The sequence below is a fragment of the Ruditapes philippinarum genome, unplaced genomic scaffold (assembly GCF_026571515.1).
Source record: "Ruditapes philippinarum isolate M1 unplaced genomic scaffold, ASM2657151v2 ctg5035_1_1_1_1, whole genome shotgun sequence".
NCBI lineage: Eukaryota > Metazoa > Mollusca > Bivalvia > Venerida > Veneridae > Ruditapes > Ruditapes philippinarum.
The window spans coordinates 23,131-161,425 of NW_026864468.1; the positions used below are offsets into that span (position 1 = coordinate 23,131).

Consider the following 138,295-nt stretch of genomic DNA (forward strand, 5'->3'; position numbering starts at 1 on the left):
TTTATACAATATAGTTGGCAAGGGAATAAAGTATTATAATAAAATGATTGTGATTATGAAAATGATTATAAGCATTATGATGATGATGCTGATTGTGATGTTGAATATAATACTTCAGATTGTCCCCTTAAACAAGCATCGAGCTTAACATGATCAGTCACATGTTTACATAAATATGTTAGATTTAAAATCATTTATATGAAACGTTAACTAAACAAATGTTTTGAATCAATGTGATAAAAGTTTGTTAAGCTATGTTTCATAATATACAAGTACAAATAAAACATTGGAATAAATACCATGAAGTTCTTTTATTATGTTTTGATATCATAATGACTTTTCTACAATAAAGAATAATTATCACACAATTGTATGTACTCTCCCGTTTTCAAATGAATAAAGTGATCATTGTGTGCCAAAAACTTTCAACTGGTTTCCATAGCAACCAACATAAACCTCATCATAGCGTGAACTGTAGCATATTGATTTCAGACTGGTTTTATCTTTATAAATTATCTTCCCTTGATTCAAGTGTCCGTTGACTTTATGAATTGTTCCAGTACCAGAACAGCACACAAGTAATGCCCCGTCACCTAACATCAACATTCCATTTGGTCCTCTAAGATCTGTATGTCTATATGTAGCCATAAGTTCACCTTGTAAATTAAATGATACACTCGTTATACTGTTGTTACCAAAGTCACTGATATACAGAAGTTTGGAATCCTTTCTCACAGCAATATACGGGGCATAGTAAGGTGAAAGAAATTTCAGAGAGATGTTATTCCGGATATCACCATGTGTATTCAGTACAGTCACACTAGGAGGAGACAAACAAGCAACATAAAGACGATCCTGATTAAAGTCTATACCATAGCACTTCCTATCCACTTTAATACTGCGGACACATGATAGCTTGTCGTCTGTTGTCATGACCAATATTTCATTGATTTTCGGCATTGTTACAGCGAACTGATCCTGAGACATTACAGCAATATCAAATGGGCCTGAGTCTAGAGCTTTCTCTTCTTGTACACATTTGTTCTCTATAGATATCAATTTTACCTTATTGTTCTTGCGATCAGCTACAACTAGTTTATTTGTGTTAAGAACTGCACATCCATTAATATCACATTCCCACTTATCTGATGAAGTTTTAACATTGATAACTCCTTTCCCAATCAGACAAACAACAGTATTTGTCACTTTTGTAGATTCATGACGAGAATGATCGACAATCTCACCGAAGACCATTTTCTTACAGAACAATGTTTCGAGTTCAGCATTTCGTTGAAATGAATAGTGCATTTTGGTATGCAATAATGTTTGTTCTGTGTCATTTAATTCATCTGATTTTAGCGTACATTCTGCCCGCTTCATGTCAATGTAGAGTTGACCGTCTTGATGATTTGATTTGCTTGCATGTAGATTTGAAAGCAAGCCTTTTATACCGGAAATCGTATTTTCACATTTATCAAAGACATGCTGAATAATTTTGTTGTCGTTGGACTTTATTTCCTCAGCATTATTTAAGGCATCTTTTTGCATCAGATCTAGGCGGTCGTTTATTTCTTTTCGGAATTCAGTGATCGCCTTAATGATTTCTTTATTGTAATCATTTATGTTGCCTCTACTGCCTTTAGCCTTCTTCGATATATCTTCTGCTTCTTTTAATTTTTCGCCGAGTTTCTGCATGACGTCATCGAATTCTTTCCCATCTGCGATACTTTCGCATTTTTTAGGTATGTAATCAACTTTGCATGTTCTGTGTCCTAAAGTTATACAGTCATTACATCCGAGTGCACGGTGTGAGGGACAATAAAATTTGATTATTTCTTTTTTGTGAACTTGACACATTTCAGTGCATTCATTATTTGATTTTCTTGTAGTTTGAATCTTATCAAAATCATTACGCTGCAAAATTCTATGATTGCGTATGACTTTCGTTTTTGTGTGGACATCGTGGCAAGTTTTACAAAGGTATTCTTGACATGTGACACAAAACCCGTGAGCTTCTATATGTTGACCTGTGGTAAGGCATGGCTCACAGCAGTGATCGAAATCTTCTGCTGATCCTGCTGCTACTGATCCTAGCAGGTTTACTTGTTTACGTCCTGATACAGCCATTCCTGGAATACAGACTATAGAATTTTTTATCATTACCTTCCTTTCTACTAAAAAGGATATATTATTTAATTTTGCGTTTAACAAAATTTTTAATTACATCTTTATTAACCACAAATGAAAAACAATTTATGTGTATTGCGTAATCGATGGCTGTGTAGCATTTTAATTTTCCAATGAAAAAGAAATATCTCATCTGACTAATGATCTTATTTGATAATAAACGAAAAACATTATCTGCTTTACGCTGCAAACAAACTATTCTATTTCGCATGTTTTAATAAGGGTAACCAATCGATAAAAAATGATTGGACAAAATTTGTTGTGTTAACCGATATTAATCGTATTCATTAAAGTATCAACAATAAATTAACCAAATAAACTCTTGAATGAAAATCGATCATAATTCAGTAATAAACGAACACAATCAAAAAATAAGTCAACAACAGTGATAAACAAAATTAAAGGGGAGATTTTGAAACCGACCCCTCATTCAAGAACATTTATACAACATAGATTACGTTTTTTAAGTAAAGTAGACTCCCTTTATCAAGAAAATAACTACGTCAAAAAGTAAATTATTATTTCTACATTTTTTTTGCATAGTAACATAACAAACATTCTGTATTTTAAAACGATGGGTCAGACATGCTTTACTTGAGTCATTTTCAATTCAGTTTGTACAATGCGTCTCACAAATATAAAATAATTATCTACGATATATTTCCTCATTTTTTCACCGATAGTTTATGTAAAAACGCCGCGAAGAAACAAATGTAAAGAAAAAGAAATACTTTTTCTTACCTTTTGCAGTTATTTATTGTATCTATATTATTATTCTACTTTTACACGATTAAAATTAATGAATTGCATGTTCTTTTGGAAACTGACCTACAAGTTTTCGGCACTTCCTTTCTTCGAAAACGTTTATAAATAGCATGCTCTAGTTTTTGCGCAAGGGAAATTGATACATTTTATAATGCCGCTTATTATATTTAAAAATAAACTCCCTTTATTTATGATGATAATAGTGTTAAGAAATTATGCAAACTGTATTTCATTTGGATGTTACGCGAATTCTCAACTGGAAGTATGTTCAAGTGTAAGTAATTATGTTCTCTAATGATGTGAATAACAATTTATTTATATTATGACTATTTCTGACGAAATTATAACACTGCAAATACTTATAGGAAACATGCCAAATAATGTTTTGCTATGTCATATTGTATTTAATGACCTTAAACAAACACTTTGAGTGTCAAGAAATCAGTATGGCTAACAAAGATATATTGACATTAGCATCGAAGCCACATATTGCCTAATCATTAAAATTCTGAGTAAAGTCATAGATCATGACTGTATGATTTCCTGCAACGCCACTGTCTGACCTCTTGTAAGTTTAATGAATAAAAGTGTGGCTTCTTGTTAGTTTTTTCTAGAACTCTTACAATATATAGACTATATTGAGTACAGCATGAATTTGATATGGAAAATTTGATTTTGAAATATGAAAGAATATGCTCAACAGATATTACTAAATCCAATAAAATATTGGACAATTACATGGGGTAATCACATGGGGCAATTAAATACGATGTATTTCATCTTGCAAGCTTCTTCCGTAATTTCAACGCAATTCTTTAGAATCTCAATTGTTATATGTTCAATTAAATCTAATTTCTTAAAAAAAATTATATGATGATTTATCTATACGATATCGTTTTTCAATAATCACATTTGAAATTATCAAACCCTGAGTGGCAACAAATGATATCGCTTCGTTTTGTCGAAAGATTTCATATAATTTGATTTATGTAAAAAGTAAGATTCAGGGACATTAGCTTATGAGTTTGCAAGGAAACATACAATCTTAGACTAAAGTAGTGAAGGACATGTTGAGCATATCTAAACGAATGTCGTGAATTTGTTTCAATTCAGAAAGTATAATTAACTTAAATGGAATAATGATAAAAATGAATTGCGTACGTTTACCCTGCTTTCCATGAATAGAATCAAATTTGAAACCAGTCCGATATACATTTCGTGTTATTTGCCGATGATGAAACTTTATTTTAAGAAACCTGCGCTGGTTGGGCTCGGAAACATGCATAGACAACAAGGAAAATTCCATTAAGAAAAAGAACATACATCAACCACGAAACATTGTCATTTTTAACGTTCAGCTTGCAATGTCCAAATGAGATACAAAACATGTATAAATCTGTTAACCTCTGTGTATCTTGAACATTTGTTCACATGTTGTATAAAGAATAGTGAAAACAAAGATTTAGCAAATTATTATATTGGTGTAGCTAGTAATAGATAAAGGTCAGTTAAACAGCCAATCATCATAGTTACGCTCTCAAGATTATGTGGAATATTTTAATGGTATATTGCAGGATATAAATGCTTCAAAAATCAAACTGTTGTTTTTGACAGTCCAAGATATATACAGTTACATCCCCTACCGTTATGTTACGTGATTAATAAAATTTTCAACTACTAAATTAACTAAACTGCTTATCGATTGAGCATGTTTCAACACCTTTATAATACATTAGAATGTAAAATTAAGTGTATGTTAAAAATATTGATACCTTACCTGTCTAACTATACAGCAATCCACATTATAAAAGTTTTCAAGATTTAAACTTAAGCAAAGCAATTATAAAAAATACCTTAAAAGTTTCTAAAATTTTATGAAATGAAGTGATCTTCAAGCTGAATGCCGTAGATTATCTTTCTTTCGTTGAATACGTCTATAAATATCATTACCTATACATTTAAAAATTCTCCCAATAATTTGAAACTTTAGACAGTTATGTATTGTTTGATTTTATAGATAATGTCTAACGGTCAATGCACACAATATATTTATCTTCGATAGATTTTCGAAATGATTTGTGTCTACTGAGCGTTAAGCGAATAGGCTAAACTTCGGGTTTATAATTCCTAAATGTCCTACGTATTGCAAAATTGTAAGATCGAGACCACGTATGTCCATGTGTTTTGTTGTTTGTTTTTTTTTTCTTAAGAAAACTGCGCTGGTTGGGCTCGGAAACATGCATAGACAACAAGGAAAATTCCATTAAGAAAAAGAATATACATCAACCACGAAACATTGTCATTTTTTAACGTTCAGCTTGCAACATCCAAATGAGATACAAAACATGTATAAATCTGTTAACCTCTGTGCATCTTGTACATTTGTTCATATGTTGTATTAAGAATAGTGAAAACAAAGATTTAGCAAATTATTATATTGGTGTAGCTAGTGATAGATAAAGGTCAGTTTAACAGCCAATCATCATAGTTACGCTCTCAAGATTATGTGAAATAGTTTAATGGTATATTGCAGGATATAAATGCTTCAATAATCAAACTGTTGTTTTTGACAATCCTAAGACATGAACAGTTACATCCCCTACCGTTACGCTACGTGATTAATTAAATTTTTAACTACTAAACTAACTCAACTGCTTATCGATTTAGCATGTTTCAACATTTTATTAATAGATTTGTATTTAGAATTAAGTGTATGTAAAAAGTATTGATATCTTACCTGTTTTCACGTCTGACTATACAGCAATCAACATTAACAAAGTTTTCAAGATTTAAACTTAAGAAAAACAATTATAAAATCGACCTTTCTTAAATTTTATGAAATGAAGTGACCTGCAAGCTGAATGCTGTAGATTATCTTTCTTTCGTTGAAAACGTCTATAAATATCATTACCTATACATTTAAAAAATTCTCCCATTAATTTGAAATTTTAGACAGTTATATATTGTTTGATTTTATAGATACTGTCATACGGTCAATGTACACAATATATTAATCTTCGAAATGATTTGTGTCTACTGAGTTAAGCGAATAGGGTAAACTTCGGGTTTATAATTCCTAAATGTCCTACGTAATGCAAAATTGTTAAATTGAAACCACGTATGTCCATGTTTTGTTGTTGTTTTTTTCTTACTCATATTTTCAACATTTTTAAAATATTATTTTTATTGTTGTTGTTGCTCGTTTTGTTTTAATATGTTCTCAAATATTTTAGGAAAATTTCCACTCTTTTTAAATAAGAATTAATATCTAAAAATGCTGGAATTGAAATAAATAACTTGTGTATTTTTATACCATTCTATCTAAGGCTAATTTATACATTTCATAAGCTGTATGATAATAATTTTAATTAACCAAGGGGTTTTATACCTCAATGAAACAAATATCCAATACTTCATACATGTTCATTTCATTTTTACTTTTTTCATGTGTTATTGTGTTTCTTCTTTTCTACTGTTGTTTTTGCACAATCTTTTAATTAAAGACTTAAAATTTACTGTTTTTGAAGGGTTGTTTTTGTATGGCTGATATAATGTTTTACATTTTTACATTGAAAAGAATAGATACTATTGTTATAAAGAGATTTGCTATACAGAGAATCATTATGAAATATTAAGATAAAAATGTAATATGATGCCATTCGGAACGGAATATCCCTCTCGATAAAACCTATAAATTTGGAGATAATGATGCCCATGAAAGGTATCCAAGGGTTGGGTTTTGTTTTATCGAATCTGCAGACATTTCAAGTATAATTTCATGAATATTCTATCAAATGATATTATAATAAAAGTATAAACTGAGCTAGAAGTTAATAATATTTATGTTAGGGGCTATTTTTAACTAATAACGTTTTAGGACTCTACACAATTATTTTCGATTGTGATTTTTGCGTAACGTTATTTCTAATATCATGATGCTTGTCTAAATTGTATTTGAAAGACAGGCTTTACAAGAAAATTAAATTTGGCATTTAAGAAAAGAAACTAAAAAAGACATTCAATATTCAAATTCAATGCGATTTGTGACTGATTATGCAGTATTTATTGTCCTATTTCTTGTAGGTAAGGGTTGCGATCTGCTACTTAAATCTTTGTTTACTTTACAATATTGAACTTGTAAAATAATTTTTAAAATTTCCATGAAAATAAGCATGTTCGGCCATGCTGTTTTAACATATTTTCTGTGGATAACACAAACTAATGTTTGCGCGTCTTTCTTTATAAACAAAATATTTCAATAATTAAAAATAAAGTGTTTTAGCTCAGTAAATCTGATTCCTATGGAGTGTTTTTAAAAACATATTACACATATAATGACAATGATTTAGGTATTATCCGAAAAGGCAGGTAAACAGAAACGGAAACAAGATATATTATCATGGACACATATCTAGATATTTTGAGGGAAATAAAAGGATTCAGTAAACTAAAAATACATATTTAGATTAATCACAGTATCAGATACATTATGGAATATGACCGTAGAGATAATAAGCACACAATGTCAATTTGAAAGTATTCATTTTTCAAGGTTGTTTTTTTTTTTGAAATTGTAAATGTTAAAAAGTTTAGTCTGTTTATAAACAAAAGGATCTACCTTGTCATTTATGGTTTTAAGAGAAAATATCAGACTATAGTTAAAGAAACTAGTCAGTAATATCAAACATATCAGAGACTCATATTGTCATATATAAATGTTGAATAATGTTTAAATGCACGTTGTGCCTCTTCAACCATATATTTAATACTTACAAATGTAAAGCATGTGTTTAATAATGTTTGAATAATAGATTTAGAGCATATGTTATGAAGTTCTTATTTTCTACAATTCTTGCAATATATTTATCATTTGAAACCTATCTCAATTACTTTTGTCACTTATGTGATATGAATCTGCGGTATAGTTCAACTTTAAACTTAACAACGCAAACATAAAAGAAAATTGTAAAGATAATTGAAACTCTATAAAATAAAGCATATTGTCATGAACACATGTACGTATGTAGGATAGTAAGACAATTGGTACTGTGTTTCTAATTGTTTGCTTCATACAAATGCGTTTTAAGCTTTTATAAAAAGATATGTCAAATCAATTAAACATGAAAGATGAACAGTTGAAAAGATATTTGGTTTAAATATATCTATTTAAGTTCATGCAACATATATAAAGCATTTTCTCATGCAACCTTATTAATCACTTTCGAGTCCACTTCCTGGAACATTTAGTCCTGGTGTCATATGAAGAAACATGGTCGTGACCCGATTCGGACTCGAATCCACGATCCCTTGGATGAGGGTCAGATAACACAAGGCCATCGCTTGAAATAGTTGTTAAAATTATATGAGACAAATAATCAAATATTGTAGTAAAACGAACAATGATCAGAACTTATATTGACCAGCTTGCCGAGTCGGTAGAGTAACATTGAGATAATGGTCATATTCATAAAAAAGGAAAACATCTAAAATCGTTGTCGCATCTCATAACTTATTCCACTTAACTTACATTTGCGTAAAAATTAAAAATAAAATGAAGTTCAATGTTCGTTTTATTTTAAAATGTTACGAAAGTATAAAAAGGGAATTCTATAACTCATCGAGTTTCATACAGTGTGTAATTACTTTCTTAAATATGAGGCACCTAATATACCGGTATTGTATAAGGAATGAATGCTTAACAGTCGTTCAGGATGGTAACGATGATTTAAATGATAATGATGATGACATTAATTTCGTTACATTGTAGTCAGACATCGATAGAGGAAGCTCTACGGAGAGCTTTATTTCTTGAAAGCCAATATGTGTATGAGGGGTACCAGAGCATGTTACAATCAAAACAAAACAAATAAGACACCTATCGCATTTTTATACTTTCATTTAAAATAATTTAACTGTCTACGTCTATTTATATATACAAAAAGTTTTTTTTTGTGATGGATTACAATGTTACAATCAAAACAAAATAAGACAACTATCGCATTTTTATACTTTCATTTAAAATAATTTAACTGTCGACGGCTATTTATATATACAAAAAGTTTTGTTTTTTTATGGATTTTGTCTTTCACTCTTATAAGAAAGTTATCACAAGTAATTGTATTAGTGTTTTACTTTATTTTCTGTTGTTTTTTTATTCGTACGTATCAATATATTCATTTTTACTATCATTTATACAAAAATATTTATGTTATAAAGATAAATAAATATCTGAAACAACTTCAGCAATTGCTATATAGCATGGACTTGATGTATTTTCTAGGTCAGATTAAGCTTCAGCAAAAAGCTGCTTAATTAAAAAAATGTTTAGTTTTTTCTGGTTAACTGTCTTTCGTTTCTTATGTACACTTCTTGATGCCGAAGATGTCAAATGTTTGTAAAAGAAACATACCTTTAATTAAAACATCAAGACTTTGAATTGTTTCTATAGTCTTAGCCCAAATCTAAACAATATGTCTGTTTCCAATGTCTTAAGAACAACAATAACTTACAGGAAACCTTTGAGATATCTGAATATTTAATAGCGGTATTTAATATATTTTGACAATTGCGATAATGCCATGGTAAGGTCAAGTTTTTAAATTGCATTAAAAATATCTTTATATCAATTATAACTTGTGTTTCTTGCTGAAATTTACCAATGGAATTTTAAACAATAATATGAAATGGATGAAAAAGAAACCATTGGTAAAACTCATTTAATTTGTCCATAATGGAAGGTCTGTAATATCATAAATAATTATGTTGATAGTATTATCATACATGCTACCAAACCATTAAATGATATTATAATGATATTGTTGGTAACTATGTGTGTGAGATACATTATCCGATTTAACATTTCTATATAAAGCATTAAAGAAATTGTTCTGGAACAGAATATTATAACTATTCATATAATTGTGGTGTAATCAATTACTGAATAACTCACTATTGCACATTTTTCCTTCAAGAAATATCCAAATGACATAATTCTTCTATTTCTATATAAATATGAAATTCTTGTAAACAATCCACTTTATAACGCCACACCTGCTTAACGAAAAACGCGGGTCAATTTATCTTGCAAACAATTTTCTACCAATAGAGCGGATTTCAACAAAATATAATACTCGATGACTTACAGTTTAAAACTGTTATTGGGGTATTATCTTATTACGCATAAAATAAAGCCCTGTTTTTTTAAAGAAAAAATTAAAACTTGAGACTCGATGAATAAAATCGTTAAGCTTTTGCGATCGATATTTTATGTTAGTAATCAAATAACTGATAAACCACTATGTATTAAATCAAAATGAATTAATGTACATGTATAATGGAAACTTGAAAGAACGCCGAACAACACCGATGAAGACTCTGTTCAACTGTGTCCATTCAAGAACAGAAGTCGAAAGTGCAAGCTACCGCCCACCGTCCCTAGCACCGGGCACCGTTTGGTGCAGAATTTTACACTTAAAATGAAAATGAAAAAAAAAAATTGAATAAAGAAACATCCGCTTATGTGTTGAAAGGCAGTTATCATGAATCCGTCAGTCGTTAACACATGAACATTAATAAATAAGATTACAAAGCGGAATAAAAGTTTTTCTATTTTGTATGGTCATAATGTAATTAATTACGCACAAAATTATACCGCAATTCATCAAGTCAATCAAAATTTAAAGTTAATGAATAAGATGTGAAGGCTTGAATAATAGTCGATGTATTCTGTAATTATTTTGTACTCTTCAAACTGAGTGCAGTAAATCTATTAAAAGCGCTGCTCTTGAAATAGGACTTTCAAGGTAATGATAATTAATTTTTTCACAAATAGAAATCTGTTTCCGCATTTATTATTGAAAGAAGCGTTTTGAAAATGTCACGTGACGTTTTATCTTCAGACAGAAGTAAAATAATATGATCTAATTAAGATAAGATTCATGGTTACTTAACATCATAATTATATCCCATTATATTTATGTCATATTTAAATTTATATGCTTAACCACATTGTCAAGTAATTGTCGACAAACATTAATGAATCTATGGGTTTTATGTTTACTTTAGTATGTATCTTAGTTCACATTGTATTATAATGTTTTGAAATATAATAAATTATTATAATAATAATAAGAATAATGTTATCAAAAAATAACGTGTCACCTTTTCATAAATGAAATAATGTTATCAATGTGTGTACTGTCACCAAACAAGTTATATAAATATGGTAAGCAACAACTTATTGTGATTTTTTTTTAACATTAAATTTTTTCAGACCGCTGAGTTTTTGAGGAAAAATACACGTTTAATTATACAAGCAATGTCCCTAAAATTGAATATGAAAATTTGAATAAAACTTAAATATTGCTAACTTAAATAAACTCTGGTTCAGTATATTGACTAAATTATAGATCATCGACGGATATATATTGCTTATGTAAATTGTATTAAGAACTTTATTAGAATCAGTTGCAATTTCAGCAGATGATAACACATGTAGGGTAAGTGCACATATTTTATTTCATATTAGCATAAAAGTCAAGATAAAACCAAGAGATAAATATGCTTTATATGTACACAGAAACATTAACATAACTTTAACTTATTTTCAAAATGGTGATAATTATTTTTCATGTTCTTTGCTATCAACATTTTTAATTTATTACATCATTATTGTAAACATTTGTTGATATAATATATCATAGAACGTTTCAATGCGTTAGTAATGTTTTAAAAGAACTATTTGCTCAAACAAAATAGTATGTGAAAAAAACTGTTAAGTAGATACAGATATGTATTACAAAGACATATTCCTAATAAGTCAATCATGTTTTTATGTATAAAAGAACACATTAAACGAACAAAATCACCATGGAAACCCAATGTTCTGATGACGAATACAACAAAAGTGTGATATTGGTTATATCATCTCTATCAACCGGAAGTTTAATGTACTTAGCAACCATTTTATTTTGGATGTCAAGAATTTGTAAATATAAAATGCCTCGTTTGAGAGGTATGTACTTTTTAGATTTCGCTAAAAATTTTAGTAATATTTCTAATTATTTAATCATTTATTTTATGATTTAATCTGTAATAATCGTTTGTTTAAATGACAAGATAGCAATGTTTTGAAAACTCCGCAGGGTACCACAAAATTTATATCGGTACATGTATATCCGGATATCGTAATATCCAAGAGTTCCAGAACTTTTATATTCTTTCTAAAGCTTGTAAATGTTCGTGTGAAAAAAAAACCTTTTATCAGTCAGAAAGATTTTTTTCTGGCTGTAATTTACACATGATACGTCGGCTATTCTGTATTCCGTCATTTCCACTACAGTTATTAGCTTGGAATAGAATAAGGAAAGAATATACATAAATTTAAACCATGAAACGTTTTTTGTTCCTTTTTTTTTCTTTCAATAGTATAACTGATTTTTGAGATTTCATAAAAAGTGATTGCGCCAATAAGTATCATAAGTTAATGATATGTTTCGAAAATCCGTTAAAGTTGTGCTCCCTCGGAAGCAATAAGAACAAGAATATCATATGAAAATTGAGTTTATTCCATGATTCTTATATCAATTTCAATTACTAAACATTTTTATATATATAATAATTAACAGCAAAGCCAAAAACAAGTTTTAACAAGTTTATTTATCTTTTCCCAAAAAGTCATAGACCCATGTGGTACAATATGCAAAACATATAATTTGGCAAACTTGCAAATTTGACATGATTTCTTACATGCATTATGCACATTTTACATTACTATTAAATGATGTACATGCTTATAGCATTTTCGTCATGTGTCAAAAGTTATGCAACATAAGTTTTACGTGTGACAAAATTCAAATTGTACTGACTTTACATACGTATATGATTGGATCTATCACTAGTGAAGAAGATAATTTGACAGATTAAAACCTTTCTCAATTGAATATTGAATTAAATCATGTTGATAACGAAATTGTGAATTTTGCATACATTTTACATACTGCATACACCATTGTTGTCATTAATAATGTGTAAAGCATTTATTTAACAAATTTGATAGTGCACGGGAGATAATTGCTATGGTCTTATTGCTCGACCTATCGAGTTATGTAACATCCACCGCACTATAGCTTTAACAATATATTGATAAAACCATATAATTTCTTAGCATAATTAACTGCAGTTATCTAATAAATCCAAACAAACAAACAAATCTTATAAAATGAAACTTTGTATATAAATGTGTATTGTCCAGACAATTTTTTTCTAATAAACTACTTTGTATGAAGAATAGATTGAAAAACTTAAGGGGAATAATCTTGTCAAAAAGCAAATACAAGATTAGCCACCCGGTAAGTTGCTCTATAGTCTTAAGATGAATGTTTACTTATGTATTTCCTCATTCCCTGATCTTGTCATCAATGACAAGATATGAGGAGGAACAATTAGATAACAGCAGTTTCGCTTGTAAAAATATACATATATTTGAGCTATGAAAACTTTATTATATAGGATGAATCACACATTTATATGACTGACATAGAAGAAATATCACATATTCATATGACTATCATATTTTGACCAACATGTCAATTGGGACAATGATACAATAAGAGAAACATACAATGTAGTACTATTAGTCTAGCTTTAACACAAGTATAGACATAGATGAAGATATGAAAATCAATAACAAGTGCCATATCTGTCAACAATCCGTGGTGTTTACAGGTTACCAGAAACAAAAGCCAAAGTCCTAGTATCCAGCAAAGGATTTGGAGAAAGCAATCATTTTAAATGAAACCTCCCAAGTCCAGCCTGTTCGTTTACCAAGACCTGTTGTTATAGGAAAAGACTGGAATAATCGTCACGGAAACACGTCACGTGACCATGAAAACTATGGTTTTGATTTTTCCTGTTACTAATTACGATGACAAAGAAAGAACCGAAAAAATGAAAGAATTTGATTCATGAAACAACAAAAAGGGTGTTTCAACAGAGTTGGCTAGAAAACAGATGTGTTGATATATTGACTAACTGGAAACGGGGGATTTAATATATCAAATTATAAAAAAAAAAAAAAAATTATAATTAAACCCTATAGGAAATATTCGTATTTATTAATCCGATATCTATTGTGTCGTTTTTATATTTTGATGCTTTGTTTGGTGCACTTATCTCTTTTATCATGAATTGGAATTGTTCGTATTTGTTCGTTTTTCCGCTAAAGTGGGCGTGACGTTAATTGTAAAATTACGACGTCACGTCCGTTGATATTATTATTATTTATTTACCTTGAAAAAGGCATACATTTGCCGAAACGTTGGAAAAATAAAAAATGATATTATACGTGTTATTGCTGTGACTTTATTATTTAATATATCAAATTGAAATACCGGACAACATATTAATCTTTGAAATTTCAATCTCAAGAGCAAACTTGATGACGCGTTAATTTGCCGTTAAATGACGGTAGCACATCGTGACATATTTCAAGCATGCAACTATTCAAAATGATCATAAAACTCTTTTTTCATATTATTTGGAACAAAACTTTCTTATTTTGAACAAAACTTATACTGAAACAATTAACCAACAAATAATAATTTTTAAAATCAATTAGATCTACAAATCATAATCAGAAAATTACCTATTAATTACAATATATTATTGATGACATGATAATAAAAATTGTGTGTAAATAAATCTGATTAAAATATCATGTATATGTCTATTTATCTGAATATCAATCAAACAATCAATCAATCAATCAATCAATCATTCATTCAATCAAATCAAATCAATGATACACTCATTCAAATAATGAACCAATCGACTAATCAATAAAATTACTTTTGAAAAGTACGTTATGTTATGACAAAAATACTAAATTTAATCTTAAACCTGCTGAGTGTCTTAATTGGATATTTTTTATCTTCCTCTTTTCTATCTGTCAATTACCAATAAACTTTGAGAAATCAAAATGAAAATATAAATTTAGTTAACAAACACTATAAAATCTGGTCGGACTGCAAGAATGTACAGGCTGGCCTGACATTATACTTGCGGAAAGGTGATTATTTTAGGTTTTATCAGGGTAACGGTAAAATCGTGACTCACGTTTTGTAAGAGCACTAATAAAACAACCAGCTTCATCATAATGTTTGATAGCATTTCATAATAAAAACAATTTTAGATCTTGAAATATATTTAGCTATAAGTTGTGGAATTATACAAAATTCCGTTTCAAAAATTGTCAAAATTTCAATATTTTGGTTCAATTCACACGTATATTAAGAAACAGCTAACCAAGTGTGCATGTAATTAAAATTATTTTGTTTAGAATCATTCAATCAATAATATACCGATTACAAACATAAATACATGTATACATAGCGTGCGTATAAACATAAACATGTGCAATACATCAAATTGAGTTTCGGTACATATATAGATTTGAATATATATCTTGACATGTATCTCATTACATAAATAATTCGTTAAATTCACTCGTCATAAGTTCAGCACATAGACTGCACCAACTGATCAAAACTACCAAAAGAGTGTTTGAATTGAACGAATAATTTCTAGCAACATTCAATCAATTATATACCGATTACACACATAAATACATGTATACATAGCTTACATATAAACAAAGGCAATACACTAAATCACTATCGGTGCTTATTTAATTTTGAATATATATCTTGACATGTATCTCACTATACAAATATCTCATTAACTTCACTTCTTATAAGTTCAACGTATAGACTGCTTTACTAAACAACTTTTATTTTATACGTTTAAAAGATATCTCTTTTACGAAATATTTGTAATTAAAAGCTAATATGTGATACTTGCCGAGAGGAAAATATTATGAGATTTGTTTAAATTTATGTAACACCACATACACACATCTATATACATGTTGCTGTCAATATATAGTGCAATGTTTTCCGAAAAATGAAATGAGTTCTGCTGTAACATTTATACGTTATAGATACTTTTGTAACGTAATAATGGTCATCTTTAAGTTATTTTAAAATATAACTACATTTGCATAGCAGTCTTGGTTATATACGATTACGTTCTTTATAACAGGGTAATACAATTGGTGAGAAAATTAACGTTTTCTAAAATTAAAAATTACCATTCAGTAGAGCTTTTATATGTATCATCATTTGCATTGTAAATAGATATTTCGAAAACATATGAGTTTGAATAATAATAATAATAATAATAATAATAATAATAATAATAATAATAATAATAATAATAATAATAATAAAGATAATCTAAGTTAACATAATTTACAATTTAATGACAAGTGACAGTGAGTGCCTTTAAGTAAAAACTCCCTATTTCTGAACTTTTCAATGCATACTATACATTCAAGTAACAATAACAAAGAGGAAACAAATAGTATGTATGTCTGTAATCTAATGCTTGTTTATCATAACAAAATACAAAAGAAAAAACGTTCCCAAAAATATATACTTCGCTGTTTTTAGTTGTAGTCTCAGCGCAATTTTTTTGTCTTATCTACCTCTTTATCGGTAATATACAAATGTCATATGACGGTGTTATTTCTCAAGATTTATTAAAAATGATACTGTTTACAAAATGTATATATACGACCCAGCATGCTTACAGATTAATGCAATACATCAAATAAGTCCATTAGTTCAGAGAATAAATTCTAATTATACAATCACACTATTGTCAGAGTTTTCTCAATAGGCTCATCATTCGCAGAACACACAAATAAAATATTTATCTTTTGATGAAGCGTAAACTAAGATAACAATTATAACAAAAAACACGATGGTAAGTATAGAAATAATTATATGCAGACATAAACGTTGAAGAAAAAAAAGTTACGATTTACGTTAAACTATCACTTTCGTTATGAAAGTACCATATAAAGAACAACTTATCAGTTTGAATAAATAATAGTCGATAACAAAATCGAAATATAAAAAAGCATTCTTCTATATACAAGAATTTTGTTTGATTTTGAATATTTTTACATCTAATGTCAAAATTTCGTAAATTTGATAGGCGTGATCATGAAAAAGCTTCAAAATATATGTAGTGCACATAAACATAGTACAATAAAGTATTCAGTATTTAAAGTTGTTTTTATATGTGATATATTTAACTTAACGATTGTACAAACTAGGAAGTAAGACAGAGTTACATTTTTTTTATTACGCGAATGTTACAGGCAGTAGAATGCCGTCCTTTGTCCGCCACCACATATGTAAAACGAAATATAAATGATGAATGTTTTGCCGATCATGTGTAAGAGTTTTGTAAAATAAACATAAGAGCACAGTTTATTTTCACTGACCCGTTTGTATAATATGGCACGTGTGGCACATCAAAGCTGAAAAACATGAATGATATATTCACGATCACTGATGTACGTTATTCCCTATTACACTGGTGATGGTTCAGAACTGTTCACTATATAGGGGAATAGATATGTAAGCGGTCGGATAGCTCAGCCGGTAGAGCCGCGGTACGGTATACCCTATACCGATGGTCCCGGGTTTGAGTTTTGGTCAGGCTGCAAATTTTTCCCCTGTGACATTTTGCGTCAGACGGGGGACCGTGACTGGATATAGTTCAGAGTTAAATTTACATTGCTCTGTAACTCTGTGAAATTCGTGGATGAATTTCAGTATAGCAGGGGAGTATGTCATGGTTCAGAACTGTTCACTTATTAGGGGAGAAGATGTGTAAGCGACCTGATAGCTCAGTCGGTAGTGTCACAAAATGGCATTCTGAGAGTCTCGTGTTTGAATCCTAGACAAGCTGCTCATTTTTCTCAGCCTGTGACACACTTCAACATTTCATTTGATAACATGACGCACGTTCCTTATAAATATTTCAATTAATAAAGTGTAAAAGTTTTATATAACTTCACATTTTAACGTTATTTTTCTTTGAAAATTCGTGACCTTTGTATGTCAAATCTACATACACGGCAGCTGTCAATGTTTTGAAGAAATTCTATTTTTCAATTTGTTGTCCATGTATTGTATATTAGAAATAGAGATTCTTGCATTAACAGCTGTTTCCAATATAATTAGCTCGGGTAATTAATATAACCAATAGAAAGGCGTAAGTCCCAAATACCCTTGTTAAAAAATCTTTGTATCTAAAAGGATATCTCATTAAATAGCAAGCCAATTCCTAATATAAAACATAATCATTCAGTGGAGCTTTCATTTGTTTCATTTGTAATAAGGATGATCATTTCGCATTTTAAAAAGTTTGATATTAAAACAAAATTATGGGCGATAATTTGTATAGTTGCAAATCAATTAAAAGGATTTTTTTGATACAAAGAGATATTTTCAAAACACATAAGCTGCTGAAAATAATAATAATAATGATGATAATAATAATAATAATAATACAAAATATACTTTTATCATTCTCTATAAATAAGAACAATTAATGCAATGCAATTTTCAATTTGGTTATCAAATGAAAATTTCATCAATTGATCATTGTGTGTCAAAAACTTTCAACTTGTTATCCTCATAGCAACCAACATAAACCTCATTATAGCGTGAACTGTAGCATATTGATTGCAGATTGGTTTTATCTTTTTCTTTATACATTAGCTTCCCTTGCTTCAAGTCTCCGTTGACTTTATAAATTGTCCCATTATCAGAACAGCAGACAAGTAATGACCCGTCATCTAACAACAACATTCCACGTGGGCTACAAAGATCTTTATGTTTATGTTTATATGTAGCTGTAACTTTCCCTTGTAATGATACACTCGTTATACTGTTCTTACGATAGTCACTGATATACAGAAGTTTGGAATCTTTACTCACAGCAATATACGGGATAAAGTTAGGTGAAAGGAATTTCAGAGGGATTTTATTGAGGATGTCACCTTGTGTATTCAGTACAATCACACTAGAAGGCCACAAACAAGCAACATACAGACAATCCTCATTATAGTCTATACCATAGCATGACCAATCCACTTTTATACTGCGGACACATGATAGTTTATCGTCTGTTTTCATGACCACTATTTCTTTGATATCCGGCATTGTTACAGCGAACTGATCCTGAGACATTACAGCAATATCATATGGCAATGAGTTTAGAGAGAAAAATTTCTCTTCCTGTACAACTATGTTCTCTTTAGATATCAATTTTACCTTTTCGTTGTTACGATCAGCTACAACTAGTTTATTTGTGTTAAGAACTGCACATCCTGCAATATCACAATCTCTATAATCTGATGAAGTTTTAACATAGATATCCTCTTTCCCAATCAGACGATCAAAAGTTTTTATCACTTTTGTAGATTCATGACGAGAATGATCGACAATCTCACCTAAGACCATTTTCTTACAGAAAAATGTTTCGAGTTCAGAATTTCGTTGAAATGAGTAGTGCATATTGGTATGCCTTAACGTTTGTTCTGCGTCAATTAATTCATCTGATTTCAGCGTAGATTCTGCCCGTTTCATGTCAATGTAGAGTTGACCGTCTTGATAAGTTGATTTGCTTGCATGCAGACTTGATTGCAAGCATTTTATACCGGAAATCGTATTTTCACATGTATCAAAGACATGCTGAATAATTTTGTTGTTGTTGGACTTTATTTCCTCGGCATTATTTAAAGCATCTTTTTGCATCAGATCCAGGCGGTCGTTTATTTCTTTTCGGAATTCAGTGATGGCCTTGATGGCTTCTTTATTGTAATCATTTATGTTGCTTCTACTGCTTTTAGCCTTCTTTGAAATTTCTGATGCTTCTTTTAATTTTTCGTCGAGCTTCTTCATGACGTCATCGAATTCCTTCCCATCTGCGACACCTACGCATTTTTCAGGTATGTAATCAACTTTACATGTTCTATGTCCTAAAGTTATGCAATCATTGCATCCGAGTGTATGGTGTGATGGACAATAAAATTTGATTATTTCTTTTTTATGAACTTGACACATTTCAGTGCATTCATTGTTTGATTTTCTTTTGGTTTTAATTTTATCAAAATCATTACGCTGCAAAATTTGATGATTTCGTGAGACTTTTGATTTTCTGTGGACATCGTGGCAAGTTTTACAAAGGTATTCTTGACAAGTGACACAAAACCCGTGGGCTTCTATACGTTGACCTGTGGTAAGGCATGGCTCACAGCAGTGATCAAAGTCTTCTTCTGATCCTGCTGCTACTGATCCTAGCAAGTCTACTTGTTTACGTCCTGATACCGCCATTTCTGGAATACAAAATACAAAATTTTTATCGAAAGCTTCCTGATTACTAAAAATGATATATTATTCAATTTGGCACATAACGAAATTTTACTTAAAACTTAATTAACCAAAAATGAAAAACGATTAATGTGTATTGCTTAATCTATCGCTTTGTAGCATTGAAAAAAAAATCTCAACTGACTTATGACCTTGATATTAAAAGTTTAACTTCTTTGACAAACATGCCCAATTTATAAAGTAATATAGGAGAAAAACTATTAAGTGGTTTTATTTATATAAAACATGCATTCAGGAAATGATAAATACAGTACATTGTCGGTTTTACCTTTCAAACGAAAATATGCTATTTAACATGTATTAAAATCGGTGTTCAATCCTGGAATACAGGATATAGAATTTTTTTTATCACTATTTTCCTTTTTACTAAAAAGGATATGTTATTTAAATTTGTTCATAGCGAAATTTTACTATCATCTTAATTAACCAAAATGATCAACGATTAATGTGTATTGCTTAATCTATCGCTTTGTAGCATTGAAAAAAAATCTCAACTGACTTATGACCTTGATATTAAAAGTTTTTACTTCTTTGACAAACATGCCCAATTTATAAAGTAATATCAGAGAAAATTATTAAGTGGTGTTCAACCATAAAACGTTTTTTTTTTATCTATATATACATGTATATAGGAAATGATAAATACAGTACATTGTCGGTTTACCCTTCAAACAAAAATATGCTAATTAACATGTATTAAAATCGGTGATCAATCGATAAAGTTTGATTTGACATAGTTGTGTTAATTGATAATAATCGTATTGATTAAGGGATCAGTTTTCACAATGCGTCTCACAAATGTAGGCTAATAATTAGTCCAACTAAATGTACTGCGCGACGAGATATTGTGCTACATTGTATTTTTGTCTGGGTAATATCTCGCCTCCACTAAGCAGAACGAAAATATCTCAGAATCTTACGGTGGCATAGAGGTGACATTTGCTGTTTTACTTTATCTCGTAGCCACGACTTATTATCTTGAGGCCCCAATATAATATCTCGTGGCCACGACTTATTATCTTGTTGTCTCAAGATATTATCTCGTGGGCACGAGTTATTACCTTGTGGCCACGACTTATTATCTCGTGACCACGACTTATTATCTCGTGGTCACGACTTATTATCTTGTTGTCTCAAGATATTATCTCGTGGGCACGACTTATTATCTCGTGACCACGACTTATTATCTCGTGGCCTCGACTTAACATCGTGTGGTCTCAAGATATTATCTCGTGGGCAAGGGAATTACCTTTTTGCCACGACTTATTATTTCGTCTTTTTGCCACGACTTATTTCAGCCAATGAAAATAGTCGTTTGATCTTATAGTCTTAAAAAATAATTATACTGAGCGTTTTTAAAAGCGAAATATGGTAGACTTCGGGTTTAAATTGATAAGATTGAGACAAAATAAGATAGAGACCACGTATGTCCAATTTTGTTGTTGTTGTTGTTGTTAGTTGTATGTTTGTTTGTTTGTTTAATTGTTTGTTTGTTTGTTTATTTTTTTATTTATTATTATTTTTCATATTTTCAACATTATTGAAGTACGTGTTCGTTTTGTTTAAATTTTGTTTAAATATGTTTTGGTAAAGTCTATACTAGAATTAATAGAGTCTACTAGTATATAAAAAATTAAAAATTAACATTTAAAAATGCTCGGATTAAAGATAGTAAATTTTATTTCAATGCCGTACAACACAATACAAATCGACATAATTATCAGTGCAGACAATTTTCAAGCACTAGGCCATTTCCATTAAAATACACTACAAAAATAAAGAAAGAGTTAACGTTAGTCTAAAACAATGGCACAGTGGGGATTAAACCACAGTCCTCTCATATATTAAGCAATCACTTAACTGACTATGCCTTGCCGATGTGACGACGACCTGGTCTGACTTCTTAAAACCCCATATTAATTCTCGTCAATTATACGGACAAAACCGAAGTGCAATCGGATATTTAAAGGAGTGCTTTAATGTTTTCATAATTGACAGGCCACTTGATCATTAGTGAACATTAACAAAATCAATTAGGTCAAGAGCAGCGCAGCTCTTCAAAGTACTATATACTTTAATGTGTATTTTTATCTAAAGGCTAATTTGTACATTTCACAAGTAGTATAAAAACTGATATAAAAAAATGAACATTATATCTTAGAAACAAATGAGCCGCGTCACGACAAAACCAACATAATGGGTTTGCGACCAACATGGATCTAGACCAGCCTGCGCATCTGCGCAGTCTGATCAGGATCCATGCTGTTCGCTTACAAACCCTATATCAAGTAGAGAAACTGATAGCGAACAGCATGGATGCGCAGGCTGGTCTGGATCCATGCTGGTCGCAAACACATTATGTTTGTTTTGTCGTGACGCGGCTAAAATATCCTTTTCTTCGCATGTAGAAAGGGCAAACATGAATGATAATTCAAAAAATGGCCAAGAGCATGTTAGAAGCTTATTATCAGCAGAGAGTAACTCCGCTGAATGTAAAATTATTTGCCATAAAGTAGCAAACTTTAAACAAAGTGGTGTGTGATTTTGTGATGTTCAATCGACACGGAAGTAGAATATTTCTTTTGAGGACAGTTTTTTATGAAAAAGTTTACTTAAATATTTCACTGCATAGCAATCTATAAGAAATACTTGTGTCTGTGAGTGAAAATCTATCAAATTCACTTGTGGAATTTTACAGTATTTCATCTATATGAATTTAAGTAAGTTACGGTAAAAATATATGATATGCTACGATATAGCTTTACAAGATTTGGCCAATTTCATTTGTCAGTTGTTTCATATATTACAGCTAGTTTGGCTTGTCCAAGTTACGTTTCCTAAGAGGGACATTCTTTATCATACGAGTAGTATTCGGTCTCAGTCTGTGTCAAAATTTTTATATACATGTACGTAGTTTCGTAGATGGTTTTCTATATCGCATATGGATCTCTTAAGCACATTTGAAGCTCGACTGGAGGTTTGACAGGAATTCCTTTATTTTCGGCCAATTCTCAAGTAATGTTTAGCATCGTTCGGCCGTAAGACCGTGTTTTGGACACACAAGAACACATGACGAAACATATCTCGGCAAATACTTTTAAAAAATCCGGTACAAAATGGATAAATATACAGATAAGTCAAAAGGGTAGAATCACATTTCGATTTTCTTTCCAAAAAAAATGCTTTGAAATTTATATAAATGTTTAAGAAATTAAAAACTTACCCTGTGATTGACCTGTTTCCTCCTCCACATATATTTGTTGTAATATCTGGATCTGCGGAAATTCACATATATTTTATCAAGTTTATTAAAAGGTTAACACATTCCCTGAGAAGTTAAGTATAAAGTCATGACAGTCCAACTGTTGAGACATTGTGCTTATTTGTGTAAGGAAAATATCTCCACTCTACTAGAAGCGAGATTCTGACCCAAAGCAGGACGAGATTTCAACAACTTCAAGTGTCTGACGCACACATCCACTACTCTTAACAATTGTCTTTCAATTTTATACTCTTGTTTGGAGTGTCCTTAATATGAAACAATGATATTCATATGATATGATCTTCCTTGTTCTATTTACATTAAAGTGTTTTTTCCGATTTACATACATATCAGCCATGTCTTATTGCAATAAAGAGAAATACTTAGTACTTCTAGGTATTTAATATATGATTCATCAAGTGTTTTGTCAAAGTGTTCAAGGTTACCAGAACAAATTTATCAGCGCAGTTTCAACTTAGCCGGAGTCATTTCTAACTATGAAAATTGTCATCATCGTGGTAAACAGTTTTATTAATTTATTGCAGGATTAACCAATTGTGTGTTGTTGTTTTGTTTTTTGGGGTTTTTTTTTTGTTGCTTACATACAACTTATGAGCACACTGTTTAAAAACTGCACAGTCCTAAAAGAAGAAGCGTGCGTAGCATAATAAAAGAATTCCCCGCATACCACTTTGACAGAAACAACAGTGGCAATTAAGAGCTCAAGGACAACCTCCCTGCCAAATCTGAGGTTACTAAGCCAGTACATGTATTCTACATACTTCAAATGTGAAAATCTCTAAATCAAGACACTGCGGACAGGCATTATTAAGCTTTTGAGCAGACAAGCTTAAAATAGCAAAAATCCCTATGACCTTGACCTTTGACACAGTCACCTAAAAATCAAAAGGGATCATCTACTAGTCATAAACAACCTCAATACCAAATATGAAGACTGTTGACAAAAGCATTCTGAAGCAATTGAGAGGACAAGCTTTTTAAGTCAAAGCCCCTGTGACCTTGACCTTGGACCCAGTGACTTCAAAATCAATAGGGGTCACATAATGGTCATGATCAACCTCCATGCCAAATATGAAGACTGTGAGTCAAAGGTTTCTTAAGTTATTAAGCGGACAAACTTTTTGAGTCAAAGTCACTGTGACCTTGACCTTTCACCCAGTGACCCCAGAATCAATATGATTCATCTACTAATCATGATTAACCTCTATGCCACATATGAAGATTGTGGGCAAAGGAATCTTAAGTTAATGGGCGGACAAGCTTTTTTGAGTTAAGGCCCCTGTGACCTTGACCTTCAACCCAGCGACCTAAAAATCGAAAGGGGTCATATATTAATCATGACTAACCTCAATGCCAAATATGAAGACTGTGGGTCAAATGAATCTTAAGTTATTGGGCGGACAAGCTTTTTTAAGTCAAGGCCCCTGTGACCTTGACCTTTGAACTGGTGTACTCAAAATCAACAGAGATCATCTATTAATCATGACCAATCTAAATACCAAATATGAAGACTGTGGGTCAAAGGAATCTTAAGTTATTGGGCAGACAAGGAAAAACTGACGGACAGGCGGCTGGACGGGCCGTGACGGCAGGACGGAAAAGCTTATTCCAGTATACCCCCTCACAACCTCGTTCGGGGTATAACAAGAGCCGGTTGAACCAGGTAATGCTCCCAGAATAGGTTTTGGACACAGAAAAAATATACCTTTCTAGGTTTGAGTTATGTTCCAAACAAAGTTGAAAGCGCAATAATTCCAAACTTAGGCAAGGCAGAGTTTCTGATTTTTGCACTGCACTTTTACTCAATGAGCTCTATCCACCAACCAAGTTCATTGTTCATACTTCTTGTAGCTTCACAATTATATCCCAGACAAAGTTCAAAGTGTACAAATGAACAAGAGGGCCATGATGGCCTTATATTCGCTCACCTGTATATAGGCCCCCCGGAGCGGGCCAGTTTAAACCCCAGGGCTTTTATTTGAACAAACTTTGTAGACACCCATTATAATATTTTAAAAGAAGATTTTTTAAGTTTTTTCTTTACACATAGAGTTAAAAACAATGACACCCCTGGGGTAGGGCCAGTTTTGACCCCAGGGCTTTTATTTGAACAATCTTTGTAGACACTTACTAGAAGATGTTTCATGCTTAATATCTAAACTCTAGCTATTCGGGTTTTTTCGAAGAAGATTTTTAAGTTTTTGCTATACACATATAAGGAAAATCAATGTCCCCCGGGGCGGGGCCAATTTTGACCCCAGGGCTCTTATTTGAACAAACTTGGTAGACATCCATTAGAACATGTTTCATGCTAAATATCTTAGCTCTAGCTCTTTGGGTTCTTTAAAAGAAGATTTTTAAGTTTTTACTATATTCATATAGGGAAAATCAATGACCCCCTGGGGCGGGGCCAATTTTGACCCCAGGGCTCTTATTTGAACAAACTTGGTAGACATCCATTAGAACATGTTTCATGCTAAATATCTTAGCTCTAGCTCTTTGGGTTCTTTAAAAGAAGATTTTTAAGTTTTTACTATATGCATATAGGGAAAATCAATGACCCCCTGGGGCGGGGCCAATTTTGACCCCAGGGCTTTTATTTGAACAAACTTGGTAGACACCCATTAGAAGATGTTTCATGCTAAATATCTTAGCTCTAGCTCTTTGGGTTCTTTAAAAGAAGATTTTTTAAGTTTTTACTATATGCATATAGGGAAAATCAATGACCCCCTGGGACAGGGCCAATTTTGACCCCAGGGCTTTTATTTGAACAAACTTGGTAGACACTTACTAGAACATGTTTCATGCCAAATATCTAAGCTCTAGCTCTTTGGGTTTTTTAGAAGAAGATATTTAAAAAAAAATCTTTTGGTTGCCATGGCAACCAGAGTTCTGCATGGAATTAAATTCTTTGAACAATTTTCAAAGGTGACCACCAAAGGAACATTTCTGTGAAGTTTGGATGAAATTGGCTTAGTGGTTTATGAGGAGATGTCATTTAAAGTAAAAGTTTACGGACGACGGACGGACGACGGACGGACGAAAAGCGGTCACAAAAGTTCACACTGTCACACAGTGACAGGTGAGCTAAAAAGGGCAATAAGTCCAAAAGTTGAAAAATTTGGGCAGAGTTATGGTTCTTTTGCACTGCACTTTTACACAATGAGATTTATCTACCTACAAAGTTTCATGTTGATATCTCTTATAGTTTAAAATTTATGTTTCTGACAAAGTTTAAAAGTGTAAAAATAAACAAAGGAAAATAACTCAAAAATAAGGCAATGCAGAGTGACGGTTCTTGTGCACTGCACTTTAACCCAATGAGATCTATCTACCTACAAAGTTTCATGTTGATATCTCCTATTGTTTTAGAGTCATGCGCCAAGTGTAAAAATGAACAAAAGGCAATAACTCCAAAATTTGACAAGGCAAAGTAACCTTTCTTGTGCATTGCACTTCTACCCAAAGAGATCTATCTACCTACAAAGTTTCATCTTGAAACCTCTTGTTGTTTCAGAGTTATGTCCTGGACGAGAAAAAGCGGACGGACAGACAAAGCGGCGACTATATATATGCTCACCCTTACGGGAACATTAAAATTGACCTCAATTTTGACGTAACGTTTCTATGATTACGTCATATGACCACTATGTAGGAAATGTCATGACACGGCTTAATTCTGGCATAGCTTTACACTGATATGGTGTTTTATTTACAAAATGAGTGATAATCAGTCAATTATCCTAGTTAAAAAAGAAAGGCACCGCATAAACCGTTAATTTAAGTGGAAACTGATGGTCAATGTGGATTTTTTTTAGGTTTATGTGGGAATTGCCACATCATGATAAAACTAGTATATTGTTTATGGCGACAGATGCTTTCCTAACCTGAACATTTGTCAATTCATACTTAATACGCATACAAGACAATAAAGGCTGTAAGAGTAAAAGTGTAAAAATCTAGTTCTAACAGCAGTGACCTAGACCCCAGTAATCCCTAACTCAATCCAAAGTTACTTGGCATTCAGCAATATTTTACTGACATGAGTCATTTAATAAAGGATGTATGATGAGGTTTGTTGCAAGTCCTTGATTTTATAAAAGTTACTGCAATTCTGCGGTCAACTGTGAATTATTGAACAAACTTGCGAAAATCGTTTTTTTTTTTATTGGTCTGGTTACCTTGACATTGACCTCGGTGACAATTTATCTTCCAACCAAAGTTAAAGAACCAAATCGAATAATTAAGTACTGAACAAGCAAATTCATTGAATTTATATCCCCCGCCGAGTACTGGTTATTATTAACACAACAACTGAAGACATAAGGCTTTATTCATATATTAGTCATGGCATAAACAGTAATATTCTTTGAACTTGATAAATATTCAGGGCAATAACAGAGCCATAACTTTGTGTTAAATAGTAAAATCTGGAAATGCCAATGAGATGTATGCATACTACATAACTAATCAAGGGCCATAAATCTGAGTTATAAGTATCTGACTGGAACAAGGCGACTATATGCACATCTCCTCTTAGTATCCTATAAAGTTTCATTGAATTCCAGCCAGTAGTAGCAGAGAAGTAGCGAGGAAACAAATAATTTTCTATATGGATACTGCATAACTAATCAAGGGCCATAACTCTGAGTTAAAGTGTCTGACCCGAACAAGCCGACGATATGCGCATCTCCTCTTGGTATTAAAGGTTCCCATAAAGCTTCGTTGAATTCAAGCCAGTAGTTGCAGAGAAGTAGTGCGGAAACGATTTTTACTCTATATGCATACTACATAACTAATCAAGGGCCATAACTCTGAGTAAAAGGGTCTGACCAGAACAAGCCGACAATATGCACATCTCCTCTTAATATTGATGATTCCCATAAAGTTTCGTTGAATTCCAGCCAGTTGTTGCAGAGAACTACTCCGGAAACAATTTTTACTCCATATGCATATTGCATAACTAATCAAGGGCCATAACTCTGAGTTAAAGTGTCTGACCCAAACAAGCCGACGATATGCGCATCTCCTCTTGGTATTGAAGGTTTCAATAAAGTTTCGTTGAATTCCAGCCAGTAGTTGCAGAGAACTACTCTGGAAACGATTTTACTCCATATGCATACTGCATAACTAATCAAGGGCCATAACTCTAGAGTTAAAGTGTCTGACCGGAACAAGCCGACGATATGCGCATCTCCTCTTGATATTGATGATTCCCATAAAGTTTCGTTGAATTCCAGCCAGTAGTTGCAGAGAACTACTCCGGAAACGAAATTCGGACGGACGGATGGACGGACGGACAACGCCAAAACTATATCCCCCTCCCGATTCCATCGGCGAGGGATAATAAGAAAGGCACAAGTTGTAAATAAAGGCAATATAAGCAAATGTCAAGTTGTGCCGACATTAAATATTATGTCTCCATTCATTTGAGTAAATAATAATTTAAGATGTACACATACTTTTTATGTTCACCCTGAAATACAGTATCAAATACATGTATACTGAACTTTATCCAATAGGTATACATTGATGATAATAAGCAATATTTACGAAAAATAAATGTTTAACTTAATTACATGCATTTGTTCAAAGTCTGATTCATAGATGAAGTCATTTCTTTGGCGAATACATTTTACAATTTTAACTTCATAATTTAACTTGTCAAGTTGGTAATGCAACTAACTCTTAAATTACTTTATTTCCTAAATAGCTGGATCTTTGTTATAATCATAATGAGAAATAACTCAATTAAAAATGTGGTAAATTTTATTAACTGGAGGAAAAATACACATCTAAAACATTTGAGCCGCGTCACGACAAAACCAATATAATGGGTTTGCGACCAGCATGGATCAAGACCAGCCTGTGCATCCGCGCAGTCTGATCAGGATCCATGCTGTTCGCTTACCAACCCTATTACAAATAGAGAAACTGATAGCGAACAGCATGAATCCTGATCAGACTGTGCGGATGCGCAGGCTGGTCTGGATCCATGCTGGTCGCAAACGCACTATGTTGGTTTTGTCGTGATACGGATCATATAAAAGTTGAACTGGTAGGGTTATATTTACTTCACGAATTTATCAAACTTCAAGAATACACATTTTCAACTTCATTAATTTGCTTATTTAACCTATAGAATTCATGATCTTACGATTTCCACTTAATTTCTTCATTTCATCTTCACAAAAAAAATTCATGGGATTTACTTTCATAAGTTCAGGTTCACAAATTCATGCTTTGGGATTCACAATGTCAACTCCCAAGAATTTTTAATTTCAACTGAAACAAGAACCGGTTAAACAGGGTGATGCAACCTGAATAGGTTTTGGAGACAGGAAAGTATAGCTCTTGTAGTGTCAGAGTTATGTCACAGACAAAGTTCAAAGTGTAAAAATGAACAAAGGGCAATAACTCCAAAATTAGGCAAGGCAGAGTTAAGGTTCTTTTGCACTACACTTCTATTTAATGAGATCAATCTTTCTACAAAGTTTCATGTTGATATGTCTTATAGTTTCAGATTTATATAAGGTTTCAGACTATATGCTCACCCTTCGGGTAGCATTAAAATTCAGCTTTATGAATTCCCAATTCCAACTATAGGAATTCAACTGAAGAATTCATGATTTCAACTAAAAGAATTCTTGGTTATGAATTCATAAAATTAAATCATGAACACATGAAGTTGAGCTTAATGAAGTTAAAATCATGAAAACATGAATTTGTGAAGTTGAAATCCTGAAAAACTGAAGTTGAAAATGTAAATTTAAGAAGCGGACATTGTGAAAACAGTAATGCATTAAGTAGAAACCATTAGCTGAAATCGGCACTTTTGTAGCTGCATCAGTGAATTCATGAAGATAAAATGCCACTACAAGTCCTTAGTATGAGGAAGCTTATATACATATAATTGCAATATATAAAATAACTCGTTATGCTTAACATAGTGCTTAACATGGTCACAAGGAAATTTTAATAATTAAGGACAATAAATATAATGTAATAAATATCTTGTAAAGGTATCGAACTATAAAAACAGTTTTATATACAGTTCACTAATATAAAGTTTAAAAACATGTTGATATCACATTGTATTATAAAATTGAGCCGCACCATGGCAAAACCAACATAGTGCGTTTGCGACCAGCATGGATAGAGACCAGCCTGCGCATCTGCGCAGTCTGATCAGGATCCATGCTGGTCGCTTTCAAACTCTATTACAAGTAGAGAAACTGATAGTGAACAGCATGGATCCTGATAAGACTGCACAGATGCGCAGGCTGGTCTGGATCCATGCCGGTCATAAGGGCACTATGTTGGTTTTGTCATGGTGCGGCTCGAATATCATATTCAAGTTTGAGCAAACAACCAGTAAAACATATTCAAATATGTCCCATTACTATCAGCTGAACACATTGTTTACATTGTTAATGATTTCTTTTGCAAAGATATGTTAAAAGCCTTGATAATGTAAAAAACAAGACTGGATCGCTCACCTAATTAACAATGCTAGAAAAGACATAACACCAAAGACACGTATGCTCGCAAAATTGCACATTTGTCAAATCAAGGCTATTTAAGCATTCATCTTTTTCTAGCACCATTACCCAAGGCAATGATCAAAGAGACCAACAGCTCTGAACGATACTAGCTCTATCATAATACAAGAGGGTCATGATGACCCTGCATTGCCCGTCCAAGAAACATTGCTAGAAAAGGACACAATTCTTCAATGCATCAAGAAACTAGGTCAAGCTGGGTGCATCACCCCAGCTGAATAATTTATGAAATATTAATAGAAGTCTAAGTCTATATAAACTAAGTGACCTCCAGGGAGGGAAACGATTAATAGACCTATGTTAAATACAACAAGTTGATGCTATGAGCCAAATATGTTTGCACCAGGCATTTTAGTTACCATGTTGAAGATTAGTCAGACATGTTTACTTATACTATATCTCTATATTATCGAGGTGACCTCCATATCTGGGCCATTTTTGACTAAAGAAAATGATTAACGAGCCACATCATGACAAAACCAACATAATGGGTTTGTGACCAGCATGGATCCTGAGCAACCTGTGCATCTGCGCAGACTGATCAGGATCCATGCTGTTCTCTTACAAACCCTTAACAAGTAGAGAAACTGATAGCCAATAGCATGGATCCTGATCAGACTGCGCAGGCTGGTCTGGATCCATGCTGGTCGCAAACCCATTATGTTGTTTTGTGGTGACGCGGCTCATTTATGTAAATCTCAAGAGGTTCACAAAGCAATACTTATTGTAACATACCAAATATTTATGCCTTGAGTATAATAGTTTATCACAAATGCACTTAATTTTTTTAAAATGTGTCCTCTATATAAGTCTATACAAATTAAGAAACCCCTAAGTGTTTTAAGATATAACATACATATAAGACTGAATATTTCATACGACTTGAGAAAGGGCTACCATGTGAAGTTTGGTCAAAATCTACCTTGTGATTTTGTATTGATAGAAATTATAGAATGTAATGAATGACCAACATATAAGCATCACAAAAGCACATCTATGATCAGCTTGAGCTAAGAAGACTTTATTAAAGCCAACGCCTAGAGATTCGTGTTAATTTTCATGATAATTCTGAAACGTATTATTTAAATGTAAAATATTGTGAAGCAGACAAAGAAAATAATATTCACATTGCAAACGGCACTTGACAACCAATGTAAATTACCAAACAGGAGGGCTTTGATGGCCCTGAAATCACTCACCTGAATATAGGCCCCCAGGGCATTGCAAATTTGAACAAACTTAGTAGACACCCGTTAGAAGATGTTTTGTGCTAAATATCTAAGCTTTAGCTCTTTGGGTTTTTTAAAAGAAGATTTTTTCAGTTTTTACTATATACATGTATCAGGTACGTATATTATATACATACCTGCATGTATGTATTAAGAAAATCAATGACCCCCTGAGGCAGGGCCAATTTTGACCCCAGGACTTTTATTTGATCGAACTTGTTTGACACTCACTAGAAGATGTTTCATGCTTGCCTTAATATCTAACTAACAGCTATTTGGGTTTTTTGAAAGAAAATTTATAAATTTTTACTATATACATATAAGGAAAATCAATAACCCCCGGGCGGAGCCAATTTTGACCCAAAGGCTTAGATTTGTTCAAACTTGGTAGACACTCACTGGACTCACTAGAAAATGTCTAAGGTCTAGCTCTTTGGGTTTTTTTAAAGAAGATATTTTAAAATAATTAGTTTCAGGAGATGTTGTTTAAAGTAAGTTTACAGACAGATGGCAGCCGATGCCGGACAAAAAGTGATCACAAAAGCTCACCATGTCACTTTATGACAGGTGAGCTAATAAAAACAAATAAAATTTGTCAACATAAGCTAACCCGTAAACCTAAAATGTATAATGTTATATAAAGACTACATGTTTCAGTGAAGTACCAAGAATTAGAATATTAATCTCTACAAAATTTACACTGACCGAGTATCACAAGTGATGAGTTATAGGTTGCATACAATAGATAATATCTAATAACATAGGCTGTGACTAAAAAAAGGATTGGAGCACCACACTAAATACCGTATTCCGGTATATACCGGACAAGGCGCTTGAATGATAAAATGCTAAAATCTTGTCTTTTTACCCAACGGAATGAACTTTAACAGGTCTAAATCATCTTTTCACACCGAATCAAGTACTATAATCAAGGAAAAATGTAAAAATCGGCGAAAAAAACGATATTTGTCTATTTTGGGATCATGATTTCTGCAAGCGTCTAGAGGTACTGCTCCAATCCTGTATTGAGCTAAATTCAATAACATATCAGTTTGAATGCAAGTTGATACATATCAATAAGTACCACAAAAAAAAATTAAAGGGTCTCCACAAAGATTTTTTTGGACAAGACCAAACTGGGAGAATTTTTTTGAGATGTTTGTTATTTGCTGTAGGTCTACACCAATAACTTGTATGCAAATTTTCAAATCATTCCTTATCTCAGTTTTCTCCAGAATTGTGCAAAATGACTTAAAATTGCTTTATTTTTAGTAGGGCTGAGTATTGAACAAAAGATTTATTTCATCTCATTTGGAGCATGTTATTACCTTTTTTGATAGTTTTTTTTTTCCATTTAAGTTGTGCCACCTGATTTTTGTGAAAACTTCAAATTCTAAATTTTATATTTTTAGGCTTTTGGAGCTCAGTAAAGTTCCTTTAATGAATCATACCTATCCAACAATTCCAAACTATATTTCACTTTTCCAACAAACTGACAATTCGTTTCTTTGGTGATTGTGGGTCAAAGACCTTCAGCTTGTTACCATAGAATCCCACATAGACCTCATCATAGCATGGGCTGTAACATATTGACTTCGCATTCACTTCATCTTCAAGCAAGACCTTTCCTTGCATCAGGCCTTTTTTCACATGATGAATTGCTCCATTGTAAGAGCAGACAAACACCGACCCGTCATCTAACACCGTCATTCCATTCGGACTTTCAAAATCATCGTGTTTATATGCAGCTGTAACTTCCCCTTCCAGCGATACACACAGTAGACTGTTGTTTTTATAGTCACTGTAAAACAGGCGTTTGGAATCTATTCTGACAGCAATATGCGGAACAATGTCAGCAGAAAGACAGTCTGAAGTAATGTTATTCAGGATATCACCTTGTGTATTCAGTACAAGCACACTAGAAGGTTCTAAGCAAGCAACATAAAGGCGATCTTGGTTGAAGCCTATACCGTAGCACTTCCCATCCACTTTTATACTGCGCACACATGATAGCTTGTCTTCTGCGCTCATTACAGTTATTTTATTGTGCCAAGGCAACGTTACAGCAAATTGACTCTCCGAGATTACAGCAATACCCCATGGTGAGAAGTCTACACTTATCTCTTCTTCTACCAGTCTGTCTTCTAATGATACCAATTTTACCTTGTCGTTGTTGTTATCAACCAGAACTAGTTTATTTGTGTTAAGAATGGCACATCCTGTAATGATACATTCTTTACGATCTGATTCAGTTATAACTTTGATATTCTCTTTTGCAACCAGACGATCAAAAGATTTTGTCTCATCAGATTCATCTCTAGAAGGATTTATTATATCACCAAAGACCATTTTCTTAGACAATAAGGCTTCGAGGTCAGCGTTTCGTTGAAATGAATAGCACACATTGGTGTTCATTAATGTTTCTTTTGCATCATTTAAAGCATCTGATTTCAGGGCAGATTCGGCACGCTTCATATCGATGTAGAGTTGTCCATTCCGGTGAACTGATTTGCTTGCATGTAGACTTGCTTGCAAGTTTACAACATTGGAAAACGTATTTTCACATTTATCAAGCACATTCTGAACGATTCTTTTGTTACTGGACTTGATTTCCTCAGTATCATTTAGAATGTCCTGTTGCATCTGAATCATGTGGTCATTGACTTCCTTTTGGAATTTTGTGATTTCCTTTACGATTTCTTCATTGTAATCATTCATAACCTTATCAATACCTTTAGCCTTCTTAGAAATTTCCTGTACCTCTTTCAGCTTTTCACTAAGCCTCTGCATGACATCATCCAATTCTTTGCCATCTGCAATATCTACACATTGTTCAGGTATGTAATCAATGTTGCAGTTACCATGGCTATTTGACATGCAATCTTTGCATCCCAGGGCATGGTGTGATGGACAATAAAATTCAATTATTTCATTTTGATGAGCTGGACATTTTTCAGTGCATTCATTGTATGCCTTTCGCATTGTTTCGAGCTTATCAAATTCATCTTGTTTTAGAATTTGGTGACTCCGGGAAATTTTGGCCTTTTTGTGACATTCAAGGCAGTTACTACAAAGGTATTCCTGACAAAAGACACAATATCCGTGGGCTTCTACACAGTGACTTGTGGTAAGACATGGCTCACAGCAGTGATCATAGTCGTCTGCTGATCCTACCAGACTTCTGTTTTCATTTTCTGATTCAGCCATTTCTGAAACAATAAAACGCTACATCAACAACATTATTCAATTATCATTATTATTTTTTTTAACTTTAAAATTAACACTGCTACAAAATTCATTATCCAAATAAATAGAGAAATAAAAAAAGTTTTTGCTGTAAAGTGTAAATAAGAAGAAAAAAATAAGCGATATATACTAAATAGTTTTACTTTTAAAAAATCAAATTGATGTATTGTTTAACCTTGCAATCAAAGTATTTAATGTTACATATATTGCAATTCCAGTGAATTTGATAGCTATTTCAGTTTTACTTATTTACAATTTTTTCTATAGAATTATTTTGGTTGGCAGTATAACCAGGAGAGAATACCTAATGAATAAAACATTACCCATAATTGTATGATGATGAATGAATATAACAAAATATGAATTCATGTGTGTGTGTGTGTGTGTGTGTGTGTGTGCGAACGTGCGTGTGTGTGTGCATGAGTGAGTGGATGGCTGGGTTTATGAGTATGTGTACAATGATCATTCATTTATAGTATACACAGTGATAACGTATAATAAAGTATTATGTACAACATGTATTGAATTCTTCTTTGAATTTATTAAGATTAACATTATATATTGTGTTACATAGTTACATTTTTTCTCTTTCTTACATCTTTTTTATTCACATAATATCGTTTTCTTATTTACTGATATTTTTGTTACCAAATTTAACGTTAACGTTTGGCGCGGCTTAAGACGCCGCGTTACGTCATATTTTATCTGGGCGGAAATGCAATGATCATAACAAATTTAAACACGTTCATACAGTTTATAAGCATCACGACGATACATTTAAAACGCCGCAATAGTTGGTATGTTTATTTATTTGTTTAAAAATGATAATTTATATTAGGATTTTATTGAATGTATCTTAAATAAGATTATTTAAGTGTACTGGTTGGGGACCACCAAAACCGGACAACCACCAAACCCGGACGGCCCCGAAAATGCTAAATTTAGTATTTTCTTTGTTCAGTGGTTGTCAGTCACTTTTTTATAGGCAATAAGTGCATGTTTCTTTCAAAATTAAGTAAATGAATTTATTTCAATCTCCGTAAATGGTAATATTTTAATGTCTATTTCAAGAATGTTAACGTTGAAATTCGGGGGTCAAGAAAGCAATGTCTGACCTCATATACCAGATATAATCATTTACAAAGTGAATAATAGAATATCCAAAACTTCAGCATTTATTGCTGACATATTGTATATCATGTTACAAATCAAAAATCAAAACACCCAGGCTTTTATCTGAATTACATCACATCATGTACATATCTGTCCGGACACATGGTACTGTAGTGTAGACAATTTAGGTAATTTTGATACCCTCCTTGTTGAGCCTCAGATATAATTGTCAATAAAATCAGAAATAAACAAACTAGTTTATTAGTTAGGAGAAGAACCTAGCTGAACTGTGTCAAATTTTTTGGTCTCTATGTTAAAAATTATGAAATCTGTACGGAAAAATGTTCCAAAAGTGTCCGGTTGATGGTCTCCGACCAGTACTGTAATTAAATCTCTATTTAAGTAAAATATGTTTAGTTTATTTGAGAGGTAAATACAAATGTTTTGATTGATGATCGTACGTTTATTTTTATGTTTTGATATACATGTAATTATCTTTGTATTTTATGTAATGATTTATTTTTATTCTCTTTTGTACAGAGAATCGTTCCACGTTTGACGTTTCACGTTTCCCGTTAATAAACGCATTCTCACTTACACTGGCGTCGTGTGTTTATAATTCTCAACTAGAGTTTAACAACTGTCAAGTCGAAGGTTAAAGACCTACTGAGCAGAAGGTGGAAATGGATTCTAAAAGGTTTCCTGACGCGATGAAGTCGCGAACTGCACACCTTAGTCAGCTGACGAAAACCTTTAATGAACTGGAACGTTTAATGTTATCATCAGAAAATTACGACAAAGTACATGAAATGTACAATAAACTTTGTGAGAAATATGAACATTTCAAGGCAGCACATATTCTATGTATCGATATGTGTGAGGATACAGAAAAGTTGAACTTAATGGAAAGTAATTTTACTAGTCAAGTTAAGAACTTTGCTGAGTTAAGTGAACGCTACTCAGAGTGGAAAAAATCTGTGAACAATACAGAAGATTGTATTTCAGTGAACAGTCGTGTTACGAATAATTCGTCAGTGCGTTCGTCACGCTCTGAAATGCTTAGTGCTAAAGCAAGGAAATTGGTTGCTGAACAGAAATTAAAGACTTTGATAGAAAAGCAGCGCATTGACAAACAGCAACGAAAGTTACAACGTGAACGGGAGGAGCTTGAAGAACGTAAACAATTACTTGATGTGCAAAGTGAAATTGATCAAGCTCAGGTTGAAGAGGCAGTATGGCAGCAAGACGCAATGTTTCCGGCTCCGGTGGTAACAACTGACATACCACAAACCAACACCGCTACACACATAAACAGCGGTAGCTGTGCAGACGACATTCATATGACGACAGTCGTTCATTCACAAATACCGGATGTGATGTTAAATAAAGACTTTAGCAGTACTGCGCGTAGTATCGGATACAACGAAGAAAGACTTAATGCAGACAATGATCATCTATGTAACAGGAGGGAGGTTTCCGGAAACCAAGTACCAGTATGCGACGTTTCCATGGATACTTCTGATACAGCAGTAAGCTATAGAACCAACACCAAAGGTAAGGTGACTAGCGATATCAGTAGCATCGACATGGCATTCAACAGACTAGCGTCTACATTACAGGAAGGGTTTAATTTGCCTAAACCTGAGTTATTGACATTTACCGGAAGTGCCATAGATTATTGTAAATTCATTAAGAATTTTGAAACAAACATTGAATCGAAGATTCTTGATAACAGACTTAGGTTGAGTTATCTTATACAATATTGTACAGGCGAGGCAAAGTCTTGTATAGAAGATTGTGTGTTGTTAGAGTCCGATGTAGGTTACGCACGTGCACGAGAAATATTGAAAACTCGTTATGGTAAACCTCATGTTATTGCTAGATCTTATATTGAAAAATTAGTTTATGGCCAACAAATTAAGTCTGGTGATAGTGATAGTCTTTCAAAACTTGCTTTAGATATGCAAAAATGTGAGATAACTCTTTCACAGTTAGGGTTTGTTTCAGATGTTGATAATACTGAAAATCTTAGGCGTATAGTTAAAAGGCTACCTTTACACTTAAGAACAAAATGGGTTGATGTAGCACACAACATTAATATTGCTGGCAGGGAACCAAATTTCTCTGACTTAGTAAAATTTGTAAATGAGAAATCTCAAGTTGCTTGTTCTATATATGCCTTAGATCTTGTTAAAGAAAATACACAACCCAAAGCTATTAAAGCATCCAATTCAATGTCTGAAAACAATAACAAGGCTAGATTAACGACATTTGCTACTCATACTGATACGCACAAAGTCCGAATTGAACGAAAATGTTATTGTTGCTTAGGAACATGTTCTGATTTGTCAAAATGTCAAAAGTTTAGCTTATTAACTTTGGCTGATAGGCGCAAACTGATTAATAAATTCAAACTTTGTTACAATTGTCTTAAAGGCAAACATATGACTGATACATGTTATAGGAAAAATATGTGTAATGTTCCCGACTGTAATGGAAAGCATAACACGTTGTTGCATAGTTGGGCGAAGTTTAGGTCTGACCACACAGTTACACATCCGTCAGTAAATTGTGCTGCTACAAGCGGCTCCTGTGTCAAGGCATGCTTAGGTATCATACCCGTAGTGGTCACTAGCGAGAACGGAAGCACGTGCAAGACATATGCTCTTCTCGACGACGGTGCAGATAAGACTTTATGCGATGAGCGTTTGTTACAAACATTAAATCAACCTGGAAAACCAGTGTCATTCAATATTGCTACTGTAAGTTCTACCGGAAGTACAATATCTGGACAGGAAGTAAATTTGCACGTGCGAGCTGTAGCCGGTGTCAATGATGTTCATCTTAAGAGTGTTTGGACAGTAAAGAGACTTCCGATTACAACTAAATCTGCAGCTAGAAGAGATCAGGTTCGTAAAATACCTCACCTGTCTGACATTGAAATTCCTAACGTTGACGTAAGTGACGTCATGCTTCTTATTGGGACGGATACTCCGGACGCGCATGTTCCGTTAGAGGTGCGAGCGGGGGCAAGTGGTCAACCATATGCTGTTCGCACTTGTCTTGGATGGGCAGTTCGTGGACCAATTAGTGACGTTATTGACAAAGGCAGCGCAGTTAATATCCACTATGTCCAATCTGATGACGTCACACTTCAAAATCAACTTGAAAAAATGTGGTCTACAGACTTTGTTGATGCGATTCATTGTGAAGAAAAGGCTATGTCGGTTGAAGATAGAAAGGCTATGACAATTATGGAATCAACTTTGGTTCACGAGCCTGATGGACATTATAAAATGGGCCTACCATGGCGAGATGAACATACAGTGTTACAAAATAACCTACCTCTTGCACATATACGATTGCAGCACTTAAAACGAAGACTGTCACGTGACCCAGATCTTCATGAAAAGTATACTACGACAGTGACGGAATACATTGAGAAAGGTTATGCAAAATTAGTCAACAATGAGAACACCCCAGGTCGTGTTTGGTATCTCCCACATCACCCTGTAGTTAATGAAAACAAACCAGGCAAAGTAAGAGTAGTATTCGATTGCGCGGCAAAATATAAAAAGACATCTTTGAATAAGCAACTACTTCAGGGACCCGATTTAATGAATAGTTTAGTTGGTGTAGTAACGCGCTTTAGACAAGATAATATTGCACTTATGGCTGATATCGAAGCGATGTTTCACCAAGTGCGAGTAATTGAACGTGATTGCGATGCTCTGCGATTTCTATGGTTGCCAAATGGGGACATGACGATAATTCCAAATACATATTGTATGCAAGTTCACCTTTTCGGTGCAACATCATCTCCAAGTTGCTCAGCTTATGCGTTGAAAAGGACCGCTGAAGATCATGCGCACTTGTTCGAACCGGAAGTCGTGACAACAATTAAACGAAACTTCTACGTTGATGATTGCTTAAAGTCAGTAGACAATGAACAGAAGGCAATTAATTTAGTTCGTGATTTGCAGTCAAACATGAGTAAAGGTGGTTTTCGACTTACTAAGTGGATCACTAATAGCAGAGCCGTTCTTGACACTATTCCTGACTATGACAAAGCGCAATCCGTAGTTAACCTTGCGCCAGGTGTATTCCGAAAAGAAGACCAGTATGCTAAACGTTGGTGGCGCCAAGTTCAGTATATGGCCGATGTGTTTTGGAGGCGTTGGACACGCGAGTATTTGCCATCTCTCCAATGCCGCCAGAAGTGGCAGAAATCAACCAGAGACGTTGTCGAAGGTGATCTCGTGCTGGTAGCAGACGAAAACATGCCAAGAGGACAGTGGCCTCTGGGCAAAGTAATGAAAGTAATAAAAAGCCGAGATGGTCATGTACGTAGCTGTGTGGTTAGGGCACGGGGTTCAGAATTAGTAAAACCAGTAACAAAGCTGTGTTTGCTAGAAGGTTCAGAATGATAAAAAGAACAATATAAATTTAATGTAAGCACGTATCTTTACGTAGAAAAGAATATGGCAATAATTAGCCAATGTTTTGTTAAAAGTAAATCTCGTTTAAGTGCAAAAAAGTTAAACGTTAATTTACGTTTATAGAGTAAGATGAAAGCTAGATTTATATACATGTAATATCTAACACATATTTGTGTTGTTAATTGGAAATTAATTGAATTTTGATTGAAAATGCTTGTAATTAAGTTTATATCAATAAGTGATACTTTGCCTAAAATAAATTTGTTAGTTGATTTATTGAAATTATAGTAATTCATACAATATCATTAACAAAAGTGTATTTGTATGTTTGTTTATAAATTATTTATTGTTACGAAATAGTAATTATTTCATGGAGGGGAGTATTGAATTCTTCTTTGAATTTATTAAGATTAACATTATATATTGTGTTACATAGTTACATTTTTTCTCTTTCTTACATCTTTTTTATTCACATAATATCGTTTTCTTATTTACTGATATTTTTGTTACCAAATTTAACGTTAACGTTTGGCGCGGCTTAAGACGCCGCGTTACGTCATATTTTATCTGGGCGGAAATGCAATGATCATAACAAATTTAAACACGTTCATACAGTTTATAAGCATCACGACGATACATTTAAAACGCCGCAATAGTTGGTATGTTTATTTATTTGTTTAAAAATGATAATTTATATTAGGATTTTATTGAATGTATCTTAAATAAGATTATTTAAGTGTACTGTAATTAGATCTCTATTTAAGTAAAATATGTTTAGTTTATTTGAGAGGTAAATACAAATGTTTTGATTGATGATCGTACGTTTATTTTTATGTTTTGATATACATGTAATTATCTTTGTATTTTATGTAATGATTTATTTTTATTCTCTTTTGTACAGAGAATCGTTCCACGTTTGACGTTCCACGTTTGACGTTTCACGTTTCCCGTTAATAAACGCATTCTCACTTACACTGGCGTCGTGTGTTTATAACATGTATATTTAGATTAGTACATGCAGGTCTCGACACTAACTTTTTCAGCAGGTGCTATGCCGGACCACTTGATCCAAAATTCAGGTGGTCCTTTCTGAACACAGGTGGTCCATCTTTTTTTTACTCATTTGTTTTTAAGGAAACTTCAGATTTAGAAGAACTACACTTAAAATTGGTGACAGAGACATATTTATAATTAGATTTATAACAACTGAAGAATACATGTATTTTTTCTATTTCAATCTAATCAGATAGTAAGTCATTGTAATCCTATTTAGTATTTATTATCTCATTAAAAAATACATGACAGTACTCATACTTCGGTTAAGTGACTTCTTCCGCAAATCAAGTTAGGGAATAGTGAAACCATTTGTGAATGACTTATTTCCTTACTGTTATTCAAATACTCATTGCTGTTTCCTGGTACATCTGATAAGAATAATAATTGCTTTTTATAGATTAGCATTTTTAATTAAACTATTAAGTTATTATATTCTTGTCTTTGAAACAATGAAATATTAATGATAAACAGAAAAATTCCTACATTATTATTGAGCTTATCTTCCTCACAGATTTATTATACATGCTTGTTTGTTGAAATTTATTTATTTTTGACAAAGTATTTATAACCTTTCAAAGTACTTTAAATAAGAAAAAAATGGATCTCTGATCGTTTAAAGAGTAGCCAAAGTTATTAGATATTTAATTTTTCCTTTGCCTTTGTTTGCACCATTATTCATGTGTTTATCCGATATCCCATAGTGATATAATGTTATAAATTAAATGCAGCACTAGAGACATTTCAATGAATTTTATACTTTAATTATTAAAATAATTTTCTACTTTTTTAACTACAGTGTTAGCGAGTTGATAAAAAGTTATATGGAACTAATGAGATGAATGAACATATACCTGTACATAGGAGAAATGGTTTTAAACAACAATTATAGAACACGTTTTCCGACCAAATAACCATTCTCCCAGATTAGCCCTGCACCATTTGGAAAATTCAAGTGGTCTAACGGACCAGTTGCCTGTAAAATTAGGTGGTCCTTGCCAAAATCAGGTGGTCTCGGACCAACGGACCACCGCTAATGTCGAGGCCTGGTACATGCACAGACTGCGTGCTGGCAGAACTAGGACTGTACATTGTTAATGTTATGTATAAAATTGTATTGATACATTGAAAGATAATTTCAACAAGAAAGATTTTTGTTACAAAATATATGTCGCCCCAAAACTATGTATGGTCACTCATGTGAAGTTTCATTGAAATCCAACCAGTAGCTTGACCTGTGAAACCTGGACAAGATTTTTTTATTGATAGCTCTAAAGGCTATTTAGTGCAGCAAAGCGGAAAATGGCGTGATAAGCACAACAAGGGATATGGTACTCAACTCCTTTGAATTTTGGTGGAAATCCAACAAGCAGTTCTATCTGTGAAAACCAGACAAGATTTTTCTATTTAATTTATTCTGTTTGTTTGAAAAAAAGTGTTTGTAGAAACACCTATGTATGCAATGGTGGAAAAGGATAATAAATGGAAAAAAAGAAAGGATATGTGAATTATTTTCATCAGAAACGTCACAAAAATGTTTTAAAATGTCAATGTAAACAGTTGGCAGGTGACGCTATCACGATAATATCGCGAGATATATGAATACACCGGTACCATGGATCTACCAGTATTGTGGGGTACCATATACTATGACATGCTGCATCAGATAAAAAAACAAAAATGTTATATAATGCAGCTTATAAAGTTTTGGAAGCCAGTCTACGACAACTGTGCATATTCAAGCAAAATGTGATATTTCTATGTAAAAGCCCTATTGACAGTAACTGAATGGTCAGTTGATGTTTTGTTATTAAAGGCTGTTAGCTCCTATAGTGAGTTTGACCTGGGGGTCAATGGGTGTGGCAGGACCAGGTAGATTCAACTCATATAAAGTACATTTAATTCTTCTTATAAAGTAAAAATAAACAGTCACTGTGTTAGGTTTTGTCAATATTACCGTCATATTTTTGGATCAGGGTTATCTCTTTAAGGAAATTAACTTTATCATGTACATTTATCAAGTTAGATCTCGATTCTAGTATCTAGAATTCTTATCGATTCTAGATATATAACACTGATAAACAGATAAATAAAACTGATAAACAATGTTTCCTTTTTCAGGTCTATGAATTTATGTTTTGTCAAGGCTCAAATTAAAATTATGATAAACCCACTCTGTAGCTACTTACTTTACAAAACCTGTATACAATATACGAGTATTTAAAGGTATTAAAAATAATAACTATTCAATGTTTTGGCCTCATCCGCAGTCGCAACATTTCGGCCCTTTCCGTCAGTCTTTGGTTAAGGAAAATAGCCGATGTCAACCCGATTGACTTACCCGGATTGTTGACTAATATACGCAACGGAGTTAATTTGGCGCAACCCAGTAAGATCTACTGTAATATCCTTTTATTTATTTATTTATTTATTTATTTATTTATTTATTTATTTATTCATTCATTCATTCATTCATTCATTCATTTATTTATTTATTTATTTATTAAAATTCATTTATTTATTTATTTATTTATTTATTTATTTATTTATTTATCGCTCTACTGTACTGAGTAGTCATAAAATTATTTATGCAATCTCGTAGACTTGTAATTTAGCTGTGTGGTAAAGTTATGAAAAGAGCACAGATTTATATGTATTTATATATTTTTCTTTCTATATATTTGCATTGTACATATTGTAAAAATTGAAAGGAATAAAATATGTTTAAACTAAACTAAACTAAGCACAGATGGGAAATATTCTGCACAAAATACAGTATAGAGGAGTAATGGGAAAATTTCTCTGATACTTTTAATTGAGATCTCTTACTGAAAAAAGATTCCATCTGGAAAAAACTCTTTCATTTGGGATCACCTTCCCTAGGTCAATCAAATTGATATGTCAAAAGAGACTGATCAAAATAGGAAGCCGGGCCTTTAAAAGATTTATAAAATCAGGATCATTTTCTTATTGTTAACAGTTATTTGACGTAAAACATTTAACTAGTGCAGAGAAGTGGTTTTTAGAGACTTATCAACAGTATCTTGAAGACATCCTAAATTTAAGAAACACTGATCGATGCCCAAAATGGTATCAAACCCAACACTAAAATGCTGAACTCCTTTATTAAACAGTCAAAACAAGAAACATCTGCTGTCCCCACATCAAAGTATGAAAATGAATTTCACCATGATGATGACTCAAAGGCTACAGCTTTAAATAAACATTTCAGTCAGTATTTAGCCCCAAATCTCCCCTGTCACCTTAGCATGGTCAATCCGTCCATTCTTTGTCAGATATCCAAATAGGAGCAAAGGGGATTGAGAAACGTCTTAATGACCTAACCTCTCATAAAGCCTTTGGTCTGGATGAAATAAAACCAATCATTCTCAACACATTTCTTTAAATGCTCTCTCCAATTCTAGAGGTTATTTTCCAATAGCTATCTCGATTTATTCTTTTTACCATCCCAATGGAAATCTGCATTTGTAGCCCCAATTTTCAAAAGAGGCGAAAGGTCAATACTTGCAAATTATAGGTCAATTTCCTTAACATGTGTTTTGTGTAAGGTTATGGACTACAAAGTTTCCTCTTTCATTATCAAATATTTTACCAACCATATCATCCTTTACCACCTCCACCATGGTTTCAGGGAAAAATGTCATGTGTTACGTATATGTTGGTAAAGGGCCTAGTCACCTCAGTCTATGAAAAAAGCAAGATTCTTTAAATTTCATTAAGGCTTTTGATAAGGTCAGTCATGAAAAAGTACTGCTAAAATACATGAAAATGGAATCAGCGGTCAAACTTTAAGATGGGTCAAAAGTTTTGTAGATAATAGACTGCAGTCAGTTGTGATTAAATGCAGCAGCTCAAACCCAATACCAATATCCTCAGGCGTCCCCAAGGCTAAGTTCTAGGACCCCTCTTGATTCGCACTTATAAAATGACCTCCCACAAAACATAAAATTCAAGATCTGCTTGTTTGTAGACGATACTGCAGAATACATTGCTATGACATCTGCAAACCAATCAGTCGCCCTCCAAAATAATCTAAATCTGTAAGAAAAGGGAAAGTTGGAGTGTTATATAGAATTTAAACTCTCCAAGTGTCAAGTTATCCATGTCACCAAAAAAAGGAACATCCTATCCCGACACAATACTACCTTCATGGATTGAAGTCCAATTAGAATCTGTTGCTTCAGCGAAATACCTATGAGTGGATAAGTCAGAAAATCTTACAAAGGATGCCCACAGAAATAGGACATCCAAGAAATCAAACCAAAACCTTATAGGGTTCCTTAGCAGAAACATAAAGGTCTAAATCCCCATCCATTTAGTACGTTGTATACCAAACCTCAGTCAGACCCCAGTTTGAATATGGTTCGAAGTATGGTCTCCACACACCAAAATACAAATAGATCATATTGAAAATGTCCAAAGAAGAGCAGCCCGATGGATCAAGATAGATAATTGTCAGATCACATGCTTCACTCCCTTAAGCTTCAAAAACCTGGAAATCAGGGGTGTAAATGCTAGATTTTTCTTTTTTTATACAATAATCACCATGCTCTGGTTGCTATCCCGATCGAAGAATATGTGACACCCCTCTCCCGAACACCACACAATGGTCATCCCCTGTGTATTAGGTTATTCACAGGAACTTCAGACACTTATAAATTCTCCTTTTTTCCTAGGACTGTATACCATTGGAACGTACCACCTGCAGTTGCTGAACTCCCTTCTCCCAGAGCAGTTCAGTGCAGCCATAGCTAGCATTGAACTTGTCACACACGTTTTCCAAACCCGCCCCCGCTACCTGCTACCCAGGGTTCTGTGAATAAGGTCAAGGACAATGTTGCTAAAATAGAAATTTTGATTCCGCTCAATAACTTGAGTTTGCCTCGGCCTATTGACGCTAAGCTTGGTGTATCCATAGCTTATGTCAAGAGGCAGCTTGGGATTGCTAACCAGATGACTGTGATCAAGGTCAATGTCACTGTTGCCAAAATAGAAATTCAGTCTCGCAAAATCACTTGAGTTTGCTTAGACCTATTGACATCAAATTTAGTATGTGGGTAGCTGAAGTCAAATTGTAACGTTGGATTGCTACATAGGTGCCTGTGAAAAAGGTTAAGGTCACTGTTAAAAAATCAGTTTTCACGTAATAACTTGAATTTTTGAATTTGCTTTGACCAATTGACCTATTGACACAAAACTTGCTGTGTGGGTAGCTTATATTAAGAAAGAGCTTGAGATGTCTACTAAGATATTTGAGATTAAGGTCAAGTTTACTTGCTTACAATAGAATTTTTTGCTTCTTCTCAATTACTTCAGTACACTTTGACCTAATGATACTTAACTAAGCATGTATGTAGCTTACATTACAATACAGCATGGCATTGCTACTCATGTATCTGGCATATTTTTATTTTGAACTATTGAAACCAACTTTCTGTGTTAGTACAAATATCAGCATCATTCTTTCTTCACTGTCATATTTCATTCCTAATTCCTGTCACATTAATACTTGGTCCTTGAAAACCTGGCCCCGTGTTCACTAAGAAAAAATTAGGATAAGGATTCAGAAATCCTGATTTTATTTTCATTGTTTTATGCTACTAAAATTAATCGTGTTTTGCTAGAATTAAATGGTAAATATTCAAAAAGTAAAAAATAAAAAAAATATTGCTGATTTGCAAACAAACCAAATTATTTTGGTAAAAAAATCAACAAATAACAAAACAAATACAAAAATATTCGGATCAAAATAAGGATCAATTATACGACCAGGATCAATATTCGGATCAACTGTAAAATGCCCATATCATGCAAAAATAACGATAACGGAAAGAGTTTCTAAAAAAGCTTTCAAGCTTACTACTCAATCCGTACTATTTATTATTTGTCAATTATCATGTAAATGTAATACTTATAAATAGAATATTATTTAAACTAAAAATAACGATAAATTTATTCTAAAGTTTCATAATCTTGCTATTGCAAGTTCAGTTTTATCAAATTAATAAAAGATATTTAATCTATGAGGATAAACAATAAAGAATATTAGAGTTTTTAAATTTCATCCTGAGCTTGATCCTGATCCTTAAATCTTTGTGATCACGATGCCTTGTTTTTGTCGCATTGCGGCGCTTCTTGTTTCTTCTTAGGTCAATTTCTCAAAAACTGTCAAAGTTAAATCGCTTCAAACGTGTATGTAATACTTGTTCAGATTTTAAACTGGAATGCACTTCAAAGGACAGATAACTTTATGATTTGTTTTTCCTCAAGTATGTCCCTTTTGAATTTCTTGGTTAACATTTTTCTCAAAAAGTATCAAAGATATTCACTTTAAACTTGGGATACTTGTTAACTATCAAAATTGAAATGAAGAAATGCAATTCTAAGGGGCTTACTATCCTTTAAACCGTTTCTGCTTAATTATCTGCCCTTTTTAACCCCCCAGCCGCAGATGGTAAAAGGGGCAGATTGTCCCCTGTTTTTTAGTTTTCATGGATGGTACGAAAAGATTTGCGTACGAATTTGTTTCTGCTATTCTCTCGACAATACAAAGAAGTCTGATTTGTTTAAACATTCTTTTTTGTGGTTTAACTCAAATAATGAATATAACATGTTAACAATACATTTACAATAATTAGAAGCATGACTGAAAAAGGATTATAGAGCCGAAAGCTATAAAGCTTCTATATGTATTTGTACAAAGTTGTTAAATTATGAAAGTGTTTGTTATATTGTTTGAAACAATGAAGTTAATTTTTAACAGGGATTTGGAATTAAAAAGAACAACTCAAATGAGACTTTAAGCCACGAATCAAATCGTAGTGAAACTAGCAGTTGTTCAAAAGATTATAGTTTAAAAAAGATAATCAAGATAAATGCTTATATAGAATGAGATACATTGTAGGTCAAAATGGCAATTTATTTTTTTATGTTTTGGTGAAATTTAGCTCATGGAAATCGGTTTCTTTCCGAACTGTTCGGAAGTTTTTTTTAAAGGCATTCACTTCAAACATGAAGTAGTTGTGCAAGTAAGTGAACTTAGCATTTTTACAGTATTATACCCTCTTTCTGTTATACCCTCTCTCTATGTTGCTTTTGTTAAACTATCCTTTACTAAGAAAAGTTGAGTGCATCGCGAAAAGGTCTACTCTTGAATCTTATGGAAAAAAAATAGTTTCAATTTTGAGGTTTTGAAGGATTTTATGGTGGGAAAATTGACATTTTCTAAGGGCAACGTACGGAGATGTTTTTGCATAATGAGCTTAATGAATGTTTATCATGCGCAATTCTTAGGGATGTTTATATCATGCATTATTTATATGTATGTTCAATAATGACTTTTTTGAAAATACCAGAATTTTAACCTTTCTATATGACTTTTTGAAATAAAAATAGCTTAATCTGCGTTTATTCATTTATTAATCAAATTAAAAGTAATTTAGCATTTTAATGAATATTAGAATGGAAGCTTTAATTGGTCAAAATTTCTCAAAGCTTTTCTTGACATTAATTTTCTACCATCGCATGCAAACTATGAATTTCGGCAAATCACGAGTTTTCCAGTTCACAGCTATCTTCAACACATGGTTGCTAATCTAATTTAAATCATTTCCCCTTGTCTATAATGCAAAATAAAACGCTCTATTAAATGAAGATATTATTTCTCTTTAAAGTACATCTTTTTCGAGAAAGATTCATTATTTGACTTACATACTAAATAGTGGACATCCCTTATGCTGACAGTTAATGTGTCTTCGTCAAATTTTCGTGGGCGTTACAGAGATTAGAACACGATTTCAAAATTTAAGACTTATAAGCAAATAACATTGCTTTTGGAATTACAGAAAAAAGTCTTCAGTAAGCATTAATACAAATATTTGTTTATTTCAATTTTGCACTTGCTTACGCCCGTTGCGCCAAAAATCTCCATTAACTATATTAATCATGGCAATCGGAACAATTCGGCTATTATTAATATATGGTATATCCGAAGACTGACGGAAAGGGCCGAAAAGTTGCGATTGGTGAAACTGTTTTAAAAAAGCAAAGGGGATCAACTTGTGTTAGGGTTTTTGGTTTTTTGCAATATGACACCAAGTTACCTCCCTTAACAGTAAATGTGTCGTGCATTATAAATACATGTAAAAAGAAATGAATGAAATTTTTCCCCTGAAAGTATTATTTAAACTGTTCATGTTGGTCAGGTTGTCAGGTATTAACCAGAGAACATATAATAATTTATATATAGTGGTCTCTGGTAGATAAAAAAACTACACATTGGATAAACTTAATTCAATTTTGCATGTTTAAAGTGGATTGGGTCTACAAACTGGTCAACATTCTCCTTGAAATTTTTTAATGTGCTCCCCGAAGGGAGAGCATATTATAAGCCACCTTGTCCCTCTGTACTTTGTCTGTGCGTTGTCTTGTCCGGTGCATAACTTGAAAAACCCTTTGAAGAGTAATTTGTTTAAACTTTCAATACAGGGTAAGAGGGCCCATTGAGGGGGAGTGCCAGTTCAAATAATCATAACTCTATTTTGCCCCGGTTTTGAATTAGCTTCTCCCCTTTTAGAAAAAATGTTGTCCGGGAAGTTAACTCTAAAACTATAAAATTAACATGAAAAACTTTGTAGCGGAAATAGATCTCAATGGGTAATGCCAGTGCTAAGAACAAATAATTTTTTTTTTGCCTAATTTTTGGTGTTATTGCCCTTTTTGTTTTTTAAAACACTTTGAACTTTGGGTTCGGAAAAACATAAACTCTAAAAAACTTATAAGAGATATCATCAATGAAACATTGTTGGTAGAAGTAATGTCAATTGAGTTAGAATGCCAAGTGCGAAAGAACAATAACTTCTGTTTAAGCCTCATTTTTTTAAAATTATCTCCCCTTTAAGAAAAGATCTTTTCCAAGGGCATACTGTAAAAACCTATAAGAGATTCAACATGCAATCTTTGTTATAATAGATTTCCCATTGAGGTAAAAGGTCAGCACAAAAAAAAAACCATAAACTCTGTTTTTTGCCCAATTTTGAAATTATCTACCCTTTTTTAAAAAATCTTGTCAGGGAAAATAACTCTAAAACTACAAGAGATTTCAACAGAAACTTTGTAGGTAGATAGATCTCAATGGGGTAGATGTGCAGTGCACAAGAAACTTTGAACTCTGCCAAATTTTGTAGTTATTGGGGCCCTTTGTTTCATTTTTTACTTTTTGAACTTTGTCCGGGATCATAACTCGAAAACCATAAGAGGTATTCAAACAAGAAACCTTTTGTAGTGTTGATAGATTGCCAATTAATTAAAAGTGCAGCTGCAATAAAAACAGTAAACTGCCTTTGTCTTATTTTTGAAAATTTTTGCACTTTGAACTTTTCCAGGGACATAACTCTGTAACTACAAGAGGTGTACTTTCCTGTGTCCAAAACCTATTTCGGGGAGCATCAACCCGGGCTCAAAACCGGGGGCTTCTTGTTTAGGATATTTGTCAAAAACAAAAGAAATGAACATTTAGATATTACTTATATTAATATTGCCGAAATCTACAGATTATGCAAATTTAAGTCTGCCCGGCTTAAAATTTAAAACGACTGTTGCAGTGTGTAGAAGTTCATGACTTGATGTCATATATTTTAATAAAAAAAAGCATTCTAATCTTTAATTTACTGAGAAAAAAAAATAGATCCTAGCAATTAAAATCGAGAAACACTTGTATTTCTTTCATTACATTATTGATCTCGGGAAGAATTTATTCTTTTTTTTTCAAATTCAAACAAATTTAAAGTAAACCCTGCATTCAATTAGCCTGAGATACCTTTTTAAATAAGCCTAATCCTTGTTCTTTTTAAAATTTTGCAACTTACCCTTTTATGATATATATTATTAATGGTCAACAACAGTTCTTGTTGTGTTTTAGTCATCTCGCTTTTTTGATGTTTAACACTTGATATATTTCCTTTTTAAATTTCATATATTCTTTATTATAAAAAAAAGTATTTATCTAAATCATGTATGGTTTTTTTATGTTTACGTGGTGGCTGGTTTGGTGTTTTATAGTTTAACCCTCTGAATCACGGGCAGTCTGTCATTTTGAATTCAAACCAAGATCTCAACAGTTTCAAAATCCCACCTCTTAGTTCCCCTGGGCAAGCGTCATAGCTTTTTTACCAGTACTTAATTGTATACTTAATTTTTTCTTCTCTTTGGGCAAGGAAAACTGAATTTTCCCCTACATGCCAGGAGCAGGAACAGTGCGATAATGACCGTAGGAAAGGAATTTTTTATGATCAATTTACAGCGAAAGTGTCTTTGCACCTCCGGAAATCGAACCTGCTTCGTCCGATCCACAGGTACAAACGCTTTTACGCCTTTTTGAGCTTTAACCGCGCGGTTTGCTTGTAACTCCGATCTTATTCTTTATAGACCTGAGAAATTTCGATTCAATTTTCAATATATTTATTGCATAACACATAGTAATAATTAAACATAGTTACAGCAAATAATTTAAATACAGAAAATACAATGAAACACATGGATTTCATTAAACATTGTTATTTAACATTTCACTTTTTTCTGTAAAACATTTCACCTCTACAATGTGAACTTGAATAAAATAATTCTTGTTTTACTTAAATCTAACAGTGTTGCTTTGATTTAATGACTTCCTTCGTTGCTTTTCGTAAAAACATTGCAGCTAGATAAAATATTGCTGCGGGCAGCTTGGGCAGAAAATAATTTTGTCATGGATTTACACTACCAATATGAAACCGGGAAAGTCCTTAACAGCACCTGAAAATAGAGGAAGTCATGTTTAATTATAGTAACGATTCTGAAATTGAAATTCTCCAATCCGAAGTTTTGACGGCGAAAAGGGCCGAGAATTTATACGAAGGGGAGTGAGAAAAATATACTTTAGCACCCCCTTGTTATATTGGTGTCCCTATTTCTTGTTTTGGGGAATTTTCGGGCCATAAAAAACTCATATTCTATTGTCTGTCCATGTTTTGCCTTTTTTGAAAAAAAACACATGGAACTTAATCATCAAATTCCCAATTGTGGTAATTTGGAAATATTCATCCAAAATTTTACCCTTTACTAGTTTGGGCTTTTAACTTAAATCCAAATTTATTGTTTTTTTTTTGTCCCAAATATTTGGGGGTTTATTTTTTTTAAAATTGTTTATTATTAAATTACCAAATATTTCATTATTTGAAAAATTAACACCGCATTTGTTTTAAAAGCGGTGCTAGAAATATTTTAAATGACGATTGCTTTGTTTTTATCTACGTAAAGTAAACAAAAACAAACAATAAAACGTAAAAAGTAAGAGGATAATATAAATGAACTCTCTCAAACCGAACCAGGAGGACCCAACACCCACAATTAGAATACCTTTGACTGATATAAGAAATCCCACTGCTATAGGCAACTTTGCTCTAAGATCAACGATTCTAAAATGTTTGCATTTGTTTGAAGAAGACCACGATACCAAACGAACGCTTAGTACCACAAAAAGGATACTCCAATCAAATTAAAACTGATAAAGTCCTGAGAAATAAATCAGTAAACTGTCCGCCAAAATCCAGAAACTGCGGAGATCACGGGATACACAAAAGAATTAATCCCTTTTCGTTTTTCAAAAAGTCCAGGAATAAATCACTAAACCCAATATTTGAGCAATTGAATGCTAAAATGAATGAAATAGCCCTTTCGAGAACTCAATCACCCTTTTCCACAATAAGCAATGTCTAATTTTACTCCCTAGATAAACCCATTTAAAACTAATGTTTCCGAAAAGGCGAATGCTAAAACTAAACAAACGTTAATGGTTTGGTCATTAATTTCTTTTAAGAGACAGTGGACTGGTTTTTAAAATGTCTTTCAAAGTTTTAGTTACTTTAGTATACTTTTTGTCGTTTCTAACTTAGCTGCTGGCGTTTCATTTTTTCTACCAGTCGTTGATTTATTTTTTTTGGACTGTAAACCTTCCTTTTTTTATCAGCGATAAATTTTCTCTGAAAAATTTCTTTTTTATCGGTTTTTTTTCAACACTCGATATCTTTTTAATAAAAATTGTAGGATATTCTTAAACACTTTTTCACCATTGTTATCCCTAACTAATCATCTTCTCTGTCATTATTTATTATGTCCACTTCAGTTCTTTCTTCATCGTTATTTTTAGAATATATGCAATATTATCATATGTTTTCTGCAATAAACCCCGTTTCTGATACTTCCAGTATGTTTCAAATTTAAGGAATGTATCACATTTGTCTCTGTCCTGGGGTATCGATAAGATAATCTTTTCCATCTGTAAATCGTTTCTAATTGGAATGAGTGCTAGTGGTTTTGGCATTGAAACCACTTTCTGAAATTTGCTAATGATCAAGTGGTCCAGGCAGGAAAGAGCTTTTCGGTTGATAAAACAAACAATACACAAGATTTAAATGTATTGCTAGTGATACCTCCAGTATAAAAATGTTCTTGTAAGTCCGAATATGACCGACAACCACGACAGAAGAATATGGATAGCCAAGTGAAGCGAAACCAACGGCGCGTGTTTAATATGTGTTATGCTCATAATTTGATGACGGCCTTTGAATACTCTCCCTGCAACTGTTACACAACTAACGTGTGACAGTGATGTCCCAATCGCTTTATACATGAAACAGAAAAAATAAATGAATTAATGAAAATAATAATAGTAATTAAATCGAAGACAAATCTAAATCAAGAATTTTGTAAAGAACATTGCTGTGAGAACCCATTAATTAAATCACTTTTCAAGTCTATTTCTTTAGCTCTTGCGACCTATTTATGCTTCAGACTGGAACCATTTATAAAAAGAGGACCACCTAATGATCATTCATGTGAAGTCAGGAGATATTTTTTAAAGAAAATATGGACAACGACTTACAATGGAGGACATCCTAAAAGCTAACATCTGAGCACTTTTTGTTCAGGTGAGCTAGAAATGAGGAAGAACTGGAGATATATTTGTAATTGTAATATTATTGGTCACTATATGTTTCATTAAAAGGAAAAAAATAGACGTTTACATGCTGTGAATTCAAACATATATTATATATTGTATGTTCAATAAAAACAAACGATTTTCTTAGCTTTCGATCTTTAGTCTTCTTTAGAAAAAAATGACGTTTATAAAAAATAACAAATGTCGCTTTAACTAAACGTTCAAGTTAAATGGAACGTGATATTGAGCGAAAATTAATATAAAGCTTTGTTAAATAAAAACATGTTAGAGTTAAATACATGTACTAGACTAAGTACATACATTACTACATTAGTACAGCATATATACAATATTTTATACATTGAATATGGATCAACAAATGTGATGCAAATATTTCTTATGATTAGTTATACAAAAATAATTGCACGTAAGTTATAAAACATTTATTACACGTATATTAAAACATAGTAATAGAATTAAGTACCTGATGTGATTCCAATGGTGATGTAAAGGACGTGTATACTGGTAGCAAAAAACGATGAAATAAAACCCCAATTGGTACAAGAACCTAGCTATCAGTGGTAACACCATGCAAGGGGCCGAGTGTTGAGATAAGTGCTCCACTAAAACACACCTGTGAGATAAAAATAATATTTCAACTTTAATGTCACGTTATTGGCCCTGTGAGATATAAAACGATATTTCACTTTAATGTCACTTATTGGCCCTGTGAGATATAAAATGATATTTCACTTTAATGTCACTTTTTGGCCCTGTGAGATATAAATGGTATTTCACTTTAATGTCACTTTTTGGCCCTGTGAGATATAAAATAATATTTCACTTTAATGTCACTTTTTGGCCCTGTGAGATATAAAATAATATTTCACTTTAATATCACTTATTGGCCCTGTGATATATGAAATAATATTTCAAATAATATTTCACTTTAATGTCACTTATTGGCCCTGTGAGATATAAAATAATATCTCCCTTTAATGTCGCTTATTGGCCCTGTGAGATATAAAACAATATTTCACTTTAATGTCACTTATTGGCCCTGTGAGAATAAAATAATATTTCACTTTAATGTCATTTATTGGCATGTCATCAAGAATAAATGTCATTAACCATTCAGAAAATAAACAAAGACATGAATGATCAAAGCAAATAATGATTTCACATATCTTTATCGCAATACAATTGTCATTTTATCAAATTAAATAAAAATAGATCATATTAGAATTTCCTACTTAAATTACGAGTAAAAATGTTGTGAACTTTGCCATTTTAATCATTTTAAAAATAATACTGCTTTACTTATTAAGCACATACCAATAAAAAACTTACAAGAAAAAAAACATAGTTAGAAATGATATTCAGATTCAACTGCAATATCTGAGCAAAGTTTACATAAATGTTAATTAGAGATTAATATTCAAAATATGATGAAAACAAACTCATTATTTATGTTCGTTGACGGCTCTTTAAGCTCAAAGTAAGACTAAGTGGGGGTTCTTTTTGGGGGTTTTTTGTGTGTCTTTTTTCTGTTTTTTTTTTTTTTTTTTTTTTTTTTTTTTTTTTTTTTTTTTTTTTTTTTGTTCTGTGACATTTTCCATAGTTTTCAATAGTACATTGGCTGTAAAGGTTAACCATCTTATCAGCTTTTGCTTGTATAGAGTGACTTAGTATTTTGCATGGAAAACAAACAAAATACTACTTTGGTTTTAAATTCTAATTGCTTCCCTATGTCAAGTTATTTCACATTTTAAACTCTATTGTCCTTACATAACTCTGAGTCCTCACATTTTAGACCTTTTTACAACTAAGAAAAAATCGATCGGAAGTAGTATTTTCTCGCGCATGCGCAATCTGCATAGAAATGTAGTAGGAGTTCATAGACAATTCCGAGTTAGTTTTAGATAAAAGAAGAAAAATATATGAAATAGCTTTTAAAAAACGCATAAAAAATGCCTTTTAATCTTTGTGGCCAAGTTAGCCATGAAAAGGCATGGAAAATATGATTATTTAATAATTCCGCTTTACGATCACGGACCTGACATTGACATGTACGTATAAAATGTGGAAATATATCTATTAGCACATAAAGAGATCAACTTAAATGCTGTTGACATATGCAACATTCGTTACTATGGTAAAATTGTATTGTAAAAAGGGCGATATGCCCTTCCCAAAAATTTTCCCCAAAAACCTTATCAAACGTTTTCATATCCTATTGCTTTAGGAAAATGTGCCTTTAAAAGGTGATAAATAGCCCATCAATTTTACGCCCCTAAGATTTAAACTTTATACTTTTAAGCTTCTTTCACCCTTTAAAAGATAGGACTTCCCGTCATTTTCTAAATACCATGAACTTTTAAGAAATTTTTAAATCTTAACATGCTTTAAAATTTTTTTTAAAAAGGGCCTGTCAAGCTCCGAATTTTTTAATTTTTTTTTGGAAATATCTCTAATCAACTATGTGGATATCAAAATAAATAAAATACAGTTAGTCAGCCAACAATAAAGAGCCTGGTCAGACTGCAAGGATGTGCAGGCTGGCCTGGCTCTGTATTGGTGGCAAAGGCTGATCAAATTCGGTTCTAGAAGGATAAAGGTTCAATCTTCTTACCAAAGCCTAGGGTAACACCGGTCATCAAGGACTGTACCACCGCCGCCGTGGCTCTGTCCGTTTCATATGTTTCCATAAGGTCTATGTATAGAGCTCCTAATGAAAACAACAGGGCAAAGTCGACCATCATTACTAAAGTAGTAACTACTAAAATCAGCCATTTGTTGAACCTGAAATGTTATAATACGTAGTTTTGTAATATTAATAAACATTTGATTCTGTGTAAACTATTTTCGAAATGCTCATACAGGGCAACTGTGGAGCGATATTCCATTTGATATTCGCACTTCTCAAAAATAGCAATTTCGCTACAAATTTAACATATACAAATGCATCTATATACTATAGTATTTAGTAGACGTCTATATCAAAGTTTCGACATTGCATCGTTACTATTTTCACGTTGCAAAATGTTTTTGCTAAATTTGATTTGATTATGTTTAAGTAATTTGCATGAATAGTCAGTTGTATGTGGAAGATCTTAAGGAAGATATGATTGTCTCTATCTCATGTAAATAAAGTATAATCACTCATTCATTCACTCACTCACTCACTCATTCACTCACTCGCCTTTAAATCTAGAGTCTGAGATATTTTGTTCTGATCAGAATCTCGCATAGAAAGGAGACATTGCCCATTCATAAAATAGGACAATATCTCAAACTCGTTCATGTTGGTACATGTATTATGCATCTATATACTAATGTTTGGTATTGTATATAAAATGAATATTCGAATACTAGTATATTACAATTTATCACAGATCTATACTTATAAATGAAATCTGGAGAAATATTGTTGAAAGAAAATGCGCATTTTCATTTTTCGAAGTCTAACTGTAAAAGTTTTATTTTTCACTGCAATGAACCATACTTTCCGTATTTTCACTGGTGTCTTGCCGCAATATTGTCTGCATAATTCAGGCAATACGGAAAATTTAAGTAGAAGTCTTGAGAACTGTAGGTAAAAAAAGCGAAATATATTATAAACAGAAAATGCATTTTCTTGAAAAAAAACTTGAATATCCTCTACATACTACGGTGTTTCCTATTGGACAATAGTGATTTTTTTTATTTCGTCCTTACCCGCGATGCACATGGTACGATGGTGATACGCGATGGTACGTTGACACGATGATAAAAACACGATGGTACGATGGTGAAATTGCGATGTCACGATAGAACGATGGTGAAACACGATGTTATATCGCGTTTTCACCATCGTACCATCGCATTTTACCATCGTACCATGGCGATTTCACCATTGTACCATCGCGTTTTCACCATCGTACCATCGCGCCATCGCGTTTTCACCATCGTACCATCGCGTGTACACCATCGTGCCCTCGTGTTTTCACCATCGTGCCATCGCGCTTTCACCATCGTGCTATTGCGCTTTCACCATCGTGTCATTTCGCTTTTACGATCGGGCCATCGCGTTTTCACCATCGTACCATCGCGTTTTCACCATCGTGCCATCGCGTTTTCACCAACGCGTTTACACCATATCGTGCCATTGTGTTTTCACCATCGTACCATCGCGCCATCGTGTTTTCACCATCGTAATATCGCGCTTTCACTATCGTGCCATCTCGATTTCACCATCGTGCCATCGCGTTTTCACCATCGTACCATCGTGCATCGCGGGTACAGACTACATAAAAAGCACGATTGTCCAAACGGAACACCGTGTTATACTGACATAGTGTTTTAACATATATAACTAACTAACGGGAATATAATTATGAACATTTTATTATCTGCTAATATGTATTACCGGATCATGTATCTCACACTTAACAACAACTTCCATGTAAAATTCTTCTGTGGTTTGTTATGTCTTATATACTAAAAACTATCAATGGAAAATAATATGAGCCGCGTCACGACAAAACCAGCATAGTGGGTTTGCGACCAGCATGGATCCAGACCAGCCTGCGCATCCGCAAAGTCTGATCAGGATCCGTGCTGTTCGCTTACCAACTCTATTACAAGTAGAGAAACTGATACCGAACCGCATGGATCCTGATCAGACTTCGCATGGATGCGCAGGCTGGTCTGGATCCATGCTGGTCACAAACCCACTATGTTGGTTTTGTCGTGACGCGGCTCAATTATGTAATATCTGATCGTGTATCACAACTACCAACAACTTCCAGTGGTTTGATGTTGTGCCTAATACTATTAAATACATGTACATGTACTATATCACTGTAATTATTCCTAGTATATAACAGTCCTTCCATGACGAACCAATTCACTTTAAATAATATAAACCACTTTTATAATGTTGGCCTTGATTTAAAAAAAAAATCTACAAAAACACCAGATAAAATTCTTAAGCGGAAGTAAAAAGCAGTTTAGATCGACTACATTTATAACAGCTAGTTGCTCTTTCTTACCTTGTAAATCGTGGTTTATCCTTCCCCTCCATAATATTTCTTTACACTTGGAACTTTATTATCTATCCTCTCGGCTGCTGATATGTGATGTGCTCTGTGTTCATATCATCTATTAATTATTTCGGCAAAGTCTTTGAGAAAAATATACAATCCATAAACTAAACTGCTATTTTCTATGTTTTCTTTACACATCTTACCAGATTTGCATCATGCATCATTACAGTTATATGATTATTTACTTGAAATCATTTAAGCGTTACGTATAGTTCACTAATATGCGAAATGCTGATGTATATTTTTACATGTAGTAAACGGAACATCACAGAGATTCACTTATCACAAGTACTTCCCTTGTTTCCTATGTAATATAACCATTAGTCATTATATATTTCTCTATATTAAAATAATTATTATACTACTCAACTTTTGCTAAGCACCATATGTTTGAGTGTGAATAATTTTTGGCATAATTTTATTAACGCCGTGCGAAAGGTTTTAAGTTTTATCAATTCAGCTGAAGCACGAATTTAACCCTATCATTAAAATTAGTTTGACACTGATTTTGTGCTAGAGAAGAGGATGACCCCCTCTTTGAGGATTTCAGAACAAGAAGCGTGTTTTCCAAATTTTTAAAACTGTTGTGTTTTTTTGTGTTGTTTTTTTTTTGTGTGTGTTTTTTTTTTTTTACAATTTTAGACTGAATACCGTGTGTGTGTGACCCGTGACTATCAGCTACAGCTTGGCAGCGCCTTTTCATACTCCTTATAAGGTTTCTGATCCTTCTAACGGGTAAGGCTGTCCATTTTTGGACCAACATGGCTCCAAACACCTGGATGGCAGGCTGACACAGACGTCTAAATTCACGTGCAGGCGGGGCGCAGCTTGCATTCTACGTTCTGGTGCCTCTTCTTTATGGTGAGGCTCAGTTCGTCGACTTGCAAACTCGTCTCGTCTCACAGAACATGCTGACAAGGGTACGCAGGAAGCAGTACAAGGCCATCCATGACAAGCTGTTCGACCTGTGGGACAAGTATGAAGACGGAGACATAATTACAAATCAACTTTTGAAAAATTCAAGTCACATCATGGGCCTAGGACCAATTCCAAACAGTGGATGACCATTGCGACGACGAAGATCTTGAGTAGATTCTGACAAGAGGACAGTAGCATCCAGGAGCGGTTTAGGGGAGCTGAAAAATATATAAACTGACGTGTTTGTATATATGAGTCTGTAAATAAAACGCATATGTACGGTTATCAATTATGTTGTCTTGTTTATTTCAGTTTATTATTATTATTCAGTGTGGATAAATAAAATATTAAAAAAAATACTTGTTAATTGTGTACTGTTGTTTCATTTCAGAGCGTGTAACATAATTATGTGTAATAAACTATCTGAACCCCATCTGCGAATTATGATGAACGATGATTGTCGTGATTATGACAAGTAAGAGATTCAACAATATTATTTTATCACAAAACGTCAAAAGACTGTCTATGCGCAATTGGCGCAAAGATATAAACTGATAAAGATGTTAGCTTTAATCTTGTAAAAAGAAACCTTTTAACATAATAACAAAGTAAAGTATTTACGGCACAGTGACCCCAGATTTTTCGCCGGGTGCTTGACCAGTAAACAGAGCGCCTGAATCATTATGATTATGCGCATTAAACTGTGGAAAATATCTTTTCTACTTAATTGTGTCCTATCGTCAATCAAAGAAGATGTTGTATTGAAAAAGAATGAACAAACAATCCAATCAAGTAATCAGGTAAACCACACAACCTATAACCGTGATATATTCTCTGAAGACAGATATCCTCACAAATGCAAGTCGAATCAATTTACTTTTGCAAAAGAAATACAGATCAGTCCTCTGGAGTCAATTTTCTACCACACTAGAGACCGTAGGAGCCGTCTGGCTCAAGCTTTACAACCACAAAAATGCCATAGACTTCTACTAATAATTCTAGCCGGTGATATCGCAACCAACCCAGGACCTACAAAATTTCCATGCGGTGTCTGTACTATTAAACCAGTGGTTAAAAACCATCGAGCCTTGCAATGTGAATCGTGTGAATTCTGGATTCATATAAAATGTGGGAATGTGACACCAGCAGAGTACATACTGCTTGGCAACCTAGACGACCCATGGCTATGTAAAACATGTAATGATGTATCAATAAACCAGAAATGTACACATTCAGCTTACAAACAAGATACAAATTGTATAAATGGATTTACTGAACCAAATATAAGTGAGCAGGACACAAACATCGAACCTACATTGAACCTTGAACAACCTATAAATCATGAAACAACTTCTACCTGTTTTAATATGAATAACATTAATGACAGTCTTATATTCCAGCAAGGAGATCTCAGCTTTAACTCAACTATTTCTTATGTCTCTGAACAAAACCCCACTGAAGAACATAATAACCACTCGTTCCAAGATGACATAAATACCTCAACAAACACAGATGTAGATCACTTGAATGAACTCAAAAACCTCAGAAAAGCGAATTTAAAAAGACCTCTTATTTCACATCTAAATATTAATAGTGTGAAGAACAAATTTACAGAAATTCATGATATCTAATCAGAAAAGCTTGTTGATATGTTAATACTATCAGAAACTAAACTTGATAACTCATACAATAATAATATTTATGATTTTCCAGGTTATAAGATGGAGAGAAAAGATAGAAACAAACATGGTGGTGGGATTTTTATATATGTAAGAGATGACCTACCTTTTAGAAGGAGGAAAGAATTTGAATGTGAGTCTTTAGAATCAATGTGTTTTGAGCTTTGTATGGCGAAACGAAAATGGGGTATTTTAGCTATTTACAAACCCCCAAATACAAAAGATAATGTTTTTATTGAAAATATTACTGTTTCTTTAGACAAATTATTCTTAAACTATGACCATATTTTAACAATAGGTGACTTGAACTATGACTTAAACAAACCTGACAAATGTAAACCCCTCACTCAAATATGTGACACATATAGCTTAAATAATGTTATTAAAGGACCAACATGCCAAATGATAAACTATGAGCCATCATATTTAGATGTTATTCTAACAAATAGACCAAATCTAATCTGTAATACCATAAATTTTGATTCAGGACTGAGTGACTGTCACAATTTTATTGCTACAACCATTAGAGAACAATGTAACTTGACCCAATCTAAAATATGTAAATTTTAGATCCTACAAAATTTTAATGAGCAGGATTTTAACAAAGACCTGTCACAAGTACCATTTCATGTAGCCCACATATTTGACGATGTCGATGACATTTATTGGGCTAATGAAACCTTATTCAAAGAAGTAGTAAATGAACATGCACCAATCAAACAAAAAAAGGTTAAAAAAGAATCTCCCCCTTTTATGAATGGAGAACTCCGCAGAGCCATTTATGTAAAAAGAAACTTAGAAATTCATTTTTCAAATATAGAACTGATAAAAACTGGGAAAAATATAGGAAACAGAGAAATTTAGTTACAAAACTTAAAAGAAACTCAATGCAAATATATTTTTTTTGAAAGGTGTGGTGGGGGACCAAAGTCAAAACATTTCTGGCCTACTATAAAAACCTTTTCTTTCTAGTAAAAATACAGCCAAAAATGATGCTCAAATTATATTAAATGAAAATGATACATTAATAACAGATCAAAATAAGGTATGCAACATACTTAATTGATTTTTATGTTAATATAGCTCAAAATATTGGTATCAACAGTGATATAATGATTAATGAACAACACCCTAGTGTACAGGCTATCTCTGATAAAATCCAAAGCAATAATAATTTTGTATTTAAACCTGTTACATCTCAGGAAGTGCATAAGCTTCTGCACAGTGTGGATGGTAAGAAGGCCACAGGTATTGATAACCTACCTCCAAAAATTATTAAAGAAGGTGCTGAATCTCTTGCGGAGCCTATAAAATGTATAATAAATAAATGCTTTATTAATAATACTTTTCCGGAGTCCCTGAAAATGGCTCAGGTTACTCCAGTTTATAAAAAAGAAGATCCTTTTCAAAAGAAAAATTATAGGCCTGTAAGTATTCTGCCCACTTTCTCGAAGATTTTTGAACAATCAATAAATAAACAACTAGTTTCATACTTTGACAACATTTTTCATAATTTTCTGGCAGCTTTTAGATCTAAATTTGGATGTCAAACTACTCTTTTACGGCTAATAGAAGACTGGAAAAATACCTTGGATAGACATGAGTATGTAGCAACAATACTCATGGATCTGTCAAAGGCATTTGACTGTCTCCCACATGACATGATCGTATTGAAACTTAAGGCCTATGGCTTATCTGACACAGCCGCAGAACTTATGCACAACTACCTGTCAAATAGAAAACAAAGGGTTAAGCTTGGTAAAGCATGCAGTGACTGGATGTCAATAAGTAAGGGAGTTCCCCAGGGATCCATTCTAGGGCCTCTTATTTTTAACATCTTTATTAATGACATCTTTTTACTTTATTAAATTGGCCACTGTGTACAATTATGCTGATGACAACACATTATCTTACTGTGATACCAATATTGACTCTTTACAATCTATACTGGAAAATGAAAGTTTATCTATGATAAAATGGTTTGATAATAATCTAATGCAAGCCAATCCGGACAAATTTCAGGCAATTTGTATTGGAAAACAAACAACTAGTAAAATTAACCTCTTTTTGTTCTTAATAGTACAGAAATTGTCTGTGAAAAAAGCGTGAAACTTCTTGGTGTTGAAATAAACTCTTTACTAAATTTTGACTTACATGTATCTAACATTTGCAAAAAGGCTGCAAAACAAATCAACATTCTTGCTAGACTGAGTAAATTCTTAAATCAAAATACTAGATTGTTAATCTACAAATCCTTTGTTCGTTCAAATTTTAACTATTGTCCTTTAGTTTGGCATTTTTGTAGTAAACAAAATACTGAAAACCTTGAAAAGTTACAACATAGATCATTGAAGATAGTTTTTGAGGATTACAGCTCATCATATGAATTTCTTTTAAGTAAAGCTAATATGCCAACTTTACATATCAGTAGATTAAGACAATTAGCTATTGAAGTTTTTAAATGTCTGCAAAATATATCACCAAAATATGTTCAAGAACTAATTAAAGTAAATTCCTCTTATTACTCTTTTAGAAATAGCAACACACTTGAAGTTCCTAGAGTAAATACAGAGACTTATGGTAAGAAAAGCTTTCGCTATGAGGCCACCCAGGTCTGGAATAGCCTCCCGAATGAACTAAGAACAGAAACTGATTACGGTGAATTTCGGAGGCTTATCCAAACCTGGAGTGGCTTCAAATGCAAATGTTCTATGTGTGCCTAAGTGTTATGTTTTTTGTTGAGTTTTGAAATATGAATCAAATGAATCTGCATGCTTCTTTTGTTTCTTCTTTTGTTTTTCCTGTATTTCTGTCTGCCATAGAGTAATGCTGTATAAGACCTGTTTTATCAAGTAATGCTTTTCATGTGCTACTTGTGTGTATATTTGTATAGTCATTTGTCAGTGCATGTTAGTGTTTGTATATGTGACAGCTGCTGATCAGCTTTTCATATATCCCATAAAGGGGACAATAGCTTCTTTAAGTCTATTTTTACCTTTTTATTTCTACTTTTATTTTATTTTGGTTCTAATTAATTAAGTAATTAACTTAGACCATGAATTTATCTAGGCCAACTCAGATCAGCATCTGTTACACAAACATTTCAACATTTTAAGTTTTATTATTATGATACTTGTACATGTTTTAGTTACACCCATATTTTCATGACTGAGTACATATCAGATGCTGCTACTGATATGTGCTGGAATACTGGAAATTGGGTCAACTATATTTAAATAAAATAAAATTGAATCATTTACTTTAATTTATTTTAAAAATTTAAATTTTTAAAAAATTCTAATCCTTTTTCTGATTTTAGGGTTGTGTACATAAATAGAATTCTTGTATGATGTAATTTCATGTGATGTTTGATTGTAATGTATATTTGCTTTTAATCATTTAATGCTTTCTTACCCATATTTATATGTGCTGATAAATCTTAACTGTTTTACAGAGTCTTTCATAAATGTACATTGATCTTCTTAATACTTTTATATATTTTCTTTTATACAGATTGTTTGTTTGAATTGTTATAGGATAATAAGTTTTGTCGGAAAATAGCTTATATAGCTAATGTTTATATGTTTTTATGAAACCGACTTTAAATAAAGATTATCTTATCTTATCTTATCTTAGTAGGCCTAATAAACACTGAAAAACTGATAAACAATGTTTCCTTTTTCAGGTCTATGAATTTATGTTTTGACGTGTTCTGTCAAGGCTCAAATTAAAATTATGATAAACCCACTCTGTAGCTACTTACTTTACAAAACCTGTATACAATATACGAGTATTTTAAGGTATTAAAAATAATAACTATTCAACACTATTCAATGTTTTGGCCTCATCCGCAGTCGCAACATTTCGGCCCTTTCCGTCTGTCTTCGGTTAAGGAAAATAGCCGACGACAACCCGATTGACTTACCGGGATGGTTGACTAATATACGCAACGGAGTTAATTTGGCGCAACCCAGTAAGATCTACTGCGGCTGTAATATCCTTTTATTTATTTATTTATTTATTTATTTATTTATTTATTTATTTATTTATTTATTTATTTATTTATTTATTTATTTATTTATCGCTCTACTGTACTGAGTAGTCATAAAATTATTTATGCAATCTCGTAGACTTACAAGTAATTTAGCTATGAAAAGAGCACAGATGGGAAATATTCTGCACTAAATACAGTATAGAGGAGTAATGGGAAAATTTCTCTGATACTTTTAATTGAGATCTCTTACTGAAAGGAAGATTCCATCTGAAAAAAAAACACACTTTCATTTGGGATCACCTTCCCTAGGCCAAACAAATTGATACATGCGTTGTATGTCAAAAGAGACTGATCAAAATAGGAAGCCAGGCCTTTAAAAGATTTATAAAATCTGGATCATTTTCTTATCGTTAACAGTTATTTGATGTAAAACATTTAACTAGTGCGGAGAAGTGGTGTTTAGAGACTTATCAACAGTATCTTGAAGACATCCTAAATTTAGGTAACACTGATCAATGCCCAAAATGGTATCAAACCCAACACTAAAATGCTGAACTCCTTTATTAAACAGTCAAAACAAGAAACATCTGCTGTCCCCACATCAAAGTATGAAAATAAATTTCACCATGATGATGACTCAAAGGCTACAGCTTTGAATAAAAATTTCAGTCAGTATTTAGCCCCAAATCTCCCCTGTCACCTTAGCATGGTCAATCCGTCCATTCTTTGTCAGATATCAAAAAAGGAGCAAAGTGGATTGAGAAACGTCTTAATGACGTAAACTCTCATAAAGCCTTTGATAAAATAAAACCAATAATTCTCAACACATTTCCTTAAGTGCTCGCTCCAATTCTAGAGGTTATTTTCCAAAAGCTATCTCGATTAATTCTTTTTATCATCCCAATGGATATCTGCATTTGTAGCCCCAATTTTCAAGAAAGGTCAATACTTGCAAATTATAGGCCAATTTCCTTAACATGTGTTTTGTGTAAGGTTATGGACTACAAAGTTTCCTCTTTCATTATCAAACATTTTACCAACCAAAACATCCTTTACCAACTCCACCATGGTTTCAGGGAAAAATGTCATGTGTTACGTATATGTTAGTAAAGGGCCTAGTCACCTCAGTCTATGAAAAAAGCAAGATTCTTTAAATTTCAATAAGGCTTTCGATAAGGTCAGTCATGAGAAAGTACTGCTAAAATACACGAAAATGGAATCAGCGGTCAAACTTTAAGATGGGTCAAAAGTTTTGTAGATAATAGACTGCAGTCAGTTGTGCTTAATTGCAGCAGCTCAAACCCAATATATATATCCTCAGGCGTCCCCAAGGCTAAGTTCTAGGACCACTCTTGATTCGCACTTATAAAAATGACATCCCACAAAACATAAATTTCAAGATCTGCTTGTTTGTAGACGATACTGCAGAATACATTGCTATGACATCTGCAAACCAATCAGTCGCCCTCCAAAATAATCTAAATCTGTTTTAATATATATATGTATAAGCATGCAGCATATTACCTTACTCTCTCCCACAAACCTTTTTTAAAACATGAATATATTATTTTTATCATGTTAACAAAAACCTGGGACCAAAAAAAAACAACATCATTTTTGGTTCCAGCTAAAACAATGATGTTCGCGTTACATGAAATATTAACTAACAATCTGTTGTTTGTAGGGGGGAGTGTTTTCATTTACTTACTTTATGCGATTTTTCTGCTGGACATCTTTTGTACTGACCACACAGAAATTGCAGCTATAAATATGGTGCTCTAATTTAGAGTTTCCAATACCCTTAATTTCTCAAAGTATTTCTTAACATTAATTTTCTACCATCGCATGCAAACTATGAATTTCGGCAAATCGCGAATTTTCCAGTTCACAGCTATTTTCAACGCATATGGTTGCTAATCTAATTTAAATCAATTTCCCATTGTCTATAATGCAAAATAAAACGCTCTATTAAATGAAGAAATTATTTCTCTTTAAAGTACATCTTCTTCGAGAACGATTTATTATTTGATTCACAAACTAAATAGTGGACATTCCTTAATTATGCTGACAGTTAATGTGTCTTCGTCAAATTTTCGTTAGAACATGATTTCACAATTGAAGGCTTATAAGCAAATAACATTGCATTTGGAATTACAGAAAATAGTCTTCAGTGCATTGATACCAAAATATTTGTTTATTCCAATTTTGCACTTGCTTCCGCCCGTTGCGCCAAAAATCCCCATTACCTATATTAATCATAATGGCAATCGGAACAATTCGGCTATTATTCATATATGGTATATCCGTAGACTGACGGAAAGGGCCGAAAAGTTGCGATTGGTGAAACTGGTTTTAAAGCAAAGGGGGGTCACTGTGTAGAGGTTTTGGTTTTGCAATATGACACAAGTTACCTCACTTCACAATATGTGTACATTATAAATAAAAAGAAATGAATGAACTTTTTCCTGAAAGTATTTTTTACCTTTTATGTTGTCAGGTTGTCAGGTATAACCAAAGACATATAATAATATATATAGTGTCTCTGGTAGATAAAAAACTGACACATTGATAAACTACTTCAATTTGCATGTTTAAAGTGGATTGGTCTACAACTGGTCAACATTCTCCTTGAAATTTTATGCTCTCCCTACATTTTATGCTCCCCGTAGGGAGAGCATAAACACGCAAACTCGTCCGTCTGCCCGTTTGTCCGTGCGTTGTCTTGTTCGGAGCATAACTTGAAAACCCTTGAAAAAAATTTGTTTAAACTTCATACAGTGGTAGAGGGCATTGAGGAGGAGTGCAGTGTCAAATAACCATAACTCTATTCAGGTTTTTGAATTATCTCCCCTTTTAGAAAAATCTTGTCCGGGACATAACTCTAAAACTATAAGAGATATCAACATGAAACTTTGTAGGTAAATAGATCTCAATGGGTAGATGTGCAGTGCATAAGAACCATAACTCTTTTTTGCCTAATTTTGGAGTAAATGTATTATCTAAATAATGTATGTTTTTTTATGTTTACGTGGTGGTGGTGGTGGTGTTGATAGTTTAACCTCTGAATCACGGCAGTCTGCCATTTTGAATTCAACAGAGAACAGTTCAGCCACCTCTTAGTTCCTGGGCAAGCTGTCATAGCTGTTTACCAGTACTAATTGTCTTCTCTTAGGCAAGGAACTGATAATTTCCCTACATGCCAGAGCAGAGGAACAGTGCAAATGACCGTAGAAAGGATTTTATAATCAATTACATCGAAAGTGACTTGCACCATCCGGAAATCGAACCTGCATCGTCCGATCCACAGTACAACGCTTTACCTTTGAGCTTACCGTGCGGTTGCTTGTAACTCGATCTTATTCTTGTATAGACCTTGAGAATTTCAATTCAATTCAATATATTAATTCCATAACACATAGTAAGTATATAAACATAGTTACAGCAAATAATACAATACATAAAATACAATGGAAGCACATGGATTTCATTACATTGTTATTTAACATTCACTTTTTCTGTAAACATTTCAGCCTCTATAGTGTGAACATGAAAGATAATGTCTTGTTTGGCTTAATCTACAGTGTGCGTTTGATTAACCACTTCCTTCGTTTGCTTTCGTAAAGATAATGTCTTGTTTGGCTTAATCTACAGTGTGCATTTAATTAACCACTTCCTTCGTAGATGATGTCTTGTTTGGCTTAATCTACAGTGTGCGTTTGATTAGCCACTTCCTTCGATCGTTGCTTTCGTAAAAACATTGCAGCTAGATAAAATATTGCTGCGGCAGCTTGGGCAGAACATATTGTCATGATAACACTGCCATACGAACCGGAAATGTCTCTAACAGCACCTGGAAATAGAGGAAGTCATGTTTGATTATATTACATTCTGATTGAAATTCTCCATATCCGAAGTTTGACGGAAAAGGCCGAGAATATACGACTGTAAAAAGGAGTGAGACAAATATTTAGCACCCTTGTTTATTGTGTCCTATTTCTTGTTTAGGTAATTTAAAACTTATATTATATTGTCTTGTACATGTTTTGTATTTGAACCAAACACATGAACTTATCATCAAATTTTATTGTGTAATTTGTGATATTCATCAATACCTTTACTAGTGCTACTTATCAATATTGTTTTTATTGTCAAATGTTTGGTTTATTTTTCTTTTTTAATGTTATTATTATTACCATATTTCATTATTTGAAATTAACACGCATTTGTTTAAAAGGGTGCTGGAAATATATTTATGACATGCTGTTGTTTTAATCTACGTAAAGTAACAAAAAACAACAATAAAACGTTAAAAGTAAGAGGATAATATAATGAACTCTCTCACCGAACAGGGGACCAACACCCACAATTAGAATACCATTGACTGAGATAAGAAATCCCACTGCTATAGGCACTTGCTCTAGACTCACGATTCTAACTGTTGCATTGATTGAAGAAGACACGATACCACCGAACGCTATACCACAAAGGCATACTCCAATCATATAAACTGATATCTGTCCGGAGAAATAAATCAGTAACTGTCCGCAAAATCCAGAAACTGCGGAGATCACTGGATACACAAAGGAATTAATCCCTTTTCGTTCTTTCAAAAGTCCAGGAATAAATCTACTAACAATATTTGAGCAATTGAATGCTAGAAATGATGATAGCCCTTCGGACTCACTCAACCCTTTCCACATAGCAATGTCTAATTTTACTCCTAGATAACCATTTAAACTAATGTTTCCGAAGGCGAATGCTAAAACTAAACAAACGTATGGTTTGGTCATTATTTCTTTTAAGAGACAGTGGACTGTTTCAAAATGTCGTTTCAATTTAGTTACTTTAGTATATTTTGTCGTTTCTAACTTAGCTGCTTGCGTTTCATTTGCTACAGGCGTTGATTTATTTTTGACTGTACCTTCCTTTTTATCAGCGACAATATTTTTCTCTGGAATTTCTTTTTGATCGTTATTTTCAAACTCGATATGTTTTATACAAATTGTAGGATCTTCTTTAAACACCTTTTCACCATTGTTATCCTCTAATGCTAATTCATCTTCTCTGTCATCAATTATGTCTACTTCAGTTCTTTCATCATCGTTATTTTTAGAATTATATTTAATATTATCATATGTTTCTGCAATAAACCTCGTTTCTGATACTCCAATATGTTTCAAATTAAGGGATGTATCATATTCGTCTCCGTCTGGAGTATCGATAAGATGTTCTTTTTCATCCGTTATGGTCCTAATTGGATTAGTTCTGGTAGTTTCGGCATTGAAATCATTTTCTGACCCTTTGCTATGATCAAGTGGTCCATCAGAAAGAGCTTTTCGATTGATAAAACAAACAATACACAAGATAAATGTATTGCTTGTGATACCTCCAAGTATAAGAAATGTTCCTTGAAGTCCGAATATATCAGACAACCACGACAGAAGATATGGATAGCCAAGTGAAGCGAAACCAACGGCGGTGTTTAATATTGTAATGCTCATAATTTGATGACGGCCTTTAAACACTCTCCCTACAACTGTTACACAACTAACGTGTGACAGTGATGTCCCAATCGCTTTATACATGAAACAGAAAAAATAAATGAATAAATGAAAATTATAATAGTAATTAAATCGAAGACAAATCTAAATCGAGAATTTTGTGACGAACATAGCTGTGAGAAACCATTAATAAAATCACTTTTCAAGTCAATTTTTTTAGCTCTTGCAAACTATTTATGCTTCATACTGGAACCATTTATAAAAAGAGGACCACCTAATGACCATTCATGTGAAGTCAGGAGATATACAACGACTTACAATAGGGGACATCCTAAAAGCTCACCTCTGAGCACTTTTTGCTAACGAAGAACCGGAGATATATTTGTAATTGAAATATTATTGGACACTATATGCTTCATTAAAAGGAAAATTTAAACGTTTACATGCTGTGAATTCAAACATATATTATACATTGCATGTTCAATGAAAACAAACGCTTTTCTCAGCTTTCGACATTCAATCTTCTTAAGAAAAAAATACGTTTATAAAAATAACATATGTAGCTTTAACTAAACGTTCAAGTTTAATGGAACGTGACGTTGAGCGAAAAATTAATATAAAGCTTTGTTAAATAAAAAGTCAAATACTAATATACATGTATACATTACTACATTAGTACAGCATAATATACAATATTTTATACATCAAAAGTGATGCAATATTTCTTATGATTAGTTATAAAAAAAAAATAATTGCACGTAAGTTATAAAACATTTATTACACGTATATTAAAACATAGTAATATAATTAAATACCTGATGTGATCCCAATGGTGATGTAAAGAACGTGTATACTGGTGGCAAAAAACGATGAAATAAAACCCAATGGTACAAGAACGCTAGCTGTCAATGTAACACCATGCAGGCCAAGTGTTGAGATAAGTGCTCCACTAAACACACCTGTGAAATATAAAATAATATTTTACTTTAATGCCACTTTTTGGCCCTGTGAGATATAAAATGATATTTCACTTCAATGTCACTTATTGGCCCTGTGAGATATAAAATAATATTTCACTTTAATGTCACTTATAAGTCCTGTGAGATATAAAATAATACTTTACTTTAATGTCACTTATTGGCCCTGCCAGATATGAAATAATATTTCACTTAAATGTCACTTATTGGCCCTGTGAGATATAAAATAATATTTCACTTTAATGCCACTTATAAGCCCTGTGAGATATAAAATAATACTTTACTTTAATGTCACTTATTGGCCCTGCCAGATATGAAATAATATTTCACTTAAATGTCACTTATTGGCCCTGTGAGATATAAAAAAATATTTCACTTTAATGTCACTTATTGGCCCTGTGAGATGTAAAATAATATTTCACTTTAATGCCACTTATTGGCCCTGTGAGATATAAAATAATATTTCACCTAAATGTCACTTTTTGGACCTGTGAGATATAAAATAATATTTCACTTTAATGTCACTTATTGGCATGTCATCAAGAATAAATGTCATTAACCATTCAATATATAAACAAAGCAATGAATGGTCAAAGCAATGCAAATAATTATTTCACATATCTTTATCGCAATACAATTGTCCTTTATTATCAAGTTAGAAATTGATCATGTTAGAATTTCCTACTTAAATTACGAGTAACATCAAATAATGTAAACTTTGCCATTTTGATCATTTTAAAAATAATACTGCTTTACTTATTAAGCACATAACAACAAAAACTTTTGTAACAAATGGTGATTTAGATGTAAATATCAAATCAAGAAAAAACATAGTTAGAAATGATATTCAGATTCAAATGCAAAATCTGAGCAAAGTTTACATAAACGTTAATTAGAGATCAATATTTAAAATATGATGGGAAAAAAAAACAACAAACTCACTCACTCACTTACTCACTCACTCACTATTAATGTCCGTTGACGGCTCTTTAAGCTCAAAGAAAGACTAAGTGGGTTTTTTTTTTTTTGTTCTGTTATATTTTCCATAGTTTTCGATAGTACATTGGCTTTATAGCTTAACCATCTTTACCAGCTTTTGTTTTCGTGTCATGAAGAAGTATAGAGCGACTTAATTAGTATTTTGCATTGAAAACATAAATCTAAAATATTGCTTCAAGAGTTATGAACCTTGTGACATAAGATGCAATTGATGATAAGGAATAAGTATTTGAAGTTTGAGGAAGATACCTTTAAAACTAAAGAAGTTATAGTAAAATATAACATTTTTCAAGTAAAAAAATCTAAGTTTATGGGGAGATAATTCTTGCAATATTTGTGCTAGAGTTATGAATTTTGTTACATAACATGTGGTTAATGATAAGGAAAATATATTTCAAGTATGAAGTTGATACCTTAAGAAATAAATAAGTAACAGTAAAAATAATTTTTAAGGAAAATTTTAAGTTGAAGGGGAGATAAATCTAAAAAAAATGGTGCTAGAGTTATGAACCTTGTCACATAAAATGTGGTTAATGATAAGGAATATATATTTGAAGTATGAAGTTGACCCCTTAAGAAATAAAGAAGTAACAGTAAAAAATAGTATTTTTTTAAGGAAAATTCTAAGTTCAAGGGGAAATAAATCTGAAAATAGTGGTGCTAGAGTTATGAACCTTGTCGCATAAGATGTGGTTAATGTTCAGGAATATATATTTGAAGTATGAAGTTGATCCCTTAAGAAATGAAAAAAACAGTAAAAAATAGTTTTTTAATGGAAAATTCAAAGTTTCAAGGGGAGATAAATCTGAAAATATTGGGGCTAGAGTTATGAACCTTGTCACATAAGATGTGACATATATTTAAAGTTTGAAAATGATACCTTAAGAAATGAAAAAAGTTATAGTGAAACAAAACTTTAATCTGAAATCTGGACGCGGACGCCGACGCCGGGGCGAGTAGGACAGCTCTCCATATACTTCGTATAGTCAGTTAAAAATGTGGAAATATATCTATTAGCAAATAAAGAGATCAACTTTAATGCTTTTGAAATATGCAACATTCGTTACTTTGTTAAAATCGTATTTTAAAAAGGTCTATATGCATCTTAATTTATCTAAAGCCATTATCAAAATATCATAAAACATATCTTTGCCATATGCTATTTCTGACGCTAAGTGTCCCTTTAACGATGATAAATAGCACACCATTTTTACGTCTCTAACGATCAGCTTGATGACTTTTCAATCTTCTACACTTAACGTATAGGTTTCAGTGATACCGAAGAACCAGAATGAATTGTCTGATTTTAGATCGGCCAAACTAAACCATAAGAATGTTAACACTTAACATGCTGACTCTTAAATGGGCCTTTTTTTGGAAATATCAACTATATGGATATCAAAATAAAACAAGAGGGCCACGATGGCCATGAAGTCGCTCACCTGTATATAGCCCCCCCCCCCCCGGAGCGGGGCCAGTTTAAACCCCAGGGCTTTTATTTGAACAAACTTGGTAGACACCCATTAGAAGATGTTTCATGCTAAATAACGTAGCTCTAGCTCTTTGGGTTCTTTAAAAGAAGATTTTTAAAGTTTTTACTATATACATATAGGGAAAATCAATGACCCCCTGGGGCGGGGCCAATTTTGACCCCAGGGCTTTTATTTGAACAAACTTGGTAGACACTCACTAGAAGATGTTTCATGCCAAATATCTTAGCTCTAGCTCTTTTTGGTTTTTTAGAAGAAGATATTTAAAGTTTTTTCTTTTGGTTGCCATGGCAACCAGAGTTCTGCATGGAATTAAATTCTTTGAACAATTTTCAAAGGTGACCACCAAAGGAACATTCCTGTGATGTTTGGATGAAATTGGCTTAGTGGTTTATGAGGAGATGTCATTTAAAGTAAAAGTTTACGGACGACGGACGGACGATGGACGGACGGACGCCGGACGAAAAGCGATCATAAAAGCTCACCCTGTCACAAAGTGACAGGTGAGCTATAAATTACAGTTAGTCAGCCACCAGTATAGTGCCTAGTTAGACTGCACGGATGTGCAGGCTGGCCTGGCACTGTACTGGTGGCAAATGCTGAACACATTCTGTTCTAGAAGGATAAGGGTTCAATCTTTTTACCAAAGCCTAGGGTGACACCGGTCATCAAGGACTGTACTACCGCCGCCGTGGCTCTGTCCGTTTCATATGTTTCCATAATGTCTATGTATAGAGCTCCTAATGAAAACAACAGTGCAAAGTCGACCATCATTACTAAAGTAGTAACTACTAAAATCAGCCATTTGTTAAACCTGAAATGTTATAATACGTAGTTTTGTAAAATCAATTCATAGTTGAAACTATTTTCGAAATGCTCATACAGGGCAACTGTGGAGCGATATTCCATTTGATATTCGAACTTCTCAAAAATAGCACAATTTAGATACAGATTTAACATATGCAAATGCATCTATATCAGATAATCGGAGTTTGCACAAAAGTTTCGACATTATATCGTTACTATTTTCACGTGGCTAAATGTTTTTGCTAAATGTTGCTAAATTTGAGACAATATTTCAGTTTTTTGCATGAATAGATGTATGTGGAAGAGATCTCAATGAAGATATGATTGTCTCTATCAAAGAACCTCATGTAAACAAAGTATACTCACTCACTCACTCATTCACTCACTCACTCACACACTTTCTCATTCACTCACTTACTCACTCACCATCTCATTCATTCACTCACTCACTCATGTTGTTCTGATCAGAATCTCGCATAGAAAGGAGACATTGTCCATTCATAAAATAGGACGTTCATGTCAGTATTAAGCATCTATATACTGATGTTTGGTATTGTATATGAAATGAATATTCGCATACTAGTTTATGCAATTGATTATATACTTATAAATGAAATTTTTAGAAATATTGTTGAAAGAAAATGCATAATTTCATTGTCCGAATTTTAACTGTAAAAGTTTTCTTTTTCACTGCATATTGAACCATATTTTCCGTATTTTCACCGGTGTCTTGCCGCACTACTGTTTGCTTAATTCAGGCAATACACAAAATTTAAGTAAAAGTATTGAGAACTATACGGTCAAAAAAAATGAGAAATATACACATGTATAATAAACAGAAAATGCATTTTTTTTAAATGAATATCCTCTATATACTACGGTATTCCGTTTGGACATTAGTGATTTTTTTATTTCGTCCTTACCCGCGATGCACGATGGTACGATGGTGAAAACGCGATGGTACGTTGACACGATGATAAAAACACGATGGTATGATGGTGAAAACACGATGGTACGATGGTGAAATCGCGATGTCGCCATCGCGTTTTACCATCGAACCATCGCGCTTTTACCATCGTGCCATCGCGTTTTCACCATCATACCATCGTGTTTTTATCATCGTACCATCGTGCATCGCGGGTAAGGACGAAATAAAAAAATCACTATTGTCCAAACGGAACACCGTAGTATATAGAGGATATTCATTTAAAAAAAATGCATTTTCTGTTTTCTGTTTCCATCGCGATGCACGATGGTACGATGGTGAAAATGCGATGACACGATGATGAAATCGCGATGGTACGATGGTGAAATCGCGATGTCGCCATCGCGTTTTACCATCGAACCATCGCGCTTTTACCATCGTGCCATCGCGTTTTCACCATCGTACCGTCGCGATTTCATCATCGTGTCATCGCATTTTCACCATCGTACCATCGTGCATCGCGGGTACAGACTAAATAAAAAATCACGATTGTCCAAACGGAACACCGTAATATACTGACAGAGTGTTTTAACATATCTGGCTAATGACTATAACTAACTTACGGGAAATAAATTCATTTTATATAATTATGAACATTTTATTATCTGCTAATATGTAATACCGGAGCATGTACCTCACACTTAACAACTTTCTTGTTAATTCTTCTGTGGGTTGTTATAATGTCTTATATACTATCAATGAAAAATATGCAATACTCATGTATGTATATGTTTTGTATGTATTGCCAAAGGCAAGGATTTGCCGATTTGCAAATAAAATTTGAACTTAAACTCATACTTACCAACAACTTCCAGCGGTTTGATGTTATGCCTGCTAAATACTATCACTGTTATCGCAGACCTTCCGTGACAGACAAATTCACTTTAAATACTATAAACCACTTTTATAATATTATGTTGACCTAGATGAAAAAAAATCAACAAAAACACCAGATATCATGGTACTGAAAAGCAGTTTAAGATCGGCTACATTTATACTTACTTACCTAGAAAATCGTGGTTTATCCTTCAACTCCATAACATTGCTTTACACTATAGGAACTTTACTATCCTCTGGGCTGCTGATATGTGCATGATGTGCTCTGTGCTCATCATCATTTAATTATTTCGGCAAAGTCTTTAAAAAATATACAATCCATAAAGTAAACTGCTTTTCTCTATTTTTTTTCTTTTTCTTATTCAACACATTTTACAAGAATTGCATTATTCACACACTTTGTTACAGGATAAACTCACTTAAAATCATTGGAGCGTTACGTATAGTTCACGCAGAAGTACACATACGTAGTGAACTTCACTATCACAATTACTTCCCTTGTTTTCTATGTAATATATATAATCAATTTATCTTTATTTATATTAATATGTGTAATTTAACGGCCACTATTGTTTAATATTTAATATCTGGGAAAACAAAAGATTTGGTTAAATATAAGATATCTTACATCCGCTTAATAACATTGTCATGAACTCGTTTCATATATGTTTCAAAAACATATTATTTTATTACCCTTCCAGATTTTTTCCGCCTTTTTGATTGGATATTGATCACCCGAAAGAAATTGATATAACCGAGCCAGACGGGTAATATACACACTAAATTTCCCCGTTTGGTACCCAACGTTGTAAACAACATGCGCTGAGGTGATGCGCGTACGGTTCGATTTTACGCGGTGTAAATTCCGATTTAAAAGCACTTTTTAACTGTCAAATGATCAATATTTACCAAAGTAGAGTAATGATACATATTACCATCAGTATCGAAAACAAATATGACCTTGTGAAAGCTTGATATTAATTACAAAAAAGTGCGTTCAATAGACTACTCCTTTTCTCTTGTTTACTTTCGTAAGGTACGGGAAAAATACGTCATGTATTTATGTGACGTCATGTTGTGACGAAGAGGTATCCTAAAGGGAATCTTATTTCGACGTTTCATTTGAAACAGCAATGATTTTTTAAAAAATCGTCTAAACTCGGCAGGGGAAGGGTAATAAAATTATTATTTTGGTTTTGGAGTGATATATGTGGATATATTACCTGCCAAGATAAAATATCACCCTCGCCTAACGGCTCGGGTGATATAAAATCTTAACAGGTAATATATCCACATATATCACTCCAAAACCAAAATAACATATATTATTACCCTTCCAGATTTTTTCCGCCTTTTTGATTGGATATTGATCACCCGAAAGAAATTGATATAACCGAGCCAGACGGGTAATATACACACTAAATTTCCCCGTTTGGTACCCAACGTTGTAAACATCATGCGCGGAGATGATGCGCGTACGGTTCGATTTTACGCGGTGTAAACTCCGATTTAAAAGCACTTTTTAACTGTCAAATGATAAATATTTACCAAAGTATAGTTATGATACATATAACCATCAGTATCGAAACAAATATGACCTTGTGAAAGCTTGATATTAATTACAAAAAAGTGCGTTCAATATAGACTACTCCTTTTCTCTTGTTTACTTTAAATTTGTAAGGTACGGGAAAAGTACGTCATGTATTTATGTGACGTCATGTTGTGACGAAGAGGTATCCTAAAGGGAATCTTATTTCGACGTTTCATTTGAAACAGCAATGATTATTTAAAATATCGTCTAAACTCGGCAGGGGAAGGGTAATAAAATTATTATTTTGGTTTTGGAGTGATATATGTGGATATATTACCTGCCAAGATAAAATATCACCCTCGCCTAACGGCTCGGGTGATATAAAATCTTAACAGGTAATATATCCACATATATCACTCCAAAACCAAAATAACATATAATATATGTAATAATAATAATAATAATTATAATAATAATATCTTTCTTGAAAGAAGGTAATACATGAAGAGTACCATCGTACAAAACAAATAACATCTTAATTTCAATCAATAAGTTGTAGAAACACAAAAGATCATAAAACAATAGCAACCATTCCATTAAGAGTTTGACCTATATATGAGCCATGTCATTACAAAAACCAACGTAATGCGTTTGCGACCGGCATGGATCCAAACCAGCCTGGGGTCAGTATCTCGAAGCTATCGTTAGCATAACGACTGTCGTAAGCCTCTCGTTAAGGTTTTTACTGGTATCTCGAAACTCTCGTAATTAACGAATAATCGTTAAAATGCCCAATTATTAACGGTTGCGTTGAAGGTGTCGTATAGCTCTCGTTACTATCACTTTGGCACAAAAGGAAGAATACTTCGAATTTAAAATACACAAAAAAATGAGAATTATATCACCTTATTGATAAAAATGATGAACCTACATAAATATGATATTTTATTTCTTTTTCTCACATATCAAACATATGTAAAAGCTCTTTTAGTTTACATGAAGATGTATATTTAAATGCAGATGAAAAAAATTCATGTAATAACTGAAGCATCGAAAGGAATAAACTCTGAAATGTTTAATTTTGCACAAGACAATATAAATAGATATTTGCATGTACATAATGTTAAAAATGTAACAAAATTCGGTACTTTTTACAGAATTATATTTCGAAAAGTTACCTGTGATGTAATGATTTAATGACATGAAGAAAAATGCATTACGTTACGCTGCAAAAATCAGTACAACAGAAAGGCATGAAATATATGGAAATTTTGTTTGTTTAACGTAACAGATTGAAATATTTTGCTCTTGCCAACACCAGCTGTTATATTTTTACTTGCTATATTTAAATTTGTAATACATAATCCTTTCTTAATCCGTTGTTGAAGACAAAATGAAAATTTATCCATAAATTAACAGAAGGTTATATAAAAATCTGGAAACAAAATGATCCCTCGGAAGCATTAATCACAACAAAATTACAAGAGAACTGCTGACTCGGTTTGATTGAGTCTGTACATGAGGGATAATGAATACGTGCAACATCCCTCACGTTCCCTAGCACCGGCTTGGGCGGTACTCAATTCTCAACACTTAATAGTGCTGGCATCAATGATCCCGAAGGACCAGAAAAATATAACAACACTGAAGTGAACATAGTGAATATCCACTGAAAATAATATTTTTTAATATTAGACAGGTTGCGTGACCTTATATAAACGGTTGTTTGTAAATATAACCCGAGCCGTCAGGCGAGGTTTATATTGCAAACAACCGTTTATATACGGCCATATAACTTGTCAGGAATATTTATAACGAATTTATAAAGCTTCGAAATCGGAAGTTCTTTTTAAAGAGTAAAATTAAGATTTCCAGCTCGTGAAAATATATGGAAATTTATCATGTTTCGTGAACATATTCTATATTTCACTCAAACGAAAAACATCTTAATATTTCTTTAAAACTTAACCCATCCTCGCTGTCGTCGTTGTATCATCATCATTATCATAGAAATAAGCATTGTCACTGGTATATCACGATCGTTTTTTTACTTTACATAAGAAAAAAGAATTCTAGATTAATTATGGTGAGATAAAGCGTTTACATTGTATACTAAGCCGAGTTATGCACTAACTTGAATCTTAATTTGTTGTCCTGATATGTGTTTGAATAAACCGACTACTAGTATTCAAAATAGACATTATGACGACTGAATGTTCGCTATTTACATTCATTTAGATATTTGCAATTCCAATATTTCATCCATGAAAGCAACATTTTTCAAGTTTGAATCTTGAGAGTATACTTACACCATGAAACATGTTAATTGCTGTAGCCTGAAAAAAATGAGGGAGGGTATTGAGAAGAAGCTCGGCCAGAATATTTGTTTTGACTTAGTAAAGTGTTTAAAATGTCTGATTTCCACTTGCAGCCTTTACTGCACAATCGTCAGTCTACAGTCGTTTTCCCTCAGTTACTAGTCTTGCTGTTTCTATTTTAAGTTTTTACCTTTCAATAGTAATCACGTCAGTTTCATAGGAATTTTCAACATTTGCAATTTTTCTTGGTTTACGTTTTGTTACGACCATTCCTTCCTGCTTTAACACACTGTTCTCGGTATTCAAATGTTTACATAATTCAATCGTTAATATCTAACGAGTAAGGAACGAACGATTGCTTAACTATCGCTTTCGAGATACCCGCGCTAGTCTCTCGTTAAGGCCCGGTCACACAGCCCTCAACGGGCGTATCGCGGCCGAATAACGGCCAAAAATTTCTGCCCGTGAAGCAGACGCTGTTGGACGCTTTGAGGTCGCGATAAAGACGCTATACAGCCGTACTTTACCCGTCGTTACACGCGGTAAGAAATTCACACGCGGTTGGCCGCGCGAAAAAGTTTTGGGCTGCCCAAAAATTTAGACCGCGGGTAATCGCAGGCGGTACACGTGGTACACACGCGGTAAAGACGCGGTACATACGCGGAACGAACGTGCTAGGACGTGCTACGGCCGCGGTTAAGACGTGGTTACACGCGGTAGGACGCGAAATTTTAGTGGGTAATCGCGGGTGGAGCACGGTCATAGCACGTTTGTTCCGCGTCTGTACCGCGTTGTTATCACGTGCATTAGCGTGTGTACCGATTGTAAGTACGGACAAACGCCTTTTCTCCGCGTAAACAGCGCGCCCCAATACCGGCCTAATTACGTTCAATTGCGTCTAGTACACGTCCCAAATACGATTGTCCACGGCCTAATCGCGTCCGTACAACGTCTGATTTTAGGAATATAAAAAGCGAGATTTGCCGAGCATTCGTCAGTTGTGCTCCAGACGTCAAGGAGTGAACATGGATCCCCGTCACCGTAATAACCTCGTCTTGCTGCTCCTCCAGCAGCATCAGAACCAAGTGGTACAGGTACATCAGCTCCTCATTGACAAAAGAAGACGAAGGAGGAGGAGGAGGGTGGTCCGGAACATCTGGTCGCGCGACTGGATTGGCAGGAGACCTGAGCTGTGGCTGTACGATCGTCTCATGGTGGAGCTCCGTAATGAAGATCCAAGGGCCTTCCAGGGTCCCTCACAACACCATCAGTCTGTTGTTGCGCGAAGTGTGTGCGGCCATCGTCGAGGAGTTCCGTGATGAGCTGCTCGCGCCACCACAGACTGCTGCAGAGTGGCGTCAGATTAGTGACAATTGGATGAACAGTTGGAACTTTCCGCATGTCATTGGTGCAATAGACGGCAAGCACATTGCCCGTAAATATCCTGCCAACACTGGGTCCGACTACTTCAACTACAAGTTTCTTCAGTGTCATCCTCCTGGAAGTCGTTGCATCTGACTACAAGTTCCTCTGGATAGACGTCGGCGGCAAGGGGTCTTCGTCTGATGCCCACATCTACAATGCAAGTGATTTTAGAGAGGGTCTCCAGAACAGCCCGGTTCGGCTGCTTTATTATACCCGTGGTAGGTCGCGGTACCGCCGCGCTTCATCCGCGATAAGGACGCGGAACAGTCGCCGGCGTCTGTTCCGCGGGCATACCACGGGAAAACCGCGGGTAAGCCAATTTTGCACATTTTCCACCACGGGCAACCGCGGGCAAAAAGAAATCGCGAAATTTTACCCGCGATACAAACGCGAAAGGCTGTGTGACCGGGCCTTTAACTAACCTTCCGTCAATCGTTAGCACGTTCGTAAACGCAAATATAACGATAGCTTCGAGATACTAACCCCAGATCTGATCAGGATCCATGCTGTTCGCTTACAAACCCTATTACAAGTAGAGAAACTGATAGCGAACAGCATGGAACCTGATCAGACTGCGCGGAGGCGCAGGCTGGTCTGGATCCATGCTGGTCGCAAACCCACTATGTTGGTTTTGTCATGACGCGGCTCATATATTTTTTATTTATTTATTTTTGACAAACGCTCCTTTTAGATATTATAAATAATTTAACAAATGACCATTCATGCATATGTTATATAGATCATATATGTCTTAAGTTAGTCTATGTCTGGACTTGTGAACGTATGAATAATGGAGAACAGAACAGTGCGTATTTGATTAAAAGTGTGGTTACTCACTTATTTCCTCTTTTTTTAAATTAGATCTCAGTTGGTTTTTCATACGTACTATATATACTGGTTGTTTTTTTACCTAAACCTAGTGTGTTTTCAAAATGTTCCATGACCAACCTACAGCCAGGGATTTTAATATATCTATTATACTATCATGCGCATGCGTAGCAAGATGGCTGACATGAAAATTTAAAGTGAGAGAAAATAATTTAAAATCGGATTTATGGTGATATATGGAAATTGTTTTTGATAATTTTGATGACAATCTGACTGGAAATATAGTAACTGTGCTGGTTGTGCTGGCTGATATATATATCGTGATATAGAAAACGGGATTTATTGTGTTTCTTGGATATATAGCATTACATTTTGGCGGTAAATTAGATTTGATTGAAAACTATATAGAATTATATGGTTAGTGCGTTGCTGTTTATATGATATAATGTTTATATGATATAATGTTTATATGATGGAGACGAGAACTAGTACACCCTTATCACATACATATAACGTACCGGTACATAATAGGTTTAGTGAGTTTCAACAACAATGGGCGAATTGCGATCAGACACCAATTGGGCAAAATGGACAATCTGGATCCCATAACACCCGAGCAAATAGACCATTTTCTTCGCTAAATTCGGACGATAAATTATTGCGAATATTTCAACAACTGGGAAAACTTGACGATATAGACTCGAATTTACAAAATTTGTCCTCGAATTTGACCAGAACAACATCTCAGCTTGATCAAGTTGAAAGACGGCTTAACCTTCATTTAGAGTTTACAAAACTACAATTATATCACAGTATTGACGATAATGCCCGTAGCCGGAGGAACAATTTAATTTTCTACGGATTAGCGGACATGCGAAATGAGAATTGCCTTGAAGTGTTAACGGAGTTTTTGTCTGACTGGCTTGACATTGATCTCGAGAGAATGTATATTTCAACGAGTCCACCGTCTCTGGTCATTGGGTCGGACAGTGCGAGGTCAAGATGGAGTAACGCCGTAGACCGATTATTACGTGTTTTTTCGGGATTATCCGGACACTGAACCTTTGATTATAATGAAAAGAGTCAATTGGTTAAACTGGATCCCGTTACGGGAATCGATAGGGACTAACCCTGAAGAGATTGCTTTGCCAGAACTCGTCTTTACAAAATAACATGAAGTCAAACTATGAGGCACTCCGAGAAATGTAAAAATAGCGTATCAGGCAAAGTTGATTGTCAAGGGTAAAGTAGTGCGGTGATGAATTTTTTCCTGACTGGCACGCGGTACTGAACAGAAACCGAATTGACATTATAAATGACTTGTTTGCCAAGAAAGATTATTTTACTTACAATCTACAGTGATAGACGACAGGGCTGACAACGTCCTAATTGTACAACATCCGTCACGCATATTGAACCCCACCGCTTCCCGCATAAAATCGGCCCCCAAAAAACACCCAAAAAAAAATGATTACTCGGTTAAGTTTGGGACCCCCCAAACAAACCAACAAATTAAAACCCACGGCCCACGCAACTAGGTTTTGTTTATATTTGGATACCCCCGTTGATCCCTTTAACCCCCGGGAAGGACGATGCCCCCCCCGGGAATTCCCCTACAAAAAGCGAATCAGCTCCCGTAACCATTCAAGCTTCCTTTTAAAGGGGTTTTTTCCCCCCATTTTTCGAAAAAAAATCACAGAGTAATAGGCACCCGGGGGCCCCCAGTGTTAAAGAAAGATTTTTAACAGGCCCAAACGGGGGAAACATTTTAAAAGTCATTGAATTTTGGCTTAAAATTCAGGGATTATGACAAAAACTTTAAAAAATTTGAAAAAACAAGATTTAAGTGGGACATTTTCTTTTTAAAATTTTATTTCATTTTTAAAATTGTAAAAGACTTTGGGGAAAAAATTTTTAAATTAAATTTGGAAAAAAAACCGGGTTTTTAAACTTTTTTCTGTAAAATAGAAAAAAAAGGGGAAATAGAATTTAAAAAGGGGACATAAAGATGTTTTTTTGAAATTCATTCTATATTTTTTTCGGAATTTTAGTACGATTTAAAAGGAAACCCAGCCCTTTTTTTAAAGGGAAATTTCTTTTTAGCCAATAAAACAAACCGGGTTTTTTTATAAACGTTGGTCTGATTAACCAATCAAAATTAAAAAAAACCCATTAATCTTTGTTTACTTTTGCTTGCTTTTAAAACCCCCCCGCAAAATTTGCCCTATAAATTTGGAAAAAATCCCAAAAGGGTTTTGGATAGTTTTCAAGGTTATCCATTTGGGTTTTTTTTTACCCCCAATTTTAACCCGGGACATTCAGGACTAAATATTATCGGGCGGCGACCCCGTTTTATAACTTTAAAATGGGCGCAAAGGTGGCAGTCACTAGCAGTGTGAATTAATTTTAGTTGGATTATGTAATTCTCGTGAATGAGACTTCGAACGTGACTTCCGACGAGATCCAACATGGCGGAACCCAGCTCGCAGAAGATACAAATTTTCGGTCACTCTTTCGTACGGCGTTTGAAACGATTTATTGTGGACTCAAAATCACACAACTTTCATCTTCATTTAGATGGGTGTCCCCTGATACAGTATTCCGGTTTCCCAGGTGCAACGGTGCGGTCATTACGGGATCATTTAGATGAAGTTGTTGATTTTCAGCCAAATATATAGTTCTTGTTATCGGAACCAACGATATTTTTAACTCTAAGGAATCTCCAGAAAGTGTTACAACACACATTTGTGATTTAGTGGACACGTTACTTTTCGTTATTGGAGTTGAAAAAGTCATAGTGTTCAGACTTTACATAGGTTAGATTCAATGGGACAATCTCGTTATCAAGTCGATTCAGCATGGTTCAATGAAAGAGTGGACAATCTCAATATGCTACTAACAGACAGGTTGAACAGTACAGACCATAGAAGATGTTATTTATGGAAGCTAAAGGGTTTCTGGTCTACAGAATGTAAAGCGAGAAACTTTGCTGCAGATGGTTGCCACCTATCCCATACAGGTCAACTGCGTTTTTATAGGCAATATACGAGCAGCTATTGTCGCCGCCTGGAAGAAGTCCATTTGTTAAGATGCGTACACATTTTCATATCATATAAGAGTTTATTTTTATCTGCCAGCTTATATATAAAAATTCTTATTTGCATATCAATTATTGTAAGAGAATTTTTAAAACCTTCAAAGAGATTTTAAAGAACTTTTCTTGACAGCCTATACCACATGGCTGAGATTTCAAAATATATCCTCATTGAACAATATTTCTGGCATAATTTGGTTATCATGGTTTGATTTATATTTCGTTGATCTATCCTAAGCCTGATGATACCTTGCTATAATTTCATACAAATAGTATGACATAGATTTTTGTATAGTTTTTATCAATACATTTGGCTTTTCTTTTTACTTCACATATTGCTAGTCGCAGTATTTTTATTACAGTTGCATGGCTTAGTTGACACGCCTTGCATTGTTGTCCAATTTTTAGTGCAGTCACTTGGCATTGCTTAGTTTTACACGCTCTGCCTTTTATGTGATTTCACATACATTATACCGAGTGCAGGGCTTAGTTAAAACGCTCTGTTGCTCGCTTGGCATTGCTTAGTTTACACGCTCTGCCTTTTATGTGATTTCACTTACATTATACGGGTGCAGGGCTTAGTTAAAACGCTCTGTTGCTCACTTGGCATTGCTTAGTTTTACACGCTCTGCCTTTTATGTGATTTCACTTACATTATACGGGTGCAGGGCTTAGTTAAAACGCTCTGTTGCTCACTTGGCATTGCTTAGTTTACACGCTCTGCCCTTTATATTTTTTCACAGACATTTTTTTTGGGTGCAGGGCTTAGTTAAAACGCTCTGCTGCTCTCCCGTCTGTATTTATATAGGCATGGCTTATTTAAGGCCCCTTGCCTTGTGATTGTCCGTTCTTGGATAGTGTAGGCTTGGCTTAGTTTACACGTTATACCATTTTTTCTTACTTACATTCATTTATCAGCACTGCTTTTCTGCTAAATACTTTTCTACTTGTTTCTTGGTAATCATATTTATAAATTCAGATCACTTTACAAGTGCTCTTCATTATGTACGGCAATCATCTTATTTTAATATAATACTTTGCCTTCAATATTTAGCACGGGCCAGCAGTCAAGCTTTTTCTCAAGATTTAAGGGCGTTAATATTTTCAGTTAATATCAGTTTTTTATGATTATTTGGTTTTTTGCAGATGAAGCCTGGAAAAAGAAAGGCAACAAAAGCCACTTGTTCATGCTGCCCGCCGCCTCCAGCAAAAAACAGTACAAACAAGTCAAACACTAGAGTTAAGAACAATGTTAGTTCTACAATAACCAATATAAATCAAGTGCCATCCACATCTGCCAGGCAACAATCACAACCCATTAATTTTAGATCAGGCCGGGGCTTATGACAATTTTCGGGTTTGCGGGACAATTTTTCAAGCTGCTATAGATAACGGGAAGGACTCCCCAGGGGAAACAACGGGAAAGTAAAAAATGCGGAAGAAGTTTTTCCCCCCTCTCCCAAAAGTCCCCCTTCTTTTTTTATCGACGATAAACATTTTAAATCGGACGAAAAACTCCATGGGGGAATGATTTTCTAAAAATGTTGTTAAAACCCCAAAAACTCATTTCTATTTTTGTAAAGGAAAATGGCAACCGCCTTTTTCCCTTTTTAAAACCTATTAATCGCCTATTTTTAAACCAGGAAAAAAAATTTTCCATTTGCAAGGCTTTTTGGAAAAAATAAATTCTCGATTTTGGCAGGTTTTCTACCAATACCTCTTTTTCTCTTTAACAGGCTCAGAAAGTTTCCCCTGAAAATGGCCCAAAACTTTCCCAAAACCTTTTCGGTCCAGCCTTTAGTTCCCCAAGGCAAAATTACATCCATTAAAATATGGACGTCCGTTTTTATACGTTTGGGGGTTACTTTATGGGGGCCCCAAATTTTCCCTCTTTGAGTGGGCCTGCTTTAAATTTAAAAGTATCGGGAAGTATTTTAAGCCCTTTTCCCCAAACTCCCCCACCCCTGGTAAAGGGGTTTTCTTTTTTTATAAACGCAAAAATTCGGGGAATTTGCTGCGTCGGGTCTTTTTCCCCTTTCCCTTTGGGCCCAAATTTTCCATATTTAAATACTGGTTGTTTGGCGTGTACACCCAGCCCCACCCAAAAAAACCAGTTTCTTTCCCCTTTTTCGTTCCCCCCCCGCCAGTTTAACAGACAATTCCCCCCAAAAGGCCAAGACTAAAACCCTTTCGGGGGAAAACACAGGGCGGGAACTTTTTAACCCAAGGAAAAAAGTCCCATAATTTTCAAAAATGCCCTTTTCCCCAAACAAAATTTTGGGGTTTTCCTGCAGGGACAACTTTACAGCATTTAACGGGTTCGGTTCACTAGAAAAAAGGAGCAGGGCAGCAAAACCCCTTTGGGCATTTTAAACCTTCCCCCAAATTTACCAGAGCAAAAAACCCCCTCCCCCCTAGTGGTTCACCCCAATTAAAGTTAAAAGACCCCTTTCCCCCTTTTCATTAAAAAACATCAATTTTAAGATTATCTGGTTAAAGGGTTTTTTTCGCCCGGGGGTTTTTTAAAATGGTTTTCCCCTTGGGCCCCTTCTTTACAGCTTCCACTTTTTCCCAAACTCAAGTCATTTTAATTAAAAACCCCTGACTTAGTATTACAAAAAACTACAAGTGGAGTTACATGCCAAACGCATCAAGGGTCCATTCCCTTACCCCACCATTTCCTAATATGCGTATAAGTCCCATTGGTTTTTAGTCCCTAAAAAATCACCAGGCCAATATAGGTTAATTCACCATCTCAGTTACCCAAAAGGTAGCTCAGTCAACGACTTTATTGACCAAGATCTAGCAACTGTCACCTATAGCTCATTTGACGATGCAGTAAACAAACTTTTGATCTTAGGTCCAGGGACATATTTCAGTAAAACAGACATAGATTCTGCTTTTCGCCTTATCCCTATTCATCCCAATGATCACCACCTCTTAGGTTTCAAATTTGATGATAAATTTTATTTTGATACATGCCTCCCAATGGGTGCTTCATCTTCTTGTGCCATATTTGAACGTTTTAGCACTGCTCTCCAATTTGTTGCGCAGACACAGCTCGGTATCAAACACATAATTCATATACTAGACGATTTCCTGATCATGGGGCCCCCCAAACTCACAAATCTGCCAGTCAAACTTAAATACATTTCTGGATTTTTGTTCGGAGGTAGGAGTTCCCATTAAAGTTGAAAAAACTGAGAATGCCACTAACATCATCACTTTTATGGGTCTAGAGTTAGATTCCATCCTGATGGAAGCTCGCCTCCTCAAGATAAGCTCGTAAACTTAAGAACACTCTTACGCTCAGCTAGTAAATCAAGAAAAATTACATTACGAGATTTTGCAATCACTTATAGGTCTGTTGAATTTCTGTTGTCAAGTAGTGCCACCAGGCCGTTGTTTTTTTGCGTCGCTTGACTGATCTTACAAAAAAGGTTAACAAACCCATCACAGAATAACTCTAACTAGAGAAGGCAGAAAAGATATTCAGGCATGGATGTTATTCGCTGATCATTTTAATGGTAGACAACTCCTGCTTGAGAAACGGTGGTTGACCACGGATGCCTTGCACTTACATACCGGACGCCTCCGGGTCATTAGGTTTTTGGGGCCATTTTTGAAATGTAAGTGGTTTTATGGTCGCTGGCCCTACTCTTGGCAGGCTCAACATATTACCTTCAAAGAATTAGTTCCTTAGTTTTGGCTGTTGAAATTTGGGGTCCCTTTCTCCAAAATCATTGTATTGTTCTTCACACAGATAATGAAGCCGTAGTCTATATCATAAACAAGCAAACATGCAAAATCTCTGATATTATGGCTTTGGTGCGAAGGTTAATACTAGCCACCATGAAATTCAATAAATTTTCATACGAGGGTGAAAAATGTACCAGGTAAATATAAAATTTTTCCCCGGGGCCCTTTTTTTCTCGTTTTTTCAGATCAACCCCCATTCCGGTTTTTAGGGTCCTTTACCATGGGCATACAACCAAAAAAACAGTTTCCTTTAGACCTTCTTTGTGCTTTTATTAAAAAAAAAAGTTTATTTAGTTGCTAAAAAGGGGAAAAGGGACTGGGCCTTCTTAAAAAAAGCAAGCTACAAAAATGCTTTAAAAGCGCTACAAAAATTTTTCATAATACTTATTTTCCCCAAAGCTATTTTACCCCGTCTCAACGGAACAAACTGGGGCCCCGTTTATCCCCTGTTTGCCAACCCTCGGGGGTCTAAAAAATTCTTTCAATAAAACCCCATACATGTCGGGAAAGGTTTTCGGTTTCATAAGTTACATGGCATGGTCAACCCTTTAGATTCTTTTCTTGTGAAAAAGCCTTACATTAGCTTGGAGACGTCATTCTCAAACTGATAAACGTCGTCCTTTTACTATATCAGCAAATGCATTCCCATTTTGAAAGTTCTTAAAACGTCTGGTCTTGCGACCGGTACAACATATATATTAATGAGATCCATGTTTTAGTGGCTTTCTATGGCCTTTTTCGAGTGGGTGAAATAGCCTATTCTACAAAAGTTTAATGATAACATAGTGCTACCCCGTTCTTAAAGGGAGAAATTTATCTTTCGTATATAACCAATCCCAGGGTGCATACACTACATATTACATTGAAAAGTTAACAAACATTCGGCTGGTAAAACGGCTAGTGTTGTTTCAAAGGGCAAAAATGATAGTAGGCTTTGTCCAGTCAGAGCCATGTTAAATTACTTAAGAAAAACATCTCACACTTCAGGTTTTCTTTTCATTCACCAGTCTGGGTCACCAGTTACGACTTCCTTCTTCCGCTCTATTCTAAAGTCTTGTGTTACCGCTTGTAATCTCGACCCTTCACGATACACATCTCATTCATTTCGTATTGGTGGGGCAACTCTTGCTCTTGACAACAATATGTCAATTCTAAATATTCAAAGACTTGGCAGATGGAGATCATCTGCTTACAAAAAGTACTTACGCCCTGCAACTGTACCTTTATATCAAGACCCTTAAAGAGATTGTTTTATGATCTGTCGGTTTTTAGGCAGCAGATCTAGCTTGTATACTCGAGTAAAAAAATCCGACTGTTTAAGGCGGCGGGTTTTTTAGCATTTTAAACATTACATTTTTTTTTGGGGGCCCCCTATATATTTTAAATCCGTATGAATTTTGTTCACATAAGGGCCCGAAAAGTTAAAAGGCTTGCAGAAATTTTTTAAATAACTTTAAATTTTTTCATCTCTTCCCGGGGTCCTTGCCTTTCAATGTTAAAAAGTTGGGTTTTAAAAATAGTTTATTAAAAATTTTTTTAATGCCGGGCGGTTTAAGGGCCCCGGGTCCCTGTGTTGTCAATTTTAAAGTAGATATCATTTTCCTTAGCCTAGTCCAATTTTTTTTAAAATAATGTATTTGTCTGGAAAGGTTTAAGGCCGCAGAAACTTTTATTAGGTGATTTACACAGTGTCATATTTACTATGGTTTTTCTATATTCTAGTTTGCAAAAACTTTACAAATTTTTGAAATGTCTTAAAATAGACTTTCCTCAGTCTAGTCTTATGTATAATTTTTTGATACAATATTTACAAATTTATTGCTATTTTGATGCATACTATACCTTATCAGTTGTGTTCAGTTCAGTCATGTTATGTATAATTTTTTTGGATACAACATTTACAAATTTTATTTTATTTTCATGCATAATATACCTCATCAGTTGTGTTCAGTTCAGTTCAGTCATTGTTTGCGTGTTAGGCTTTGTATATATGGTTGCCTTAATGTAATATAATGTACAACTAGGTTTTTTTGTCATAAGTCCATCTTAGACAAGTCACAGTAGGTCGTTCTGGGTGGGGTTTGTGGCGGTTTTTTCCACCCAGTTATGTTTTTGTGAAAACGTTTTTTAGTTGCTATATATTTTATGGCATTTAATAAATGCCCTATTTTCATTCAAATACTAGAGTTGTGTTTTCACTTTTCCATACAAGGGTTTTTGAACCCTTTTGGGGTGGTTTTTTTTCTTTTTTTTCCCCATATTTTTTAAATTGCACAAAAAGAAAAACTTTTTTGGTTTTTATCTGGGTTTTCCTAAATTCGCCTTTTTTATTTTCGTGAAAACCCCACAAAGGGTTTTTTTTGGGGCCCCCCCCCAAACCCTTTTTAATTTTTGATTTAATTTTTTTTTCCTTTTAATTGCATTTTGTTTTTTTTTACCCCTTTTAGGGAATTTTGTTTAAAAAAGGAAATTTTTAATTTAAAGGGGGAAATCCCGGGTTTTTGAAAAAAAGAAATTACCCCAAAAATTACGGGGGGTTTTTGGTTTTTTAAAAATTTTTTTTCCAAATTTTTTTTAAAACCCCTTTGGGTTTTTCCCCCTTAGGGGAAAAACCTTTTTTTGACAAAAAGAACGGTTTTATCCCGGGGCACGTTTTTTTTACGGCGAAAAAACTGGTTTTTTTTTCCCCTTTGCTTTTTTTTATAGGGAAATTTCTTTTAGCTTAAAATTAATCAAAAAATTTTTGGTTTAAAAAATATAAAATTTTAAAAAATGTTTTTTTATTGAAACTAATTTTTTTTAATTTTTTATATGGTATTTTAAAAAAAAAAAATTAAAACTGCAAAATTTCGCAGCAATTAAATGTGAATTTAAACGTTTTGGCAAAGATCTTGTTAATATAAATAATTCTTAGCTGACATTTTCAAGGAAGAAATGGGGGGTTTTTACCTGGGGGGGGGACAAAATATCATTGTTAGTTTACCAAATTCAAAAGATAGTTAAATTGATGTATAGCCGGGGGTTCATATAATTAGTAAAATCTTATATTGAAACAATAACATTTACAAATGTTTTTGGGGTTTTATGTGCGAAATCACTTATATATAATGCATTTGCGCATAAATTGTCAAAATTAAATGAGAAAATTGCCCTTGCGTAACTTTGTTATATGATTATATGTTTATTTGTACATTAGATATTTTCGTGATAAAACGCAATATTACTCACTTCAAAATAAATTTCACATACACCATACCTCAACTTTAAATTAAAACCGTGATCAGATATAATGTTATTGAAGCAGATGTATTTAAATATTTTAATCTTAATTCATTGAGCTTTAATAGAAATATTTAGGTAGAATAATTTCACCTGAAATATTTATTGCATATTTTTTTTTTCATTTTATTTGCAAGTACTTTTTTCCTACTACATAGCTTTATTGGGACAATATGTTATAACGAACAAAAAAAGGTCATATCTTTTCTGGATAAATTCTCCGAGATCTTATTAATATATTATGTGATTATGAATAAGACATAATTGTAATGAACCGGGAAGGAATAGAGTATTTTTTTCTTTCCTTCCTTGTTTTAATGCACAATGTGGTATAAGCCAGTTTTAACTTTCCTACCTCTTATCTTATTATCTTATATATAGAAAGTTACTCGGAGAAAATTTTGTTTTGTGTAAAATGAACTTGTTCAAATATGTCAGATCTTTGGTTTAGATTACCGTTTTAATTTAGCTTTTTTTGAACAAAAAAATCCACCCAAAATATTCAAAATTTATTCGTGGGCCCTTGTTTTTTCTTGTCTAAGGAAAATGGCGGACTTCTTAGACATCTTAGCATGAAACTGATAACGATCGCCGATTGGCTTATCTGTAAGACCCCTGCCAGCTTGATTGACAGGCGGCGTAATGTCAATTATGAGTGAAATGTCAAAGCTGTCACATGAGTTTGGTGATAATTGCAATTTTCTCGTGCTTGGAGACATGAACAGTCGAGTTGGGTCTTTAAAAGATTTTGTAGAACATGACGATGTTGATCGGTATTTTTCTGAATTATTGCCTGATGATTATATAACTGATGTTTATATGGATAGGTTGACAACCGATACCGGCGTTAATAGAAATGGGCGTCTTTTAATTGATTTTTGTAAAGCTAGTAGACTGCGCATAATGAACGGTAGAATATGTGGTGAAAAAGGCGTGTGTACATATAACGGACAATCAGCGAGGAGTTTATTAGATTTTGCTATTTGTAATACATCTGTTATGAAACATTTCAGTAAGTTTTATGTTGGATTACCTAATACATTATCTACGGAATGCCGTTAGGGCCATCGCCTATAAATGTGTTGATCTAAAACGCGATAGTCAATAGTACGATGGTGAAAACGCGAAATCACGAAATTACGATGGTAAAAACGCGAAAGCACGATGATGAAAACGCGATAGTACGATGATGAAAACGCGACAGTACGATACTACGATGATGAAAACGCGATAAACTATCGTGTTTTCACCATCGTACTGTCGCGTTTTCACCATCGTAGTTTCGTGATTTCGCGTTTTCATCATCGTACTGTCGAGTATCGCGTTTCAGATCAAACCATTCATAGGCGATGGCCCTTACGGCATTCCGGAATGCCGTAAGGGCCATCGCCTATGAATGTGTTAATCTGAAACGCGATAGTCGATAGTACGATGGTGAAAACACGAAATCACGAAAATACGATGGTGAAAACGCGATAGTACGATGATGAAAACGCAATAGTACGATGATGAAATCACGACAGTACGATGGTGAAAACGCGATAGTACGATGATGAAAACACGACAGTACGATGATGAAAACGCGATAGTACGATGGTGAAAAGTGAAATATTACCATCATATTTTTGTATCAGGATTATCTCTTTAAGGAAATTAACTTTATAATGTACATTTATCAAGTTAGATCTCGATTCTTGAAGGCCTAATAAACACTGATAAACACTGATAAACAGATAAATAAAACTGATAAACAATGTTTCCTTTTTCAGGTCTATGAATTTATGTTTTGATGTGTTCTGTCAAATTATGATAAACCCACTCTGTAGCTACTTACTTTACAAAACCTGTATACAATATACGAGTATTTAAAGGTATTAAAAATAATAACGATTCAACACTATTCAATGTTTTGGCCTCATCCGCAGTCGCAACATTTCGACCCTTTCCGTCTGTCTTCGGTTAAGGGAAATAGCCGACGACAACCCGATTGACTTACCCGGATGGTTGACTAATATACGCAACGGAGTTAATTTGGCGCAACCCAGTAAGATCTACTGTAATATCATTTTATTTATTTATTTATTTATTTATTTATTTATTTATTTATTTATTTATTTATTTATTTATTTATTTATTTATTTATTTATTTATTTATCGCTCTACTGTACTGAGTAGTCATAAAATTATTTATGCAATCTCGTAGACTTGTAATTTAGCTGTGTGGTAAGTTATGAAAAGAGCACAGATGGGAAATATTCTGCACTAAATACAGTATAGCGGATTTATGGGAAAATTTCTCTGATACTTTTAATTGAGATCTCTTACTGAAAAAAGATTCCATCTGGAAAAAAACTCTTTCATTTGGGATCACCTTCCCTAGGTCAATCAAATTGATATGTCAAAAGAGACTGATCAAAATAGGAAGCCGGGCCTTTAAAAGATTTATAAAATCAGGATCATTTTCTTATCGTTAACAGTTATTTGACGTAAAACATTTAACTAGTGCGGAGAAGTGGTTTTTAGAGACTTATCAACAGTATCTTTAAGACATCCTAAATTTAAGAAACACTGATCGATGCCCAAAATGGTATCAAACCCAACACTAAAATGCTGAACTCTTTTATTAAACAGTCAAAACAAGAAACATCTGCTGTCCCCACATTAAAGTATGAAAATAAATTTCACCATGATGATGTCTCAAAGGCTACAGCTTTAAATAAACATTTCAGTCAGTATTTAGCCCCAAATCTTCCCTGTCACCTTAGCATGGTCAATCCGTCCATTCTTTGTCAGATATCCAAATAGGAGCAAAGGGGATTGAGAAACGTCTTAATGACCTAACCTCTCATAAAGCCTTTAGTCTGGATGAAATAAAACCAATCATTCTCAACACATTTCTTTAAATGCTCTCTCCAATTCTAGAGATTATTTTCCAAAAGCTATCTCGATTTATTCTTTTTTACCATCCCAATGGAAATCTGCATTTGAAGCCCCAATTTTCAAGAAAGGTGAAAGGTCAATACTTGCAAATTATAGGCCAATTTCCTTAACATGTGTTTTGTGTAAAGTTATGGACTACAAAGTTTCCTCTTTCATTATCAAACATTTTACCAACCATAACATCCTTTACCACCTCCACCATGGTTTCCTGGAAAAAAGGTCATGTGTTACGCACATGCTGGTAAAGGACCTAGTCATCTCAGTCTATGAAAAAGCAATATTTTTTTTTAATTTCATAAGGTCAGGTTTCGATAAGGTCAATCATGAGAAAGTACTGCTAAAATACACGAAAATGGAATCAGTGGTCAAACTTTAAGATGGGTCAAAAGTTTTGTAGATAATAGACTGAAGCAAGTTGTGCTTAATTGCATCAGCTTAAACCCAATATATATATCCTCAGGCGTCCCCAAGGCTAAGTTCTAGGACCACTCTTGATTCGCGCTTATAAAAATGACCTCCCACGAAACATAAATTTCAAGATCTGCTTGTTTGTAGACGATACTGCAGAATACAATGCTATGACATCTGTAAACCAATCAGTCGCCCTCCAAAATAATCTAAATCTGTTTTAATATATATGTATAAGCATGCAGAATATTACCTTACCCTCTCCCACAAACCTTTTTTAAAACATGAATATATTATTTTTATCATTTTAACAAAAACCTTGGACCAAAAAAAAACAACATCATTTTTGGTCCCAGCTATCACAATGATGTTCGCGTTACATGAAATATTAACTAACAATCTGTTGTTTGTAGGGGGGAGTGTTTTCATTTACTTACTTTATGCGATTTTTCTGCTGGACATCTTTTGTACTGACCACACACAAATTGCAACTATATATGGTGCTCTAATTTAGAGTTTCCAATACCCTTAATTTCTCAAAGTTTTTCTTGACAATAATTTTCTACCATCGCCTGCAAACTATGAATTTCGGCAAATCACGAATTTTCCAGTTCACAGCTATCTTCAACACATAGTTGCTTATCTTATTTAAATCAATTTCCTCTTGTCTAAGAGGCAAAATAAAACGATCTATTAAATGAAGGAAGAATTTCTCTTTAAAATACATCTTCTTCAAGAACGATTTATTATTTGATTTTCAATCTAAATAGTGGACATTCCTTATGCTGACAATTAATGTGTCTTCGTCAAATTTTCGTGGGCGTTACAGAGATTAGAACATGATTTCAAAATTTAAGGCTTATAAGCAAATAACATTGCTTTTGGAATTACAGAAAAAAGTCTTCAGTAAGCATTAATACAAATATTTGTTTATTTCAATTTTGCACTTGCTTACGCCCGTTGCGCCAAAAATCTCCATTAACTATATTAATCATAATGTAAAAACTGGCAATCGGAACAATTCGGCTATTATTAATATATTGTATATCCGAAGACTGACGGAAAGGGCCGAAAAGTTGCGATTGGTGAAACTGGTTTAAAGCAAGGGGTATCACTGTGTAGAGGTTTTGGTTTTGCAATATGACACAAGTTACCTCCCTTCACAGATTGTACGTGCATTATAAATAAAAAGAAATGAATGAAATTTTTCCTGAAAGTATTATTTACTTTCATGTTGTCAGGTTGTCAGGTATAACCAGAGACATATAATAATATATATAGTGTCTCTGGTAGATAAAAAAAAACTGACACATTGATAAACTACTTCAATTTGCATGTTTAAAGTGGATTGGTCTACAACTGGTCAACATTCTCCTTGAATTTTTATGCTCCCCGAAGGGAGAGCATATAGTCCCCACCTTGTCCGTCTGTCCGTTTGTCCGTGCGTTGTCTTGTCCGGAGTATAACTTGAAAACCCTTGCAGATAGTTTGTTTAAACTTCATACAGTGGTAGAGGGCATTGAGGGGGAGTGCAGTGTCAAATAACCATAACTCTATTTTGCCCGGTTTTTGAATTATCTCCCCTTTTAGAAAATCTTGTCCGGGACATAACTCTAAAACTATAAGAGATAGCAACATGAAACTTTGTAGGTAAATAGATCTCAATGGGTAGCTGTGCAGTGCATAAGAACCATAACTCTTTTTTGCCTAGTATTGGAGTTATTGCCCTTTGTTTATGTTAACACTTTGAACTTTGTCCGGAACATAACTCTAAAACTATAAGAGATATCATCATGAAACATTGTTTTTAGATAGATCTCATTGAGTAGAAGTGCAGTGCAAAAGAACCATAACTCTGTTAAGCCTCATTTTTGAATTATCTCCCATTTAAGAAAGATCTTGTCCAGGACATAGCTGTAAAACTATAAGAGTTATCACCATGAAATTTTGTTGGTAGATAGATTTTATTGAGTAAAAGTGCAGCACAAAAAACACCATAACTCTGTTTTTGCCCAATTTTTGAATTATCTCCCCTTTTTAAAAAAAACTTGTCAGGGAAATACCTCTAAAACTACAAGAGACATCAACATGAAACTTTGTAGGTAGATAGATCTCAATGGGTAGATGTGCAGTGCACAAGAACTTGAACTCTGCCTTGCCAAATTTTGTAGTTATTGCCCTTTGTTCATTTTTACTTTTTGAACTTTGTCCGGGACATAACTCGGAAACCATAAGAGGTATCAACAAGAAACTGTGTAGGTTGATAGATTGCATTGATTAGAAGTGCAGTGCAAGGAACAGTAACTGCCTTGTCTAATTTTGAAATTTTTGCACTTTGAACTTTTTCCAGGGACATAACTCTGAAACTATAAGAGGTGTACTTTCCTGTGTCCAAAACCTATTCGGGGAGCATCACCCGGCTCGAACCGGGCTCTTGTTAGATATTGTCAAAAACAAAAGAAATGAACATTTAGATATTCTTATATAATATTGCGAAATCTACAGATTATGCAAATTAAGTCTGCCCGGCTTAGACAGATATGAACGACTGTGCAGTGTGTAGAAGTCATGAGCTTGATGTCATATATTTAAAAAAAAAAGCATTCTATCTTTAATACTGAGAGAAAAAAATATGTTCCTAGCAATTAATCGAGAAACACTAGTACTTGTATTTCTTTCATACATGTATTGATCTCGAAGAATTATTCTTTTTTTTTTCAAAATTCAAACAAATATTTAGTAAACAGTATTCAGTAGTCTAGAGATACCCTTCAATAAGCTAATCCTTGTTCTTGTTAAATTTGCAACTACCCTTTATGATATATATTATAAATGGTCAACAACAGTTCTTGTTGTGTTTTAGTCATCTCAGCTTTTTGATGTTTAACACTGATATATTCCTTTAAATCATATATTCTTTATTATAAAAAATGTATTATCTAAATCATGTATGTTTTTTATGTTTACGTGGTGGTGGTGGTGTTGATAGTTTAACCTCTGAATCACGGCAGTCTGCCATTTTGAATTCAACAGAGAACAGTTCAGCCACCTCTTAGTTCCTGGGCAAGCTGTCATAGCTGTTTACCAGTACTAATTGTAGTACTAATTGTCTTCTCTTTGGCAAGGAACTGATAATTTTCCTACATGCCAGAGCAGAGGAACAGTGCGAATGACCGTAGAAAGGATTTTATGATCAATTACATCGAAAGTGACTTGCACCATCCTGAAATCGAACCTGCTTCGTCCGATCCACAGTACAACGCTTTACCTTTGAGCTTACCGTGCGGTTGCTTGTAACTCGATCTTATTCTTGTATAGACCTTGAGAATTTCAATTCAATTCAATATATTTATTGCATAACACACAATAAATATATAAACATAGTTACAGCAAATAATACAATACATAAAATACAATGGAAACACATGGATTTCATTACATTGTTATTTAACATTCACCTTTTCTGTAAACATTTCTGCCTCTACAATGTGAACATGAAATATAATGTCTTGTTTGGCTTAATCTACAGTGTGCGTTTGATTAACCACTTCCTTCGTTGCTTTCGTAAAAACATTGCAGCTAGATAAAATATTGCTGCGGCAGCTTGGGCAGAACATATTGTCATGATTACACTACCATATGAACCGGAAATGTCTCTCACAGCACCTGGAAATAGAGGAAGTCATGTTTAATTCTATTACATTCTGATTGAAATTCTCCATATCAGAAGTTTGACGGAAAATGCCGAGAATATACGACTGTACAAAGGAGTGAGAAAAAATATTTAGCATCCTTGTTTATATATTGTGTCCTATTTCTTGTTTAGGTAATTTAAAACTTATATTCTATTGTCATGTACATGTTTTGTATTTGCACCAAACACATGAACTTATCATCAAATTCCATTGTGTAATTTGTGATATTCATCAATACCTTTACTAGTGCTACTTATCAATATTGTTTTTATTGTCAAATATTTGGTTTATTTGTCTTTAATGTTATTATTATTACCATATTTCATTATTTGAAATTAACACGCATTTGTTTAAAAGGGTGGTGGAAATATATTTACGACATTCTGATGATTTATTCTATTTAAAGAAACAAAACAAAACAAAAAACACACAATAAAACGTTAAAAGTAAGATGATAATATAATGAACTCTCTCACCGAACAGGGGACCAACACCCACAATTAGAATACCATTGACTGAGATAAGAAATCCCACTGCTATAGGCACTTGCTCTAGACTCACGATTCTAACTGTTGCATTGATTGAAGAAGACACGATACCACCGAACGCTATACCACAAAGGCATACTCCAATCATATAAACTGATAATTGTCCTGAGAAATAAATCAGTAACTGTCCGCAAAATCCAGAAACTGCGGAGATCACTGGATACACAAAGGAATTAATCCCTTTTCGTTCTTTCAAAAGTCCAGGAATAAATCTACTAACAATATTTGAGCAATTGAATGCTAGAAATGATGATAGCCCTTCGGACTCACTCAACCCTTTCCACATAGCAATGTCTAATTTTACTCCTAGATAACCATTTAAACTAATGTTTCCGAAGGCGAATGCTAAAACTAAACAAACGTATGGTTTGGTCATTATTTCTTTTAAGAGACAGTGGACTGTTTCAAAATGTCGTTTCAATTTAGTTACTTTAGTATATTTTGTCGTTTCTAACTTAGCTGCTTGCGTTTCATTTGCTACAGTCGTTGATTTATTTTTGACTGTACCTTCCTTTTTATCAGCGATAATATTTTTCTCTGAAATTTCTTTTTGATCGTTATTTTCACATTCGATTTGTTTTATAAAAATTGTAGGATCTTCTTTAAACACTATTTCACCATTGTTATCCTCTAATGCTAATTCATCTTTTCTGTCATCAATTATGTCTACTTCAGTTCTTTCATCATCGTTATTTTTAGAATTATATGCAATATTATCATATGTTTCTGCAATAAACCCCGTTTCTGATACTCCAGTATGTTTTAAATTAAGGGATGTATGACATTTGTCTCCGTCTGGGGTATCGATAAGATGATCTTTTCCATCTGTAATCGTTTTAATTGGATCAGTGCTAGTGGTTTTGGCATTGGAACCACTTTCTGAAGCTTTGCTATGATCAAGTGGTCCATCAGAAAGAGCTTTTCGGTTGATAAAACAAACAATACACAAGATAAATGTATTGCTAGTGATACCTCCAAGTATAAGAAATGTTCCTTGCAGTCCGAATATGCCAGACAACCACGACAGAAGATACGGATAGCCGAGTGAAGCGAAACCAACTGCGGTGTTTAATATTGTAATGCTCATAATTTGATGACGGCCTTTGAATACCCTCCCTGCAACTGTTACACAACTAACGTGTGACAGTGATGTCCCAATCGCTTTATACATGAAACAGAAAAAATAAATGAATAAATGAAAATTATAATAGTAATTAAATCGAAGACAAATCAAGATCGAGAATTTTGTAAAGAACATTGCTGTGAGAACCCATGAATTAAATCACTTTTCAAGTCTATTTTTTTAGCTCTTGCGGTCTATTAATGCTTCAGGCTGGAACCAATTACAAAAAGAGGACCACCTAATGATCATTCATGTGAAGTCAGGAAATATTGTTTAAAGAAATTATGGACAACGACTTACAATGGAGGACATCCTAAAAGCTAACCTCTGAGAGCACTTTGTGTTCAGGTGAGCGAACTGGAGATACATTTGTAACTGAAATATTATTGGACACCATATGTTTCATTTAAAGGAAAAATTAAACGTTTACATGACTACTGTAAATTCAAACATATATTATATATTCAATAAAAACAAACGCTTTTCTTAGCTTTCGATATTTAGTCTTCTTTAGAAAAAAAATGACGTTTATAAAAAATAACATAATTATGTCGCTTTAACTAAACGTTCAAGTTTATTGTCCAGAACGTGATGTTGAGCGAACATTAATATAAAGCTTTGTTAAATAAAAACATAATGTTAGAGTTAAATACTAGTATATACATTACTATATTAGTAAAGCATATATACAGTATTTTATACATTGAATATGGATCAACAAATGTGATGCAATATTTCTTATGATTAGTTATAAAAAAGATAATTTCACGTAAGTTTAAAAACATTAATTACACGTATATTAAAACATAGTACATGTAATAGAATAAAATACCTGATGTGATTCCAATGGTGATGTAAAGGACGTGTATACTGGTAGCAAAAAACGATGAAATAAAACCCAATGGTACAAGAATGCTAGCTATCAGTGTAACACCATGCAGGCCGAGTGTTGAGATAAGTGCTCCACTAAACACACCTGTGAGATATAAAATAATATTTCACTTTAATGTTACTTATTGACCATGTGAGATATAAAATAATATTTCACTTTAATGTCAATTATTGGTCCTGTGAGATATCAATAATATTTCACTTTAATGTCACTTATTTGCCCTGTGAGATATAAAATATATTTCACTTTAATGTCACTTATTTGCCCTGTGACATATAAAATAATATTTCACTTTAATGTCTCATTAACCATTCAGAAAATAAACGAAGACCTGAATGGTCAAAGCAATGCAAATAACATCAAATGTTGTGAACTTTGCCATTATAATCATTTTAAAAATAATACTGCTTTACTTTATTAAGTACATAACAACAAAAGCTTTTGTAACAAATGGTGATTTAGCTCTAAATACCATATCAAGAAAAAAAAAACATAGTTAGAAATGATATTCAGATTCAACTGCAATATCTGAGCAAAGTTTACATAAATGTTAATTGGAGATTAATATTCAAAATATGATGAAAACAAACTCATAATTAATTTATGTTCGTTGATAGCTCTTTAATTAAGCTCAAAGTAAGACTAAGTTTTTTTTTTTTTTTTTTTTTTTTTTTTGTTGTTTTTTTTCTTGTTGTTGTTTTTCTGGTTTTTGTTTTTTGTTTTTCTTTTTTGTTCTGTTACATTTTCCATAGTTTTCAATAGTTCATTGGCTGTAAAGATTACTAGTAACCATCTTATCAGCTTTTGCTTTTGTGTCATTAGAAAGTATAGAGTGACTTAATTAGTATTTTGCATGGAAAACAAAATACTACTTTGTTTTAAATTCTAATTGCTTCCCTATGTCATTTTTTTCTTCAACTTTTAACTCTGATGTGCTTTAACACAACCCTAAGTCCTCACATAATATGCATTTAAATTTATCTAAATCCATTATCAAAATATCATAAAACACATCTTTGTCATATCCTATTGCTGAGGCTAAATGTGCCTTTAACGGTGATAAATAGCACATCATATTTTACGCCCCTAACGATCAGCTTGATGACTATTCAATCTTCTACACTAAACAGGTTTGACTCAGTGATTCCGAAGAACCAGAACGAATTGTTTGATTTTAGGGTTTTTTTTTTTTTTTTTTTTTTTTTTTTTTGGAACTGTCTATTATCAACTATGTGGATATCAAGATAAACATTTACAGTTAGTCAGCCAACAGTTTAGAGCCTGGTCAGATTGCACGGATGTGCAGACTGGCCTGGCTCTGTGCTGGTGGCAAAGGCTGATCACATTCTGTTTTAGAAGGATACTGGTTCAATCTTCTTACCAAAGCCTAGGGTAACACCGGTCATCAAGGACTGTACTACCGCCGCCGTTGCTCTGTCCGTTTCATATGTTTCCATAATGTCTATGTATAGAGCTCCTAATGAAAACAACAGGGCAAAGTCGATCATCATTACTAAAGTAGTAACTACTAAAATCAGCCATTTGTTAAACCTGAAATGTTATAATACGTAGTTTTGTAAACTCAATTAACAGTTGATTCTGTGTAAACTATTTTTATATTACGCGGTGTTTCGTTTGGACAATAGTGATTTTTTTTATTTCGTCCTTGCCCGCGATGCACGATGGTACGATGATGAAAACACTATGGTACGATGGTGAGAACACGATGGTACGATGGTGAAATCGCGATGTCGCGATGGTACGATGGTGAAAACGCGATATAACAACCATGTATAATTCTTCTGTGGTTTGTATACTAAAACTATCAATGGAAAATAGGTAATATCGGATCGTGTATCTCATACCACAGGAACTTGACATTCTATAAATAATTGAAAAATAACGGCAATATACCCCTCTATATAGTGTTTATTGGTATGTTTGCCGTTATTTTTAAATTATTTGCTTATATAAATATACATGTATTTCAATTATTTATAGAATGTCAAGGCTCCTGCATGTGCTCACACTTATACCAACAACTTCCAGTGGTTTGATGTTTTGCCTAATACTATTAAATACAATCACTGTAATTGTTCCTAGTATATAACAGACCTTCCGTGACGAACCAATTCACTTTAAATAATATAAACCACTTTTATAATGTTGGCCTTGATTTAAAAAAAAATCTACAAAAACACCAGATAAAATTCTTAAGCGGAAGAAAAAAGCAGTTTAAGATCGACTACATTTATAACAGCTAGTTCACTATCTACTTACCTTGTAAATCGTGGTTTATCCTTCCCCTCCATAATATTTCTTTACACTTGGAACTTTATTATCTATCCTCTCGGCTGCTGATATGTGATGTGCTCTGTGTTCACATCATCAATTTATTATTTCGGCAAAGTCTTTGAGAAAAATATACAATCCATAAAGTAAACTGCTATTTTCTATGTTTTCTTTACACATCTTACCAGATTTGCATCATGCATCATTACAGTTATAGGATAATTTACTTGAAATCATTTAAGCGTTACGTATAGTTCACTAATATAATATGCGAAATGCTGAAGTATATTTTTACATGTAGTAAACGGAACATCAGATAGTTTCACCTATCACAAGTACTTCCCTTGTTTTCTATGTAATATAACCATTAGTCATTATGTATTTCTCTATATTAATATATACTACTCAACTTTTGTTAAGCACCATATGTTTGAGTGTGAATAATTTTTGGCATAATTTTATTAACGCCGTGCGAAAGGGTTTAAATTTTATCAAATCAGCTGAAGCACGAATTTAACCCTATAATTAAAATGAGTTTGACTAGAGAAGAGGATGACCCCCTCTTTGAGGATTTCAGAACAAGCAGTGTGTTTTCCAAATTTTTAAAACTGTTGTGTTTTTTGTTTTGCTTTTTTTTTTTTTTTTTTTTTTTTTTTTACAGTTTTAGACTGAATACCGTGTGTGTGTGACCCTTGACTATCAATAACAGCTTGGCAGCGCATTCTCATACTCCCTATTAGGTTTCTGATCATTCTAACGGGTATGGCCCCTCTTTAGCGGTCATGCTCAACAATATTTGCAGTCTGAAACCGTTCACATCATCTTATCCAGACTCTAGCACGCCTATCTGTGAAGTATAGGCAAAAACCTGGACTCATCAGTGAACAGAACGTGTATGTTCCATGGTCCATTCCAAACGGGCCTGGCGATGTCGATGCGTCAAGAGGATACGTATGCAAGGTATTCTCGACCGCAAATTACCTTCATGCAGCCTTCTACGTACCGTCTGTGTGGAAACACGGACCCCGCAGCATTAGCAAGGTCATTTCGAAGACAAGTTGCTGTCGAAAACCTTGCATGACGTGCCTGTACGACCAAAAACAGATCCTGAGCAGGCGTTGTGACCTTTTGCCGACCTCCAGCATACCAGTAGCCGGTATCTCGTCTAGGCTCTGGTGATGATGGTGTGGTGTAAAACCCAGCTCCGCACCAACCTGACGGAAGGTGGCGCCCTGCTACACCATCCCTACAACCCTCCATAACTCTGCTTCTCTCAAATGCCGCCTAATGTTAGCATTCGTCATATCGGAGTGACAGATGTAAGAAAGTTAAGCCACTGAATGACAATAAGCCGGTAATGTCGCCGTATAACAAAAGACATGTGATTGTACACCCTACCAAGAGCATGAAAATATTGGGGTGCACGCTTTTCATGTTCATGATGTTCCTTTTAGGTATTAAATATCATTTATCAAATGACAACTCATGTTAGATCCCATATGTCTTAATTGAGTAAGTCTATGTTCGGACTTGTGGATGCAGCAGTAATGGAGGGACTGTTGCTACTAAGAACATTTAATCACTCGTTGTAAAAAAAAAACAGAACAGTGCGTATTTAATTAAAAGTGTGTTTACTTACTTATTTCCTCATAAAACTTATTAGATTTCTGTTGGTTTTAGTACGTACTACAGTGTGTTGTTTCGGTTTTTTTTACCTAAAACTGTGTTTTCAACATGTTCCATGACCAATGTAGAGCCGGGGACAAAACTATCGCTTTTTAAGTAAAAACTGAAAAGGTAATGTAGCAAGGATTAGTTATTAGCTCGACTTTTTTTTTGAAAAAAAAAAGTAGAGGTATTATTATAGTCGCGGCGGGGTTGCCGTTGCCGTCCGCAAACTTTTACCTGGATCATAACTTTTTAGTTCTTGGTGTATTGTCTTCATACTTGGCCACAACAACCCTTGGGACAAAACCTTTCAGTAGACCACACTAACCTTGACCTTCATCCATAAATGACATTGACCTTCAAGGTTAAAAAGTTCAAATTTTGCTTGTTCTTGCTATTATTGGCTGTTACATTGTTATTTTTGAATGGGTTGTCTTCAAACTTGAACATAATACTCTTCAAGGATATCCCTTAAAATAATCAGACAGACTTTGACCTTCACTCATAAATGACCTTGACTTTGAAGGTCAAATTATTGAAATTTTCATTTTTTTTGGCTATTATTGACTTCAGATGTCCCTCTGAACATTATTTCAGGCACAATCAAGGACCTGAGTAGAACCACAGACGTCCCGTAAAGTAGATGGATAGCTAACTCACACGTAGAAACCGACGTTTGTGCGGCTCGAGGCAAATGGTTTAAAGTCAACGACCTTGACCTCTAGCCCACATTTTGACACATGTAATGAAATACATAGAAACAATGGCGTTATTTCACCAATTGTTATTTATACAAATTCAATACAATACAATACAAAGGACATGATTCATTGAAAAGTTTTAATTTAAGGTTTAAGACTATTTTTAGATTGAAAAAGAAAAGGGATACCGTAATTTTTAAATTAATCTTTTAGTAATATCAGAGACATAGATAGTTATCTATGTCTCTGGTAATATTGATAAGGTTCATCTTTTTTATGTATTATTATATATTTATATATATACCAGTTCCTCCCCTGACGTTTCCTCCCTGACAATTCTCTCCCAATTTTTGGGGGAGAACGGTCTGCATATTTGACATCTCAATATATTGTTTCAGGCACAAGTCACCAAACAAACAGACCATAAACCTCCATATAGCTTCCTGGATAACTTCCTCACATGTTTGAACATAGTGCACCTTGTGGAGAAACACACATTGCAATGAAAAATACATGCTCTAAAACACTGGAATAATGAAGCCACAAACATGTTTTAAACTTTAATATTGTTTTTATTTTATACTGTCTTAATAATTGTAAATTGCCAGTCCATTCAGGCAATAACATTGCAACAACACAGAGAACATAGGTCACAAAATCTATCTTTAGAAAGGGTTGAACAAAAAAAAAGAATTTGTTCTATTGTAAATTTTAAGGACACATAATATGCAGTAAATTTCAAAATGACATACTCAAAAATATTCAAAAAAAATATTAAAAACAAAATATTGATCAATTTTCATCCCATTCTTTTCTTTAATACCACTGTAAAGAATCCGATTTTATTTCATAGAAGTCAGATATTATTTCATAAAAGTCCGATATTATTTCATAGAAGTCCAATATTATTTTAGAAGTCCGATATTATTTCATAGAAGTCCGATATTATTTCATAGAAGTTTGATATTATTTCATAGAAGTCCAATATTATTTCATAGAAGTCCAATATTATTCCATAGAAGTTTGATATTATTTCATAGAAGTCCGATGTTTTTTCATAAAAGTCCGATATTTTTTCATAGAAGTCTGATATTATTTCATAGAAGTCCGATATTATTTCATAGAAGTCCGTTTCTCAGTAAGCTTTGCAGCCGCTTTTTTCTTCATCATTTGTACTCGTTTGTCTGCACTTGCAACTGCACTTTGACCACCTGACCCAGATTTACCCGCCACTAACGCTGAATTGGATGAGGACTTTGTCAATTTACTAGACTCCCCAGATTTACCCCCAAACAATTTATTACTTTCAGTTTTTCCATCAACAGAAGATCTCTGGAAAGGTTTAGTATCAGTTTTTGATTTGTCTTTCTCCTTATCCTTGGAAACACTAGTCTTTTCTGATTGGTCAGATTTGGAGGATGAACTTGACTTTGATTGGTCACTTTTACTAGAGCTCGATTTTGATTGGTCAGGTGTTTTCGAGCTTGATTTTGATTGGTCACTTTTAGACGAAGACGATGATGATGATGATGATGAGGATGATGATTTAGACTGGTCAGATTTTCCAGTGCTGGTTTTAGACTGCTCAGACTTTGAACTGCCTGATTTTGACTGGTCGGATTTTGAAGAACTTGACTTGGAGCCGGACAAGTTGGCTGCGAGACTAGCCAGACCGCTAAGAGGTTTAGCCGCCCCAGATCCTGACACATCCTTGCTGGAGGAGGAACTCTGAGGAAATAAAAAGTTTGATTAAGAACACAAAAACATTTTTGAAAAGCATTTTTTTTCTTTTAATTGCTACATGTATAATATCATACGCTTTGTTCATCATAAAACTTTTTTAAAATTTTCTAATAAGCATTTTTGAGAGTCTTTCAATAAGATTATAGCTTCCAACAAAATCGAACTAAAATAAATTTGTATAAACTAATAAGCATCTTTTATTTTCTTAATTTGGTCCGACTTGAAGCTGCATGCTTCCAGATAAGTCAAAATATTTCAAGAAATGAAACTTGAGAAAAATGTACCAAGATTTTATCAAGATTCAACTAATAATTTACATATTATATGTGGTTAATGACTGATTTTTGCAGGTAATTTACCTGGATTGTAAGTGCCATTTGCAACATGTAAATTACTTTCTCTGTTCACTTCACAATTTTGTACTTTCAAATACATTTTTAAAATTTTCATGAAAATTACCATGCTGCTTTAAAGTCAAAGACATAAAAATGTAGTTTAGAATACCATACAATGATGCTTTATCAGAATGATACAATTTGACTTGCAACAAACTGAATACAGAATCTTAACAAGTTTAGTCATTGAACACAACATCAATAAATACAGCAATCAAGGCCTCGTGTTCATTTTTCAGGGCGAGAAAATCATCATGAGGAAAAAAACTTACTATGCCGAGGTCTGTACCATACAAACTAAAGATATGCTGGGCTAATCAGCCTATCTTCAATTCTCAAGAGGTGAAGTAAATTTAGATACAATTTGTTTGGTTTTACAGCACACCAACACAATTTAGATCATATGGTGCCTTAACAGGAAAGATGATTTTGACTAAACCCTGGTTGTTACAAACTTAAAGTAAACACCAATGGTCAAAACCACCTCTCCTTCTGGAGCTGAAAGATGCATAGACACTAGTATTTGGAACCCATTTAGTGGCTGCCTACAATCAGGCACAGGATAAACAGTGGCTGCTATCCTGATGCCTCAACCTTTAAAGGCTCAGTGACAAGAGGGGATTTTTATAGAAAATAAGAGCCATGTCAACATGGCCATCCCCCGCCGAATGTGTTTGCTCATTGGAAGAATGTATATGTAGTAGAGCGGAATAATTCCATTTTAAGAGGTCTTTTGGTAATGAAAACTAATGGCTATAGTGATTACAGATTTGAAACCTATGTGAATACTGATGGCTGAAAATAACAAAGGGCAATTTTTGAAAAATAATGCAGGGTAGGTTATCATTCTTGTGTGCTGCATCCCTCCTCAGTAAAATCTATCCACCTATGAAGTTTCAAGTTGATACCTCAAATACTTTTTGAGAAAAAAATTGAATTGAAAAATTAAGTATGAAAAAGAACAAAGGGCAATAACTCAAAAATTGTAAAAGTTATCATTCTTGTGCAGTGCACACCTCCTGAGTGAGATCTATGCACCTATGAAGTTTCATTTTGATATCTCAAAGGCTTTTTGAGTTATGCTCTGGACAAAAATTAATTTTGAAAAATAACAAAGGGCAATAACTCAAAAATAATGCAGGGTAGAGTTATCATTCTTAAGCACTGCACTCCTCATCAATGAGATCCATCCACCTTTGAAGTTTCAAGTTGATACCTCAAATACTTTTTGAGATAAGCTCTGGACAAAATAGCATGAAAAAAAAACAAAGGGCAATAACTCAAAAATTGTATAGGGAAGAGTTATCATTCTTGCGCACAACATTCCTCCTCAATAAGATCTATCCACCTATGACATTTCATGTTGATATCTCAAACACTTTTTGAGTTATGCTCCACTCAGGTGAAAAATTAGGTATGAAAAATAACAAAGGGCAATAACTCAAAAATTATGAAAGGTAGAGTTATCATTCTTGTGCACTGCACACCTCCTGAGTGAGATCTATGCACCTATGAAGTTTCATGTTAATATCTCATAGGCTTTTGGAGTTATGCTCTGGACAAAAATCAATCTTGAAAAATAACAAAGGGCAATAACTCAAAAATCATGCAAGGTAGAGTTATCATTCTTGTGCACTGCACTCCTCCTCAATGAGGTCTATCCACCTATGAAGTTTCAAGTTGATAACTCAAATACTTTTAGAGATATGCTCCGGACAAAAATGTCGGACGGATGGAGGGACGGAAGGTGGGACGGACGGAGACTATTTCTAATCCTCCGCCGAAAATTTTCGGCGGGGGATAATAAAGATTTAAATAAACAAACCAGTTTAGTTTCTCTTCTATTGAAAGCAAACAGGCTGGCTGGTTCAGTCTTTGAAGGTTTTACAGCAGGTTTCTCAGACTTCTCTGGTACAATTACTGATGAAGTTTTACTCTTCTGTGGCTTTGTCACCTGAAAAGTATATACATATATTTATAGCAAACACTAGTACTCTGCCAGTCGGATGTGTCGCATTGTGAACAATATAGCTGTCACTTAGGCATTTTCTTCTTAAATATAGGTTATTTATAAACACATCACATATGTACCTTGAACTTTAGTGGCATTTGAACTGATTGTAACAATGTTACATCAGGACTGATGTAGCTAAGCTTGAAAAGTTTTTATTGTGTAGGAGAATTGGCCCAGACAAACATAAAGTATAATAATTAACAAAGGGCAATAACTCTAAAATCATGAAGTAAAGAGTACCGGTTCTTGTGCACTGCTTTTCTTCTCAATGAGATCTATCATCCCATGTAGTTTCATGTATTATAATTAACAAAGGGCAATAACTCTAAAATCATGGAGTACAGAGTAACAGTTCTTGTGCACTGCTCTTCTTCTCAATGAGATCTATCATCCTATGAAGTTTCAAGTCAATAGATTTTATAGTTTAGGTGGAATGGCTGGACAAAAATAAAGTATGGGCAAAACTCAAAAATCATCAAGAACAGAGTACCAGTTTTTAAACATTGCATTATATCTCAATGAGATCTATCATCCTATGAAGTTTCAAGTCAATAGCTTTTATAGTTTAGGTGAAATGGCTGGACAAAAATAAAGTATGGGCAAAACTCAAAAATCATCAAGAACAGAGTACCGGTTTTTAAACATTGCATTATATCTCAATGAGATCTATCATCCTATGAAGTTTCAAATCCATAGCTTTTATAGTTTAGGAGAAATGGCCCGAACAAAAGTAAAGTAAAAATTAACAAAGGGCAATAACTCAAAAAATAAGAATTGCAGAGTGCTGATTCTTGTGCACTGCACTTCTTCATAATGAGATCTATCATCCTATGAAGTTTCAAGTCAATAGCAGTCAAAAATTAGGAAGGGCAGAGTAATGATTCTTGTCTACTGCACTTTGGGCCATAGAAAGAAGCATGCATACCAAGTTTGGAGTCAATCCGACTTATAGTGACTGACAAGCCTTATGGGACACCGTCACCGACAATGACGCTGCCGCCTACAAAAGTAACCCCTATATGTCACCTTTCCAAATATCCTGGTGACCAGGCCAGACTTAGATTACTCTGTAAAGTCCAAATGCAAGATATTCCTCACAATGTAAAGTCCTAATGTTTGATAATCTTTATAATATAAAGTCCTAAAATTAGATAATCTTCAAAACATAAACTCCTGATGCACAGATATTCCTCAAAACATAAAAGTCCTAATGCACAGATATTCCTCACAATGTAAAGTCCTAATGTTTTATAATCTTTATAATATAAAGTCCTAAAATTAGATAATCCTCAAAACATAAACTCCTGATGCACAGATATTCCTCAAAACATAAAAGTCCTAATGCACAGATATTCCTCACAATGTAAAGTCCTAATGTTTCATAATCTTTATAATATAAAGTCCTAAAATTAGATAATCCTCAAAATGTAAAGTTGTAATGAACTTACCATTTTCTTCATAGTTTTTTCACATCTAGAGCAGTACCACACAAATCTAGGATCATTCACATCTTGTTCTATAACTGGTGGACGGTGACATTCCTAGTAATAAATCAAATATAGCAAAATAAGCCTTGTAAATTAAATAAAAACCATATACATGTACATGTACAAAGATGACTTTCAAAGCCTGTAGATAGAAATCTTGTTGTTTGAACATGAAGAAATTTCTTAAATATATGTATATGAAATGAAACAGAATGAGATAGCAGTAAATGTTTGGGGTAACACAGAACCTTGGTAAATAGTAAGTTGGTGGAACCTTGATAAATAGTAAGTTTGTGTCTGGGCAAAAGGTCTTATTAGGGCTGTCACTGACTATCGCATAATCAATATATTATTGATATTCATCACCCAATACAATATCGATACACACTTTCAAGTATCGATACAAGCTAAAATTTATTCATGTTAGTAAATATACCTCTCTATTTTGTCTAATAAGAGAAGTCACTTTTTCCCAGTTTTCTTGGCTACCTTGAACTTTAAACTCTGTTTTCAAATGTCAGCGAAAAAAACAACAACAAAAACAACAACAAAAAAACTTTGTTAGTTTGCAGTATTTGTAATGTCTAATACAAGCATGCATAACACTATGATCCCAATTTACAACACATATTTTAATGTTTTTCATTGTGCTCCTGACAAAGTCGACATATCGTCGATAATGGTGTCTTGATATACTGATACGAAATTTTCCATCAATGACAGGCCTAGGTCTTATGATGCAGAGTTAAAGACCCCATTGTGATCAAGAGGCTGACAACTATTAAGATAATAATGAAAAATAAGATGAGTGCTTTTTTACCTGATGATATAAGCTGTGACATTCTTGGCACTCAACCAACTGGTTACCCGATGTGAGGTTTAGCTGTCTGAAATACACATTGAACAGTATGTTTGAAATATACACTATAAACATTATGTCTGTAATATACACTTTGAACATTATGTCTGAAATATACACTATGAACATTATGTCTGAAATATACACTATAAACATTATGTCTGAAATATACACTATGAACATTATGTCTAAAATATACAATATGAACATTATTTCTAAAATATACAATATCAACATTATGTCTGAAATGTACAATATGAACATTATGTCTGGAAATGTACACTGTAACATTATGTCTATAATACATATATGACATGAATTAAATTTATGTCTGATATATCAAATTAATGTCTGAACTGTACCTATTGCAGGAAAATTGATTATCATTCATAAGAGAGTCATGCATTTGTGAAGTGAGAAGTAATTTTAATTAAGGGGCCTTCATTAATATGGTAACTATGGCAACATACATACTTGCAGACAACACAGGAAAGGCCAAGCCCTATAGCAAAATCATCAGCGTCCATGCTTCTGTCCATTTCCTCCTCGTCTGACGATTCCTGGTCTGTTTTCTTCTCTGTTTTCTTCTCTTTCTCTTTTTCTTTTACTTTCTGTCGCTCCCTTTCTTTTTCTTGCTCTTGTGCTGTCAAAATTCAAAATTCAGTCAACCGATAGCCATCATTAAAGGCCCATAAGCCCCAAAAATGCCAAAATGTTTATTTTTTCAAAATCATTTGAGCTGTGTCATGACAAAACCAACACAATGGGTTTGCGACCAGCATGGATCCAGACCAGCCTGCGCATCCGCGCAGTCTGATCAGGATCCATGCTGTTCGCTATCAGTTTATCTACTTGTTATAGGGTTTGTAAGCAAATAGCATGGATCCTGATCAGACTGCGTGGATGCGCAGGCTGGTCAGGATCTATGCTGGTCGCAAACCCATTATGTTGGTTTTGTCGTGACGCGGCTCATTTTATATTCACAGTTCCCATAGCAGCACTGACGGCACTGGCAATATAGCTTGGCCATCTTTTAAGTACATATATTGTGATTAAGTTTTTGTATTAAAGACAAAATAACAATTTGTTAACATTTTGCTTCTTTTCTTATAAATTATTACGCACACAACAATGCTTTCTTCTTTCAATAATATCTAACATGCTTTGAATCCATTATTAAAACATGACAAAACACAAGTTTTCACACACAAAAAAAAACATGTATTCATTTCTGAGGCATATAATGACATTAATTTTACCTTTTATTTTTTCTCTTTCCTTTTCTTTTTCTTTCTCTCTTTCTTTCTCTTTTCTTTCCTTTCTCTCTTTTTCCCTCTCTCTATCTTTTTCTTTATCTTTCTTCGTTTTTTCCCTATCTTTGTCTTTATCCCTTTCTTTGTCCGAGTGTTTTTCCTTTGAATCTTTCTCTTTATGACTATCAGAGCTTTCAAGACGCGACTTCTTGGCAGGAACTTCTGGTGATGATTCTGACCCACCTTGTTTTGTCTAGAGGGAAAAATAAAGACAAAACATATATCCATTATAAAAACAAATATCTAGAACACAAAATAATAATTCAAGAATCAAATCTATCCTTAATTGTAAAGGAAAGCTAAAATGGGGAAGAAATACCCTCAGAATATACCCTCAATCCCTCGTAATTGCAGTATTGCAGACATGTTTCTACTACCAGCAATCTTTTGAAAGCATCCTGGAAAGAACCCTTTATAGACAGATGTTTTGTATGAACGCAAACCTTCCTCAATCCCCCCCAAAAAAAACTTCTTCAAACTGAGTCAAGGATCAATTTTACTTTCACTCAGTGGTCAAGAGCTTTGTCTTTCTTTAGCATGAAAGCTTGTAGTCACTTGATTAAAATCCCACTAGCCGTTGAGTTTTTCAGATGCATCATAAACAAGCAAACTCAAAATGTTCATATTATAGAATAAATTATCTTATGCAAGAATAAACTGCTTACCTTATCTATATGGCGTTTCTCAGCCTCTCTTTTCTTACTGCTGGACTCATCATCCTTCTTTGAATGTTTGGATGAAGACTTCTCAGAGCTTTTCTCTGACTCGGATGAACTTGTCTGAAACAGTTATAATTATATAAATATCATAATATTATAATGAAGTTTTAAGTCAGCAATCTTCACCACAGCTATAAAAAAATGTTTCCATAAAATCCCAGTCTCAGTTACAAAAAAAAACAGTCTTAACAAAGCTAAAGATTGTAAAAATTGGAAACTTTCTATACCTTAAAAAAAGTATTAAAACTCTTTTATTTTGAACTTATATTGGTTGATTTATACTTAAAGTATATTTAATAACAAGATGGTCAGGGTGGCCCTTGAACCTCAGGTTATTACAATTCTTCAATGCAAAAGTAAGTGGTCCCCTAGGAAATGCCAAATATCTAAGCTTGAACATTGTAGCTTTCACCATGTCTTTTTCAAAACAGTTCTATATAACTCAAGATAGAGACCCAAAACATGGAAACCAATTTTATTAACCCCATGGGCATGATTCAAAGGCCAAAATGTGATGCTACATGCAAAATATCTATGCTCTGGGAATTGTACTCCCTGAAAACATCTTTATTAAATAAGTTAATTAAAACTATTAAATGACCACCAGAGGGAGCCATTTTTGGCTCAAGCAGCATGTTTTCTATATTTTATAAGGTGACCAAAAGATAATGCTACATGCTAAATACTTACACTCTGTCTGGGATTGAAAATTTTCAAAACATGTTTACTATACAAGTTTGTGTAATACAAGTGAACCCCAAGGGGGATCCATTTTAGACTCCAGGATCTTTTGTTAACACAAGAAGACTTTTTTCCTATATAAGTCTACAAAAAAAATAACTTACTCCCAGGTCAGAGCCAATTTTGATCCCAGTGGCATGATTTATGTAACTTTTGTTGAGGACAATAAAGTGATGCAACATGCCACATACATGTATCTAAGCTTTGGGCATTGCTTTTGTTGCATTTTTAAGAAAAAGATTTTAAAGATTTCATTCTGAAAATCCATCTTATTTTTACCACTTGTGACCTTCTAATGCATCAGACTAGTACCATTTATATACTTTTTTGTAGAGTGCCACTATAGGATCATTCCTGTGAAGTTTAGTCAAAATCCAACTTGTGGAGAACTTGTTGTTTTTAAGTAATTGTGGATATAGGTGAACAAAAGACGCAATGCCATTACAAAAGCTCATTTTGTACTCAGGTGAGCTAAAATTGTGTTCATGCATTTGGTACCTTTGATTTACTTTGTCCTTTTTTCTGTGCAATAGCATCATCTAACATTTGCTTGAGCAGGGCACCAGATTCTTTGCTCTTAGAATGTAGAAGCTTTAAAGCTTTCACAAACACGGGATCCAGGTCCAGGGATGTCATGATGGTTACTGAAAAAGGAAAAGTTAGACTTGAGGTCAAAGAGGGATGGAGCTTTTATGGACACCAAGATTGGACGAGCATCTTGGACCTTTGAACATGAATAGCCATACCTTTTCCATTCATTGCTAGGTCAACTGCTCACAAACAGTATCACAAACAAAACAATGCGTCCTTTTGTGCAAACCAGGTCAACCAATAACTATGTATTATGTATTAACATCCAACTTAACTCAACTCAAGAAGCGAAATACTTAGGAGTCACTATTAGTCAAGACCTTTCATGGACCAAACATATAAACAACATCACATCTAAAGCAAATAACTCCCTCAGATTCATTAGAAGAAATGTTAAAACTCCAAATAAAAAGATAAAAGAAACTGCATATAAGACCTATGTTAGACCTCAGGTTGAATATTGCTCCATAGTTTGGCATCCTTGGCAGAAATACTTAATTTATAAGATAGAGCAAGTACAAAGATCAGCTGCTAGATACATTTTTAATGATTATGACTATACAAGTAGTGTCTCAAAAATGATAAATGATCTTAATTGGCAAACCCTTGAACAGCGTCGAAACATCAGTGCTGTAACCTACTTGTATAAAATCCAAAACAACATCGTTTTTGTTGACCACCAACACCTTACTCAAACAAGAAATCTGAACTACCTGATACCCTACTCGAGGACATAATATCATCAAAATTCTTTCTTTCCTAGGAGCATACGTCTTTGGAATAGCCTTCCCCTAACTGTTCAGTCCAGCCCCAGTTTAAACATCTTTACTGAGAGGCTTGACCCATTCTATAAATTCTAAACTGCACACTATGTTTTTAAATTAATAGTCTTGTAGAACTTTTATTCTTTTAACTTTTTAATTTGCATATAAATAAATTCTTTTATTAACAGTTCCCTGACAACGCGCCTGCTAGTCATAATCAGAATTGATTGTTAAGCAGTATGATGTAGATGTAGATGTAGCAAGTTAGCCAATTTACATAAATCTGTAAACACTGGAAAGGTCCATAATTTGCACAGGTCTGTGCACTGTCCCGGTATTTTCATTAAATATCGTGACATTCCTCTCTGAACATGACAACATATCCATATAAAATAATATTTAGAAACAGAAGGTTCACAGATGTGAACCTAACAAAAATTACCAGTAAGCCTAAGCTTTCATTTCAAAGACTGGACTGGTCGCGAAAACTGATGACAAAACAATTTGTTTTATTTTTCTCTCAATGTCTTAATTCAAATTAAGGTCGATTAAAAAACCAAAGGATGCATCGCTTTTATTTTAATATTTGTGAAGTCTCGAAACAATACAACAATAGATGGAGTTTGACTTACATGATTTTTTTTATTTTCCTTCCTTTTGGTCTTACACCACTATATTGTTCTGTATAGGTTGAACAATTCTAATTGTATTCCATCTGCCTATCTCTCAGAAATGGCCTTCATATTTCTTAGCTAATGTATCAGATAGATACATCTATAAATGTATAACGGATTGACATATTGTGCCATTTTATGTATAAGCAATATGTATGCAAGATTCTGATATTTTTGTTCTGGTCAGAATCTCGCTTACTATATTAATTGTTTGTATTGTTAAAGGATAGATCTGTTATGTTGCAAAATAGCTTATATAGTTAATGTTTACATGTTTTTTGTAACCGACTATGAATAAAAATTATCTTATCTTATCTTAGTCTCAATATTACAACTGCAAAACTGACCGTTTTTACAAACTGATATTACACAGATGTCTGTCTTCAGGAAGGGCAACCAGCATTTATTTAATAAAAAGCACTGGCTCACAATTTGTTGGGCTTCTCACTTACATAATTATTGCCCAAACATAAAATAGTACAATAACTCAGCTCATAATACAGCAAGTTGGATTAATCTCAACTTTTTCATGGTTACATGTACCGGTACATGTATTGCACATTAGCCAATACGTTGCCTAATAAGGGCATTCTGAGGTACAAAAAACTGCATTTACAAATCTGTTATGTTGCAAAGCAGTATTATGACATCATGGTTGACACAGCCTCATTAGTGTTACAAATTACTGTGGCATTCCGCATATCACAGAGGAGAGTGACCTTTCCTCATTGTCATGCAGAGTAAATACATGTACGTGTTTTTTTGTAAATATTTCATTCTATCAAAATTGTCTTGTAATCCATATGGCCTCAGAAACTTGCTTTTCTGGGCATGCCTGATCTGTGGTTATATACATAGTTTATAGGCTACTCAATTAATGAAATTCTATGTTGTAGACCTTAAACAAAGATGGCACTGCATTGAAAGAACTTAATCTGCATCAATGACTGTTTAACTTTCTCTTTAAATCTCTCTATTTTTGTCTTTTGCCAGTGTACAGTGATCAGTATTGAATTATTTTATGTTCTACTTCCAGGTATAGGAATTTGCTGCTTCCAGGGGACAATCACAAATTTTCTACTTCAAGGTGTACAGTGTAAATTTGCTGCTTCAAGGTGTAAAGTGTAAAATTGCTGCTTCAAGGTGTAAAGTATAAATTTGCTGCTTCCAGGTGTAAATTTGCTATTTCAAGGTGTTAAGTGTAAATTTGCTGCTTTAAGGAGTCAAGTGTAAATTTGCTGCTTCAAGGTGTCAAGCATTTATTTGCTAGTGTAAATTTGATGCTTTAATGTGTCAAGTGTTAATTTACTGTTTTCAGGCAGAACATGTAAAGCTGTTTTCCAGCATGCATAACATGAAAATTTGCTGTTTTCAGGCATTAAGTATAAATATGCTGCTTGTGGGTGTGTAGTGAAAATTTGCAGCTTCCTAGTTGCTTTTGTTGAGAAATAAATGATGCAAAGCCTTAACAGGATGCATATTGTTTCTCTGCCCGTAAAAGACTTGTATGAGGAAAGAGAAGTGTTCTGTGTTGAATTACTATAACTTCATTCTGTATTGAATTCAACACTTCAAATAGGAAAAATAATAATATACAAGGCCTCATGTGAAATTAAAGATGTTGTTAAACGTTTTGACAATCATCTTCAAACCAACAGGTTTTATACTGTCATCAGTAAAAAGAGAAAACAACTCCAGGTATATTTTCTTTTGGTTTTAATTTTTCTGACACATCATTCTTCGTGCACAAAGTATGATGATGTCACACATCAGCTTAGACTCCGCTAACAAATACAGGGACAGAAAAAAGATTCTGGTGACCTTACAATAAATACTGCTGTATAATGGGAAACATAACAATACTGCAAAAAAATAGGCTAAGTTCACTGACTGTTGGACTGTACTAATTAAAACTTTGGATCATGGTTTACAAAACTTTATAGCTACTTGAAACTTGTCCAAAAAACAAACCCAGTAACAAACTGCTGACTGGTTCTAGTTTTATTTACATTTCTATGTTACGATTATTACAGAAAAGCTTCAGACCAGTCTAAATTTCCATCAATATAAGTGTTTTACTTTGGCTGAGAAAAAAAAATACTTTGAAAATATGATATATTTTATACACAAATGTAAAAAGTTATTTGATTTAATTTCTCATAAATATTTTTGTATAACAGGGATTTCACAGACAGCTAAGGAACTGTGACTTATCTTTTCAACTGATTAACATCTTAATGATTGATTAACCTGAATTCCTCAAATGGACTTGTCCAGCTTCTGTTTTTTGGAACTGTCCATTGTCAATTTTGGAGATATCAAGATGAAAACTTGAAGTTAGTTAGAAAATAATGTAGAGTCTGGTCAGATTGCACCAAAAAGCAGGCTGGCCTGGCTGTATAATAGTGACAAAGGCTAAATGCCTCTAGTTCCAGCAGTAAAAGGGCTTATCTATACCATTTTAGGACATCTTTCTATAAAAGACCTATATTAAAACATTTTTGCCTTCAGTATGCTAAATATTATCATCTATTTAATACATATATTGTTAGTACAAGCATACAGTAATGACAAACGTTAATTTAATGTCTTCATTTCATACTTAACCCTGCTTTTTATGTAAAATAGACTTGTGCTAAATCTTATTTTGGAAAAGACCATTGTCAACTGGGGGGGGGGGGGTTTCAATATTAAAATGCAGACACAACAATAGTCTGATAAGTCTGCAAAGATGTGGCGGCTTTGCTATAAATCCATGCAATAAGGGCTCTAAGATTAAAAAATCTTTTTGAATTTACATCATTCTGTATGGAAAAAATATATGGATCTTGGCTATTCTTTAAAAGAAACACTTTCCTGTTATTGAAAAGTATTAAAAAATACAAAATATTTTTTTAAAATTTTTAATTTTTTAAGTTTTTTTTTAAAAACTTCCAGGTTATAAACTGTTAACATTTTGAAATGAAATTTTATAGAACAATAAAATTCCCTCAAACCCTGTCTGGCCCCTTTTTATTATGTTTGAATTAGAAAGAAACTAAAAATTTTTTACCTGTACATAGTTTTAGTTCATCAATAACTTAAATGTATATAAAACTGGTCAACTTTTGTCACTTATTTACAGTAAAAGCATCCAGATGACAAGATCATTTGTTTCCTACGGGTCATATAAAAGCTTGATCTTTTTTTAAAAAGACACATAATATGAAATTTTCACTCCCTGCCTAAGGATTGAGTACTTTAATAAAACAAGTAACTGTTATAGCTGAAGATCTAATTGCTAAAAACGCTACAATATATTATCAATACTGAGAAATTAGGCTCTATTCAGGTATCAAATATTTTCAAATTATTTTTTTTACAAAATTTCAAAAAGTCTTAGTTCAAACAATAATTTCTTAATAAATGTCTTTCCACTTTGTCACTAAGTGACATTGTAAACTGTAAGGAACATATGCAAATTCATATGTATGAGATTCTACGTTTGGACACATATTTTAGGAAATATTGATTTTTCTGTATGTTAAATTCACTACACAGCAGCATTACACAATCTATAACACATACATAAAGTTTGCATAAGTATTAAAATCATAATCATATTCTTTTAAATTTTTTTTTACAAATAAAAATTGCTTTTTACAGTTTATATATCACATTAAACTTTGTACATGAAGTATATAATAAATACAAAATGACGGATACAAAATGACAAAATCTCTATTCTAAAATGTGTACAATTTGTGAAACGAAGCCTAACAATATAAACATGCAAAACATGAATCAATGCTCATACTTGACTGGTTCCAAAATTTTCATTGTAAATTCCTTCATAACTGACTGGTTTCATTTCTTCCATGCTAGTGTCCAAGTTACTCAATGCTAATTTCCAAGTTACAGATATTTTGCTGTTATTTTCAGACTAAAACTTGAAGACTTCAATGTTAATGACATAAAAAAATGTTGTATCAAAATGAAATACTCTGAAAAAAAAATGATAAAAAAAAAAACAAACAAACTTGGGAACAAGTCAAGCAAGAATTCTTTTTAAAAAATTAATCTACAGAGCAGAGAGCCATTATATCAATAATTATAGTATCTCAAGGCAGAAATTAAAACAAGACCTGTCCTCCGACAGCACGCTCCACTTTCCTCAGTGAAAGGGGGCATAACTTTGCAAGAATAATATTAGGATTATCTGCCCTTTTGAAATGGTATCTTTTTATGAAAATAAACATGTTTACCAAATTCGAAGTGAATATATATTTCGAGGAAACAGACCCTTAACAAAAAAGTTAACCAACGCTGATGCCAATAAAAAGGTCATAACGATAACACCACTTTTCTTCGAAAAGTGAAAAGTGGAGTTAAATTACAATGGATACTATATAACAATTTGTATAAATCAGATCTGGATTCTAAGAGGAAAAGATACAATTACAACACTTCCATCTTCATTATAATTTGTAACTGTACATTATAATTTTCATAAAACATCACAAGTATTTCGGAGAAAAATAACAAGAGAAAAGTCAACAGATAAATCTTAAGCTATAAATCTATACCCAGGGAGCTTTCATTAAAAAAAAAATATGTCAAAACAATTCCCTTAATCAACATAATATTATGTAAAATGGTCAAAGGGCATTTGACTAAGTAATTTACATTCCGATATTTTTTATTCTTTACAATGTCAAACTTCTAACAAATTGTCTGTTATTCTAGGCCGGAGGTTCAAGAGTGAAGTCCACACTTAGAAGAAAATATTAAAGAAACTCCACTGAAGTTAAAAACCTAAAACATGAAATTTGAATTTCTTATATAAATCAGCCGAGGCACCTAAAACAGAAAGTTATGTTAAAGATAATGAAGAATAATACTCTAAAATAAAGTGAAAAGCGTATTTTTGTGCTATTCTTAGCACAGTTTGAGTGAAAAGCCTAGCAACACTTTGTAATTTCAGGTCTTCTTTTCACAATTAGAATTGGAAAATGGAGTGAGCCAATGATCTGAAATTTTGCACACAAATTTTTGGTAAACACAGATACAGAAATATATCAAATGGAACATTAATATCGAAAAATAATTTACAGTCCCATTATGTCCAGAAAAAAAACCTCAGTGGGGTCGGTCCCTTTAAGAGACTGGAGCTTAATAGATAACAATTTCGTAATGTTGAAGATTTATATGCAAAGCCTCCATTCTCTTGAATGTTTTATGTAGTTCCAATTTTAAATAACTTCTAAAAGACACTCTTGTTAGCCTACAAACCATTCCAAACAAATTTTTAGAACTAAATCTGGAAAAAACAATTAGTTGAAAGGTATAGCAATTACAACAAGATTAAAACCAACAAATTGCTAGACAAGACAGATCCATTTATACTTGCCTTATAACAGGGCGCAACACAGATATGGTTAGCCAAACTAACTGATAAAAATAACTTTCCATACAAAAATTTATAAATTAAAACAACCTTGAACACAAAAGTGATATGGTGGCTTGGTTTTGACAAACCGAGAGCAAAATATCCAGCATTTTGACTCCATTCATATGGCTTCAACTGCAATGTATGCCTTCATGAAAATTTCAACTGCAATGGTATGCCTATATGACTGTTTGCGACTGCAATGGTATGCCTATATGACTGTTTGCAACTGCAATGTATGCCTATATGACTGTTTGCAACTGCAATGTATGCCTATATGACTGTTTGCAATGTATGCCTAAATGATGGTATGCCTATATGACTGTTTGCAACTGCAATGTATGCCTATATGACTGTTTGCAAATGCAATGAATGCCTATATGACTGTTTGCGACTGCAATGAATGCCTATATGACTGTTTGCAAATGCAATGTATGCCTATAAAATTATGTCTGTTTGCAACTGCAATGAATGCCTATTTGACTGTTTTGCAACTGCAATGTATGCCTATATGACTGTTTTGCAACTGCAATGTATTCCTATAAAATTATGTCTGTTTGCAACTGCAATGAATGCCTATTTGACTGTTTGCGACTGCAACATATGCCAATATGACTGTTTGCTACTGCAATATATGCCAATATGACTGTTTGCGACTGCAATATATGCCTATATGACTGTTTGCGGGTGTAATGTATGCCTATCTGACAGTTTGCAACTGCAATGTATGCCTAAATGACTATTTGCAACTGCAATGAATGCCTAAATGACTGTTTGCGACTGCAATATATGCCTATATGACTTTTCTAATGCAATGTATGCCTATATGAGAGTTGCAAATGCAATATATGCCTATTTGACTGTTTGCGACTGCAATATATGCCTATTTGACTGTTTGCGACTGCAATATATGCCTATTTGACTGTTTGCAACTGCAATGAATGCCTAAATGATCGTTTGCAACTGCAATGTGTACATATTTCTGTTAGCCACTTCAATCTGCCACTAAATGATTGTTTGCAACTTTAATGTCTTTATGAAACCTGTATATTAAGGTCATGCTTGGATGAAATAATTTGTTAGTATGCCTAAAATGAAACGGAGGATGTGCTCATGAGAGATTACCAGGGGAAAATGTTGATAGAATCATGGCAATACAGTCACAATTTGTTCATTACAATTCAAATAAAGTACTTATTACCTAAAATGCAGTGTTTCACAATTCACAACCTATAAGCAAGCAACAAAGTCAAAATTCAAGTAATAAAATTTTTAGAAAAATTACAAAAAATTATAATTTTTTTTAGCATTTGTCCCCAAAACTATATAAAAAATTGTAAATAAATCACTGAACCCCTTTAAAGTCCCGTTTTTGAACCCGTGGTAAAAACCCCCCCTTTTTAGAAAACCAGTATGCATAACAATACTGAAAACTTAAATATATATCTTTAAATTATACAAAATATGTCTAGAAAATTAATGTACATTCCAATTACCTCTTGGAATAAAATAAATTTCAACAAAATAAAATATTTCCCCCCAACCTACCTCCCCTTTAATATTAGCCATTTATAGAGAATAGTGGACAGGTTTGATATTCTGGAATCTTTTATACATGTATGTATGTATATATGTATATAGAGCAGAGATATTTTACTATATAAAATGACTAAGTCGGAAATAGATTTAAATACCAATAAATAAAATATGAATGGGAAAATACAACTTGAGAATTACATACACTTGATTTTTTGTACAAGAGAAGATGTCTCATTTAGTATTCATTTATCAGTTTTTCCACCCCTATAATTGAGTAATGCACTCTACCTACTTTGACTTTGGGCCTATCCATTTTTTATCTCAGGGATTTCAGGATGTAAATTCTAATACAGAGCAGCTAACAGAGCCTGGTTAGTTTGCCTCTTTTTTAATGCTCAGTTTCAAGTCACAATGGTATTGTAATGGTCAAAAAGCAACTTATTCACTTTTACTATTTGAGGAAAGCCTCAGGTGATCCTCTGTGCTATATTTCAGACACAAGTGGGCACCTGAGTGGAACCATCATTGTTCCATAAGTTAGCTGGATAGCTTCCTTTATATGATGAATTCAGAGTCTCCCGCAGGATTTGATCTAACAGCTGTAAGGGGCAAGTGCTATTACGTCAATGACCTTAACCACTCGGCTATTAAGTGGTAACACTGCAATGGTTTCCCAACAGGCCTGTCTATATACTGGTGCTATGTGCATGTCATTGACATCCCTAGTGAATAAATAAGTTACCATTTTATCTTACAGGTGTATGAAACCATAAAATATCTGCAGGCCATAGTTCATAAAATTATTGTTTAAATTTTGACAAAGAATACTTCCAAAATAGTTGCATGAAAGAATATGTTTGTACAATACCTTTAAAGCCCATGGGGCAAACACTTAATCATTATGGAACAGTTAAAACCCTACTAAAACAGCAACATAAAATTTTGTTTTCCCAAACACTTGATTCTGTTTCCATACAATATCTATGCGTGTTAAATAACAATGATCTTCTTTGATACAACTCTTTATTTTTCGAGATTCCACCATAAGATTGTGGATACAACATGATTTTCAACCATGGATAAATTTTATAAAACTATTCCTATAGATAAAGCTTAATACCCTTTAAGAGACACACAGCTAATACAAAAGAACTGAAAATCAAATGGTAATTTATCAAGCATGATGCACGTAAAATGGTATGATATCATTAAATGAATTTTGTTGATAAAAGAGAATGTCGTTTCAAGAGCTTCAAGCAAAATAGTTGTAATTTGGTATGTAATTAAGAATCAGATACCACTACTTTGCACCAAGCCCTAAAATGCTTTGTTCAATATCATATAATTCAAGAAAATCTTGTACAAAAAATGTGATGTGGTACACAGAGGGGGGTATATCTGGTGCTGAAGCTAACGAGTAGAGAAAAGAAAATCAGCTAGCTATAGTTACAGTATATATAAATATATAATGCACAGCATTACTACATGAGGAAAACCTGTGCAAGATTATGCAAATTTATGACTGGCTACGTAGAGCATGGAATACAGTGAAATAATAACATCACTGGCGTATCACTTGGCTGACAGATTGCAGATCGTTCGTACTGATTTATATCAGATTTCTTAACCCTCATCAACTTGTGCAATAGATTTGCCGTGCTTTGAAATCGGAACAGTCCATTGACAGTTTTTAGGGGGGATTTTAGAATGAATATAGAAAGTACTAAGATTGAACAATCAACAGTATAGAGCCTGGTCAAACTGCCTGGATATACAGGCTGACTGGGCTCTATACTGATGAAATAGTATTGTTAATATGAGCCACGTCACGACAAAACCAACGTAATGCGTTTGCGACCAGCATGGATCCAGACCAGCCTGCGCATACACGCAGTCTGATCAGGATCCATGCTGGTCAATTACAAGTAGAGAAACTGATAGCAAACAGCATGGATCCTGATCAGACTGCACGCATGCCCAGGCTGGTCTGGATCAATGCTGGTCGCAAACCCATTATGTTGGTTTTGTTGTGACGCGGCTCATTTTATTCATAACATTCAGAGAGTCAATCTCAGTATTAAAGAAATAGTAAAATTCTTAAAATACCTTAAGAAAGACCCCAGATTCAACTTTTAACACATCAGCTTTTAATCACAAGGCTCCTAGTCATGGAAATTATACCTTGTATACATATTCTTTGAATATACAGTAAATATTTTTGACATCTATATATTTTTACTATTAAAGATTAAGTAAAATAAAATTTCCATGAATTTCATTATTATCTTTTGTCAGTGCTATCCCTTGGTAACATTAACTGTTTCAACAAGAAATCTGTCAACAAAAGTGAGGCGGCCAGTAACTTTTATATTGATAATAAATACTAAAGTCAATAATTCTAGATTCACATTCTGACAAGTTTATATGGCTCTGAAAAGAAATCTGACATCTACATCAACTAGAGAACACACACGAAAAATCTGTCATTAAGAAACAAAAACACGTGTGATGATGACAGTAATGTTCAGATTGCTTCACTACATAAAAATTTGAGTGTACAAAATGCACATCTCCAATACATTGACACACCACAAATTGCTGAATACACTTGTAGTTTGTTTTTATATTTCTTATTGCAGGCTTTTTGTTTCCGAGGCCCACTCGAACGGCAGTGACAACTTCATCCTCGTGCAAAGCGCGGTTTTCCCCAAGTTGAAAAAAACTTGGCTTTTAAATTGGCAAAGACCTAAATATGCAGTACGGGCTAGCAGTTTCTCATCGTTTCAGTTGTACGCTGTTGAAGTGCTGAGCCAGGACCCACGGAGGCAGCTCTCCGTGGCCCCTGAGGTGACTCCTGCCCAGGTTCAGCCCCACCCTCACCATCCTCACTCCCGTCTTTACTCTTGTCCTTATTACGGAATTTCTTACGCCACGAGGGTGCCCGCCGGAATTTTCCGCCTTCGCCCTAAATTAAACAATAGAGCATTCCAAAATTCAAACATTATCAACAATATATATGTCACCATTACTTGAATAAGTTCAATCTGCTAAGAAATTAATTCTTCTCTACTTTAACTTGCTCAATCATATTTGTTTGAAAAAGATTCTTAAAATACAATCAAACTTGCTACAGATGAAACCTCCCAGGCACATTTTGAGTTAAGCTAAATAACTTCCTAGCATAAAGGACGAAAATCTTTCATTTACTGTCCAGTCATAAATACAACTCCCTGCATAGTCAGAGGATTCTAAATGCAAGTTTGACTGTATTTTAAGGAAATTAAAAGTAAAATCACCTCATAAAAAATTATAATGTTGCATTAATAATTTAACGTAATTAGTCATAAGTAGATTTATTTTAGAAAATGCGCATGCCTAGCTTGAAAGCAAATTATATATCAAGATTACGAAAAGTTGGTCATATGTATGAGAAGCTGCTTATCTGTGAGTATAATTAAAGTTGCAATAATTCAATGACATTTCACCATGATTAAATGAGTAAATTAAGCAAGTGTTTAATATAAATAATATTAAGTATATAGTTTATTAAATCAGCTGTTTTATATAGTGGTGTTAGTAAGTTGTGGGTTAATGTATATACAATATAATTATAGTACAATATTTAATATTCCAAGCATGAGACTTCTTAGCATAATTTCTTTGGTTTTATTTCAATTTCTTTGAATTTATTTCAATTTCTTTGGTTTTATTTCAATTTCTATGGTTTTTATTTCAATTTCTTTGGTATTACATTTGTATTTTGATTTCTTTGGTATTATTTCAATTTCTTTGGTATTACTTCAATTTCTTTGGTTTTATTTTAATTTCTTTGGTTTTATTATAATCTCTTTGGTTTTCTTTTCATTTCTTTGGTTTTATTTCTTTTTATTGTACAGTGTAACCTCTACAGTAAGGACTTCTGCAGAGCAATAACCTCGTTATAGCAACATAACCAATTCTTCCTAAAAAGTAAAAACCTTCACAATAAAATGAACCTCTCATAGAGCAACACCTCTCAGCAATGACCAAAAAATGTGTCTCCAAAAAAGGGGGCTGCTCTGTACAGGTGGTATTGCAATTTACTCAAATAATTGGTAAAATTGGGGATATAAAATTTGGATACTCTTGCAAATCATTCCTCTTTTGTCTTCTTATCCCAATAAGTTTTCATGGCTGTCTTCGAAATAGAGATTATATAATTAACTCTTCAACATTTTTAAACCAAAATAGAAGTGTCCTAGTTTTTAACCTTTAGGCAGCCTTAAATTTTCAAAGGACTTAAATGAATTAAAAACTGTCCATCATTACATTCATGGAAATTCATTTCTCATTTTCTTAAATTTTTAAATAATATATCAATAAATGGAAACTTTAATTGTTTCGTACATATTTAACTTATAAAATTCAATGTTTAATTTTCCAAATATCTAGAATATTTACAGGTAATAAGTCTCATGCCTGGAATATGACAACACCACCAAGGGCAATAATAAATGGGATAATGTGAAATATAAGAGCAGTGCCTCTTCAGAGGGGTTGGGTGACATGTTTGGAAAAATGAGAAATTCTGACTGAAATGTAATAATAAAAAGTAAAGTCCTTGAATAAAGAAACAACTTTTCGCTACGAAAACTGCTTTTTTATGAAATGAAATATTTGTTATGATGACTACTCCATATAAAAAGTGAATTTCAGATATGGGACAGTGTGGGTGCGTAAAGATTTATATATATAGATGCAAGGAGAGAATGTGGAATCTAAATGTGGGCATTGAAAGGGTATACATTTTTTGTATAGATGCAATGTGACAACATGTAATTCAGATGTGGGGATTGTGAAAGAGGGGTTGAATAGAAAAAGAAGAGTGTAACATGACAACATGTAATATAGATGTGGGGATAGTGGGGGCAAAGTATAGGTGCAATGTGACAACATGTAATTCAGATGTGGGGATTGTGGGGGGAAAGTATAAGTGCAATGTGACAACATGTAATTCAGATGTGGGGATTGTGGGGGCAAAGTATAAGTGCAATGTGACAACATGTATTTCAGATGTGGGGATTGTGGGGGCAAAGTATAAGTGCAATGTGACAACATGTATTTCAGATGTGGAATTGTGGGGGCAAAGTATAGGTGCAATGTGACAACATGTATTTCAGATGTGGGGATTGTGGGGGCAAAGTATAAGTGCAATGTGACAACATGTATTTCAGATGTGGGGATTGTGGGGAAAGTGTAAAGGTAAGATATAGGTGTATTGTGAGAAAATGTAATCAAGATGTGTGTACTATGGGGGAGTGAAGGGTAAAGTAAAGGTGCAATGTGAGAGTGTGGGGGTAAAAGGTAGGTCTTGAAGTGAAGGTACAATGTGACATTGTATCATTCTGGTTAAATAAGCTCACTGTGACTCCACAAACACTTCAATTTAACAATTATATCATCATTTTTTTTATTTTCATCATTCTCGTATGACAGGTAGTCTGCTATGAACCCCAACCAAAAAACATAATCATATATTCTGAAATTTGATTTTTGCAATTCTTTTTAAAAATATTTAAATGCTTTCATCAATATCTTGATTTAAGACACTGTTGACCAACTAAATTCTTTGTAATTCGTTCAGAGATTATAAGATAGTGACAATACATGACCTTTTTAATGGCTATAACATTTCACTTCCAAGAGAGGTTGAACATCAAACATGACAACTTTTAAGAAAGCTGGCAGAAGGTTAAAAGTGCCCTACCAGGCATAATTTCAGACATAAATGTCGATCATGTTGTTTAAAGGAGCAGACCTCCTGCGATCATCCTGAATAGTTCCGTCACAAGTAATATAACATAGCAATTAAATGAACAAATTATTCAAAGTCAATGGCCAGGAGTTGGAATTCAAGTGACACCGTTCCTGTTTAAACAGCGGCAAATAACCAATGGTGAAGCTTCAAATAAATTCCAGCACATGCCATCTTATACTTCAAAGTAGCGACAGACAAGTTATCTTAATCTATAACTTTAAATATTATACTACAACTATGTTCCGAAGTTTTCAGACTAGAATAGTGTTGTGAAGTCACAGGCTGTTTTTGTTAACTCACCAATACAGGGCTGATACACTGAATAAAAGTTCCGCAACCAAGCACTGCAAAGCCAGGGCACAAGAAAAAAATAAATAAAAACAATACAGACCTACCTCGTCCAACCGTCTGTCCGTACCACTGGCTAGTAAATTGTTAAATTCCCGCTCTAATGTTGAGCGTATCTGAAATACATGGGTAGAAAATTACATTAAAATATGCACTGAGAGGTTAGAATGACAAATACAAAATTCTGGACGATTAACTAAACTACTGACTTCAAAGTATAAAGCATAGTCAATTGTAACTCCACACATTAATCCCCTGGGGTGAACAGGGGTCAGCAGAGAAAAATAGCTGGAAAATTACTTTACCTCTGTCAATGGTGTGGTTTTGTTTTGGCACAAAAGGAGTATGTCTTCATTACAGACAGTCAGACAGGGAGCTTTAAATGGCGATTTTCAAAAAGGACCAAATTTTTTTTCAAATCCATGTCACAGTTATAGGCCTTGTAGATTATCCTATTATGCTCTCAAACAAGTGTGTAAAGTCAAAAAAGAGGGATAATTCTGTCAAAATGTTTGATAAAGTTACCTCCTCCTGGTAAAGATTATGGGCATAATGGTGAACAAGTGTGCAAAGTTTCAAAGCAAGATGTCAATGATATATGACAATATTTGAACTGGTACGCAAACTTTAACATAAGTGGTTACGCCGACGCTGACACTTGGGGTACTAGGATAGCTCTACTTATTCTTTGAATAGTCAAGCTTAAAATTGAGCTACTCACAGTATAGAGCCTAGTTAGACAGTACAGACATACAGGCTGGCCTAGCTCTATACTGGTGGTAACAGCTAATCAGTTTCGGTTCCAGAAGGTTAAAGGTCAAGTATAAAAAGTTAACCAAAAAAAAACAACATTTACATAATACGGTAATATAAAGCTAATAATACTTACAGTTGTGTTTTGTGTTGGTATTTGTAATGCTAAAGCCATACTATTATGATCAAAGCTTTCGTCTAGTGCAATAAGCGCCCCATGTACGCCAGATTCGTGCAGATTATTTGCATAATCTCTTAGCCCTATACATATTACCCATTTTGTAATTCTTTCATTGGTCCACACTAACACATCTAAAATTTAAAGGGGAGAAAAATGTATATATGTACATAACTACAGCAAACTTCTTTCTGATGAAAATGTCCTTTGTGACAATTTGTTTGTTTGTTTGTTTTGGGTTTTACGTCACATCGACACAGTTTAGGTCATATCGCGACGTTCCAGCTTTACTGGTGGAGGAAGACCTCAGGTGCCCTTCCGTGCATTATTTCAGGCACGAACGGGCATCCTTTGTGACAAAACCATGAAATTTCATGGCCACATAGTTAAGTGAACTCACAGTATATAAGTTATAATAATTATGTTCTTGAAATGGCTTTAATTCTAGAACAATATAGATGAGACAAAAACTGGAACCATTATGCAAAAAGGTAAGTTTCATTAGACAGAAGTAATAAATATTTACCTGTATTTTCTTCTGCAGTTTTCTCTCGCCTACTTTCCAATTCCTTTTTATCATAATTAACTCGTTTTAAACAATTTATACCATATTGCAAACTGGTCCTGAAATTACAAGATTAAATCTTAAATTATGTGAATAAAATAACAGATCACTTTTTTTTTGTTTTGTTTTTTTTGTTTACTTTGTTTGGTTTGGTTTTACGGCACACTAACACAGTTAAGGTCATATGGCGTCAAAACAGGAAAAAATATTTTGGCTAACCTCGGGTGTTACAAACTTATACCTACACCAGGGGGCAAAACTCACCTGCTGGAGCTAAAATATGCAAAGACTCTAGTAATTCAAACCCATTTAGTCGCTTCTAACGATCACAAAAGGTTAAACAGGGTTCAATCTGAAATTTCAACCCATAAAGGCCACCCCTCAGCCACATGGGGCAGAACATTTTTTAAATTATCATTATCAATACCTGTTAATCAGCTTTTAGAGAGAAGCAATGGCCATGGGGTTGGTGGGTTTGAGCCCTTCTACTATCATATGAGTAAGGATTCAAAATATATATCATCAATGATTCAAAATAATTGTAGGGGAAAAAAATCAACAATTATAATCATTTATTAATTCTATTATAATGTATAATTTAAATTCTATACACACCTATGAAAGCTATCCACCATTTTTAATTGCCCTCGTAAGTCTTTTTTAGTTAAATGGTCTAACATTCTAGCATCTACAAGACATTCCATGAAATGACTCCTATACTGAGGTAGACCTAGGTTAGGCAACCACTCATTGCCAATCCACTCATGATTCATGTCACCAAATGCTAGAGACTGAAATCATTAAATATCATACATTTTTTATGATGTGACATTGTATTTAAAACTTACAAACCTAAAATATTTTAAATGGAGTTGTCCATTGTTCAATCTGCTTTCAAGCTGGGCAAACCATTCATTTTTTGGGGAAAATGTGCCAGCTTATGTTGGTCTGCAATAGTCTCATGGGTAATAGTCTTTGCCGCCAGCAGGCTTAGGGTTCAGGTATGTTAATAGTTTGTTATAAATAAATTTGAATAGTTATCCGTATTAAGCAATGTATTATAAAAATGTGTACCCTCATGTACTATGTACAAATCAAAATACAAATCTATATCTGTTCATAGAATACAATTCTAAGCGAATAACTTGTGTTTATTCACTCACTCCTTTTTTTCCAAGATATTATCATGCTAACTGTACAAAATAACCATAAAATGACAAGCATGTAAAATTAATGCTTTCAAATCAAATATGGCTAAGAATCGCACAAACAAAAAGATTTTCAATTTCAAGATTTTTATACCATCTTTTGCAATACATATTTTTATGTTTTAAGTTCCCGAGCTGATCTATACCATAATTTCAAACCTTACGGTTTTTAGGCTTAAACTCAATTGCGCTAAAATTGTACACAAAAACAAAAACAAAAATCTTACATCCTGAGAAGTTCTTGGAGCTGAGGGGCTGGTGAGACAGACCATTTCCTGAATGGCTAGGCGAAGTTTGAGACGGTGAAGTGGATTGCTAATGCCTATCTCGCGCTGAATCTCTTGGTCTGATAACGCAGACATAATTGCACCGGACTTAACGTTCGCTCTACACGCTGCTACATACCATGCTGGCATTCCAACCCAAAGCTGAAATTATTTATGTTCTGTATAAGTTTGTGACAAACATGACAATAAGAATTTTTCTAGATTTTTCAAATCAACATATAGGACTAATTGGCAAGGTAAAATATTTGCACATTTCTACCATTCATATGATACCATTTAAACAATTTTTGTTTAATATTTCAACATACACAACCCTCCCTTATAAAGCTTGTGGAACATATTGATTTATTAAACATATATGATCATTAATAACTTAAAATTTAAACTAAACAAGATTTTAGAACAAGAGCTGTCGGTAGGACAGCACACTCGACTTTTCTAAGTGCTTGTATAGTAAAAGAGCCTTTATAATGTTAAATTTTTTAAGTTCACAAAAGGGCTAATTTTTTTTATAAATTCATGTTATAGGCCTTAGAGAGAGTCTAATTATACAGTATTGGCTTGACTATTCAGAAGGTAATGTCACAAGGGTGTTTTATTGAGTATAATAATACTAATTACCTATGAATACATAAATTTGACAGAAAAGGTGCAAAGGCTTGTTATTAAGATGTTTTATCAAGTAAATCACTGCTTTATTATTATGAATGCATAAAATTGTCCCAAAAAAGGCACAAACCCTTCAGTAGTTATTGAGATAACAGCTTACAAGCAAAACTTTACCATGAATTTCAAAGTTGAAAAAGGGGAGAAAAATCAGCCTAAATGCAAGATAGAATTATGGATCTTTGTCAGTGACCTACAATTATGACCCTAAATGCATATGTGAAGTTTTAAATACATATCTTTAATAGTTATTGAGATATGTAAAACTACCATGTAAACATTAACCAAGAGACTTAAAAGTAGAAAAGGGGATATGAATCAGCCTTAATGCAAGATAGAGTTATGGAACTTGGTCAGTGACATACAATTATGACCCTCCAATTATGACCCTAAGTGCATGTGTAAAGTTTCAAGTAAATATCTTTGAAGACCTTTAACCTTTAACCAAAATTTCTAAGTTTCAAAGGGGCGAATAATTCTGCAAATATTGCAGGCAGAGTTATGCAATTTTGCAACTTGATGTACATTGTTACTATAAAAGAGTATTTTAAATTTCAATTGAATATCTCAAGCAATAATTGAGATATTTGACTTTAAAAAAAAACTTTAACCAAAATTTCTAAGTTTCAAAGGGGCATAATTCTGTCAATATTGTAGGCAGAGTTATCCAACTTGTCAATCTGATGTACCTTGTTACTATAAATAAGTATTGTAAGTTTCAATTGAATATCTCAAGCAATAATTGAGATATTTGACTTTACAAAAAACTTTAACCAAAATTTCTAAGTTAAAAAGGGGCATAATTCTGTCAATATTGTAGGCAGAGTTATCCTACTTGTCAATCTGATGTACCTTGTTACTATAAATAAGTATTGTAATTTCAATTGAATATCTCAAGCAATAACTGAGATATTTGACTTTACAAAAAACTTTAACCAACGCTGACGCCGACGCCGGGTCGACTACAATAGCTCTCATATTCTTCGAATAGTCGAACTAAAAATGAAAACGTAACAAAGGTAGAGATACAAACACCAAACATGTACTTGTTCTTTAATCTAATTCACGAGCTTAACCAAACCAGGTAAGGATTTCAGACTTGCAATGAACAAATTCTATTTCAACTACTTTTGAGATTATAAAACTTTCATAAAAATAAAGATGTTTATATAAACAAAGGGATTAAAATGAGCCACATCAAGACAAAACCAACATAGTGGGCTTGCGACCAGCACGGATCCAAACCAGCCTTGCTCTGGCGCCAGGTC

The 138,295-nt window shown here is 33.5% G+C and overlaps 7 protein-coding genes and 1 long non-coding RNA gene across 15 annotated transcripts; 1 reads left to right on the forward strand and 7 right to left on the reverse strand.

Annotated features, from left to right (window-relative positions):
• Positions 1–405: 405 nt before the first annotated feature.
• Positions 406–2,127, reverse strand: LOC132725709 (uncharacterized). The gene has a single exon (XM_060710891.1). The coding sequence runs from the start codon at positions 2,125–2,127 to the stop codon at positions 406–408; it is 1,722 nt and encodes a 573-aa protein (XP_060566874.1).
• A 16,249-nt stretch (positions 2,128–18,376) lies between these two features.
• LOC132725710 (uncharacterized) lies at positions 18,377–24,031 on the reverse strand. Its single transcript, XM_060710892.1, has 2 exons — positions 23,485–24,031; positions 18,377–20,206 (listed from the first exon to the last, which is right to left on the reverse strand). Exon 2 carries the CDS (start codon positions 20,202–20,204, stop codon positions 18,468–18,470), a length of 1,737 nt encoding a protein of 578 aa, XP_060566875.1. The 5' UTR covers positions 20,205–20,206; positions 23,485–24,031; the 3' UTR covers positions 18,377–18,467.
• Positions 24,032–29,295: 5,264 nt separating this feature from the next.
• LOC132725713 (uncharacterized) lies at positions 29,296–96,645 on the reverse strand. 3 transcript variants are annotated; one of them, XM_060710898.1, is made up of 2 exons: positions 96,526–96,645; positions 29,296–35,544 (listed from the first exon to the last, which is right to left on the reverse strand). In XM_060710898.1, exon 2 carries the CDS (start codon positions 35,540–35,542, stop codon positions 33,812–33,814), a length of 1,731 nt encoding a protein of 576 aa, XP_060566881.1. In that variant the 5' UTR covers positions 35,543–35,544; positions 96,526–96,645; the 3' UTR covers positions 29,296–33,811. The 3 variants fall into 3 exon arrangements, with proteins under 3 accessions (XP_060566881.1, XP_060566883.1, XP_060566880.1); XM_060710900.1 differs by lacking the exon at positions 96,526–96,645 and adding an exon at positions 66,631–66,754; XM_060710897.1 differs by lacking the exon at positions 96,526–96,645 and adding an exon at positions 44,376–44,488.
• On the forward strand, positions 36,113–44,025 carry LOC132725715 (uncharacterized). Its single transcript, XM_060710903.1, has 2 exons — positions 36,113–36,378; positions 37,235–44,025. The coding sequence occupies exon 2, from the start codon at positions 37,378–37,380 to the stop codon at positions 41,119–41,121; it is 3,744 nt and encodes a 1,247-aa protein (XP_060566886.1). The 5' UTR covers positions 36,113–36,378; positions 37,235–37,377; the 3' UTR covers positions 41,122–44,025.
• LOC132725717 (uncharacterized) lies at positions 57,770–60,537 on the reverse strand. Its single transcript, XR_009625100.1, has 3 exons — positions 60,217–60,537; positions 58,689–58,772; positions 57,770–57,985 (listed from the first exon to the last, which is right to left on the reverse strand). It is a non-coding gene; the product is annotated as an uncharacterized LOC132725717 (long non-coding RNA).
• LOC132725711 (uncharacterized) lies at positions 69,881–106,942 on the reverse strand. 4 transcript variants are annotated; one of them, XM_060710894.1, is made up of 5 exons: positions 106,578–106,942; positions 76,473–76,642; positions 73,178–73,321; positions 71,204–72,436; positions 69,881–70,711 (listed from the first exon to the last, which is right to left on the reverse strand). In XM_060710894.1, the coding sequence occupies exons 1-5, from the start codon at positions 106,607–106,609 to the stop codon at positions 70,560–70,562; spliced, it is 1,731 nt and encodes a 576-aa protein (XP_060566877.1). In that variant the 5' UTR covers positions 106,610–106,942; the 3' UTR covers positions 69,881–70,559. The 4 variants fall into 4 exon arrangements, with proteins under 4 accessions (XP_060566877.1, XP_060566879.1, XP_060566876.1 ...); XM_060710896.1 differs by lacking the exon at positions 106,578–106,942 and adding an exon at positions 78,423–78,563 and having other exon boundaries at positions 69,883–70,711; XM_060710893.1 differs by lacking the exon at positions 106,578–106,942 and adding an exon at positions 78,627–78,903 and having other exon boundaries at positions 69,884–70,711.
• A 2,563-nt stretch (positions 106,943–109,505) lies between these two features.
• Positions 109,506–120,345, reverse strand: LOC132725714 (integrator complex subunit 12-like). 2 transcript variants are annotated; one of them, XM_060710901.1, is made up of 9 exons: positions 120,217–120,345; positions 118,728–118,873; positions 117,435–117,548; positions 116,716–116,962; positions 115,931–116,099; positions 115,418–115,484; positions 114,559–114,651; positions 112,922–113,050; positions 109,506–110,686 (listed from the first exon to the last, which is right to left on the reverse strand). In XM_060710901.1, the coding sequence occupies exons 2-9, from the start codon at positions 118,863–118,865 to the stop codon at positions 110,072–110,074; spliced, it is 1,572 nt and encodes a 523-aa protein (XP_060566884.1). In that variant the 5' UTR covers positions 118,866–118,873; positions 120,217–120,345; the 3' UTR covers positions 109,506–110,071. The 2 variants fall into 2 exon arrangements, with proteins under 2 accessions (XP_060566884.1, XP_060566885.1); XM_060710902.1 differs by lacking the exon at positions 120,217–120,345 and adding an exon at positions 120,027–120,150.
• An 8,915-nt stretch (positions 120,346–129,260) lies between these two features.
• LOC132725716 (liprin-alpha-1-like) lies at positions 129,261–136,499 on the reverse strand (the record flags this gene model as incomplete). 2 transcript variants are annotated; one of them, XM_060710904.1, is given in 6 exon segments in its annotated part: positions 129,261–130,190; positions 133,418–133,486; positions 134,260–134,435; positions 134,828–134,925; positions 135,482–135,657; positions 136,302–136,499. In XM_060710904.1, coding segments are annotated over 6 exon segments (918 nt in total), but the record flags the coding sequence as incomplete, so codon positions are not given.
• Positions 136,500–138,295: the final 1,796 nt, after the last annotated feature.

Excerpts from the sequence above, each read along its gene's own strand:
- LOC132725715 (XM_060710903.1), top strand. The coding sequence starts at position 37,378 with ATGGATTCTAAAAGGTTTCCTGACGCGATGAAGTCGCGAACTGCACAC.
- LOC132725710 (XM_060710892.1), bottom strand. The coding sequence starts at position 20,204 with ATGGCGGTATCAGGACGTAAACAAGTAGACTTGCTAGGATCAGTAGCA.
- LOC132725713 (XM_060710898.1), bottom strand. The coding sequence starts at position 35,542 with ATGGCTGAATCAGAAAATGAAAACAGAAGTCTGGTAGGATCAGCAGAC.
- LOC132725714 (XM_060710901.1), bottom strand. The coding sequence starts at position 118,865 with ATGACATCCCTGGACCTGGATCCCGTGTTTGTGAAAGCTTTAAAGCTT. Across the intron at positions 116,963-117,434 it reads AGAAACGCCATATAGATAAG|ACAAAACAAGGTGGGTCAGA; the intron begins GTAAGCAGTTTA and ends TTTTCCCTCTAG. Across the intron at positions 115,485-115,930 it reads CTTTCCTGTGTTGTCTGCAA|ACAGCTAAACCTCACATCGG; the intron begins GTATGTATGTTG and ends TGTGTATTTCAG.
- LOC132725709 (XM_060710891.1), bottom strand. The coding sequence starts at position 2,127 with ATGGCTGTATCAGGACGTAAACAAGTAAACCTGCTAGGATCAGTAGCA.
- LOC132725711 (XM_060710894.1), bottom strand. The coding sequence starts at position 106,609 with ATGGAGGGGAAGGATAAACCACGATTTACAAG. Across the intron at positions 73,322-76,472 it reads CGGTGTCACCCTAGGCTTTG|GTGTGTTTAGTGGAGCACTT; the intron begins GTAAAAAGATTG and ends TATATTTCACAG. Across the intron at positions 70,712-71,203 it reads GGGTGTTGGTCCCCTGTTCG|GTGCTGTTAGAGACATTTCC; the intron begins GTGAGAGAGTTC and ends CTCTATTTCCAG.